Genomic DNA, 144,179 nt, shown 5'->3' on the forward strand with positions numbered 1-144,179 from the left:
AAAATAGAACATGTCCTATTCTAAGGATAGGCCTTGTTACAATGGATCCGCAAAAAAACGGATGCCATACGGACGTCATCCATTTTTTGTTTTTGCGGATCCGCAATTTGCAGACCACAAAACGCATAGGGTTGTGTGAATCTAGCCTAAAGGGGCTGTGCAGTGCTAAGATATTAACCTCCTCTGGACCGCGTAACGCACGGATGCGTCCGGGAGGCGGTCGATTCATTCCTCCTGGACGCATCCGTGCGTCATCTCGCGAGGCGCGAGATTTCGGTCTGAGCCGGCCCGCGCATCGCGGGCTGGCAAAAGTTTAAGCACAATTTCGTCACCAGCCTGCCAGCCAATGATCGTTGCGATTTTTTAAAATCTCCATTCAGAAGCCATCTAACACATTATATTTGTAAATATAATGTGTTAAATGGCTTCCCTGCTCCTCTACTGGTCCTTTTCGTCGGTTGGTCTCAGCAGAGGAGCAGGCTTCACAGTGAGTAGCACCAAACACCACACACAGCCCCAGATCACCCCCCTGCACCCTAATTAACCCCTTGATCACCCCTTCTTGCCCCTGTCAATCACTAGTGAAAGGGAAAAAAGTGATCAGTGTAAACTGTCACTTTTTTTTTTCCACTGGTATTGACTGTTAGGTTTTAGGTATAGTTTAGGTCCCTTGGTTAGGTAGTTCAGCGATCGTTTAGCGCCCAGCCCACCGCACCGCAGTCCCTTATTCGCTGATTAGCGTATCGCTAATCAGCATTTGTACTTTTATAGTATCTGGAAGTGATCAAAACTGATCACAGTCAGATCTATAATAGTATTAGTGTCACCTTAGTTCGCCCTCCACCCAAAACGCAGTGTTTGCCTGATCGGTCGCCCACACGTGCGTTCACCCACGCCAGCCCCGCCGCAGTGACCAAAAATTATTTTTTTTATCACTGCACAATCACTTTACAAGCGCTGCGGCGATAAAAAAAAAAAAAAAGTTTTGATATTTTTTTTATCAACCGCAGCGGCCTCCGGTACTTCGCTAGCCTCCCATTTGTAAGACAGGCTTGCTTTTTTTCTTGGGTAGTCTCAGGGAATACCCCTAAATTTAGTAGCCCAAATGTCAAACAGGGGGTATTCTTCTGAAGAGGCATATCAGGGCTCCAGATGGCGACCAAAACGGTCGCCAATGCGCCTTAAAATTTGCAGATGGCGACAAGACTTTTCAGTCTTGTCGCCATTTGCGACTGTACCGCCGCGATCCTGCGCAGCCTATGTTCTCGTAGCACAGTCAGTGGAGAAGGAAGGAGTCCCTCCCTCTCCACTGTGACGCGGCCGCCACTGCCACCAATGGGCAGATAGCAGGGAGGAGGAGGAGGGGAGGAGCTGTCGCCACTGCGCCACCAATGAATGTAAAACATAAGTATAGGCAGCGGTATCACAGACCCGGCACCCGGCCTCAATAACAGGGCATGCGATCTGCGGTAATTAACCCCTCAGGTGCCACAGATCGCATGCCCTGTTATTGAGGCCGGGTCTGTTATACCGCTGCCGACAGGAGTTAAAGAGGGCCTTTCATAGGTACAAAGAATATGAACTTATTAGTAGCAGGCTGCATAGAGCGGCGCCCAGGGATCTAAGTGCACTTACTATTAGTCCTGGGCGCCGCTCCGTTCACCCGCTGTGGCCCCCGGTAATTTCAACATTCAGAGCAAGGAGGAGGAGACGCCAGTGTCCGTCCTTCCCCCTGACAGCAGCGCTGACCAATCACAGCGCAGGGAGAGGGAGTTGTTTTTTTTCTTCCTCTCTCTGCGCTGTGATTGGTCAGCGCTGCTGTCAGGGGGAAGGACAGACACTGGCGTCTCCTCCTTGCTCTGAATGTTGAAATTACCGGGGGCCACAGCGGGTGAACGGAGCGGCGCCCAGGACTAATAGTAAGTGCACTTAGATCCCTGGGCGCCGCTCTATGCAGCCTGCTACTAATAAGTTAATATTCTTTGGGCCCACGAAAGGTCCTCTTTAATTACCGTACATTCATTGGTGATGCAGTGCGCCCTCCCAAAGCCTCACCCCCCCCCCCCCCCCCATTATCACTGGCCACAAGTCCCCCCCCCCCCTCCCCCATTGTTATATGGTGGCCACAGGGTCCCATCCCCCCTATTGGTGGCAGTGGCAGATTACACTGCTGGGGCTCAGATCGTTACCATGGCAGCCAGGACGCTACTGGAGCCCTGGCTGCCATGTTCAGCTCCCTGCTGCTGTGTGTACAGAGCACAGGGCAGCAGGGAGATGTGTGAGATCCTATTCACCCTGATAGATCTCTATCAGGGTGAATAGCACAAGGGATGAAAAGATCCAGGTTCTAGTCCTAAGGGAAGAAATGGTTATTAAATAAAAAGTTAAACAAAAAAACACCAAAATACTAAAAGTTTAAATGGCCCCCTTCCCAGTTTTACATATGTTAATTCTTTATTGTTTGTAAATTTTATATTACATATCGCCACGTCCCAAAAAGTGTGAGCTATTAAAATATAAAAAAATATTTCCGCTCGGTGAAAACTGTAACAGAAAAAAACAAACAAAACTCTAAACCACGCAATTCGCCATTTTTAAGTCACCTTGTCCCCCAGAAGATGTCCCTGGATGTGAGAGGTATGTGGTGCTGTTTTCTCCTATATGTAGTGCTGGCTCACTACTGTGACCTGCGTCTCATCTTCTCAAAGTCCTTTTTTTTTTTATTATATGCATTTTAAATTTGGCGACTAAAAAATGTAATTTGGCTCCTAACTTTTTTAGTTTAGGAGCCAATGGCTCCTGGTAATTTTTTTTTGTCTGGAGCACTGCATATAGGCTTCTGACCCAGTTGGATGAGGAATGGAAACCCTCATCTGATGAATCTAGCAGGTCAGAATATGAACCTGTAGAAAGCAGTGGCAGTCTGACCCAAAGTTCGGACGAGGAGGTTGAGGTCCCTGATAGCACCAGGCGTACCCGGCCCCGTGTCGCTAGACCACAGGTTGCGCAGGATCCGCTTCAAGGGCAGCAGAATGGGGCTGGCGCTGTCGGATTACGTGGTGAGGCATACACCAGCAGCGCAGCCTATCCTGGACCTAGTACCAGCACTGCCGTACAACATGGTGAAGTGGCGAGCACCAGAAGGGCAGTTGAAGGTGGCACGTGCAGTAGTTACCCCGTCGCAGCCACCGCACAGACAGGCCCGTAGAGCCCCTAGAATCCCTGAGGTGCTGGCAAACCCTGATTGGCAGTCCCCAACTTCAGCCGCACCTGTAGTTCCCCCTTTCACCGCCCAGTCTGGAGTTCGGGTTGAGACAGGTCAGATCGGTTCGGCCCTGGGATTCTTTTGAGCTGTTCTTGACTGCGGAGCTCTTGGACTTAGTTGTGGCAGAAACAAATCAGTATGCCACTCAATTTATTTCCGCCAACCCGGGAAGCTTTTTATGCCCAGCCTTTCCGGTGGAAACCAGTCCAAGTTTCCAAAATTAAAATTTTTCTGGGCCTTCTCCTCAACATGGGTCTAACCAAAAAGCATGAATTGCGGTCATATTGGTCCACGAACCCAATTCATCACATGCCCATGTTCTCTGCTATGTCCAGGACACGATTTGAGACCATCCTGCGTTTCCTGCACTTTAGCGACTACACCACCTCCCGTCCCAGAGGCCACCCAGCTTTTGACCGGCTCCACAAAATTCAGCCCCTCATAAACCACTTCAACCAGAAATTTGCAGATTTGTATACCCCTGAGCAAAACATCTGCGTAGACGAGTCCCTAATACATTTTACTGGGCGCCTTGGCTTCAAACAATACATCCCAAGCAAGCGCGCCTGGTATGGGGTCAAATTGTATAAGCTCTGTGAAAGGGCCACAGGCTATACCCACAAATTTCGGATCTATGAGGGAAAAGATCAGACCCTGGAGCCGGTCGGTTGCCCTGACTACCTGGGGAGCAGTGGGAAGACAGTCTGGGACTTGGTGTCACCCTTATTTGGCAAGGGGTACCATCTTTATGTGGACAATTTCTACACAAGTGTGGCCCTCTTCAGGCATTTGTTTCTAGAACAGATTGGCTGCTGTGGCACCACGCGAACTAGTCGCGCGGGCTTCCCCCAACGGCTCGTTACCACCCGTCTTGCAAGGGGGGAGAGGGCTGCCTTGTGTAACCAAGAACTGCCCGCGGTGAAATGGAGAGACAAGCGTGACGTTTACATGCTCTCCTCCATTCACGCAGACACGACAATCCAAATTGAGCGAGCAACCCGTGTCATTGAAAAGCCCCTCTCAGTCCACGACTATAACCTTCACATGGGAGGGGGGGGACTTCAATGACCAGATGTTGGCTCTGTATTTAGTTTCCAGACGCTGGTATAAGAAGGTGTCTGTATATTTGATTCAATTGGCTGCATATAATAGTTTTGTTCTCTACAGTAAGGCTGGGAGAACAGGATCCTTCCTCAAATTTCAGGAAGAGATCATCGAGAACCTCCTGTATCCAGGAGGTTCCGTGGCCCCATCCACCAGTGTAGTTAGCCGTCTACACGAGCGACATTTCCCCAATGTCATTGCTGGTACCTCAACCCAACCGTCACCCCGAAAAAGATGTTGTGTCTGTAGCAGGAGTGGAATAAGGTGTGACACCCGCTATTTCTGTCCTGACTACCCTGCCCTATGCTTAGGGGAGTGTTTCCGGAAGTACCACACACAGGTACACTTAGCATAGGGATCACATCTCACAGGACAGGCACACAGGGCTATTAGGGCCCATTCACACACAGCTGCTGCAAACCTCTCCTTTCACCTGGGACAAAGTGCATAATGTACTTCGCCACATCTTTGGGCGATTTGCGCTTTGCACATTGTCCCATGGGGAAGGAGAGGTTTGTCCTATAAAGCTAAAAAAAAAACACCAGTAAGCAAAAAAGTTAACGTTCAGTTCCAAAAGTTAAATAAAGTTTATATGTTCTGTTCAAAGGTTATTATAAAGTTAATAAAATTTATTGCGTTGCGGCCTGTTTTTTTTCTTTTTTTTTTTACTTTCCAGGTGGACCAACCGATCGACTAGCTGCAGCACTGATGTGCATTCTGACAGAAGCATTGCGCTGCTGTCAGATTACACAACAGTCGGTGTATGCGGCGCTGCAAGACGAGATTTCTCCTCTGCAGTAAAAGATACGTTTGCCGAGGCATATGAGCTGAGGAGGCGGCGGTGTTCATATGCTTTGGCAAACACTTTGTATATATATAAAAAAAAAATCCCGGCAATGATTTATTCATCCACATCGATTGATGTGAATGGAGAAATCAGGTTTGCCAGGGCATACGAGCTAAGTGGGTATGGATGTCTTGGCAGACGCCTTTCCCTTTTTTTTTTTTTTTGGCAGAGATTTTTTTTTCCATCCACATTGATCGATGTGAATGAAGAAATCTGTGCTGTTCATTTTTTTTCTTTCAGCCCAGAGGCTGAACGGAAAAAAAAAAAAATCTCATTACCTGTATGCTCAATATAAGGAGAATAGCAGAAACTCCTAATGCTGGCCATACATGTAATGATTGCGGAGACCCTCAAATGCCAGGGCAGTACAAACACCCCACAAATGACCCCATTTTGGAAAGAAGACACCCCAAGGTATTCGCTGAGGTGCATATTGAGTCCATGAAAGATTGAAATTTTTGTCCCAAGTTAGCGGAAAGTGAGACTTTGTGAGAAAATAAAAAATCTATTTCCGCTAACTTATGCCAAAAAACTAAAAAATTCTATGAACTTGCCAGGCCCCTCATTGAATACCTTGGGGTGTCTTCTTTCCAAAATGGGGTCACATGTGGGGTATTTATACTGCCCTGGCTTTTTAGGGGCCCTAAAGCGTGAGAAGAAGTCTGGGATCCAAATGTCTAAAAATGCCCTCCTAAAAGGAATTTGGGCACCTTTGCGCATCTAGGCTGCAAAAAAGTGTCTCACATGTGGTATCGCCGTACTCAGAAGAAGTTGGGGAATGTGTTTTGGGGTGTCATTTTACATATACCCATGCTGGGTGAGAGAAATATCTTGGTCAAATGCCACCTTTGTATAAAAAATGGGAAAAGTTGTCTTTTGCTGAGATATTTCGCTCACCCAGCATGGGTATATGTAAAATGACACCCCAAAACACATTCCCCAACTTCTCCTCAGTACGGCGATACCACATGTGTGACACTTTTTTGCCGCCTAGGTGGGCAAAGGGGCCCACATTCCAAAGAGCACCTTTCGGATTTCACAGGCCATTTTCTACAGATTTAGATTTCAAACTACTTCTCACGCATATAGGCCCCTAAAATGCCAGGGCAGTATAACTACCCCACAAGTGACCCCATTTTGGAAAGAAGACACCCCAAGGTATTCCGTGAGGGGCATGGCGAGTTCCTAGAATTTTTTATTTTTTGTCACAAGTTAGCGGAAAATGATGATGATTTTTTTCTTTTATTACATTTTTTTTAAATTTTTTTATTACATTAAGTCTCATATTCCACTAACTTGTGATAAAAAATTCTAGGAACTCGCCATGCCCCTCACGGAATACCTTGGGGTGTCTTCTTTCCAAAATGGGGTCACTTGTGGGGTAGTTATACTGCCCTGGCATTTTAGGGGCCCAAATGCGTGCAAAGTAGTTTGCAATCAAAATCTGTAGAAAATGGCCTGTGAAATCCGAAAGGTGCTCTTTGGAATGTGGGCCCCTTTGCCCACCTAGGCGGCAAAAAAGTGTCACACATGTGGTATCGCCGTACTGAGGAGATGTTGGGGAATGTGTTTTGGGGTGTAATTTTACATATACCCATGCTGGGTGAGAGAAATATCTCGGCAAAAGACAACTTTCCCCATTTTTTTTTTCTTTATACAAAGTTGGCATTTGACCAAGATATTTCTCTCACCCAGCATGGGTATATGTACTTTTTTGCAGCTTAGGTGGGCAAAGGGGCCCACATTCCAAAGAGCACCTTTCGGATTTCACAGGCCATTTTTTTTTTTACAGATTTTGATTTCAAACTACTTTGCACGCATTTGGGCCCCTAAAAAGCCAGGGCAGTATAACTTCCCCACAAGTGACCCCATTTTGGAAAGAAGACACCCCAAGGTATTTCATGATGGGCATAGTGAGTTCATGGAAGTTTTTATTTTTTGTCACAAGTTAGTGGAATATGAGACTTTGTACGGAAAAAAAAAAAAATCACTTTCTGCTAACTTGTGACAAAAAATAAAAATTTCTATGAACTCACTATGCCAATCAGCGAATACCTTAGGGTGTCTACTTTCCGAAATGGGGTCATTTGTGGGGTTTTTCTACTGTCTGGGCATTGTAGAACCTCAGGAAACATGACAGGTGCTCAGAAAGTCAGAGCTGCTTGAAAAAGCGGAAATTCACATTTTTGTACCATAGTTTGTAAATGCTATAACTTTTACCCAAACAATTTTTTGGGTAAAAGTTTATTTTATTTTTATTTTTTATCAAAGACATGTAGAACAATAAATTTAGCGAAAAATTTATATATGGATGTCGTTTTTTTGCTAAATTTTACAACTGAAAGTAAAAAATGTATTTTTTTCAAAAATGTTGTTAAATTTCGATTAATAACAAAAAAGTAAAAATGTCAGCAGCAATGAAATACCACCAAATTAAAGCTCTATTAGTGAGAAGAAAAGGAGGTAAAATTCATTTGGGTGGTAAGTTGTATGACTGAGCAATAAACCGTGAAAGTAGTGTAGTGCAGAAGTGTAAAAAGTGCTCTGGTCATGAAGGGGGTTTAAGCTAGGGGGGCTGAGGTGGTTAATGACCTATGCTTCAGCTGTTTGAAGGGGGTAGAAGCACTTATGCGAGCACTGCTTTCGCTTTAAAATTACCTGCATGTCGTCTCCTTTGCAGCGGTAGAACAATCTAATTACAACTGCTCAATCCCATTCACTTGCTTTAGCTGCTTATATCTCTGGTTTACCAGCTAGAAATATGGGCTTTGTATTGTCTGAAAGCTGACATTCCAGAATGACATAAATCTGTTCAGTACAGGGGATGATAGAAATCGGGATTCTGTGAATGAAGCTGAACGTGAAATCAGATTTTACCCGCGATTATTCCTGACTCTATTTCTAACAGTGATTTCTCCTCTGCTTGGACTAGAGCTGTCATTCTGGTCTTGTATGAAAGCCTGGACTGTCAGGTTTCAAACAAGACCAGTTGCATATTTCTGCTACCATTAAGAAAATATCACTATCTAAGCAGTGGACATGCTCAAACACTATAGCTAAAAGTGCTGGCCTATGTGTACTCCCGTGGTCCCGGCCGGCACTTTTTCCTATAGTGTGCAAGCACGACCACCACTGCTGGAGTGCAGGGTGGTTGTAACCTCTGGATATGTAATGGAAAAATGAATGAAGCCAGCAAAGGAGACAATATGGACAATCACAATACATTAGTAAGTGCCTTGTATTAACGTTCTCTACATGATAAATGCCATTTGCTGAAATGAGAAATGCACTGAATGATGTACGATGCACCCGAATTTCATCCCTCTTCATGATGAGCTCTTCCTTTCCCTTTTTAATCCACAAGGCCACTTTACATAGTTTAATAAGCTAAAACAAGCTGACTGACTCTCTTTAATGATATCAAATAATATATAAAACATGTATAAAATATAGCTTTATTATATTTTTTTCATATGTACAATTTACACAAACCTATTTCTTAAAAAACAACATAGGCAAATGCTGTCCATTAAATATGACATACAGTATGTCAGGTTCTGCATAAGAAGTGTATAATAGGGTATAATAGTTATTCAGTACACAGGTTACATCACTGAATGTATAAATTGTGGTAACACAAACAAAACCTATTCTAGTTTTCAAGAGACTTTCTTCCTGTACCAAGTGTGATATCAAAGAGTAGATATGTTTTATTTTTAAGCTCCCACCATACCAACCATATATTTCTATTACTCTATGAATAGCATAAAATAAACATATATAGTACATATGGTATGACTACCAAAGAGTAAGGGGGGGGGGGGTCATTTACTAAGCTGAAATATGCCTAAGTTAGCCATATTCCAGGCGCAGATAGCGGGGCAATGATTATTTGCGCCTTCACCCTGCTCACGCCAGTTCTAAAACTGTTGGTCGGCCCCCAGTCTCATTTCTTATTTTCTATGCCTGTTTTAGGCGTAGAAAAGGGTCTATATGTAAGACAGCTCGGAAGCTGTCTTACATTTGGAACTGGCGCTGGATGCGCCGAAGTTATAGAGAGGCTGGCACCTCTTCATAACTTTCGGCGGATCCACTGCCAGCTCTGGAGCTTATTAAAACGTAGGTCTTAATAAATGCGCCCCTAAGTCTTTAGATGTGGAAGTCCCCTGCTCATTTCTATGATCAATTTTTGCTTGTAAAATTTATATTGTGCTGTAATATAGATGTGAATGAATTATTAAACTGCCCATGCATCTTGTGTATCCAGCTTGGAGCTGCAATTAAGGCCTCATGCACACAGCCGTTGTGCATGAGCCACATGAGGGCTTATTTGTGAGACAAGTATGGAACTTTTTTTTAATGGCACCATTTAATTTACCATGTCTTGAATATGTAAAACGGGAAAAAATTCTTTGTGTGGTGAAACTGATTTATTCCCCCGCAGGCGGTATATTAATAGAAACTTGAAGTCAAATGGTCAGTGGCTTTCAGTAACTTTTAGTCCCCTTAGGTGACTGGAACGTGAAATCTTCTGATCGCTTGTCCCATACACCACAATTGAATACTATTACAGTTTATGGGATTCTGACGTCACTGGGCCTGCGGTAAACAGTGAGAAGGCCGCGGCGCTAGTGCCAGCACTGTTGTCTTCTCAAACAGCTGATCAGCGGGTGTCCTGGGTGTTGGACCTCGCCGATCAGATGCTGATGATCTATCCAGAAGATAGGTCATCAAAGAAGAACCGCAGAACCCCTTTAAGCATAATGACGCACATGTACGTGGTTATGTGTTAACGGGTTAAAATATATACCGTAAGGCATATGATAATCATTACAACCCATAACTGCACATGCCACCTTAACTCGTTCAGGACCTAGGATGAAAATGCTTGTCCTAACTGGCCGGTACTTAACCCACTAGGACGAGCATTCTCGTCCTAGGGTTAACGCGGTGTCGCGATCAGCAGCAGGGGCCTGGCTGTATCTGCCAGCATCGGTGAAAACACTGATGCCGGCTGATTAACCCTCTGACCGTGGCATATAGGGGGTTTGCGGCAGCTTTTACATCCCCATCGGGTACTTGTGCTGCGGTGATGGAGACCCGATGGTTGCTATGGCAGCCCCAATGCCTTGAACAGGCATGGGGACTGCCAGCTATGGAAGCCCAGGAGACCCAGCCCCAGGGCTGGGTCTCCTAGGCAACGGTTAGCGTCTTACAGATGTATTGTGCTGTATTGAAACAGGGATCAGACCCTGAAATCTTGAAGTCCCATAGTGCGACAAAAAATTAAGTGAAAAAAGTTAAACAAAATAAAGCTTTACAAAAAAATAAAGTTTCAAGTAAAAAACAAAAATACCCTTTTCCCAAATTAAAGTAAAAAAAAAAAGCCATATTAGGTATTACTGCGTCCGTAACAATCTGTTCTATAAAAATACCACATGACCTAACCCCTCAGGTGAACACCGTAGGAAACCTAAAATAAAAATTGTGTAAAAAAAACATTTTTTGTCGCCTTACATCACAAAAAGTGTAATATAGAGCAACCAAAATTCATATGTACCCTAAAATAGTACTAACAAAACTGCCACCTTAGCCCGTAGTTTCCAAAATGGGGTAATTTTTTGGAGTTTCTACTCTAGGGGTGCATCAGGGGGTCTTCAAATGTGACATGGCAGCTTAAAATTATCCCAATGAAATCTGCCTTCCAAAAACCATATGGCTTTCCTTTCCTTCTGCGCCCTGCCGTGTGCCCGTACAGCAGTTTATGACTACATATGGGGTGTTTCTGTAAACTACAGAATCGGGGCAATAAATATTGAGTTTTGTTTGGCTGTTAACCCTTGCTTTGTTAGTGGAAAAAAATGTGACAAAAAAGTGAAATTCTGAAATTTCATCTCCATTTTCCATTAATTCTTGTGGAACACCTAAAGGGTTAACAAAGTTTGTAAAATCTGTTTTGAATACTTTTGAGGGGTGTAGTTTCTAAAATGGGGTCATTTTTGGGTGGTTTCTATTATGTAAGCCTCACAAAGTGACTACAAACTTGAACTGGTTCTTAAAAAGTAGGTTTTGGAAATTTTCAGAAACATTTCAAGATTTGCATTTAAACTTCTAAGCCTTCTAACGCCCCCCAAAAATAAAATGGCATTCACAAAATGATCCAAACATGAAGTAGACATATGGGGAATGTAAAGTATTAACTATTTTTAGAGTTATTACTAACTATTATAAAAGTAGAGAAATTTTAAATTTGCCAATTTTTTGTATATTTGGTATATATTTTTTTTTTATATAAATAAAAATGAATTTCTTTGACTCAGTTTTTACCACTGTCATGAAGTACAATATGTGATGAGAAAACTATCTCGGAATGGCCTGGATAAGTAAGTGTTTTTAAAGTTATTACCACCTAAAGTGACACGTCAGATTTGCTAAAAATGGCCTGGTCCTTAAGGTGAAAAATGGCAGGGTCCTTAAGGGGTTAATATTAAAGCGTCTCTGTCACCAGGACCAACTAGATATACTGCCTGGTAGGGCTAATCATGCTGATTATGTGAGTTACTATTGACCTACAGATTACAGATCTGAGGTCAGCAGCATATATTCTGTGTATGTGTAACTGTACTTAACCGCTTGCCGCCACGCTAACGCCGAAAGGCGTCATTGCGGCGGCTCTCCCAGGCTGTATATTAGGGCCCCTAGAATGCCAGGGCAGTATAACTACCCCACAAGTGACCCCATTTTGGAAAGAAGACACCCCAAGGTATTTCGTGATGGGCATAGTGAGTTCATGGAAGTTTTTATTTTCCCTGATCACCCCCCTGTCATTGATCACCCCCTGTAAGACTCCATGTAGACATTTTTTTGGGCACAAGTTAGCGGAAATTTTTTGTTTATTTTTGTTTTTTCTTACAAAGTCTCATATTCCACTAACTTGTGTCAAAAAATAAAATCTCACATGAACTCACCATACCCCTCACGGAATCCAAATGCGTAAATTTTTTTAGACATTTATATTCCAGACTTCTTCTGACGCTGTAGGGCCCCTAAAATGCCAGGGCAGTATAAGTACCCCACATGTGACCCCATTCCGGAACGAAGACACCCCAAGGTATTCCATGAGGGGCATATTGAGTCCATGAAAGATTGAAATTTTTGTCCCAAGGTGTTCTTTGGAATGTGGGCCCCTTTGCCCACCTAGGCTGCAAAAAAGTGTCACACATCTGGTATCGCTGTACTCAGGAGAAGTTGGGCAATGTGTTTTGGGGTGTCATTTTACATATACCCATGCTGGGTGATATAAATATCTTGGTCAAATGCCAACTGTGTATAAAAAAATGGGAAAAGTTGTCTTTTGCCAAGATATTTCTCTCACCCAGCATGGGTATATGTAAAATGACACCCCAAAACACATTCCCCAACTTCTCCTGAGTACGGTGATACCACATGTGTGACACTTTTTTGCTGCCTAGGTGGGCAAAGGGGCACACATTCCAAAGAGCACCTTTCGGATTTCACAGGCCATTTTTTACACATTTTGATTTCAAACTACTAACCACACATTAGGGCCCCTAGAATGCCAGGGCAGTATAACTACCCCACAAGTGACCCCATTTTGGAAAGAAGACACCCCAAGGTATTTCGTGATGGGCATAGTGAGTTCATGGAAGTTTTTATTTTTTGTCACAAGTTAGTGGAATATGAGACTTTGTAAGAAAAAAATAGTAAATAAATCATCATTTTCCGCTAACTTGTGACAAAAAATAAAAAGTTCTATGAACTCACTATGCCCATCATCAGTGAATACCTTAGGGTGTCTACTTTCCGAAATGGGGTCATTTGTGGGGTGTTTGTACTGTCTGGGCATTGTAGAACCTCAGGAAACATGACAGGTGCTCAGAAAGTCAGAGCTGCTTCAAAAAGCGGAAATTCACATTTTTGTACCATAGTTTGTAAACGCTATAACTTTTACCCAAACCATTTTTTTTTTACCCAAATATTATTTTTTAATCAAAGACATGTAGAACAATAAATTTAGCGAAAAATTTATATATGGATGTCGTTTTTTTTTGCAAAATTTTACAACTGAAAGTGAAAAATGTCATTTTTTTGCAAAAAAATTGTTAAATTTCGATTAATAACAAAAAAAGTAAAAAATGTCAGCAGCAATGAAATACCACCAAATGAAAGCTCTATTAGTGAGAAGAAAAGGAGGTAAAATTCATTTGGGTGGTAAGTTGCATGACCGAGCAATAAACCGCTAAAGTTGTGGAGTGCAGATTTGTAAAAAAGGGCCTGGTCACTAGGGGGGTATAAACCTGTGGTCCTCAAGTGGTTAAAAGGTCATCAAAATTTTTTTTTTAACCAGATCATGAGAAGTGAATGGCACAGTAGTCACATGTGTGGACCACGACTCTATCCACCTAGGGAACTCTAGTACGGTGGCATATTGCTAGGATATGCCATCAATCTCAGCAAGCTGTGCGTCCTGCTCAACTTTACAACGGGTCCCCCAAAGTGAAAGAGAACAAACGGCGCAAAGCACGCACAACGTTTTTTTGGGAGTTTTTTTTATATGGTATTTTTCTTCTGGGTCGATTTTGTCGGATCTTGGACAACCCCTTTAAATAAGCAATTGTAACTTTCGCTACTTTTAGTTATTTTTAGGCAGATACTGATAATTGGCACTAGCAAGATAAAAAAAAGAATTGAATATTTCTGCCCTCACAACCTACTCTCCCTTGGATGCATCCTGTTCAGGTATGTAGTTACCTTCGTATGGCCTATAAATGCAGTACAATAGTGGCGCTAGGTTATGATCAAATCCGAATAGAACACATTACCTTAACAAAGACAAATATAAATACATCAGTCTGTATGATATAAGCTAATGATGTGCACATAGAAAATGATTAAAAGCCTAAACGTAACAAAATACTATTTACTGTGAAAACTTCACTGGCATAAATAATGAAACACAGCTCACCGGTGCATAATCATGAAATAATGCAATGTATAAATAAGGACAAGTTTTCTGGAGCAGATCCACAGCCAATGAGTGCTGAATATATAGAGCTCTATGTATTCCTTATTGCTGGCTAGTAGGTGCTCTGTGTATAAAGCAGCTCTGACCAACCCCCCGTATTGACATCCAAGAACAGTACACCTTACTGTGCATGCCAGTTTTAAATTGGACAGGCTTGGTCCCAGCTGCATAGCAACATGCTGGTGACATAAAGGGAATATTCACCCTATTAAGGCCTACGTGTACTCTCACTCATCTCTTCGTATTTTCCAAAGCAACAGTACCAACAAAAGGAATGAGACTATCAAAATTATTTAGTTATTCATTTACACCCCAAAAAGTATAATACAAAAAAAATAAAAATTACTTATGGCAAATGTATGATCAGTATTATTTTCTACCTATGTTCTATAAGGGTTAGTGAATATAAATCCTGCAAATGAAGTGGCCCATGTGCTTGTCATCTAAGATACATGTAAACACTAGGGGGGACGTTTACTAATCTATATACGTCACTTTTTGTGGCATAAATGGGTAGCAAATTTTGTCGCACATTTTGCCCCTTTTCCCTGCTCACGCACTTTTCCAAATTGGCAAGAAAAGGTGTGTGGAGGTCGACAGGCCCAACTCTTATCATTTTTCACTCAAGTTTTTTTTTTTTCGGGGGGGGGGGGGGGGAGGAGAATGGCTTAAAGGCTTATGTGTATCTTTGGAGAAATTTGTTTTCCGATTTTACTCATTTTGGGCAAAAAAAAAAAGTTCAGTTTTTTATTAAAAATATTGAACCATTCTGTCAAAGGGTTATATCTTTTCCTAGCTGTGAGAATGGTACTTTCACTTTGTGATAACCCTTATTTGAAAATTATTACAAGGTCATAAACATTTATTTAAGCCATGTTCTTATCAGTAAGATAAGGATTGAGCTTAAGGCTGGGTTCAGACCTGAGCGTTTTACAGCGCGTTCCTACGCGCTGTAAAACGCTCAACAGGCAAGAACCAATGCTTCCCTATGGGAATGGTTCTCACCTGAGCGTTTTACAGCGCGTACGATCGCGCTGTAAAACGCCCGACGCCCCAAGAAGTACATGAGCTTCTTTGGGGCGTCTTGTCGCACATTCCCGTACATAGACTTCAGCGGGAACGCGCGACAATGGGCGTTCGCTTGTCTCTGTATGCACGATTGCAAACGCCCGTACAATCGCGCATACAGAGCGCTCTATCGGGAACGCTCAGGTCTGAACCCAGCCTTAGTGAGTGTTTATAAGGTCAGAGCGCAGGAGCCTGTCAGCTCCCTGCCTGACTGAGCAGAGAGAAAATTCGGAACCAGCTACTAGATCAACTCAAAGCTGCGCAGGAAAAAACGCTCCATATTTTTAATAAAGGCCAAATGAAAAAAAGATTTTTAGCTCAAAATGAGTACAATGCAATACAAAAAGAAAAATTGCCACCAAAGGTATAGATAGCCTTTAAATCTACACCAAGAGGGCTGGCGTAGAGTTAAAAGGCTTCTGTCACCCCACTAAAGTATTTTTTTTTTTTTCGGGCTAGTTAAATTCCTTATACTGCGATATATGAAAATATAATGGTGTTACTTACTTTCCTTCAGCAGTTTCTTATAAAAACGAACTTTTATAATATGTAAAATAGGTCTCTACCAGCAAGTAGGGAGTCTACTTGCTGGTAGCCACCGCAAAAAACCGCCCCCTTGTCGTGTTGATTGACAGGGCCAGCCGCGATCTCCTCCTCCGGCTGGCCCGGTCTGCATTTCAAAAATCGTGCGCCTGTGTTGATTTGGCGCAGGCGCTCTGAGATGAGGAGGCTCGCCTCCTCGGAACTCCCTCAGTGCACCTGCGCTGATAACATCACCGAAAGAGAAGACGTCATCGGCGCAGGCGCACTGAGGGAGTGCTGAGGAGGCGAGCCTCCTCATCTCAGAGCGCCTGCGCTGAATGAACACAGGTGCACGATTTTTGAAATGCTGACAGGGGCGGCTGGCCCTGTCAATCAACACGACGAAGGGGCGTTTTTTTGCGGGGGCTACCAGCAAGTAGGAAGGAAAGTAAATAACACCATTATATATTCATATATCGCAGTATAAGGAATTTAACTAGCCCAAAAAATAATAATAATATGACTGTAGTGGGGTGACAGAAGCCCTTTAAGTCTGTTGCACGACCTGCTGGATGAAGTGCCAAACTTATGTAGCAGCCTGCACCGGTGTGGAAAACGCCAGTCTTAATAAATGTCCACCTTGGTTTAACATTTTGAGTGATGGACATCTTCCAACACAATGTTATGTACTATTTAACTTCATTATACAAAGGGTCCATAATGATAATAATGTTGTATCCAAATCCAGCTGTTCTTATTAATGCCTTCAGACAAATAATGCAATTAGTAATTTACAGGGGATGTGTCATCAGAAAATGACCTATAGTTTAATTAATGTTTTAATGTGAAATGTTTTTAGAATTTTACTGACTTTAGTGCAATTTTCACACTGGACACTAGGCCTTAAATTAGGGGTGCACCGAAATTATGTAAAATGAGTGTGACAAGGGGGGGGGTGTAAAATGAGAGTGACAAGGGAGGGGGTAGAATGAGAGTGACAAGGGAGGGAGGGGGGGGAGAGTGACAAGGGAGGGAGGGGGGGAGAGTGACAAGGGAGGGAGGGGGGGAGAGTGACAAGGGAGGGAGGGGGGGAGAGTGACAAGGGAGGGAGGGGGGGGAGAGTGACAAGGGAGGGAGGGGGGGAGAGTGACAAGGGAGGGAGGGGGGGAGAGTGACAAGGGAGGGGGGGGGGGGGAGAGTGACTTTTTTAAAATAACCACTTTGGGTGGCATTGTGTGTATAATATCTATGTATCTGTTTAACTTTATATTTTAATTCACTTTCCTTTTTTTTTTACTTAAAAAAAGTATTTTAAAAGTATTTGGGCAAAAAGGCAGTTTCGGTTTTCGGTCAAGGGCATCCTGAATTTTCGGTTTCGGACCAGATTTTTCATTTCGATGCACCCCTACCTTAAATGTTTCAAGACTTCCTGTTCTTTGAGAGCAGCCACAGACACTATGAACAGGAAGGGACCTCATAGACTTTTATTGGAGATTTTTTTAGGCAGAGGTCAGGAGCAAGTAGATAAGCTATGATATCAGTTATTGTGAATGGTATGGGATTCTACACCCATAAAAGAAAGTGTGAATGAAATGATATATGTAAATGATTACAATATTAGAGCAAAATGATAAGTTTATCGGGGAAAAATGTACAACTGAAAGGAGGCTCTAGTACCCTGTTGGACTACCTCTATCCTGGATACAAGAAGAGATACAGTTGGGCATGGAGGCATACAGGTTCCATATGGTATCCTGTGGCACATTTATCCACAGATGTTACCGCTGGGCCTGTAGATCCTGCATACTCATAGGTTTCTAAAGTTGGTGTCCCATAAAATGGCAGTTGGAGGCACTGATATGAGAGACAACACATGTGGTGGCAGGATGTCCATTGCTAAGCTATTGGTGTCACTTGTATCACTACTAGGGGTGATTGACTGTCATATGCGATGGCTCCCCAGGTCATCACACCAGCAGTTGGGGATGTGTGTTGCTCCACAGCAAGGGTAGGATCCCAAAGAGAACCTGGATTCCTCACTAGAGAGGATATGTTTACATTGCAAAGCAATCCAGGTTTCTCATTCCTGACAACACTGCAAACACAGCTAGTTGTCAACGGTAGGACATGTACTGCGCATCGTGCAACCAAATTTCTTTCTGTTAAGTGCCTCGAAAGGACCAGGCAAAGAGAGGAATGTGTAATAAAGGTGCCACCTGTGTCTGGATGGTGGACCACAAAAATCTGGGAGCCGTTTGTGCTTGTTGGCAGATGCGTAGCCCCGCAAATAAATCCTCTCTACTCATGGTCTGGCCACGTTGTGCATCCCCTCACATAACCAATGCTTCCAACACCGTGAGGTCAGAATAGCATAGATGGTGGACAATTAGTTGAAACTACCATCCTGCTTCTCTCAGTGCAATAATGCACCCCTCAAACTCTGTCAACTGGGCAAAATGTCTTTGAATACGTTGTAGAGGCACATCTAACAGTCAATGATCGGTAGCCAAGAGGTACACTATCCAAAAGTAACCCCTGAGAGCCTTATTATAGGCCAAAAGTAGCAGCACTTTTACAACCTCTTGCGGCAAGACCCAGTGTCTAATCAAACCACACCTGTTATCAATTACATATCTGCATGCCAATTTTCACAGCAATATGACATTTTTTTTTCTGGGTGCATTTTTTGTGTGTTAATGTGTATATATAGAGATGATATCTGTCACTCTAAGGCTGTATTCACACGTCCGCAATGTGTTTTGCGGATACACGGATCCGCAAAACACGGAAAGCGGCAATGTGCTTTCCGCATTTTGCGGACCGCACATTGCCGACATAATAGAATATGCCTGTTCTTGTCCGCAATTGCGGACAATAGGACATGTTCTATTTTTTTGCGGAAACGGAAGCACGGATGCGGAAGTGCGGATCCGCATATGTGGATGCGGACAGCACATTCTGTCCCCATAGAGAATGAATGGGTCCGCACCCTTTCCGCAAAATTGCGGAAAGGATGCAGACCCATTTTGCGGACGTGTGAATGGAGCCTAATCCTGCCTATGATGATAATGGCTACTGAAAAGTTACCTGTACAGAACAAGAAGAAAAACATTATATTAAACCTACTTGCCAGTGCGAAGATTGCACGATTTTAGGTTTGATTTTTTATTTATTTTTTTGTAATATAGATAGTGATATGGAAGAATTTTTTTAAAAAAGAACCACAAATAAAATGTTGAATATAAAAATGTGATTTAAATAGGTTTTTTCTTATGACACATTCCCTTTAACAGTAGTAAGAATGCTGCATCTGGAGAAAAGTCCTATTCTTGACCGTAAAACATACAAGAATAGGACATGTTCTAGCTTTTTGCTGGTCCGCGGAACAGACATGCGGACAGCACAGTGTGCTCTCCGCCTTGTTTGTGGCCCCATTGAGATGAATAGGGTCTGCATCCGATCCGCAAAAAACTCTGATCGAATGCAGACTGAAACTACGGCCGTGTGTATGAGGCCTAACACTTGTATAAAGTCCGTAACTCAAATAACCGATGAGATTGTAATGATGGACATGTTTTCAGGGGTCAATGAAGTAAACAAAGTATTGTGTTGAAGTCAAAGAATAGTACAGAAGATGCTGCCATTATTTTGACAGCGCCCTTCCACTCTTGCCGCAATCCTGGTTGTGACAGCAGCAACCCTTTGACTACTCTGAGTGCTGGAGACGACTCTTGTGCAACCTTCAATATATGGCCTTGCAGGTGGATTTTCTAGCTTCCATGTAACATCCGTCCTGCAAGAATAAAGTACTTTGTTACTGAAACACAATCATGCACAGATATTCACACAGGATATTATTTTGCATCCGGAAAACCTGCAGCAGATTTTGCAGTGGAGTTACACACAGACTTGTCATTTTGCTTCAGATTTCACCATTACAAAGGGTGAAATCTGTGGCATAAAGCCTTGTTCACATTTCCATTTCTGTGGAAAGTCCATCCGTGAAGAATCATTGTTTGGTTCGTGTGTCCGTTTTTTGCCCTCCATGTATCATCTGTATTCCACAGACACTGTTCAGCTGAAAATTCATTCCCAGATCATCTCTTACCAATGGTCCTCGAAACACTGACACAACAAGAATGCCATCCGTGTTGTGTCAGTGGTTAATCACAACCACTTCAATAGGCATGTTTGGTCTGCTTCACAGACCAAAATGGTGTATGTCTCTGAATTTTCCACTGACATGGGTCAATGGGTACGTGTGCTGTCCATGTTCTTTGGGATTCACTGACGTGTGAACGAGGCCTAAATGGACATGCTGTGGATTTCAAATCCACACGATGGGTCAACTGATGCTGCAGATTTTTCAACAGCTGGTCAGTGAGAGCTCTTAAGATTCCATCCACTTTGCTGGTACTGTAAAACACTGGATTTGCCATACACAAATCCACAATGTTTCAGTCCCAAGTGGACATGTCCTTAAAGGGAACCTGTCACCGGGATTTTGTGTATAGAGCTAAGGACATGGGTTGCTAGATGGCCGCTAGCACATCCGCAATACCCAGTCTCCATAGCTCTGTGTGCTTTTATTGTGTAAAAAAAACCAAAAAACGATTTGATACATATGCAAATTACCCCGAGATGTGTCCTGTACGTGAGAGGAGTCAGGGACAGGACTCATCCCAGGTTAATTTGCATATGTATCAAATAGTTTTTTTTACACAATAAAAGCACAAAGAGCTATGGGGACTGGGTATAGCAACCCATGTTCTCAACTCTATACACAAAATACCGGTGCCAGATTCCCTTTAAGGGATATTCCCATAATATATATATATATTTTGAAAAAGTAAGGTGCGCACCAGAACAGGAATGGCACGTTTGCTTGGGGTCTTAAAGATTTATTTCAGAGCACAGAAATATAAAACATTTTGTAACTCAGGCTTTTGTCAAGCTTTGTACCAAAACGTTGCTCATTTATGCTTTAGTGCTCTGAAATAAAGTTTTAACATCATGATTAAAGGGGTTCTCCGGGCATTTTCTATTGATGACCCATCATCAGGATAGGTCATCACTATCAGATCGGCAGGGGTCCGACACCCTGCATCCCCCCCCGCCGATCTGCTGTTTGAGGAGACGGCACGCACAGTGCGCACGTGCCATCTCTCTTCCTGTTCCATAGACATACAGCAGCGTGCAGGAAGGGAGACTGCACATGCACACTGCGCGCGCCGTCTCCTCAAACTGCTGGTCGGCGGGAGTCAGACCCCCGCCAATCTGATAATGATGACCTATCCTGAGGACAACCTCTTTAATGGGAGTCTGAACTCTATGACACCCATGTTCCCGATCAAAGGGTCACCTTAGCTTTTTCCTTGTTAGCAGTTGGCTATGAGCATTTGCTATGCAGGTTGAAATTGCTGTGTCTCCACCAATCCTCAAAATGAAGGAACTAAATTGCCGATCTCTGATGAGCCTTCACGTCTATAAAAAAAAAATGCTACACTAATACATTACCACTTACTTTTTCTTGTAAGTGAGTAGTTTATTATGCTGAACAATGCAGTCTTCATTGTTAGATAACTGTTGCAAGATGTTTTGTCCTGATTTTCCTTGAAATATGATGTTTTCCTGTACAAGGCTTTTGGTTTGATCAAGAAGAGCAATGCCATAGTCATGAAGAGACTGAATCCTATTTCTGGTCACCTAAATATAGAGTCAAACTGCATTAATAACTGGTCAAAACCTTTAGGATATGTTCACATGAGACCGAAATCTCAAGGGTTTTTGATATGGATTTTCTGCATGCAATACCGCAACAGAAAATCTGCACCATAACTGCTACATGTGAATATACCCTTTGGCATTGTAAAGCTACAAGAAATGATGAGCAAAGATTTATTATATAGGACATCTGCATGATGTGCAACTAAGACCACTTTCACATGGTCAGTATTTTGCATCAATATCTGTATGCGAGAACCAGTAGTGGAAGCTACAAGACAGAAAAAAAAGTTTAGGCCCCATTTACACGACTGTGTTTAGTCTGCGGACAGTAGACTGTGCTGTCCACATCTGTATGTCCGTTCCGTAGCCCCGCAAAGAAATAGAACATGAGTAGACATTGTTACAATGGATCTGCAAAAAAATGGATGCAACACTCACCCCAAAATACATACAGTCGTGTGAATGTACCCTTAATGGAAAGATTTGCACTTCTTCCATGTTCTTGACTCACTCCTGGTTTTGGCTTACCAATACTGATGAAACATACTGACCATGTGAAAGTGGCCTCAAGTTGATATCCATGTGTCTTCCTAGTCTAGCTGCAGTAGCTTGAATATACTATCCTGGATGGCACAAAACGTTAGACCAGAAAAAAAAAAATACTTCTAAAGCCTCATTCACACATCAGTGCTCTGGTCAGAGATTTCCATCAGTGAGCCAAAACCAGGATTGGAGCCTCCACAGACATAAGGTATAAGGGAAAGATCTGCACCTGTTCTGTGTTTAGAGCCGCACCTGGTTTTGACTCCTGATGGAAATAACTGACCGATCACTGACTGTGTGAATAAAGCCTAAATCGTAGAGTGGCATGCCTGAAGCATCTACACATTCCGCTCATTGCTAGATACCTGCCCAGAAGAACAGACTGTGCTCTGGCATTATGTGTGCACAGATACAAACACCTGTATTATAGGCTATGCTGCTAGGGAACAGTATCATCAACTGTGCTGAGGCAAAAGTATACTGACACATATCACCCAAACATATGCTAAAAACACATTAAAGGAAACCTATCAGATATTTCATATTTAACTGTGCATGTGCATTAACCTATCATTTCAATCATGTTCTTTACGATGGTGTCAATCAAGTTCTTGCATCCTCCAAGTCATATCTCAAGCAGGCGTACGATGTCTCCTGCAGGTCACCTGCGCAGTGAAGCCGGATGTACAGCTCCTAGCTTCAGCATGCGACAGACAAGGGACCAGTGCACTCCTGGTCCTCTGTTCATTCTGGATGCAGACAAACCTTCCAATTGCACACTGACCCCCTTGTCTTGTGCTGAAGTGAGGAGCTGTACACCCAGCTTCACTGCTCAAGTGCCCTGGAAGAAAAAGAGTGAGATGTGTGCGAGATATGGAGGAGAGACCAGGGAATGACGTTGCCACCGCACTGTATCGTCCATCAAGGGACAGGGGGCAGGATTAGGCTCCATTCACACGTCCGCAAATGGGTCCGCATTCGTTCCGCAATTTTGCTGAACGGGTGCGGACCAGTCATTTTCCATGGGGACGGAATGGATGCGGACAGCACACAGTGTGCTGTCAGCATCCGCATTTGCGGACCGCGGCCCCGATCTTCAGGTCCGCAGCTCCGCAAAAGATAGAACATGTCCTATTCTTGTCCGCAGCATTCTATAGGGGTGCTGGGCGGGTGTTTTGCGGATCCGCAACACACCACGGACGTGTGAATGGAGCCTTAGGGAGCTGTGACCATGACTTGGACGATGCAAGAGTCAGCCTCCGTTACTTGAAAGCTCTCACTAGCACACGGCAAGAGCGGCGAATAAAACTGATATTCTCTGCAAACATGAAGCACAAAACCAGAACAAGGGCTTGAAATGATAAGGTAATGTACATAGTTAAATATGGAATATCTTGATGACAAGTTCCCTTTTGCAGGGGTGGACAACCTGTGGTACTCCAGCTGTTGTGAAACTACAACTCCCAGCATGCAAACTTGCTCCACTCTTCTCAGAGCTCTCATAGAAATAAATGGAGCATGCTGGGAATTGTAGTTTCACAACAGCTGGAGTGCCGCAGGTCGCCCACCCCAGCTTTAGGGTATGTTCACACATGGCGGATACACTGTGGACTTGGCATCATGGATTTTCATGCACCAAATCCTCAGAGTTGCACAGAACCAGCAAAGTGGATAAGATTTTAAGAAATCTCATTCACAGGCTGTATAAAAAAAATGCTGTGTAAACGGACTGGAGATGCGGATTTGAAATCTGCAGCATGTATTAACATGTTTTGTTTTTGCTGTTATTTTCCACTGTATTTTCCATCACCTGTGGACATACCCTAGGGATGTCTTCACACGCAGCAGATTTTGTTGTAGAAATGTCCGCGACTGAAAATCTGTTAAGATTCGTCTGAATGCAGCTTGCAAAAATCCATACGGTTGGTGATGCAAATGAATGCAATTGATTTTCAGTCGCAGAAGTTTTCTGCATCACAATTTCACTTATTTGGAGGTGCCCGAAGCGGGCGGGGGAGAGTATTGGTCCATTCACACGTCCGTAGTGTATTGTGGATCCGCAATACACCCGGCCGGCACCCCCCCCCATAGAACTGCCTATTCTTGTCCGCAATTGTGGACAAGAATAGGACATACTCTATTTTCTTGCGGAGCTGGAAGATCGAGGCCGCACTCCGGAAATGCGGATGCGGAGAGCACATAGTGTGCTCTCCGAATCCATTCCATCCCCATAGAGAATGAATGGGTCCGCACCCGTTCTGCATAATTGCGGACCACACTTGCGGACGTGTGAATGGAGCCTTACAGTAAAGTCCACTGTGCTCGAGTCTGCATTGGAGTACTTTACACTAGTTTTATCAAATGTCATATGTTTGATAAATTTGCCGCATATACAAACAATACACTTTTGTCTAGAATTGCCACTCCAGTTGCCCTCTACTAGAGTGAGATTGTGACTTTTTTAAAAGTCAAAATGAACACAGCTAACCAAATATGTGAACGGTAAACAGAATGTGGAGACACCACAACGATGAGGGCAGGGGGATTTTACTTTTTTTTTGCTGGTCTCGCAGTGTACCTTCATGTCTGCAGTCTGTACGAGCTGTAAGCCACAACCTCGGTTTCCTATAATGTCATTCTCTATGATGGTCCCATCTCCCTTGGAGACAATGCCGTGACTTCTGTTGTCATAGATGCCATTTCCCCGTAACTCCACCCTGCAGCCTGTTTCCACATGAACACCGCTCAGTCTATTACAGGAGATGCTGTTATTGCCAACGCGGACAAGCTGGGTGCTTTGAAATACAGCCACTCCACTGTCATGGTTGGCATGTATGGCATTAGCTATGATATTCAGTGCTTCACTGCTCTTTATGTACATCCCAGCAGCTGCAACAAACACAAACTGTTAGCTAGAATTCAGGAAAACAACATAAATACATGTATTTTTCTCCAACTGATACAGTTATTAAAGGAGTTGTCTGGCAGTTAAAGAAAGAAAAAAAAAATCTCACTTATCCTCCATCACTCCAATTCGGATGCTTCCTGGGGTCCTACAGATCTCCCTATTTTCCTGGTCTCTCTCGACATGGAAAAATTACCATTCAGCCAATCACAGACCGAAGAGTGATTTCCAGGTTGAGAGGAACCAGAAGGTATAGATTGGAGTGGGACCCAGGAAATATCGGAATAAGTGGTTGGGGGAATAATTTTTAATTTTTTTTTTATGCCAGTCTATCTCCTTCCCCCTTTTATTTTTATACTGATAACCTATCATCAGTATCTGATTAGCAAAGGGGTCTGACACCTCGGAGTCCTGACGATCAGCTGTTTGATGAATCCAGTCAAAGCCTCTGCCTTCTCGCAGCATACCAAGCACAGCGCCGTATATTGTTAAGTGGCTGTGCTTGGTATTGCAGCTCAGCCCCATTCACGTGAATGGGACTGAACTGCTACTACGCCATGTGAACGATGAATGTGGCGTCACAGAAGCACTGACCTTTCCAAACAGCTGATCAGCGGGGGATCCAGAGTATAGGTCAGTGATGGCGAACCTTTAAGAGACCGAGTGCCCAAACTGCAACCCGCTTATTTATCGCAATGTGCCAACATGGCAATTTTTTTTTACTCGTTTTTTTAAAGTTTAACAATTAGGTATGCTACATAGACATTCATCCGAGAGCATATAATAAACAAGTGACTTGTTACATATCAAAGTAAAAATACAATTCATACTGGCTTATATATTTAGGTCTCACATTTACATGTACTGTTAGCAATAAAGACATGGTTTCAGGTTGTGAGAATTTCTCTATGAATATAATGTGTTCTATTACACGGACGTCCCAGTGGAATGCATATGGTTATTTGACAACGTCAATGAAGATGGACACCATTCTCCCCACACCTTCTGAAGTTTTTGTGGACACCCCCTATTTTAAAAACTATATTTTCAATAGAAATAATTTGAGTCACTAGGGACTTCCATTGTCCCAAAGTAGGTGGTCTGTCTGCCATCCATCTGATTACTATTGCTTTTCCAGCAAGAAACAGAGTCTCTCCCAGAAATATTATATTGTGATGTGACCATATCTCCTCATCCATTATCCCCAAAATACACATCCTAGGACACATTGGTACAGGAGTTGGGAACCATAGTTCAGAGAACCGCGGTGACCTCCCTCCAAATATACTGCAGGTAACTACACTCCCATATCATGTGCCAGAAATCTGCAGTTACTTGTGAACACCTGTGACATCTGTTATGTGGAATTCAACCCATTTTATGTAATCTGGTAGGAGTGAGGTAGCTTCTACGAAATATAAAGAGTTGTATTAACCTATTTATTGAGGGTCAGACTCTCGTGGGAGCCTCCACCAGTGCCTCTTGCCATTCTTCTGCTGTCAGTTGTGGTATAGAATTCCTCCACTTACTTTCAAGGACTAGCGGGTTCAGAGTCATTCGGTTACTCAGGGATGCGTGTATAGAACTGATATATTGCCCTTGGGGCCTTGAGTGTTTTATATCCCTAATAATGGGTATGTCAAAATAGCACGTCTGGTGTTCTGAAACTGTGCATGGAGGGCATGCCTCCCCAGCAGGTACCTGAAAAAGAGGGTACGTGGAATTCCGAAATTCTCTTGCAGTTGAGTGAATGAGCACAAAACACCCCCAACATACAAATCCCTCAAAGTAATTATTCCATGTTGCCTCCATATATCTGCCCCTTCATGTGCCATTAGATGTGAAAACATGGGGTTATCCAATAATAGTATAATATCTGAGATGTAATAGAAGGGTGCGTCTGGGGAATAAATGTATACTTTCCAACACTGGCCACAGTAGTTAAGTGCAAGTAATCCTGTAATTAGTATTCTGCATTGGGTAGTTCTGACTGTGATAGCCAGGTTGCCAAATATCTAAATTGGCCTGCTAAAAAATACAAAAAGAAGTCGGGAGAGCCGCGCCTCCCTACGGTCTTGTTCCCTGTAGTGTGCTCATAGCAAGTTTGCATCTAGAAGTGTAGTACCATATACTTTCAAAAGAAAAACAACATATAACATAACAGATAACCAAACCCGAATGTGCTGAATACAAGGTACGCCATCTTGCTTCGTGGTCGGGGACCTGCATGGTGTAACAAATTGCAGTACTCATGCAGGTAGTTGCCCGGTCTCCCGTTGCTTTTATATGTGGCAATCAACAATTACAATGGACATAATAATAGGCAATAATAACCTACTGAAGTTAACTAGGGGTTATTATACCAGACAGACATGTTCAGAAACAAAGTACGATATCAGCGGTCCTAGATGTGAACCTTAAAGATTAGCCGACCAGCCCCGTTTCAGATGTATCCCCCTTGAGATGCAATAAACAGAAGAAACCTCAGAGTCCCGATGATCTTTATTTAGGCGGTGCATGACCCGGTCTCCTGGACACCCACTCTTCTGCTTCTTTTGGTTCTGTAAAAAAGATTGATTTCCTGCCATCAACCACACGAAGGCGCGCAGGGTATGCCATTTAGTATAAAGTCAGTTCTCTTAAGCGCCTTTTTACAGATGTGAAGGTAGCACGTTTCTTTTGAAGCTCTGCTGAGAAATCAGGAAACAGCTATATATTCTCGCTTTCATATGTTTGTTCCTTGCCTGGCTGAGTATAAGATCCCTGTCCCTCCAATTCAGCACTCGCGCCAAGAGAGGTCTAGGTGGAGCAACCAGTGGTGGAGGCCGGGCAGGTACATGGTGGGCTCTCTCCACAGTATAAGCGGCATCAGGGAATGTGGATTTAATCCAGTGCTCAATAAATGTAGCTGGGTCCGACCGAGCCTTTTGCCCTCTCCGGCATTTTTTTCTTATGGCTTGTCACACTTCTGTTTCCATAGATTAACTGAGCTCTCCATATCTTGTACCCTTACTGTCAGGGGCCATGTGAGATCTTCCAGGGCAGAGACTCTGTCCTCAGTATGGCGAACTCGCTCCCTCAATTGTTGCCTCAGCAAGCCCAGGTCCACTCACCTCGTCTATCTTGCTGGTAAGTGAGGTTTGACATGATGATATGGCGGACATTAGCTGATCATGGGCAGCCTTTAAAGTGAATTCAGGCTCTTCTGAGCTCTCAGCCTCAGTAGGTTGTGCTGTATGACCACAAGTAGCCGCAGCTCGTGAACCAGAAGATTGGGATGAAGGATAAAAATCATCTCATAAAAACATACTGTAGCATATTTGGTATTGGCACTTTGTTTTTGGGTCGTGTTCACTGATCCCTCACAAATATTATTTATCTACTTTTCTTCTTTGGCCATCCATGAATTGCTTGACAGTCCAGCACTTACAATAGGATGGCTGTAACAGCAATTGCATACAAAATTTGATACTGCTAGTCACATGACGATAGTGCTCTAGTGTTGACTTAAAGGGGTGTATCCGATCCTTGCCCCAGGGTCTTTTTTTTTAATTTTTTTTAACCAGCCTTACCACTCCTCTACCATGATCACATCACAAACCAGCAACTTAAAGGGAACCTGTCATGTGGATATTTGATTATAATCTAACTAATTATATACAATCATTAACTGCTAAAAAGTGCCTTAGATGTATTCACTTACTGGTGTGACAGATGGTTACCTCATAATATACACACAAAGATGCCACATGCCGAATGGAAGCGCTTCATTAGTACTGCGTTTAAGACAGCCCTGATTGCCGCGGCCCGGCAAACAATCTTCCAGGGCCCAGTCCTGGACCGCGGCCCAGCAGTTGGGGACCGCTGATGTAGACAACTGAGGGTATTTACCCATGATGACCAATCAAGAGGTGGCACTGATGCAGTCATCTGATTGCCAGTAAAATTACAGAATGACACAGGTGCTTAACGTGAGTGCACCAAGTATTGTCACACAGGCAAAAATAAAAATATTTAGCTGGAAAACCTCTTGAATGTTACAGGACAGGACAGGACCTGACGACTGAACTGCATCTTAGAAACGTGCCCTCTAGTTGCTGTGTTTGCAGATATATACTCTTTCTTTTCGTACTGTTCTTTCTGAACATTTTGCCTGGTGACCCCCCACTGACCCTAAAACTGAGGATACAGGTCTCCCATTCTGAGTAAAGAGACTGTTGTTCATGCCTGGCCACTCTCCACGCCCCTCTATCACACGGGCATCACGGATTGGCTCCGGATGCGTTGCGCGTGCATTGTGATTGCGTTACGATGTTCAGTTTTTCTGTGCAATGCGTTTTGCATGCGCGTGAAAAATACTGAATGTGGTACCCAGACCCGAACTTCTTAACTGAAGTTCGGGTTTGGGTTAGGTGTTCTATTTATTTTATCATTTTCCCTTATACACTACGTGCAGAATTATTAGGCAAATGAGTATTTTGACCACATCATCCTCTTTATGCATGTTGTCTTACTCCAAGCTGTATAGGCTCGAAAGCCTACTACCAATTAAGCATATTAGGTGATGTGCATCTCTGTAATGAGAAGGGGTGTGGTCTAATGACATCAACACCCTATATCAGGTGTGCATAATTATTAGGCAACTTCCTTTCCTTTGGCAAAATGGGTCAAAAGAAGGACTTGACAGGCTCAGAAAAGTCAAAAATAGTGAGATATCTTGCAGAGGGATGCAGCACTCTTAAAATTGCAAAGCTTCTGAAGCGTGATCATCGAACAATCAAGCGTTTCATTCAAAATAGTCAACAGGGTCGCAAGAAGCGTGTGGAAAAACCAAGGCGCAAAATAACTGCCCATGAACTGAGAAAAGTCAAGCGTGCAGCTGCCAAGATGCCACTTGCCACCAGTTTGGCCATATTTCAGAGCTGCAACATCACTGGAGTGCCCAAAAGCACAAGGTGTGCAATACTCAGAGACATGGCCAAGGTAAGAAAGGCTGAAAGACGACCACCACTGAACAAGACACACAAGCTGAAACGTCAAGACTGGGCCAAGAAATATCTCAAGACTGATTTTTCTAAGGTTTTATGGACTGATGAAATGAGAGTGAGTTGATGGGCCAGATGGCTGGATTGGTAAAGGGCAGAGAGCTCCAGTCCGACTCAGACGCCAGCAAGGTGGAGGTGGAGTACTGGTTTGGGCTGGTATCATCAAAGATGAGCTTGTGGGGCCTTTTTGGGTTGAGGATGGAGTCAAGCTCAACTCCCAGTCCTACTGCCAGTTTCTGGAAGACACCTTCTTCAAGCAGTGGTACAGGAAGAAGTCTGCAAGGTAAGAAAAACATGATTTTCATGCAGGACAATGCTCCATCACACGCGTCCAAGTACTCCACAACGTGGCTGGCAAGAAAGGGTATAAAATAAGAAAATCTAATGACATGGCCTCCTTGTTCACCTGATCTGAACCCCATTGAGAACCTGTGGTCCATCATCAAATGTGAGATTTACAAGGAGGGAAAACAGTCCACCTCTCTGAACAGTGTCTGGGAGGCTGTGGTTGCTGCTGCACGCAATGTTGATGGTGAACAGATCAAAACACTGACAGAATCCATGGATGGCAGGCTTTTGAGTGTCCTTGCAAAGAAAGGTGGCTATATTGGTCACTGATTTGTTTTTGTTTTGTTTTTGAATGTCAGAAATGTATATTTGTGAATGTTGAGATGTTATATTGGTTTCACTGGTAAAAATAAATAATTGAAATGGGTATATATTTGTTTTTTGTTAAGTTGCCTAATAATTATGCACAGTAATAGTCACCTGCACACACAGATATCCCCCTAAAATAGCTAAAACTAAAAACAAACTAAAAACTGCTTCCAAAAATATTCAGCTTTGATATTAATGAGTTTTTTGGGTTCATTGAGAACATGGTTGTTGTTCAATAATAAAATTAATCCTCAAAAATACAACTTGCCTAATAATTCTGCACTCCCTGTAACATGGTTATAAGGGAAAATAATAGCATTCTTAATAATACAGAATGCTTACTAAAATGTGGATTGAGGGATTATAAAATAGAAAAAATTAACTCACCTCATTCACTTGATTGCGCAGCCAGCATCGTCTTCTTGCTTCTTCTTTCAGGACCTGCAAAAGGACCTTTGATGACGTAATCGCACTCACCACGTGGTGAGCGTGGTAACGTCAGTGCAGGTCCTGCTAAATGATGAAGATCCTTCTTTCTTCACTTAGCAGGACCTGCACTGACGTTACCACATGGTGAGCGCGATAACGTCCTTTTGCAGGTCCTAAAAGAAGAACGATGCCGGCTGCGCGATCAAGTGGATGAGGTGAGTAAATTATTTTATTTTTTTAATCCCTCAATCCACATTTTAGTAAGCATTCTGTATTAAGAATGCTATTATTTTCCCTTATAACCATGTTATAAGGGAAAATAATACAGTGAATATACTTTAATGGGGTCCGGGGTTGCTCATCCCTATCACCTCCTAGCAACCATGCATGAAAATCACACAGCATTCGGACTTGCTAGCGGATGCTTGCGATTTTAACGCAGACCCATTCATTTCTATGGGGCCTGCGTTGCGTGAAATATAGAACATGCTGCAATTTCCACACAACGCACAAGTGATGAGTGAAAATCACTGTTCATCTGCACAGCCCCACTGAAGTGAATGGGTCCGGATTCAGTGGGGGTCCAATGCGTTCACCTCACGCATTGCACCCTCACGGAATTCTCGCTCGTGTGAAAGGGGCCTAAGAGATACAGAAACATGTCAGTGTGTCCACTTGGCTGTTTCTTCATCTCCCATAGACTTTAAAGGTATTCCCATTTCAGCCATTCATATATGGAAGCCATGGAAACAAAGGGCTACATTGTTTCTGTAATGCTCTTTCCATGGGAATAACAAAAGCAGTGTAGCACATCATGCTTGGTTATTTCTGTAACTTTGGCCGTGAAGGACCAGGATCTGTAGGGTCCTAGAGATGGAGCTCTCCGTGATCAATTATTTATTACGTATGTACCATAAAGGCTATATTCCTTCTAATAACCATAATATACATCAATCTCTGCCAGTTGTGACACTGTCACGATCGGTTCCATGGACCAAAAAATTTAATAAAAAGACAAAAAAAAAAAAAGACAAGAAACCTAGTATGGCAGCACCCTAAGGCTCTCTGAGATCATCAAGTCTGACGCCATACTGGATATGAGAAGCATATGCTTGTATAATTTGCCTTTTGCTCACTATTCCATGCAATTAATTATATAGAATTGAAGAACCAATAAATTTACCCTGCGCTTTCCCACCTTACCTCCATTGTGGTTAATACTGTTGGATTCGATAAGCGCTACATTTATTGGCCTCCGAGATGAGAAGCGATCATCCTCACTATCTAAATCATTTTCCCAACTGGCTGCTTCTCCTTCGTCATTAAAATGTTCATTTCCTGCCTGGTTAAGATAATCACAGGCGTCATCCTTCCGACAGAAAACAGCTACTCCATAGATACTGTTGTGACCGATCTGGTTGCTAGTGATATGAGGAAGGCTTGATGACATGATCCAGACTCCACAGCCTTTATTACCTAGAAAAGGTTAAAAACAAACATGTAAACAAGCTTTCTAATCAACAACAACAAAAGCGATCAACTGCACAACTGGCATAGACAAAGATCATAAGCATAAAAAAAAAAATTTGCATTTGAACGGGCCAATTTGCAATATCACAGATTAGATTGGAGCCGTTTTGTGGGGGGGGGTGGGGGGGATAGACAATTCTTTAAAGCCAGGTTCACACAAGGTGATAGTGGTGTGTTTTGTTGTGATTAATTGAAGGGCATCTGTCAACAGATTTGTACCTATGACACTGGCTGACCTGTTACATGTGCACTTGGCAGCTGAAGACATCTGCGTTGGTCCCATGTTCATATGTCCCTGCATTACTGAGAAAAATGGGGTTTTCATATATGCAAATGAGCCTCTAGGAACATTGCCATTACTCCTAGAGTGTCAGCTCTCTCTGCAACTGCTGTGGTCTCTCCACTTTGACAGGGCCAGGCATTGTAACGCGATCACGTCTGGCCCTGTCAAAGTGCAGAGGGCATGGCAGTTCCAGAGAGAGCTGAGCTTCTAGGTGTAATAGCAATGCCCCGTTGCTCCTAGAGGCTCATTTGCATTTATTACATCTTCATTTTACATACAGACACATATGAACATGGGACCAACACAGATGTCTTCATCTGCCAAGTGCACATGTAACAGGTCAGCTAGTGCCATAGGTACAAATCTGCTGACAGATGTCCTTTAACCTCTTCGCCACTTTAAAGATGGTGTCCGCTCGCAAGTGCAGTGGCTGCCATAGCCGTAGTCGCCCTACAGCTGATCACATACATTAAACCCCTCAGATGCTGTGGTCAAATGTGACCACGGCATCTGAGCAGTCCAGAAGAGAGAGCTGCACGCTCCCTCATCCAAAAGCAATCCCCAGCTGAGATCGGGGAACCTATAACAGTATACTAATAGCCAGAAGCCTCAAGCAGGCTTTGGTAGTTATTACTAGAATATACCAATACAGGCCAGCAGGTGGCAGCACTATATTGCCAATTGCCACAGTGACTTTAAAAACTAAACAAAAAAACGTCAAATCACCGGCCCCCTTTCCACAAACTCAAAATATATAACCAATAAAAAATAAATAAACATCATGGGCATCGGTGCATGCAAAAACGCCCATACTATTAAAATATAACAATATATATTTTTTAATCACTTAAGTTTTATTAATAATTGTCAATGTACAACATAACAGACGAGATACATATGACATTAATGACTTAGTATAATCCACGCAGGGATCTATGCCATAGTAGACTTAAGTAAATCGACAATGAATACATTAAGTAAATAACCAAATGACAATAACATTTTAGAAAAACTCGGCAGACTTTGGCTTAATGATGTAGTATTTTACATAAACCAAGTAGTGTAGCACAGCATGTTTGCACGATCCAGGTGGGTAATTATAATCTTCTATCTAAAGATGGTTGAGAACTTGAAAACGGAATCCATAGTTCCCATTTTGGGGCCACTTTATTCCAAGAGTGTGTTCTAATAGCATATAGTTTCTCTAGATCATAAGCTGCTCTGATTGTAGACATTAATTCCTGTAATGTCAGAGGTGCACTGGATTTCCAAGTTTTTGCAATCATAGCTCTAGCTGCTAATATTAATTGACCGTATACTAGTCTCATGTGTGGAGGGAGGTCATCCAGACCTTTGAAACATAAGGCTAAAGGTGGCGATAAAGGGATCTCTACCCCAGTGATTAAAATATAACAATATTTATCCCATATGGAGAATGACATAAAAAACAACTACTAATTCGCTGTAACAATTTTAGTCACTTCACCCCATCAAAAAAAAATTTTATAAAAAAGGGATAAAAAAAAAAAAAGGTCACACACTTCAAAATGGTATCACTGAAAAGTACACATCCCCCTGCAAAAAAATGTCTAAGGACACATAACTACAAAAATGTTATAGGGGTTAGAATGTGGCGATGTAAAGAAAAATTATATAATTTTAAAAGGTTTTCATTTTTTCTTTCAGTATTAAAATGCATGAAAAATGACAACTGTTGTATCATTGTAATCGTACTGACCTGGAGAATGAAAGTAACAGGTCAATTTTACCACATGGGGAATTCTTTAAATCCCCACATAAAACTTTTTTTTCCCCAATTCCACCCCATTTGGAATTTCTTTCCAGCTCCCCACTAAATCACATGCAATATAAAATAGTGCCATTAGAAAGTAAACCCTGTACAGCAAACCGCAAGCCCTCATAAGGCTATGCAAATGGAAAAATAGTTATGGCACTGGGAAGGCAGGAAGTGAAAAACGAACACACGGAAAATTGCAAGGTTCTCTAAGGGTTAAAGTTATGATGGCATATTTTTTCTTTGCGTTCTCTACTTTCTGTTCAGCCTGCTACCTAACAGCATGTAGAGGAGGAGATCAGTGACAACACCAGATCTCCTTATGTGTGTGTGACTTTGGTCCCTAAACTGGCCATTAGTTCTAGATGGAGAAGGCAGGGATAAAAGATGCAGAGATAATCTATACATAAGATGCCATGGCGTGTAATAGATGCTCCACAATACGTTGTCTTCCCTGCTTCCGCCTCATGTGTTACTATGTTACAACGGTAATCTAGTAGATTATCAGGGCTGCCAAGATAGCAATTTTTAGGCTCATAATGTCTAAAAGCTGAGTGCCATTTTCTTCAAGCACCCTTGCCTTACTTGTAGCCACTAGAAACCTGCTCTCCTGCTCTTTTTGCATTACTTCACGGTTCCTAAATTGCACTCTTTAAGGTACTTGTATTCTGGTAATAGGAGGTCTGGAAATATGGTGGCTGAACAATCTTACCATGTTCTTCCAAACAACTGCCTCTCCACTAGATGAAACTGAACATTGTGTTTCCGCAGACACCAAATACACTGAGCGTGGGCTCTGTTCTGATCCTCCAGGAAATTCACAGCATGTGATGTTTCTTCATCTGCTACAATTAGTGTGACAGAAGACAGCATAATGTAATCACTGTCTAGACAAAATGTATCTGGCTGAGAGGAACGCCTTGACGTTCATTATTCTTCTCCTTTCAGTATCAACGCCGGTCACAAATAGTGATGGACCAACATCTACCAGGGCGGTTCGCGAACGCGATCAAATGTGGGTCCCATTTATTTTAATGGCAGGCGAACCTAAAAAATCTTCAGCTCATGTTTGCAGCCAAGAAATAATTACTAGAACTGCACAAATAGTCCCACAACATGGACAGTGACATACCAAATGTATTATTCAAATTTGCGATCTCCATTTATTACTTTTTTCAATGCAAAATATCGGCAATATAATTTTCGCGTACACGCATGCGCAAATGCACTATAAAAGAAAGTATATTGATATATAAACACCCCGCTTTAATCAGTTTTTTGGGGACGACGACTGGTATATCATACCAGTAGAAATTATTTGTTCCAATAATGCTTGTCCCTCTATATACCTGCAGTATCGCAGCAGAACCGCACACAACTGCCACACAATGCAAATGCACTATAATATACATTCTAACATAGAAAGTATATTATAACATTGTACAAGGAAAGCAATCCATTAGAATATACATAAAGATAAAACGTAACCTTTAATAAATGTTACTATGAGGGTCCATTTACACGTCCGTAAGTGTTTTGCGAATCCGCAAAACACGGACACCGGCAATGTGCATTCCACAATTTGCGGACCGCACATCGCAGGCACTATAATAGAAAATGCCTAATCTGGTCTGCAATTGCGGACAAGAATAGGACATGTTCTACGTTTTTGCGGCCCCATTGAAAATAAATTGGTCTGCACCCATTTTGCGGACGTGTGAATGGAAAAGATATCCTCAAAATTAAAATAATTTAAATTATTAAAGTTTAGGTGGTAGGCAATAACAAGTGCTCGGCGGCACCAAATCAGAAACCATATGTCCTACCACAATCCGGGGGGTTCCAGTGCACATCCATGAATCCCGGAGGGAAAGCAAAAACCATCTATCCCTGGGCTAGATGATGATGTGGTATTGAAGGACAGGGTGGGCAAAGAACTGTCCCTGATATTGCCCTACAGGGGGGGTGCTATTCTGTCCCTGATAGCCTAACCCCAGACCACCCGCCCTGATAAGAGCGACCCAGTCCGGAACCTTACCCTATATAAAAATGGCCCTAGTAAGCCCCGAGCCCCCTGGACTTCCAGGTGATCACTATATACAGTGCTGCCCATAATTATTCATACCCCTGGCAAATTTTTACTTAACGTTACTTTTATTCAACCAGCAATTTTTTGACGGGAAATGACATAGGTGTCTCCCAAAAGATAATAAGACTATGTACAAGAGGCATTATTGTAGAAAAAAAACATTTCTCAACTTTTATTTACATTTGAGAAAAAAATACAAGATGTTCTGCACTGTGCAAAATCTCAAAAATAAATAGGTCCACAATTCCATTCTGCAAAATGCGGAACGAAATTGCGGACGTGTGAATGGGGCCTAACGGACACCACTGAGCGAACATTTGCTCTCGATTACTGCTCTATGTAAACATATACGCTGATCAGCCAACAAACAAGCAAAAATATTTTCTTGGCTGATTGCATCTTACAGACCTTATGATTAGGGATGAGCGAATTGACTTCGGATAAAACATCCAAAGTCGATTCGCATAAAATTTTGTTCCAATACTGAACGGAGCCCCACAAGGTGGTGGCTGGAGGACTCCGGTCCAACCACCACCAAGCCGGCTCCCTATAGAAGTGAATGGGAGCGTACCGAGCATACGCTGCCCCTGTTCCCATTCATTTCTATGGGGCCGACGGAAATAACTGAGCCAGCGCTCGGCAATTTTTGCTGGCCCCATATAAAATTAATGGAGGGCGGCTGAGCATGCGCAGTGCGCCCTCCTTCACTGGCGGGGCTACATTTTCGATATAGGTGCAGGACACAGCACCTGTAAGACAATGGGGGCATCTCCTAGCGATATGCCCCCATTGTCCATGATGAGACAACCCCTTTAATTAATGTAAGGAGCATCAGGTACTTAGATGCCTCTTAATAAATTAGCTGCATCTCTGACAGTCCATGTGCCAGAAACTGAAGCCGCTAGGTGGCGTAGACTTCAGACGTAAATTGTAGTAAATCCAGCGGGGCCACAAAGCCCCACCTCTCCTGTTAAGACACACTCCTTTTCGCTCCACTTTATAAAAGTGTCAAGAAGATCACAAAATTGCAAAGTATGGCACAAATATGACATGCGTCATAATTTGCTACTTTTCACTTTGGTCAAATTTGGCCGGCTCGCCAATTTTAAAAGTGGAATAAACAGTAGGTCAGAATTTTAAATTAGAACAACTTTATGTCTCATTTACGATGTGCATCTTTTTAAAAAGCCATGAAAAAAATCTAAAATGTTCTCCATGCCAGGCAACCCCCTGGTGTACTTTTACTGACATAGGCATGTACCACATTGTACTTGTGCCAAATATATTCTTACTGTGCACCATTTCATAAATTTGGTGCAACCTCACAAAGACAAACTTAAAACTGACACATAAACCACCGCAAACGATAAATTCCCTCCTTAAAGGGGTATTCCCATCACATACAATGGGGGCATATTGCTAGGATATTCCCCCATTGTCTACAAGGAGAACAGAGCGGGCAGAGCTGTGGTTTCCCGGGGTCTGTCCACCACCGAGCGCTGCTTTCATTAATTTCTATGGGGCAGACGGAAATTTTCGCAGCCCCATAGAAATGAATGGAGGGCGGCTGCGCATGCGCAGTGAGCCCTCCGTTCATTTCCCTGCTCTGTTCTCGTTGTAGGTGCGGGTCCCAGAGGTGGGGGCATATCGCATTGTCTGAGATGGCAAAACCGCTTTAATGGGTTTATTAAAGGGGTTCTCCAGTATAATGAAATTTTTTATTTTCCCAGAGTACTCCAAACACTGCATATTTTACCCCATATACGTGTTTTTCATGTTGGCACTTTCCATTCCTCTTTTTTCTGCATAAATTTCATCTGGACAGGATGTTTACCTGCAGAAAACATTTTTAGCAGCTTTCTCCACACTCAACATGCTTTGTTCTGTAATGTTTCAAAGGGCTTGTTCTGTAATAGTTCACAGGGCTTGTTCTGTAATAGTTTACAGGGCTCGTTCTGGCTGCCACATTCTCCTCTCTGCAGTTGTTACACCACTATACCTCCCCACTCCATGTTATTAGCAGAGCAAGCCCTGGGAAACATTACATTTAAAGGGGTTGTCCAGCTTTTTTAAGTGATACCTACCCTCAGGACGGGTCATCACTGGCTGATGGGGATCCAACATCGTGCTCCTCCACTGTCGTGTGCAGCTCCAGTGTCAGAAGTTGGTGCCGGAGCTACAGAGCACCTTTGTAGCAGACAGCACTCATCAGAGCATCACAGCTCTGATTGACTTCAATGGGAGCAGCACTGCTGTCCACTACAGTGTTGACCTGCAGTGTCGTTCAAAAGCCAGAGCTACACAGAACAGGTGATCAGGAGGGTGCAGGGTTCGGATGGGCCATTGATGGCGGATCCTGAGGATAGGCCATCACTTAAAGGTTGACAACCCCTTTAAGTTCAGTTGGTTTAGTTTAGATTTGGATTGGGCTGAAGAATGTCAGGAGCATGTTCAGAGAGTTGTGATTAACGATTCCCAGATTCAGTCCTGGGCTTGCTATTATTTTAAGGGGGTTTCCAGGATTTTCATATTGATGGCCTATCCTTAATAGGTCCAACTCCCAGCACTGCTGTCGATCAGCTGTTTGAGGAAGCTTACCAAGCACAGCGCCATCCATTAGATAGCGGCATTTATTGTATTAATGTAATGTAATTTTGTTGTTTAAACAAGTTAAGCCAGTAAAGATGTTGGCACGGTTTCTATTTCTGCAGAGATATCAAGCTGTGTGGTAGAATGCAGTCTATGTAAGATGTTCATAAATGACAAGCTGTGTATACATTAGCACGACTGCCAATCATCACGAAACAAACAAGAACACCAAGCACCAACCAAAAGCAGGCATGTATCACCGACTGCACCTCTTAAAATGAACAATTGTCTTTATTGCAAAATAAGCATCAAAAGCAAACAAAAAACATCTAAAAACAGAAGTATAACATCCACTTCCTGTCCCTGGTTGGGTTAAGTACCCCACATTCATTAGAAACAATATAAAACACCTTAAGGAAATACCAATGTCACAAACACTGCATACAAAAGTAATATAAATCAGTGTATTTATTTTCTGATGCCCCCTGGAAGAAGTGTTAGGGCGAAACGCGCGTCGGGGTAACGGTGGTGGTCCTGTGACACTGCGGTCTGTATTTATTTGAATTGCTTTCTTTGCTGTGGGTTATCTCCTTGACTTATGGAAGACTTTCATATACCTGCCATCTAATTATTGCATGGGTTGTTCATATATACAGGACTGACTTTTATCTTCCTGTTTTCTTAGTGGTGTGTGTATGTGAGGTTCTACTTTCTGATCTCCCACCACCTTTTCTGCCTGCTTATTTGATGGCATGTATAATGGAGATGTGAAACTGCAGGGAGGGACTGATACTTATTTTGTATTTGTATTTATACGAATCTTCTGTTATTTTCATTTTTCTATGACTATGTGACCTGCAGTGCGATTGGTCTGCTGCTCACTGCCACATTTGGGATCCATTTTTTTAATGATAAGTAGTACGTATTGTATTTTTTTACAGATGTATTTGAAATAAAGATGTTATTGGAATGTAATAGTGGTATATTTGATTAGGACCACACACACACATGTTGTGTTATATTGGATATATTGTTTGGTGTACTAATGGAATAAATAATGCAATATCAGTGTCAAGTTGATCTGGGAGGTGGATGATCGCGACAAAATGATTCATGTAAAATCCCCACAAAAAACAAGGGGGCAGTGCCTCCGTCTGGAGAAGAAAAAGATTCAGTCTCCAGGGGCAACAAGGCTTCTTCACCATACAAACTGTGAAGATGTGTAGTCTACCTCAAGACCTGGTCACAGCAGTTGATGCCTTAAAACGAATTCTTAAAACTAAATGAAATTAATGTTTACAAAAATGGGTACCATTCTGGTTTCTCACTCCCCTTCATCCACATCCCTTTGTTGAAATTGATGGCCATATTTACGTTGTTCAAACACACTTTCTATGTAACTATGAGTTTGTATACATATTGAGCTATCAGAATAGGAGGCAGAATGTATAAGCTTTCTTTACGAGTCCTGGCAGCTTGAGGATGAAAATGCTGAGTCAAAACATAGCCAAGTATATATCCCTGACCTCAGCTGATCTCCCTCTGTTCTATGTCGCCCTAGGGGGCATAAGAGATCACATAGAACCACTTTAGGCTGGAAGTGGAAAGCACATTTTTATTTCTTAAATGTATAACACTGACAGTAATTTGTCGAAACTGATTCTCATTTGGTTCCTTTTATGCTGACTCTGTTGTATAACACAGCTCCATGTCGTCTGCAAACAATCTAAGTACTTCACTTACTTTAAACATACACTTTATAGAATTTATAACCACATTAATTACACCACCAGAAAATGAAGAGAGAACACCTAGAAGGAGCTTATTTTACAATATGGCACATTACATGTAGTGATCAAAGACCCTTACTTTACATACAGATGCTCCAAAGGCTTTTTTTTGTCTGTCTCACACATGTAGAGAGGGTTCTGAATGGTCAAGATACTCAGAAGCATTCTAGAATAGCCATATATATGAAGAGCTGCTGCATCTCAAAGGACAGCCACAGCATTACAAATTGGTTCTGCAGCAATCACTGCGTGGACCATAAGAAACCGCCTACTTGAAGCAAGACTGCATTCACACACTCCACTTGCTCATTTGCCACTAACCTCTCATCATTGCCACGTGCGCCTGAACTGGTGCTGCAAGATAGCCCATTGGAGGCATGAATGGCAAACAATAGTCCGTGATGAAAGCAGGTTCTGGCTTGGTACTAACGATGGCATGGTGTGGGATGCCATTAGCTACCATGCCCGTTATTTGTGGAGGGAATATTGACTACCCCTCTGTATGTCCAGGACATTGTGGGACCCTGTCCTATTGCCTTTTTTGACTCCGTTAGGAACCATGGTGTTCCAAGAAGATAAAGTCTGCCCACTCTACAATGTGCTCTTCAAGGTATCCAGAAGCTCCTCTGGCCTGCTTGATCGCCAGATCTCTCCAACATTGAGAATGTCTGGGACCAGATGGGTCAACAACAACCACCTTGGCTAACCTACAGGTCGCCTTAAATTTTGCAAGTGTTCTTTTTTCATTATCTGGTAGCGTACAATTAGTGCCATGACAGAACTTGGAAATGCACTATTGAACCAATCGCTGAATATAATTTTCAGAGAGTTTTCTATCCAAGTATTATCTGGACAAATTAACTTTCATTATTATAATAGGTGCTCGTAGTATAATCCCAATTGTGGTTAAATTAGAATACATCAGTTTGGCTTTATGAGACTGTGCTGTCTCTTTTAACTCCTTAAGGGCAGGCCAATTTTCTATTTCGCATTTTCATTTTCCTCCCAACCATTTTTCCCTTCACATAATCGTATCAGGACTTTTTGCAGGAGAAGTTTTTTTTTTTTTAATAGTACTATTTAATTTACCACATCTTGTATTGAAAAATCTGTAAAAAAGAAAACTTGAAAAAACCCTGCAATTCCGCCATAATTTTTTAGTTTTTTTTTTTAAAGCTTTCACAGTGTACTAAAATGACATGTATTCCTTATTCTGCAGGTCAGTATGATTGCAGCAATAGAAAATGTATATAGTTTTTATTATATTTTATCACCTAAAAAATAAATAAAATGAAAACTTACACAAACAACTATTTTGTTGTAGTATTTACTACAGTAGTATTGTAAGAAAAATATTTATATATACAATTTTAATGAACTTTTTTTTACTGCAACTTTTAGTCCCCTTGGGGGGCTTGAATTTGCAGTCTTCTGATCGTACCACAGTCTGCAATAGAATGCCATTGAATTCTTAGGGATTTTGATAGGCATCCTATTCAGCCTTGCTGCAGGCCAGGGAGACTTCAAAAAGGCACTAGGCTGCCTTATTAACTAATAAGAACCCCATGATTTAACCACATCAGAGGCTCTGATCGGAGGACAGATGCTTGGGATCTGAGGGGTTAAATGACTGGGATCGTGGTTATCTACGACCCTGGTCATTGCTAGCGGGTGTCAGCTATAGTAGACAGCCGGCAGCTACCATGTATGGAGTGGGCTTAGCTTGTTAGCCCGTGCAATACAGCCATTACACACAAATGATATATAGTTACGTCATTGGGGTTAAGATGTTAATATAATTTTTCAAGTTGCTTTTGTGGGTGCAGTCACATATCACAGTTTTGGTGCTACAATTTGCTTAGATTTTTGGAAAATAACAGCAAAACCACAAAATAATCAATACATGTGCATTCGCATCTCTTGAAGCAGCATGAAGTATTGAAAGGCCCACTGACAAACTATGTAACTTTGATGCATGCACAGTATTTGCGCACGCCATAAGTTTATTTATGAGCTGTAGACTCACCCCACCCACCAGATGGAGGAAAGTTGTTAATAAGTAGCTGGGCAGCTCATGGATACACAGGACTTAAAAAGGGGTATTCCGGTTATAGAAAGTTAGCCCCTATCCACAGGTCCTTGAAATGGACTAAGCGGCTCGACTGAAAAGCACGAAGTTGTTTCATTCATTTCTATGGGAGCACTAGAGATAGCCAAGCGCTGTACTCAGATATCTTCGGCGCTCTTATAGAAATGAATAGAGCAGAAGTGAGCTTTTCCAACCAGCCGCTCCGTTAATTTCAAAGGGTTCCACAGGGTACAGGGGCGCCCATTCTTGTGATTGGTGGGGGGCCTTCCGCTGGGAGCTGTGTATAAGGGATAACTTTCTATAATCAAAAATACCTTACAGTGTGTTGCAACTGATAAAATGTAAATTTTTACTCATACATATAACAAAACATTTAATCACACAATATACCAATAAATCATAAATCCTCAATTAAAATATATTCACAATAAGTTAAGGAAAAGATGTTCTGTCAGATCTTTTCAGTGTTGAGAACCCCACCTTTATGTGAAAAGGAAGGTACACACGTGTACCGAAACGCATCTGATGGGAGCTGTGAAAAGGCAGTGTGTATGAGAACATATCGCAGACAAGGTGAACACAAACATCATTACCAATCGAAGTCGGCGTTCCGGGAACCTCAGAGCGCATGCGCTGAGAAAGACACAGCCGAGAGAGATACAGCGGAGACCCATGCTGCGAGATTAGAACGAAAGTAGTGAGTAACCCGCAGGAGGTTGTGAGTGATACAGCGGACATTTGCGCTGAGAGACCGGAGCGAAAGTCGGCTGATAAGCTGCAGGAGGTCGTGAGTAACACGCAACATTGTTGAATACAAATTTGAACACTAACTGCCATATATTATAATCTGCAAATTTGAATTATTATAACATCTGAAAAGCCGATTGTGACTAATAGCACAATCTTAACATATGAACGTGGACTAACAGCGATAAATCGCATTGATGTGAATAGACCACAATAAGAGATATGGATGTCACCAGGTCTGTCTATATTAGATGACTGAACTACAGTATTTGAAAGTAAATCACCAAACCTTGAACCACACGCTCAAACACAAGGAAATAACCTCACTTTTTGATTTTTTTTTTCTTTTTATGCGTGAGCTCCGCATTATAAAAGGGACCAGTTCTATTAACTTTTTGTGAATATATTTTAATTGGGGTTTTATGATTTATTAGTGATTAAGTGTTTTTTATTTATATGTAGGAGTAAAAATAATTTCAGAATATTGTGAGGCAGCCATTTTGTAGACATTTGGTAATTTTTGGGAACTGGGGGTGGCCAGTGGGCCAGGCTCCCATAAGATGGCGAGTGTCCTCAATCTATATATATTTTTAGTTTTAAAATGTAAATTTGCCAAAATTATAATGTTTCCACACAAAAGTATAAAGTAGGTGACAGATTTGCTTTAAAAATGGTAGAATAGCCGAAACAGGGTCAGTTTTGCCGACAAATTACCAGTAAGTGTGAATACTTCAATTTAGCATTTTGAAATCTGGTAGGCTTTTCCGGCAGACGAACAAGCTGCCAGAATTCGCCGTATCTGGCATGGCTGGATGAGGCAAAGACTGCCGGGTCCCATTGACTACAATTTCCAGCATAAATGACTTTCTGTCTAGGTGAAGGAACCTGCACCTTTGTAAAGAACTACAGAATTTTTGACATTTGCCTGATAAAACTGCTAGAATACCACGTATCTAATTGCTGAAAATTGCTGAGAATTTTTTGATGAATGCAAAGCATGGTGTCATGTGCCCATTGTGCAGACGTTACATAATCTAGAACAAATGTAAGATATGTTTACCATAAATGGTGTTTCCTTCAATAAGACCTTTGCCTCGTTCTCCGACAACCACTCCGTCAGAATAACCACAGCATATAAGGTTGCTTCTAAGAACTGGGTCACCGCCTCTTCGGATATCCACTCCACCCCACTGGTTTTTACGGATGACATTTTCTGTCACACAAAAATATATATATGAGTTATTTCAATGTGTGCAACACAAAAGCAAGTTAATGTGTTCTCTTTTAAGAAACATTGTTAAAAATATCAAAAGATACAGTCAGTCAGTCATTCTATTTTCACATAAAGGTGGGGTTCTCAACACTGAAAAGATCCGACAGAACATCTTTTCCTTTTTCTTATTTAAAAATAAGCTGTCAGGAATAAGACTATATCTGGCCATTATATGACTTGTATCCTGTTCTCCTATATCTCTGTAACACACTCTGAAATGCAGCAACAGCAACATGGAGAACATTATACAGCAGTAATGAGCAGTGTAGCTGTGAATCCAACACTGGGGTGAGGTAGAATACTTATTGGTCCATTATTAAAAGGTCTACTCTGTTTATGAATAAAATAATATACATATTGCAAAAGTAATTACAGGTGTAGATTCACTTTATAAAGATTCAAAGACACATATCAGCATAATCGCAGCTCTCCAATACAATTCAGAGGCCCTCTTAGTAGCATTTGACACTGTAGACCAACTCTTACTCAGTAAGCTTAAATCTATAGATCCTAAAGGGTTTTTCCGAGACTTTGGATAGGTCATCAGTATCTGATCAGTAGTGGTCCGACACCTGGAACCACTGCTGATCAGCTATTTGAGAAGGCACGGGAGCTTGCAGTAGCACTACTGCTTTATCTCTGATTAGTTTAGGCGATGTGACGCCACATTCATTGATCACATGGCTGAGGCGCAGCTCAGCCTCACTGAAGTAAATAGGACTAAGCTGCAATACTAAGCACAGCTGCTGTACAATTTATGGTGCTGTACTTGGTGAACTGATTGAAGGTTGTGTTGCTACTGAGAGCTGATCAGTCTCTAGGTTGTCCGATGAATCAGAGGTATGCATGGGTTATAGACAGGCCCTTGAGTTCAAGAGATCGGGAGTAGGTGGCACAGTCCAGAATTCCACCACTAACAATTTGAAGAGTTGAGGAGGCTAGGTGTATTTTGTACAAAAGGGAACGATCATGATGACTTGAACTTCTTTCCTCCACCACTTTCATCATAGTTCTCAGAATTAAGGAGAAAAGAGGGAAGCAATAAAGGAGACCCTTTGGCCAGGAAAAAGATAGAGCATCTATGTGGAAATGCTAGTCCTGGACTGATAATTAGTAGAAATCTGGTACCTGGTTGATCTTCCTCTTTGCAAAAAAGTCCAGAATTGTGGTATCTGAAGAAACATGATGGGGGTTCAGTCTCCATTCTCTCCCTATGACAATCTCTCTGCTTAGAAAACTGGCAACTAGATTTTCCCTGCCTTTTAGATACACCGACAAGATGGAAGCTAGATTTTTCTCTGTCTAGGCACAGATTTGTGTGTCCTATCACAGCTAATTTCTTGCTCCTTATGCCCTCTGTCTGTTTAGGTAGGCAACTGTAGTTTTATGTGATGGAATCTTATAGAGAATTGAAGAGCAATCAGAACCTGAAACACTGTAGTCAATTTCCTCCGATCAGAAGAGGCAAGATTCAAGTCTTGGTCCTAAACCCTCTGGACCACAGACTGGGCAGTGTGGGCTCTCCAACCTCAACTGCTGGCATCTGTGGTGATGACCACTTGATTCACCAGGTGCCAAAGGACTCCCTGCTGAAGGTTCCTCTTGATCATCCACAAACAGAGTTAGATTGAGGGAGATTTTTACCACAGTAGAGATTGTTACCGTTCTTGTCTAGGGAAGGCTGTTTTTGTCCCTGGAGGATAGCAGAAACGCTTTTAAGACTCTTTTGTGAGTATGTCCACCAGTGGCGGATCCAGAGCCTGGTCTCGGGAGGGGCACTTTCAGATTATTTTCTGTCCGCCGCCACAAAACAATGGTGCTTATAGAACAGACTACACAGTGTAGGCTATATGTGTATAACAAACATATTCCACATGAACACTTACAGTCACTTGGCCCTTGGGGATCTCGGACGCCACTTCCACACTTTGGCCGGGGGCTCGGCGGAGCTGATGTGTTTTATCCTAATGAGAAAGATTTCATAATAAGTATTTGGAGAAGGGGCAGAGGGAGAGCGGAGCAGGGAGAGGCCGGTGCCGCTACTAGGGGGTCATACCATGGGGGAGTAATAAAGCCCACCATAATGCCCCCCCCCCAGTAGTAATAATTCTCCTTATAATGTGACAGTGCAAAAAATACCCCCTTGTAATGCCCCCAGTTGAGCTAATGTCCCCATAGTGCCCCCATAATGTGCCAGTATAAAATACTCCTATATAGTGCCCCTAGTAAATGACCCCATAGTGCTCCACACCCTCCTTCCTCCTAGTGCCCCCCATAATGTACCAGTATAAAATGCTCCAGTAGATGCCCTCAGTGTCCCCCATAATTTGCAAGTATAAAATACCCCTTCTTAGTGCCCCCCGTAGATGACCCCATAGTACTCCTCTCCCCCCTTCCCCATAGTACCCACCATAATGTGTCCCAGTATAAAATTGTACTGTACAGAGAGCCCATATAAAATACCCCTTCTTTGTGGCCTCAGTAGATGCCCCTATAGTGCCCCCAATCATGTGCCAGTAATAATAGCCCCCCTGTGCCAGTAATAGCAGCCCCCCGTGCCAGTAATAGCAGCCCCCAGTAATAACAGCCCCCCCTGTGCCAGTAATAATAGCCCCCCTGTGCCAGTAATAGCAGCCCCCCTGTGCCAGTAATAGCAGCCCCCAGTAATAACAGCCCCCCCTGTGCCAGTAATAGCCCCCCCGTGCCAGTAATAACAGCCCCCAGTAATAGGAGCCCCTCTGTGCCAGTAATAACAGCCCCTCTGAGCCAGTAATAAGAGCCTCCAGTAATAACAGCCCCAGTAATAAGAGCCCCCCTTTGCCAGTAATAAGAGACCCCCCTTTGCCAGAAATAAGAGCCCCCCCCTTTGCCAATAATAAGAGCCCCCCCTTGCCAATAATAGCCCCCCTTTGCCAGTAATAGCCCCCCCCTTTGCCAGTAATAGTCCCCCCTTTGCCAGTAATAGCCCCCCCTTTGCCAGTAATAGCCCCCCCTTTGCCAGTAATAGCCGCCCCCAGGTGCCAGTAAAAGTATTGTATATAATGAAAAAAAAAAAAACACATACTTACCTCCATGTCAGCGATGCGATGCAGGCCTCTTCTGGCCTGTGTCCCACGCTGTATGGCTCAGGCAGCGCGATGACGTCATCGCGCCGCCTGCGCCGGCCTCTGATAGGGTGCAGGCACTAGGCCGGCAGCCTATCAGAGGAAGGGAAAGGGACACGCCTCTCCCTTCCCTGCCGCAGCACAGGCAGGCATCTGTATCGCTGTCCTGAGGACGGCGATACAGATGACTGGAGATGAGCGCTTCCACAATGGAAGCGCTCATCTCCCTGTGCCCAGCCGCCGCCCGCCGCCAGCTCGGGGGGGGCAATTGCCCCGTTGCCCCCCCCCCTGGATCCGCCACTGATGTCCACCTGTCTGAGGGAATGGTAGATGTTAGCTGTCCCAGAACGGTCATGATGTCTCTGACCAAGGCTGAATTGACGAAAATAAATAAACCTTCTGATTTGGGGCATTCTGCTTTTCCTGTAGAAAGGGTGGTATCTGGTAAGAATCCAGAAGCACTCCTAAAAATATCTTCGGTTTACTGGGATACAGATCTGATTTCGCCTGATTCACCAGCTATCCTAGGGATGAGAAGGTCTGGAGATGAAAGAGGGTATTCCTTGACTTTGCAGCCATCAAGCAGTCATCGAAGTAAGGGACCATAAAGATCTCCCAACCAGGAGTGTAGCCAGACAGCTTCAAGAGGGGCATTTTATAAGGCTGCTGACCTAGCTGATATCATCACTAGGTCTGCAGAGACATCCACTAAAAAGTTAGAAGCTTGCCTTAGCACTGGTAAGTAGGAGAGAATTTCTTCTCTTAAAGCTCCTTCTACTAGATGGTCTTCCAGATGGTTAAGCCACAAAGACAAAGATCTGGCAGTACATGTGGCTGCTGCTATACTGCTATCCCTCATCGGGCCCAGATCTTCAAAGGGCAGTGCTTTTCATTTTTTAAATTCAAGCCACTGGTGCATTGATTATTTCAGTTTTTTCCCAAAGATCTGAATCTTCCTCAGAGATTTCCTTTTCAAAGCACTAGAAATTCGTGACCTCTTTACAGGAGTATAAAGAAATTATTCTCCTTTCTCCCAGACTCTGAAACATCTGATCTTTAATAGATTGGGCCCTTCAATGTCCTCAGTTTTCATAATTGTCCTTACTGTTTTGAGAAAACATTCTGTGTCCTTGGGGAAACAAAGGGGACAAGTCCTCAGAATAGTCAGAATCCACTTCAGGGAGGGGGTGAGGGGATCACTCTCAGGTCAATGGCAGAATAGACTCTCTCTTTAATAAAAGTTCTTAAATTATTCAGAAAAGATGGATCCTCTTCCGTCACCACTTTCTCAGTACAAGTGGAGCAAAGTGGCTTCTTGTGGGGCTGGGTTAACACTTTCTGCATTCAACAATTTCCTGCATATCGCACTTTTCTTGCAAGAGGTCTTAATGCCATACATCGCAGAGGGGGCTTCCATGCCCTATAACAGGGATGCTCAACCTGCGGCCCTCCAGATGTTGTAAAACTACAACTACCACTATGCCCTGCTGCAGGCTGATGGCTGTAGGTTGTCTGGGCATGCTGGGAGTTGTAGTTTTTGCAACAGCTGGAGGGCCGCAGGTTGGGCATCCCTACCCTATAATAACATGGGCTCAAATTAGTGGGCGGTATTAAATATTACACAGTGGGCAACCATGGTGAAGAAAAATACCTTAGACCAAGAAGCCAATACCCAGGTAAAATTAACCAGAGCACCATCAACAGAAACATTTGCACCTGGGTGCAAAACAACTCTCCTCAATAACACCTGTAAAAATAAATTAGGTGGGCTGAAATGAGATCCGCAGACTTGTGCGAGAAGTCCGAGGTTTCACTAGGGGCTGACATGGTGGTCCATGAAGAGAGCAGCAAGATGCACAGGAGCACACACAGAGACTCTTCAAATTGACTGCTCTTTCCTTTTAACTACGCCTTTGCTCCGTGAAGTAATCTGTGCTGGCCTCGCTCCGTGAAGTAATCTGTGATGGCCTCCAGTCCTCCAAGAAGCCTGAAGTCACCAGAAGACAGGGGAGGATTCCCAACTCCAGACTCCAACAGGACTTGGCACAGCAGGTGAGAGGCTGCCTTAAAGAAGGACCTATGCCCAGAGTTGTTGTGTAAGTGGTAATAGGAAAATAAAAATACTGTACACAGTCATCTCCAATGTAATCATTTAAAAATGACCCAAACAGCCATGAACCCAAACGTGTTATGAGTACATGCAGGAGAAATTTCTGTGAAGACTGCCTTCACCTTCCATCTGTCCTTAATAAATAAATTCAGAAGAGATGGAAAGTTCCTTGGGGCTTTGAGAACAAGTATCCAGCTGAATGTCACTGACCTACTTACTGCTAAAGTAATCTGCAGCAAGCTATAGAATGGGAAGCCGGTATCAGGCCGCTAGAGTGGACTCCTCGTTATGGGTTGCTTGTTGTGCCTCTGCAGTCTTCTCTGCAGAGAATTTGTGCTCGCCATCCTACTAATTTGCTCCATTTAGAGTATGCCTTGTTTTCAGACAGTTCAGTCAAGGCTGCTAGATCAGAAGTGTTTTCATGAATCTGTCTACAACAATAAAGCCTTGCTAACAAGAGACTCAGACATCACACGTGTCATTCTAGGGCTTAGGATAAATTCCTGTGCTGCAGCTACCCAGACGTGAAGAATTCTTACAGATGTAATAGGAGCTTTTCCCTGAGTACAGGAATTGGCATCTCATTTAGAAAAGCAATTATACTAAGATGGAGGATCAAATTTCCCATGAAATCCAGTTACCTGCTGAACTGGTACATTGTCACCACCACAAAGTGCTGATAATAAGAATATAGATAGTGAAGGAGGTTATTCACTCTAAACTAAGAATAAAGTGAAAAGAAAAGAGTATATTGGAATTTTTTCACTCATTTTTCTACACAATGCATATTGTTATGTCTGGATACGCTGCAGAATAATAAGAATGTCATTATGGGTACTGAAACACCCACTCTCTACAGGTGAAACTCGAAAAATTTGAATATTGTGCAAAAGTCCATTTATTTCAGTAATGCAACTTAAAAGGTGAAACTAACATACGAGAGACTCATTACAGGCAAAGTGAGATATTTAAGCCTTTATTTGGTATAATTTGGATGATTATGGCTTACCGCTTATGAAACCCCAAAGTCACAATCTCACGTACCCTTTGCTCAGGGGGTATGGATTAATTAGCTGACTAGAGTGTGACACTTTGAGCCTAGAATATTGAACCTTTTCACAAAATTCTAATTTTAAGCTGCATTAACGCAATTCCTTTTAATTTGCATTATTGAAATAAATGGACTTATATATTTAAATATTTTGAGTTTCACCTGTATATATTTAAAAGGGGCTGTGAGGGATTAGAAAGAAGGGTCCGATTGTTTTTAAAATCAGATAGTTTTTATTGAGATTTTCAAAGCATTTTAAGAGACAAAACAGTCCCCCCCCCCCTCCCCCTCCCCATTCCCAAGCGTCCTAGATCCCAGGAGAAGATCTCCAAAAGTCCCTTCAAATAGGAATCCGATCCTGAAAAGCAATAGTGACTCAAAACAGCTGAGTCCAGTACATAATTCCCAAGTGTGTAATACATATCGCCAATCCGTGCACATCAGTATATTACAAGACAACGTAATAGATCATATACACCACCTCTTACCCTAAAAGACTATACCCTAGTCCCACTCTCATCTACCACCCCTCTCCCCCTCCCAGTGAGCAATTACACCAAAGTCCCCTAAGTGTGACCTCCAAAAGCATAAAAAGAAGGGTCCGATTTTATTAAAAAGTAAAAACCAACAGTAGCGAGGTAATGAAAGAAATTATGAGATATGTTGAGGACTTACCCCAATGCCCTATATTGATAGTGGTTGATTTTAGTACTTGCCCTTCGGTAGCATTGGACAGAGGTGGGATATCGGGAGCAAGTAGAGATTCCAATTTTGCCAATGTATTGCGGGAACTGGACCTACATGACATCTGGCGGGTGAGGAACCCGAATGTGCGTCAGTTTTCTTGTTTTTCTAGTTCTCATCATTCGCTGTCACGGATTGATTTAGTTATAGGTTCACCTGAGGTGTTGTCGCTGGTGGCGGAAATTAAATACTTACCGAGAAGCCTCTCAGACCACTCCCCGATATTTATTTATAGAACTACATCTGGGCAATAGGCGTCTCCCTGGGATCGGGACATGGAAACTTAACCCGTTTTGGTTACAGCTGGTTGATAGGGAAAATGGCATGGCGGAAGAATTGAAAGAGTTTTTTGCACAAAATGTTGGGTCGGCGTCGGTGAGCGTAGTGTAGGATACTTGCAAAGCGTACGTTAGAGGCCTTTACATTCAAAAGATCAGTAGACACAAAACTAAATCCCGTGACGCCCAGAAAAAGCTGCAAGCTCTAGTAGTGGAGGCGGAGGAAAGATTTGTAAATACACCCGACAGGGCAAGTGAGGACTCCCTTATAGCTGCTCAGGCGGGGTTGAGGCAGCATATATTGCAGACGGCGGACAATCGCAGATTTTTTGTAAAGCAAAAGTACTTTGAGGCGGGGGAAAGTTCTGGTAAGCTATTGGCAAGGGTGATTAGAGCCCAGGAGGGACCGTCCAAAATATTGTCTATCCAGAGGATGGATGGTTCTTTTTGCCACGTCGGATGAGGAGATGCTGTCAATTTTCCACAATTATTATGAATCCCTGTATAGGACTAAATTGAAGGTGGATTCTACCAATATAGCTAATTATCTTACAGGGATTGAGATCCCGAGACTATCAGCGACAAGTGTAGCATGCTTAGAAGGTCCCTTAACACTCAAGGAGTTGGAATTAGCCCTACAATCATTTCCCAATGAGAAAGCTCCAGGTATAGATGGATTACCGATGGAATTTTTTTAAAAGTATAGTAGTGTCCTTATCCCCCAATTACTGTCAGTTTTTAATGATTCCCTTCAATTAGGAAACCTTCCTGCTTCTATGAAAGAAGCTATCGTAGTGGTCCTGCCCAAACCTGGTAAGGATCCCAGATCCCCTGACTCGTACAGACCAATCTCACTGTTGACCTCTGATATTAAGATTCTGGCGAAGGTTTTAGCGAATCATCTACAGTCCGTCATTTCCACTATTATTCATATCGATCAGGCGGGTTTCATGCCTGACAAGTCTACTTCAGTAAATCTTAGACGCCTTTTTCTTAATACTCAGAGAAGAGTTGAGTCTATCGGAGGTCGAGCCATTCTTTCATTAGATGCGGCTAAAGCCTTTGACAGTGTTGAATGGAGCTATCTTTGGGAAGTGCTGCGAGTCATGGGATTTGGGAGGACCTTTATCTCCTGGGTCCAATTGTTATATAACGGCCCCTCGGCTAGGATACGGGCGAATGGGGGAACATCGGAGTCATTCAGATTGGGAAGAGGGACCCGTCAGGGATGTCCACTATCCCCCCTCCTGTTTGCTATTGCAATTGAGCCACTGGCTTGCCTGCTGCGCTCATCTGATAAGATTGTAGGGTTTCCATGTGGGTCTTGGGAGGAGAGAGTGTCCCTTTACGCTGATGGCATGTTAATTTACTTAGGTAATGTGGAACAGTCGTTAAGTCCTGTCATGGCACTTATACGGGAATTTGGTGATAGGTCTGGGCTCCGTATCAACTGGGACAAGTCTATTCTCTTACCGTTAGATGACTCTGCTGTGAATCTTGTCCCCAGATCCAGTCCGCTGCAAATTGCGCATCAGGTCAAGTATTTGGGGATAATAGTTACAGCAAATCCTAACAGCTATATTAAACTTAATATAGAGCCGCTCTTAATCACAATGTTGGATAAAATTAAGGCTTGGTGCAAGTTGCCGTTATCTGAAATTGGGAGGAGCAATCTTCTTAAAACGATTCTCATGCCCAAGCTCATGTATCTATTGCATAATTCCCCAGTATGGATTCCTCGTAGGATATTTATAAAAATTGATAGGTTATTTAGGGATCTGATTTGGCGCCATAAAAAAGCACGGATTAAACTAGATACTCTGCAAAGAGGAAAATAGGAGGGAGGGCTAGCAGTACCGAATGCATGGCTCTACTACATTTCAGCACAGTTGCAACAGTTGAGGGGATGGGGGAGGACTCCTGGAGACGTTGCCTCAGCCAGATTGGTGGCGCACATTATCGGTCACGACTCACCTTGTTGGAAAATAACGGAATTGTTGGTAAGCTGCCAGGGCATCCCACACTTTCCATGATATACAAAGTTTGGCAGAAATGTCGGGCGCTGTTATCAGTAAAAGGATTTACACAGTTTTCCCCTATCTGGAGGAATCCACATCTTCCTGAACTATTCAAATTAGATGGCTTTTCACCCTGGGAGCGCAAAGGAGTGAGGTATCTACGTCAACTACAGAATGCTGATGTTTTTAAGTCCTTTGAGCAGTTGAGAACTGAATTTGGTCTCCCAAATACGGCCTTCTATCAATTTTTGCAACTACGGCATGCCTTTCAGAAACAGGCTAGCTCTATATCATTGACATGTACTACGGTCCCATTGTTTCAGCAACTTCTTACTAACAGTTCCTCGTGCGGTTTAATATCATCTACCTACAGGAACTTATATGTGAAGTCAATTAAACAAGAGGTTTTGGCAGTTAAATCTAAATGGGAAAGCGAGGTTGGGCCGATTTCAGAAGAGCAGTGGAAGATGATCCTAGCACTCACCCCGCAACTGTCAGTTTGTGAGGGGCAGCGCATATCCCAGTTGTTTTTATTACACCGGGTGTATAGGACGCCAGAGTTTCTATGTCGGATAGGTGTTCGGGGGGATGCGGATTGTCCTAGATGTGGCTTGAGCCCTGCTACCTTAATGCACATGTTCTGGGATTGTGCAGAGCTCCGGAATTTCTGGTCCTCAGTTCTGGCCTTAATAAAAGACGCATTTAATATCACGGTTCCGCCTGGTCCGAGAACATGTATAGTAGGAATTTTATATTAATATAAAAAAAATCGCCATCACCGTTTGGGAGTGCAGCGTCTGTTATTCCAGGCTAGGAAATTGATAGCCAGATTCTGGCTTAGACCTCAACCACCGTCTAGGGGAGAATTCCATAGTAGGATGTCAGATATAATACGCCTAGAAAAAGGTGTAATTGTTAAAAGGCAATGTGTAACGAAATTTACCAAAATATGGGATAAGTGGGAGAAATTTCGGATACAGTGTCCGGATTAGCCTCTCATCTTAGTTGAAATATGAGACGGTAGAGGCACAGTCCCTGATTTCTTTTTTTCTTCAGCTTAATCAGCTATAGACGTATGATGTATGAAAGTGATTAGCATTACACAGGATGGGTGTCAAGAAGAATATTAAACAGATAGGAGAAGTACACCAAAGGCTATGATTAAGATACATTAATAAAATAGCTGATGTTGGAGTTCGGATCCGTTCCATTGGTAAGGGGGGGGGGGGGGGAATTGGGTTATAGTTGGGCAGGGAGGGTTGATCTTTTGTTCATTAATTACAATGGATGGAAAGGTGGTTTGTACATGGTATACTGTGTAACTAGATTACTTGATCTTAGGTGCATCTCATGATATGCCTGTTGCCATATTACATACTCATGGAAGTGACTCTTTGCCGATCATGTAATACTATGATACTATTATTATCAACTGATGCATGTATAATGTGCAGGCCAATTTCTTTCTTTGTATTTTTGTAATTTTCAAAAAATTCCAAATAAAAATTATCTGATTTCAAAAGAAAAAAAAGTAAAAACCATCACCGTTCTTAAAAGCTGTACCGATCCTTTATTCTTGAGTACAGAAAGCACACACAAATAATCATGGCACCCTGACTGTAAACAAGTTTTGGACAAACTACATGTCCTTAATCATTACAATGATAATGGTTAAGGACATGTAGTTTGTCCAAAATGCGTTTAAAGTTGGGGTGCCGTGTTTATTTTTTTATGTACTTTAATTTTGGAGAAAGCGGAGCGATTAGAATTTTTATATATATATATTTTTTTTTACACTTTTTATTAGTTCCCATAGGGAACTATAACAAGCAACCATTAGCTTGCTTCTCTCATAGGCTCCAATGCATTTACAATGCAATTACACTGCCAGAACTAATGTGTGGCAGCCTTAGATCACTCAGGAGGACAGAGGCTGCCGCACACCACATCAGACTACCTCGATTCTCACTAGGGGGAGCTTATGCATGGCCGGGAGTGCATGCTCCTGGTTTTTGACCTACCAGATGCCGTAGTCACATTTGACCACGGCATCTGAAGGGTTAAATGTATGCAATCAATTTAATTTTCGATTGCATACATTAGCCCAGGTGTCTTCTGTTTAAAACAGCAGGCACCCGGAAGCGGGCGCCATATTTAAAGTCCTGACTGCTGTAGTTGTACAGCGATCGGGAACAGGTTAAGAAACTGGAGCATGCTGTGACCTGTAATATTTTGGTCAGCAGTACAATGTTTCAGAGTACATTTTTTTATATATTTGACCCCTTTCCAACATGTATGGTGGATGTTTAACGATGCTGCACGCTCAAGAGCTGGTGAGATAGATGATACGTGCCTGTCATTTTATCCTCGCGGATGGCATGGTCAATTGTGGCTACAGCATCTGAATGGTCATCTACCGGGATCACTGCGATGGGATCGCGGGAACCTTTCAGTTGCAATGGCAGCCTTGGGGCCTTCTGAAGTTCCTCCCAAGCCCTGCCTGCAGCAGGGCTTGTTTGGAGAGCAATGATTATCCTATAAACTGCAATTGTAAACCATTGCAGTCTATGGTAGAAGATCAGATGACTGCATGACAAAGTCTTCCAAGGGGACTAAAAATAAATGTGAAAAAATAAAAAAGGGTTTTTAAAAATAGAAAAAAAGGCAGAAAAATGCAAAATCACCCCTATTTTACAAATAAAAGAAAAATTAAAAAAAGATCACTGGTATAGCAGCACCCAAAAATAGAACTGTTAGGCCCCTTGCAGACGAGTGTGTCCGGATTAGGTCCGGATGCGTCCCGGTGCATTGCGGCAAACCCGCGCGAGTAGGTACGTAATTGCAGTCAGTTTTGACTGCGATTGCGTTCCGTTGTTCAGTTTTTATCGCGCGGGTGCAATGCGGTTTGCACGCGCGTGATAAAAAACTGAATGTGGTACCCAAACCCGAACTTCTTCACAGAAGTTCAGGTTTGGGTTCAAGGTTGTGTAGATTGTATTATTTTCCCTTATAACATGGTTATAAGGGAAAATAATAGCATTCTGAATACAGAATGCATAGTACAATAGGGCTGGAGGGGTTAAAAAATAAATAAATAATTTAACTCACCTTAATCCACTTGTTCGCGCAGCCGGCATCTCTTCTGTCTTCTTTTGTGAGGAATAGGACCTTTGATGATGTCACTGCGCTCATCACATGGTCCATCACATGATCTTTTACCATGGTGATGGATCATGTGACGGACCATGTGATGAACATAGTGACGTCATCAAAGGTCCTATTCCTCACAAAAGAAGACAGAAGAGAAGCCGGGCTGCGCGAACAAGTGGATTAAGGAGAGTTAAAAAAAAATTTTAACCCCTCCAGCCCTATTGTACTATGCATTCTGTATTCAGAATGCTATTATTTTCCCTTATAACCATGTTATAAGGGAAAATAATAATGATCGGGTCCCCATCCCGATAGTCTCCTAGCAACCGTGCGTGAAAATCACACCGCATCCGCACTTGCTTGCGATTTTCACGCAAACCCATTCATTTCTATGGGGCCTGCGTTATGTGAAAAACGCACAAAGAGGAGCATGCTGCGATTTTCACGCAACGCACAAGTGATGCGTGAAAATCACTGCTCATGTGCACAGCCCCATAGAAATGAATGGGTCCGGATTCAGTGCTGGTGCAATGGGTTCACCTCACGCATTGCACCCGCACGGAAATCTCGCCCGTGTGAAAGGGGCCTTAAAATATAAACATATGGTGAACGACGTAAAGAAAAATAAATCTAAATGTCCGATATAACATTTTTTAGTAGCTTCACCTCCCAAAAATGTAATCAAAAAAAAGTGATCAAAAAGTCACACACACACTAAAATGGTGACAAGGAAAAATATAGATTGGCCCACAAAAATTGAGCCCATACATAGCTCTGCAGACATAAATATAAAAATATTATGGATGTCAGAATATGGCGTTGCAAAGAAAAAAAAAAAAACTTTTTTTTTTAAAGTACGAAAACACAAGAAAAACTATAAAAATGTGGTACCGCTGTGATCGTACTGACCCGCAGAATGAAGTTAACATGACATGTTTACTGCATAGGGAAAGCCGTCAAAAACAAAACCCATAAAACAATAGCATAATTGTGTTTTCTTTCTAATTCCATCCTATTTCAAAAAATGTTCCAGCTTCCCATTACATTATATGCAATATCAAATGGTGCCAATAGAAAGTACAACTTGTTCCACACAAAAAAAAGCAAGCTATGTGAGTGGAAAAATAAGGCAGGGAGTAGAAAAAATGAAAACATGGAAAATGGCTGCATCAGGAAGAGGTTAAAGGGACTCGGACCAAGCCCATAAACTACAGCGATGCATGAATAGTATTAAGGGCTCAGTGTTCAAATCAGTAATTGTTATCTTTACACACTCTGCCATTCTCCTGCCCGAGCAAAACTTTATCGAAACATGCATGCATTAATATACCCCCAGACCATGCCAGAGGCGTAATGCACTGGTAATAATGCTTTGGAATTCTGCTTTATTACCAAATAAATTAATACTAATTATAAGTACCCCAAAACTGGGACAATAAAAACTATGATATGCACATAGAAAACTAACTTGCAGTCTGCACTGAAGATACTACTGTATCATTTGGAGAGTGATGATTAGATGTTTGTGAAGATTACCAGCACTGATACTGATATTTACTAAATGCTTAATTTTTTTTTTGCAGTGGCACTTTAAATTACCTGACAGAATTCATGACAGTAAATCTACATATTAAAATGTAAAATCTGATGTGTACCTATAACATGCTAGGGAATAGGCTAGCTGTATGCCATACCTGTGATCTGACCTCTTCCATTTTCATTCACTGCAATGCCAGCAGCCAGTCCTTGGAATATATGGTTTCCACTGCAGAAAACAAAGTACAATTATGATGCCCGTTTTGCATATATGGCAATTCTCTTGCTGTTTTTCATCATAGTTTGCAGATTTCTCTTACTGCATCTTCTGCTTCCGATACAGCTGATCGTTGGGGGTGCCAAGTGTCAGATCCGCACCAATCTGATAATGATGACCTATCCCGAGGATGGGTCTTCAATATCTAAGGCTGGGCTCAGACCTGAGCGTTTTACAGCGCGTACATAGACTTTAGCGGGAACACGCGACAATGGGCGTTTGCTTGTCTCTGTATGCGCGATTGCAAACGCCTGCACAATCGCGCATACAGAGCGTACGTTCAAGTACGCTCAGGTCTGAACCCAGCGTAAGTCCTGGAAAACCCATTTAATGCTATATGGCTTCTGAGAATAAGCAGTGACTTGCTGTCAAGGGAGCCAAGCAAATTCAAGCTCTTGTCTATTCACCCTGATAGAGCTCTATCAAGGTGAATAGGACCTCACACTCTCCCTGCTGCTCTCGGCTTTGTGCACACAGCATCAGGGATGTTACCATGGCAGCCAGGGCGTCAGGAGTGTCCTGGCTGCCATGGTAACCGATCAGAGCCCAGCGATTACACTGCTGGGGATCCGATTGGAACTGCCACTGAACCACTAATGACTTTTACACTGCGCCACCAATGTTTATTATACTAGGGTGTTGGGGGGCGCACCCGACCTCTATGACAGGGAGCTGCGATCCTGAGGGGTTAACTGCAGCGGATCGCAGCTCCTTGTCATAGAGGTCGGGTGCCGGCAATTTGATTCCTGCACCCGCCTCCTGTTTTTGTATTAACAGGTCAGTTATCTTCATTGGTGGCGCAGTGGCCACAGCCCCTCCCCTCCTCCTCCCGTCTCTCTTCTTATTGGCGGTGGCGGCAGCAGCACAGGGGGGAGGGAGAGACTCCTTCTCCACTGCGCTGCTGAGAAGAACATCGGCGGCGAGCAGAGAACTATCATCTCCGGTGCCCCGCCGCTGTATTGCGAAGAGCTGCAGGGGCGGGTCTAGTCGCAAATGGCAACAAGACTTTTTAGTAAATTCTAAGTCCTGAAACAGCCTTTTATTACATTTGCACCCTTACAATTAAAAGATATACTATAGGCAATTATGCTTAACCTCGTAGTGTAAACTGTCATTTTTTTTATTTTTGTAATGTATCGGGGGCAGTGATACTGACCATTTTTGTAATATACTTTCATTACTGAAATTGTACATTTCTATTAGAAAAATAGCTCTAAAGTGGCCCATTTTGAGCCTTAGCAACGCTTCTCTGTCTTCTGTTTACAGAACTGTGGAGACTTGCTCAACAATGACTGTGGTATGTAAACAGAGGAGCGTTGCTAAGGATCAAAATGGGCCACTTTAGAGCTATTTTTGTAATAGAAATGTGTGATTTCAGTAATTAAAGTGTATTACAACAAAATGGTCAGTATCACTGCCCCTAAACATTACACAAATAAAAAAGAATGACAGTTACACTTTAATTCTGCATTTGTCTTCAGCAATAATGAGCTCCTCCACAAATCCCCCATTGCAGTTCTGTCATAAAATAAATGAATTCACAATGCATGAAAATAATAATTCAAGTCTTTCAGCTTTTAATAGAAAGCAATAAAGCAATTTACTGACCGTCCCAGAGCATGCTGCTTGACTAATGGAGCAGGAAATCTCAATTACAATTTTGGAAACAAACAGCTTCAAGATGGCTCAAATAATAAATGAAACCTCATGAATACAGTTAAAAAATTTGGACTAAATTCTTTAAAGAATAATACAGGTTGTCCTTAAAGGGATTATCCGGTAAATTATATTGATGAACAATCCTCTGGATAGGACATTAATATCAGATCGGTGGGATCGGACACCAGGGACCTCCACTAATCAGCTGTTAGAACAGGCCAGTGCCCAGGGAGCGGCACGCCCTCTTCCTAGGCCATGTGATGTCACTGTTCATCGATCACGTGGCCTAGTTGCAGCTCAGCCCCATTGAAGTGAATGGGCTGAACGGTAATACCAAGCACAGCTGCTATACTATGTATGGCACTGTGCTTGGTTAGCTGCTGTGAGTCCGCAGCGCTCATCAGAGCTCTGGCGAGTACGGCGGCTTCCTAAAGCAGGAGTGCCCCGGCTGGACCCCTTCCAATGTGATAATGATCAATATCATTTCCTCGATAACCCCTTTAAAGAGGACCTTTCACTAGTTTAAAAAGTAAAAACTAACTATATCAGTGGGCAGAGAGGCGCCCAGGGGTCCCCCTGCACTTACTAGTATGTCTGGGCGCCGCTCAGTTCGCCCGGTATAGGCTCCGGTGTCTGCAGCTCCTTCTTTTGTACTGGGCAGAATTTTTGTATTAGGGTTGTCCCTTGCTGCAGCTCTGGCCAATCGTAGCGCACAGCTCATAGCCTGGGACTCCAAGGCTATGAACGGTGCGCTACGATTGGCCAGCGCTGCAGCAAGGGACAACCCTAATACAAAAACTCAGGCCAGTACAAAAGAAGGAGCTGCAGACACCGGAGCCTATACCGGGCGAACGGAGCGGCGCCCAGACATACTAGTAAGTGCAGGGGGACCCCTGGGCGCCTCTCTGCCCACTGATATAGTTAGTTTTTACTTTTTAAACTAGTGAAAGGTCCTCTTTAACAAGCAGTTACAGCTGATGTAAAAGAACACAAACACATACAGTAGAATAAACACATAAGAACTATTACATGTAATGCCTGTCTTTACTATGAACATAGACAGAGCATACCATGTTGCCTATGTCATTGACTGATACCACTATCACCAAGGAATTTATGGTCAGTTTAAAGTTTAGACAGTGGAAAATTAGAACAGACAGTCAAAAGATTCAGCAAAACTATCACAGTGGCTCAGGCTGAATGATATACCTTATGCATGGAGAGACGCCATTTACAATTTTGCTGTATCTTAAAAGGAGTATTGCCATCTCAGTCATTGATAGATGGGACCTATTCCTATCTTCAGAATAAGGACACTATGTTATCCAACCATCACTATAGGAGTAATGAAAATAGCCATGCCACGGTGCTTAGCTGTTTTTAGTAGTCCCATATTAGTGATGGAGAGTGCAAGCATGGCCACCTCTCCATTCACTGTAATAGGACTGCCATGGCACTTCCAGAAAACCCATTCCCCATGACGGTCTTCCTCAAATTTGTCAGTGGAGCAATGGCACTGTTTACTGCACTGGTAAATTCTAAATAGAAAAGTGTCATGAGAGGAGTCTGGTGGCATCTGGTGCACACCTCACTACACTGCGATTTGTGCTGGAGAGGTCACTGGAATCCTCTTCTTTGTTAATTTACACACAACGCACGCTGTATAAGAGAAAATGCTAAAATAGACTATTTTGAGAGGGCTATGTTTAGAAAGCTAAACCTCAGACATGCTAGTATTCAAGTGTCGTAAAATCTAGTGACAGGATGCCTTTAAAGAGGTTGTCAGAGGATAGGTCATCAATATCAGATGGGCGGCAGTCCGACTCCTAGGACTCTTGCCAATCAGCTGCTTGAAGAGACTAGATAAATAAATAAATAAATAGTAGCAGGCACACTTACATATGGAGCGCGTAAAAATTTCTGAAATCAACAAAAAATGAACCAGTCGATAATGGCGATATGAAGCAAATACAAGAAAAATATAGCAGCATAAGTAGGTTGTGTAGTAATTATAAAGTGCAGGAGCAGAAATTTTTTACTTCTGGAGAGGTAAGCGCCGGATAGATACCGAAGAACACGCAGGACGCCGCGCTGAAGTAAACCGGCTTAAGACCTACTTACCCTCGTTTGCAGGTCCTTCATTAATCACTTGCTGCTGAGGCTTTAATATATGGCGAATTGAGTTAATACTTCATAAGTGCTGATACCGGTAGCCATTTACTAACTACTATCATTCCAATCATACCGCAACAAATTGCCTTGAATTTAGATACATTTTTGCTATTCATTTTGTACTGCCACAATTGTGTCAGGGTATTGACTTCAACTGGAACTTGATGTGTCCCTTTTGAAATCGGAACATTCATTAACTCAGTTGCAGCCACATGGACATCCTGATGTTTATGGGTCATTAGTATTTATTTATTTAATTCTGCTCCTGCACTTAATAATTACTACACAACCTACTTATGCTGCTATATTTTTCTTGTATTTGCTTCATATCACCATTATCGACTGGTTCATTTTTTGTTGATTTCAGACATTTTTCTTGATTTTAGATATTAAATACGTGCTCCTTTATGCAAGTGTGCCTGCTACTATTTATTTATCTATTCATTACCTTAGATTGGGTGAGTCTTTTAGCAGTTGCACCTATCCTCTGTACTCCTGGTTGAGCAACCCTATACACCCTTTTGTTTGAATAGACTGCATCCTCTTCCTAGGCCAGTGGTGTCATATTCATCAGTCACGTGGCCTAGGCGAAGCTCAGTCCCATTCAAGTAAATAGGGCTGAGCTGCAATACCATGCACAGCCACCATCAAATGCATGCCGCTGTTCTTCGTAAGCTGCAAGGAGGCTGCAGCGCTCATGGGAGCATCATAGCCTCCTCAAACAGCTGATCTGAAGGGTCCCAGGTGTCGGACCCCCACCAATCTGATATCAATGACTGAGGACAGGTCATCAATATGGGGGTAATTTAGCTGTGATGTTAGGCTTCTGTGCACATATTTAGGCTACATCTCCATAGGATAGCAAAACTATTTTATAATTTCTACAACTGGCAATGTACAACAATGTACTTTCCCTGTGCAAACTTATTAGTACATTGGCAATGAAAATTGGGCCAGTTGTGAAGGGGTTAAAAACCTGTGTGTGAACCAAGCCCAAATTAAGGAGCAGCTCTGACAAGGACCAAATTTTGATGGCTAGTTGACCGCGTTAAAACATCCCCAAACGGCATGGTCTTGGGTGTTTCTGGTATGCAGTGGTTAGTACTTGGCAAAAGTGGTCCAAGAGTGGACAACTGGTTAACCTGAGGAGAGTCATGGTCAGAATGCCCAAGCTGACCACTGTTCCTTCAATGGGCATGTGGGCATCAGAATTGGACTGTGGAGCAATGAAAGAAGGTGGCCTGGTCTGATGAATCACGTTGTCTTTTCCATCATGTAGATAGCAGGGTACGTGAGCACTGCTTACAAGGGCATGGACGGGGTAACACAGCTGTGCTGGCAGTTTTACAATTTTAAGACAGTGCAGTTTACCTTTCTCTGTAACACACTACAATATCTTGTATTCAGTTTTAATTAAATAGACTTTACAGGTTTAATTAAAGGGCATCTTCTCTTACATCCGCATTGGCAGACTAGTTGGCTTCTTGTTTCAAGGACCATAGCTGTTCTCCTGGGCACCACTGCTACAGTAAATAGTAACCTTATAAACCAGAAAAACAACTGAGAAGGCAAAACAAGCCGGAGCGGAACATAAATGCTGCTGTAGGTGCACTTTTAGTTCCAACTGCTTCCCATAGGACCTTAGATGTTCTTGCTAATGATCACAATCCCTGTGCTCACAATATAATGTAGCACATTCAGTGCATCTTAAGCATTCACAGAAGCATCTACAAACAGGAAAACCAAGTGTCGCTTCAAACAAACAATCTATTTCCGAATACCAGGGCTCCATTCTTTTTTCTTTTTTATTGATTTTCTTTAGCATTTATACAGAAACAAAAATGACACGGATTCATGTGCAAAAATATACAGAGACCCTAACTGGGTACATCCACAGTCATAAACAGAACATACCCAATTTCCTAACCCAAACCCCTTCCCCTCCCCTGAACCGCACCATAACTCACTTAGACCATAAACCAGGGCTCCATTCTAGTATAATAATAAAATATGATAAAGTGATCCCCGTCATGTTAAAAGGGTTCTCCGGTCCAAACCTAATAATTGCTGGCTAAATCTAACCTGTGGAGAGAAGGTTAGAAGTCCGTCTTCTTCTCTTCCCGTCTTCTCTTCCTTTCTCCAGCAGGAGACGGACTCGTGACGTCACCGCCTCCTACTAAAGAAAGCATCGGCTGGCAGTCTTCACAGCGCACTAGGCTGAATGCTAGTGCGCATGAGCAGGACCACCAACCGGCCGTCAGTATCTGTATCGTACAAGCTTCTATGTGAAGCCTATACTGACTCCTGCACAGCGCGATGTAAGCGCTGTGCAGGAGTGACAGCAAAACAATCAGCCACAGAGGCTGATCGCTATGCTGTGCATGTCACAGGGGGCACTAGATTGCAAACAGGGGGCAATGGATGGCACAATGAGGGCACTGGATGGCGGCACAATGAGGGCCAATTGATGGCAAACAGGGGCACTGGACATCACTGTTATGGGGGCACTGTGGACGTCACTGTTATGGGGGCACTGTGGACGTCACTGTTATGGGGGCACTGTGGACGTCACTGTTATGGGGGCACTGTGGACGTCACTGTTATGGGGGCACTGTGGACGTCACTGTTATGGGCGCTGAGTATAAGTGATAGGGCTTGTGGATCCACAAAATAAGGTTGCTGTCAGTGTGCGATTCACTTTTTTTTTTTTGCAGTCCCATTGAGTTCTATGGGTTTTAGATCTGCATTATGAGGACCAGAATAGAGGCATGTTCTATCTTTTTCAGAACTGACATACGGATGTGGAAAGCACATGGATGTCATCAGTGTGTTTTTTACATCCGTATGCCAGTTCCAGTAAAGACAGAACATGTCCTATTCTGTTCCTCAAAATGAGGACCTCAAATCCATAGAACTCAATGGGGCTGCAAAAAATGTGGATCGCAAAATGTATACTGTCGTGTGCATAAGGGTTTAGATACACAGCTCAGCAGGCAGGATCATACAAGATGGGATTAGAGATGCACTTCAGCAGGCAGTATCATACAAGATGGGATTAGAGATACACTTCAGCAGGCAGTATCATACAAGATGGGATTAGAGATACACTTCAGCAGGCAGTATCATACAAGATGGGATTAGAGATACACTTCAGCAGGCAGTATCATACAAGATGGGATTAGAGATGCACTTCAGCAGGCAGTATCATACAAGATGGGATTAGAGATGCACTTCAGCAGGCAGTATCATACAAGATGGGATTAGAGATACACTTCAGCAGGCAGTATCATACAAGATGGGATTAGATATACGCTTCAGCAGGCAGTATCATACAGTATGGGATTAGATATACACTTCAGCAGGCAGGATCATACAAGATGGGATTAGAGATACACTTCAGCAGGCAGTATCATACAAGATGGGATTAGAGATACACTTCAGCAGGCAGTATCATACAAAATGGGATTAGAGATACACTTCAGCAGGCAGTATCATACAAGATGGGATTAGAGATACACTTCAGCAGGCAGTATCATACAAGATGGGATTAGATATACGCTTCAGCAGGCAGTATCATACAGTATGGGATTAGATATACACTTCAGCAGGCAGGATCATACAAGATGGGATTAGATATACACTTCAGCAGGCAGTATCATACAAGATGGGATTAGAGATACACTTCAGCAGGCAGTATCATACAAGATGGGATTAGAGATACACTTCAGCAGGCAGTATCATACAAGATGGGATTAGATATACACTTCAGCAGGCAGTATCATACAAGATGGGATTAGATATACGCTTCAGCAGGCAGTATCATACAGTATGGGATTAGATATACGCTTCAGCAGGCAGTATCATACAAGATGGGATTACATATACGCTTCAGCAGGCAGTATCATACAAGATGGGATTAGATATACGCTTCAGCAGGCAGTATCATACAAGATGGAATTAGATATACGCTTCAGCAGGCAGTATCATACAAGATGGGATTAGATATACGCTTCAGCAGGCAGTATCATACAGTATGGGATTAGATATACACTTCAGCAGGCAGGATCATACAAGATGGGATTAGAGATACACTTCAGCAGGCAGTATCATACAAGATGGGATTAGATATACACTTCAGCAGGCAGTATCATACAAGATGGGATTAGAGATACACTTCAGCAGGCAGGATCATACAAGATGGGATTAGAGATACACTTCAGCAGGCAGTATCATACAAGATGGGATTAGAGATACACTTCAGCAGGCAGTATCATACAAGATGGGATTAGATATACGCTTCAGCAGGCAGTATCATACAAGATGGGATTACATATACACTTCAGCAGGCAGTATCATACAAGATGGGATTACATATACACTTCAGCAGGCAGTATCGCACACAACAGGATGTGTATCAGGCACACACACAGGATAGGATTAGATACAGATGTGTTTGGGTGTGCTTGCTGCTTCCAACTGTTTATCACACTCTGGGGACGGTCAGTGATGGGATTTAGACACTGGGTGAGAAGTAGATTCATGTCTCTGTGCAGAAAGATGGACACAGCAGTTGTAATGGGTGTGGCTGCTGCAGACAGAGCAGTGTGGGGGGGGGCGTGTCCAGCCTGTGACTCATCACTGTGCAGTGTAGCCAGGCTTGTGTATCAATAAAGTTATGTATTCAACAAAACAAGAAGGGGAGAAAGTAAACAGATCTGCCAGGATAATGTGATGTCTTCCAGGGGGGAAAGAAAGCTCAGACATGAAAAACAGGTATTGGGGGCATATGTAGGCATGGTGAGGCGTGTTAAGAGCACATAAAAAGAATTTTGATTTTGGGACCAGACAACCTCTTTCCCAGCTGATAAATAATACAATGGCTTCACTTTTGAGCAGTAAATCTGCTTTCATATTTCATCAGGTTCTATAGCTATGAAAAAGATTTATTGGAAACGCATCCACCTCTCTTGTACCGTGTATTAATCCCTGAGAAGTCGGAGTTTCCATGTATGTATGTTGTATGACCCATAATTCATAAATCGCCAGATAACAGCAGCAGTAATACGTCCTTAGTGCATAGCAACGCTTTATCACATCAGCTATCTCCAGCGACCTCTAGAGAAATATCGTGCTTGTACGATAGACGGTTCATCAGCTGACAATATACTACGGCAGGTGAATTTCACTGGTATTAGTACATCATTTATAAGTAGCCTGGACACTGACAGCTGGACAGTAAAACTCAAGCTCACAGACCATTTTTACAATTAATCCCTATTATTAAATAAACGCACTGGCCTAAAATGTAGAACGTCTATGCGGGTTGTCTTCAGCAGTTGCATCTTCAGCAGTAGCGCCTCATATGCCTCTTTTTAGCGATTGACAGGGAGGTTTCAGCACTCGCACCACCACCAATCAAAGCCTTTGATATTTCACTATGACACAGTAAAATTTGGCAAACATTTTGAAAAATTGTCCAAAAATATTATGAATTTCCTTGCTTATTTTTTAACCACTTTAACCCCGCTAGCTGAAACCCCCTTCATGACCAGGCCACTTTTTACACTTCTGCACTACACTACTTTCACCGTTTATTGCTCGGTCATGCAACTTACCACCCAAATGAATTTTACCTCCTTTTCTTCTCACTAATAGAGCTTTCATTTGGTGGTATTTCATTGCTGCTGACATTTTTACTTTTTTGGTTATTAATCGAAATTTAACGATTTTTTTGCAAAAAAATGAAATTTTTCACTTTCAGCTGTAAAATTTTGCAAAAAAACGACATGCATATATAAATTTGTCGCTAAATTTATTGTTCTACATGTCTTTGATAAAAAAAAAATGTTTGGGCAAAAAAAAAATGGTTTGGGTAAAAGTTATAGCGTTTACAAACTATGGTACAAAAATGTGAATTTCCGCTTTTTGAAGCAGCTCTGACTTTCTGAGCACCTGTCATGATTCCTGAGGTTCTACAATGCCCAAACAGTAGAAAAACCCCACAAATGACCCCATTTCGGAAAGTAGACACCCTAAGGTATTCGCTGATGGGCATAGTGAGTTCCTAGAACTTTTTATTTTTTGTCACAAGTTAGCGGAAAATTATGATTTTTATTTATTTTTATTTTTTTCTTACAAAGTCTCATATTCCACTAACTTGCAACAAAAAATAAAAAATTCTAGGAACTCGCCATGCCCCTCACGGAATACCTTTGGGTGTCTTCTTTCCAAAATGGGGTCACTTGTGGGGTAGTTATACTGCCCTGGCATTCTAGGGGCCCATATGTGTGAGAAGTAGTTTGCAATCAAAATCTGTAAAAAATGAACAGTGAAATCCGAAAGGTTCACTTTGGAATGTGGGTCCCTTTGCCCACCTAGGCTGCAAAAAAGTGTCACACATGTGGTACCGCCGTACTCAGGAGAAGTTGGGGAATGTGTTTTGGGGTGTCATTTTACATATACCCATGCTGGGTGAGAGAAATATCTTGGCAAAAGACAACTTTTCCCATTTTTTTATACAAAGTTGGCATTTGACCAAGATATTTCTCTCACCCAGCATGGGTATATGTAAAATGACACCCCAAAACACATTCCCCAACTTCTTCTGAGTACGGCGATACCACATGTGTGACACTTTTTTGCAACCAAGGTGGGCAAAGGGGCACATATTCCAAAGTGCACCTTTCGGATTTCGCAGGCCTTTTTTTTTTTTTACACATTTTGATTGCAAAGTACTTCTCACACATTTGGGCCCCTAAATTGCCAGGGCAGTATAACTACGCCACAAGTGACCCCATTTTGGAAAGAAGACACCCAAAGGTATTCCGTGAGGGGCATGGCGAGTTCCTAGAATTTTTTATTTTTTGTCGCAAGTTAGTGGAATATGAGACTTTGTAAGGAAAATAAATAAATAAATAAAAATCATCATTTTCCGCTAACTTGTGACAAAAAATAAAAAATTCTAGGAACTCGCCATGCCCCTCACGGAATACCTTGGGGTGTCTTCTTTTTAAAATGGGGTCACTTGTGGCGTAGTTATACTGCCCTGGCATTCTAGGGGCCCAAATGTGTGAGAAGTACTTTGCAATCAAAATCTGTAAAAAATGACCGGTGAAATCCGAAAGGTGCTCTTTGGAATGTGTGCCCCTTTGCCCACCTAGGCTGCAAAAAAGTGTCACACATCTGGTATCGCCGTACTCAGGAGAAGTTGGGGAATGTGTTTTGGGGTGTCATTTTACATATACCCATGCTGGGTGAGAGAAATATCTTGGCAAAAGACAACTTTTCCCATTTTTTTATACAAAGTTGGCATTTGACCAAGATATTGCCCAAATTCCTTTTAGGAGGGCATTTTTAGACATTTGGATCCCAGACTTCTTCTCACGCTTTCGGGCCCCTAAAAAGCCAGGGCAGTATAAATACCCCACATGTGACCCCATTTTGGAAAGAAGACACCCCAAGGTATTCCGTGAGGGGCATGGCGAGTTCCTAGAATTTTTTTTTTTTGGCACAAGTTAGCGGAAATTGATTTTTTTTTGGTATTTTCTCACAAAGTCTCCCTTTCCGCTAACTTGGGACAAAAATTTCAATCTTTCATGGACTCAATATGCCCCTCACGGAATACCTTGGGGTGTCTTCTTTCCGAAATGGGGTCACATGTGGGGTATTTATACTGCCCTGGCATTTTAGGGGCCCTAAAGCGTGAGAAGAAGTCTGAAAAAAATGTCTGAATGGAGCCTTACAGGGGGTGATCAATGACAGGGGGGTGATCAGGGAGTCTATATGGGGTGATCACCCCCCTGTCATTGATCACCCCCCTGTAAGGCTCCATTCAGACGTCCGTATGATTTTTACGGATCCACTGATACATGGATCGGATCCGCAAAACACATACGGACGTCTGAATGGAGCCTTACAGGTGGGTGATCAATGACAAGGGGGTGATCACGCATATAGACTTCCTGATCACTTCCCTGTCATTGATCACCCCCCGTCATTGATCACCCCCCTGTAAGGCTCCATTCAGACGTCCGTATGATTTTTACGGATCCACTGATACATGGATCGGATCCGCAAAACACATACGGACGTCTGAATGGAGCCTTACAGGTGGGTGATCAATGACAAGGGGGTGATCACCCATATAGACTTCCTGATCACCCCCCTGTCATTGATCACCCCCCTGTAAGTCTCCATTCAGACGTCCGTATGATTTTTACGGATCCACGGATACATGGATTGGATCCGCAAAACGCATACGGACGTCTGAATGGAGCCTTACAGGGGGGTGATCAATGACAGGGGGGTGATCAGGGAGTCTATATGGGTGATCACCCCCCTGTCATTGATCACCCCCCTGTAAGGCTCCATTCAGACGTCCGTATGTGTTTTGCGGATCCGATCCATGTATCAGTGGATCCGTACAACTCAGACGGACGTCTTAATAGCGCCTTACCGGGGGGTGATCAATGACAGGGGGGTGATCAATGACAGGGAAGTGATCAGGAAGTCTATATGCGTGATCACCCCCTTGTCATTGATCACCCACCTGTAAGGCTCCATTCAGACGTCCGTATGTGTTTTGCGGATCCGATCCATGTATCAGTGGATCCGTAAAAATCATACGGACGTCTGAATGGAGCCTTACAGGGGGTGATCAATGACAGGGGGGTGATCAATGACAGGGAAGTGATCAGGAAGTCTATATGCGTGATCACCCCCTTGTCATTGATCACCCACCTGTAAGGCTCCATTCAGACGTCCGTATGTGTTTTGCGGATCCGATCCATGTATCAGTGGATCCGTAAAAATCATACGGACGTCTGAATGGAGCCTTACAGGGGGGTGATCAATGACAGGGGGGTGATCAGGGAGTCTATATGGGGTGATCATGGGTGATCAGGGGTTAATAAGTGACAGGGGGGGGGGGTGTAGTGTAGTGGTGTTTTCTGGTACTTTACTGAGCTGCCTGTGTCCTCTGGTGGTCGATCCAAACAAAAGGGACCACCAGAGGACCAGGTAGCAGGTATATTAGACGCTGTTATCAAAACAGCATCTAATATACCTGTTAGGGGTTAAAAAAATCACATCTCCAGCCTGACAGCGAGCGATCGCCGCTGGCAGGCTGGAGATCCACTCGCTTACCTTCCAATCCTGTGAACGCGCGCGCCTGTGTGCGCGCGTTCACAGGAAATCACGGCTCTCGCGAGATGACGCATATATGCGTGACTCTGCGCAGAGCTGCCACCTTCGGAACGCGAATCTGCGTTAGGCGGTCCGGAGGTGGTTAATAGGTATAGCGCTTTCGTTTCGGTTACAGATCAAATACATCAAATGCTCGGTGTGGCCTCAACCACTTATAGAACTAAATGAAGAAATTCTGATGGCAGTGCCCAATGAAGTCAGTACTAACCTAAAGAATTTTAGCACGTAACACAATGGCAGTGTGGAGTCTTCTCAGCAGCCCTGTTTCTGCACCAGAGTGGGCTTCTTCAACTCTGATCACAATAGCAGCCTCAATATATACAGTCAGTTCCATATATAGGGACATCGACACAATTCTAACATTTTTGGCTCTATACACCACCACAATAGATTTGAAATGAGACGAACAAGATGTGCTTTAACTGCAGACTGTGTCAGCTTTAATTTGAGGGTATTTACATCCAAATCAAGTGAACGGTGTAGGAATTACAACAGTTATAATGCGCTATAATAAGTGTTTTAGAAGGTCAGAGATAAGGAGCACCTAAGCTGGCTGATGGAGCACAGAGAAAATTCAGATCCTGCTACTAGAGAAACTCAAAGCTGCCCGGAGAAAATGACTCCATATTTAGTAATAAAGACCCATTGAAAAAATGAGGGACAGTTCTACCCATTAAAACAATGCTGACTGAATGGACAACTTCATAGAAAAAGAGTCAGTGGCACACCATCCTTTCATCTTACATTACCACATGTTTTTCTTGTTTCCTGCTCAAAAATGGCTAGTGTCCAGTTTGACCAATTTGCACAACATATGGTGATCACTAGTTATCCTCATGCTCTATTCTAAAGGGGGTGTCCCATGAAAATATTGTTTATTTTCAAACCAGCACCTGGATCTGAATACTTTTCAAAAATTTGGTATAGTCAGAGTTATTCAATAAAATAAATCTGTTTAGTGCCACCTGCTGTTTATTTTTCCCCTATTTCTCTGTCCACCTCAGTAACATCAATGAAGTGGATGGACATGCTCATTTCCATCCTTCAACGGCAACCAGCTGTATCTACTGTTAGAAGCTGTAACACAGTTACAGGGAGAGAGCTGCAGTAGAAAATACACGCCCCCTGAGCTGTGATAGGAAGATAGCTGCAGCAGAATAAACACGCCACCTGAGCTGTGATAGAAGGATAGCTGCAGCAGAATAAACACGCCCCCTGAGCTGTGATAGAAGGATAGCTGCAGCAGAATAAACACGCCCCCTGAGCTGTGATAGTAGGATAGCTGCAGTAGAAAATACACGCCCCCTGAGCTGTGATAGTAGGATAGCTGCAGCAGAATAAACACGCCCCCTGAGCTGTGATAGGAAGATAGCTGCAGCAGAATAAACACGCCACCTGAGCTGTGATAGAAGGATAGCTGCAGCAGAATAAACACGCCCCCTGAGCTGTGATAGTAGGATAGCTGCAGTAGAAAATACACGCCCCCTGAGCTGTGATAGTAGGATAGCTGCAGCAGAATAAACACGCCACCTGAGCTGTGATAGGAAGATAGCTGCAGCAGAATAAACACGCCACCTGAGCTGTGATAGAAGGATAGCTGCAGCAGAATAAACACGCCCCCTGAGCTGTGATAGTAGGATAGCTGCAGTAGAAAATACACGCCCCCTGAGCTGTGATAGGAAGATAGCTGCAGCAGAATAAACACGCCACCTGAGCTGTGATAGAAGGATAGCTGCAGCAGAATAAACACGCCCCCTGAGCTGTGATAGTAGGATAGCTGCAGTAGAAAATACACGCCCCCTGAGCTGTGATAGGAAGATAGCTGCAGCAGAATAAACACGCCACCTGAGCTGTGATAGAAGGATAGCTGCAGCAGAATAAACACGCCACCTGAGCTGTGATAGAAGGATAGCTGCAGCAGAATAAACACGCCCCCTGAGCTGTGATAGTAGGATAGCTGCAGCAGAATAAACACGGCCCCTGAGCTGTGATAGGAGGATAGCTGCAGCAGAATAAACACGCCACCTGAGCTGTGATAGAAGGATAGCTGCAGCAGAATAAACACGCCCCCTGAGCTGTGATAGTAGGATAGCTGCAGCAGAATAAACACGGCCCCTGAGCTGTGATAGGAGGATAGCTGCAGCAGAATAAACACGCCACCTGAGCTGTGATAGAAGGATAGCTGCAGCAGAATAAACACGCCCCCTGAGCTGTGATAGTAGGATAGCTGCAGCAGAATAAACACGGCCCCTGAGCTGTGATAGGAGGATAGCTGCAGCAGAATAAACACGCCCCCTGAGCTGTGATGGGAAGACAGCTGCAAAATAAACACGCCCCCTGAGCTGTGATAGGAAGATGGCTGTAAGGATATTTTTGTAAGCATGTTTTTTTCCCCCATGCAGGATGATATCACTTCACTATAAATAACTGTTATTGCTCCACATATTAATGAACAAACAAGATTAACGCTAATCACAAGGGAAACCCCAGTAGCTGTTTCTTCTTCAGCTTCCACAGAGCTGCTGCTTGTGCAAATAACATTCTCATCATCCACTACATACAGTCAAAAGAAACAGAAAGACCACAATGAGACCTTAATAACATACCTCACCACAGGGTTCCCATTGTACAGTATATAAATGCCAGCTTCTTTATTCCCATAGATCTGATTGCTGCGGATGCTGCCTTTCCCGTTGCCCAGGACAACAATGCCAGAGCGGAGGCCACTGTGTATCCTGTTACACTGCCAGTGCCATTATATTCACAGGGAAAAGAAGGTAGAAAAAACACAAAACATCAATAGCGAACAATGTAAAGATTTCACCACCTGCCAGAAAATACACTGTACCCTTGAAACCTTCTACAGCCTCTTCTTTTCAGCCATACCCTGGATATTTTTGTTACATTTAGGGCCAGTTAAAAAACACGACAAAAAAAATAAAAAAATCAGTGCGAAAAAAACATTTACCTTTTTTTAACCAATGGGTGTTCAATACAAAGCTGAATTTTTAGCTTGAGGTTTTTAAAGCAGGTCTGCAACAAAAAACGAGTGGAAAATACACAAAAAAAACGACTGGACTTACATGGAGCTGTTTTTTGTTTTTTTTCCAGCTTCCTATTCATTTCAATGGTAAATTCAGCACAGATTCTGCCCCAAAGTAGGGTATGCTTCTTTTTTTCCCCAAGTGTAAAAAACAAAAAACAAAACAGGTGCTGCTTTCTATTGAAATGAATGGATGTTTTTTTTAGGTGTTTTTTGGAGCCGATTTTGAGGCAGAAACACTCTAAAATCGGTGCCAAAAAAATCCAGTGTGAACTGGCCCTAACATTACAAATAATCAGTTTCCTGTATGCATACACGTACCTACAATAGGTACTCCTCATTTTCAGCTCTGTATAACTGCACCACTGTAAAGGTAATCAACACAAAATGATTCTTACATGTCAAACACCACCAGTCACAGTATATGGGAGAGCAGAAAAAGGTTTTGAAAAACGAAGAATAAAGAGGAATCTAGGGAAGACAAACTGTTAGAGGCTTCAAGAGAACTGGAACACTTATATACACACACACAAGGGCGTAGCTATAGAGGGTGCAGAGGTAGCAGTCGCTACCGGGCCCAGGAGCCTGAGGGGGCCCAAAGACCCTTGTGCCACATAAGACACTGGCATTACAGAAAGTGCATACTGGTCAATTTACACCTCTGGGGTTAGGTTAAGAATTTGGCATGAGGGGGTGCCCTTTCAATGTTTGCCTCTAGCAGCAGGAAAGCTATGTGCTCCCCTGCCCCTTGCCAACAAGCACTGAGGGACGGGGGCCCAAGCTGAACTCTTGCACCAGGGCCCATGAGCTTTTAGCTACGCATATATATATATTATATATATACAGACGTGGACAAAATTGTTGGTACCCTTTGGTCAATGAAAGAAAAAGTCACAATGGTCACAGAAATAACTTTAATCTGACAAAAGTAATAATAAATTAAAATTCTATAAATGTTAACCAATGAAAGTCAGACATTGTTTTTCAACCATGCTTCAACAGAATTATGTAAAAAAATAAACTCATGAAACAGGCATGGACAAAAATGATGGTACCCCTAACTTAATATTTTGTTGCGCAACCTTTTGAGGCAATCACTGCAATCAAACGCTTCCTGTAACTGTCAATGAGACATCTGCACCTCTCAGCAGGTATTTTGGCCCACTCCTCATGAGCAAACTGCTCCAGTTGTGTCCGGTTTGAAGGGTGCCTTTTCCAGACTGCATGTTTCAGCTCCTTCCAAAGATGCTCAATAGGATTGAGGTCAGGGCTCATAGAAGGCCACTTTAGAATAGTCCAATTTTTTCCTCTTAGCCATTCTTGGGTGTTTTTAGCGGTGTGTTTTGGGTCATTGTCCTGTTGCAAGACCCATGACCTGCGACTGAGACCAAGCTTTCTGACACTGGCTAGTACATTTCTCTCTAGAATTCCTTGATAGTCTTGAGATTTCATTGTACCCTGCACAGATTCAAGACACCCTGTGCCAGACGCAGCAAAGCAGCCCCAGAACATAACAGAGCCTCCTCCATGTTTCACAGTAGGGACAGTGTTCTTTTCTTGATATGCTTCATTTTTTCGTCTGTGAACATACAGCTGATGTGCCTTGGCAAAAACTTCGATTTTTGTCTCATCTGTCCACAGGACATTCTCCCAGAAGCTTTGTGGCTTGTCAACATGTAGTTTGGCATATTCCAGTCTTGCTTTTTTATGATTCGTTTTCAACAATGGTGTCCTCCTTGGTCGTCTCCCATGTAGTCCACTTTGGCTCAAACAACGACGGATGGTGCGATCTGACACTGATGTTCCTTGAGCATGAAGTTCACCTTGAATCTCTTTAGAAGTCTTTCTAGGCTCTTTTGTTACCATTCGGATTATCCGTCTCTTAGATTTGTCATCAATTTTCCTCCTGCGGCCACGTCCAGGGAGGTTGGCTACAGTCCCATGGATCTTAAACTTATGAATAATATGTGCAACTGTACTCACAGGAACATCTAGTTGCTTGGAGATGGTCTTATAGCCTTTACCTTTAACATGCTTGTCTATAATTTTCTTTCTGATCTCTTGAGACAGCTCTTTCCTTTGCTTCCTCTGGTCCATGTCGAGTGTGGTACACACCATATCACCAAACAACACAGTGATTACCTGGAGCCATATATATAGGCCCAATGGCTGATTACAAGGTTGTAGACACCTGTGATGCTAATTAGTGGACACACCTTGAATTAACATGTCCCTTTGGTCACATTATGTTCTGTGTTTTCTAGGGGTACCATCATTTTTGTCCATGCCTGTTTCATGAGTTTATTTTTTTACATAATTCTGTTGAAGCATGGTTGAAAAACAATGTCTGACTTTCATTGGTTAACATTTATAGAATTTTAATTTATTATTACTTTTGTCAGATTAAAGTTATTTCTGTGACCATTGTGACTTTTTCTTTCATTGACCAAAGGGTACCAACAATTTTGTCCACGTCTGTATATACATACATACATACATACATACATACACACATACAGCACAGACCAAAAGTTTGGACACACCTTCTCATTCAAAGAGTTTTCTTAATTTTCATGACTATGAAAATTGTAGATTCACACTGAAGGCATCAAAACTATGAATTAACACATATGGAATTATATACCTAACAAAAAAGTGTGAAACAACTGAAAATATATGTCATATTCTAGGTTCTTCAAAGTAGCCACCTTTTGCTTTGATTACTGCTTTGCACACTCTTGGCATTCTCTTGATGAGCTTCAAGAGGTAGTCACCTGAAATGGTCTTCCAACAGTCTTGAAGGAGTTCCCAGAGATGCTTAGCAATTGTTGGCCCTTTTGCCTTCACTCTGCGGTCCAGCTCACCCTAAACCATCTCGATTGGGTTCAGGTCCGGTGACTGTGGAGGCCAGGTCATCTGGCGCAGCACCCCATCACTCTCCTTCATGGTCAAATAGCCCTTACACAGCCTGCAGGTGTGTTTGGGGTCATTGTCCTGTTGAAAAATAAATGATGGTCCAACTAAACGCAAACCGGATGGAATAGCATGCCGCTGCAAGATGCTGCGGTAGCCATGCTGGTTCAGTATGCCTTCAATTTTGAATAAATCCCCAACAGTGTCACCAGCAAAGCACCCCCACACCATCACACCTCCTTCTCCATGCTTCACGGTGGGAACCAGGCATGTAGAGTCCATCCGTTCACCTTTTCTGCGTCGCACGAAGACACGGTGGTTGGAACCAAAGATCTCAAATTTGGACTCATCAGACCAAAGCACAGATTTCCACTGGTCTAATGTCCATTCCTTGTGTTCTTTAGCCCAAACAAGTCTCTTCTGCTTGTTGCCTGTCCTTAGTAGTGGTTTCCTAGCAGATCTTCTACCATGAAGGCCTGATTCACACAGTCTCCTCTTAACAGTTGTTCTAGAGATGTGTCTGCTGCTAGAACTCTGTGTGGCATTGACCTGGTCTCGAATCTGAGCTGCTGTTAACCTGCGATTTCTGAGGCTGGTGACTCGGATGAACTTATCCTCCGCAGCAGAGGTGACTCTTGGTCTTCCTTTCCTGGGGCGGTCCGCATGTGAGCCAGTTTCTTTGTAGCGCTTGATGGTTTTTGTGACTGCACTTGGGGACACTTTCAAAGTTTTCCAAATTTTTTGGACTGACCTTCATTTCTTAAAGTAACGATGGCCACTCGTTTTTCTTTACTTAGCTGCTTTTTTCTTGCCATAATACAAATTCTAACAGTCTATTCAGTAGGACTATCAGCTGTCTGTATCCACCTGACTTCTCCACAACATAACTGATGGTAAGAAATCCCACTTATTAAACCTGACAGGGCACACCTGTGAAGTGAAAACCATTTCAGGTGACTACCTCTTGAAGCTCATCAAGAGAATGCCAAGAGTGTGCAAAGCAGTAATCAAAGCAAAAGGTGGCTACTTTGAAGAACCTAGAATATGACATATTTTCAGTTGTTTCACACTTTTTTGTTATGTATATAATTCCACATTCGGCGTTGGCAATGTTGGAGTATAGCTCATGAAGGAAGTCACGTGTGGTGAGCTGGCTTTATGGGTATATAAGGTGTGCGATAGGCTGTCTGCACACATATCCCTCATTACTGTCATGAGTAAAAGGGGTGATTTATCAGAGTTGTAAAATGGGATGATTATTAGCTTTAAGGCCAGGGGTGGCAGTATTTCTGAAATTACGCCGTTTGTGGACTGTTCGCGTGCTGCTATGGTGAAAGTGTATTGTGAGTGGAGAAATGGCACCATTGTGAATAACTTGTCAACGTGAAGACGCTTGAAAAAGACTAATGTCGAAACTTTGCTATCTTTTTCTGTGTTAATAAACACAAGATTGGTGCTGCGGTTTTTCATATATTATTTGGTTACCATTGTGAATAAGAGACGTGGAAACTGCGGAGCACCGCGTGCCACTGATGTGAGAAGCGAACGTCAGCTACAAAAGGTGGGAGAGGGTGGACCAACTTCCTACAGTGGAGCAGCTCCCCAGGGGGCTACCAAAAGTGTGTCTACAGCAACAGTTCAGTGAAGCCTACAGTGCATGGGGCTCTAACGCTGACAGATCGTCACTACACCTCAGCTAACGAAGTTGCATCGACAGAAAAGGCTTTTGTTTTCACAACAGTATCGGAATTGGACCAAAGAGTCGTGTTTTCTGCTTCATCGAACGAATGGACAATGGCGTGCCAGGCGAGAAACATCAGAGAATAAATACCCCACAACCATTGGCGGAAGAACACAAGCTGGTGGTGGCAATGTTATGATCTGGGGAATGTTTTTGTGGCATCCTCTGGGCCCACTCATCTGGTGCGAATAGTATCTTTTAGCAAAACAATGCAACATGACACGTGGCTAGAAATGTCCAACAGTTGTTGGTAGAGCATGACCAAGGCAATCAGGTACTACCCTGGCCCCCTAATTCCCCAGTCTTGAACCAATTCAGCATCTGTGGCACCACCTCAATTATTGTGTTCGCTCTATTTATCCTCCTCCACGCACCCTTCAGCAGCTGTGGGATGCACTGCAGTCAGATACCAGACACCTATGACAACCTACCAGGGCCTTACAGAGTCACTACCAGCCCGTTGTGCTGCACACGGCGATTACTCTGTATATTTGCTGTTGGTCATAATAATGTGACTCGACTTTTTATATACAGTGCCTTGCAAAAGTATTCACCCCCCTTGACTTTTTTCGTATTTTGTTGCCTCACAACCGGGAATTAACATCGATTGTTTGAGAATTTGCATAATTTAATTTACAGAACATGCCCACAACTTTGAAGATGTTTGCTTTTATTTATTGTGAAGCAAACAACATATAGGACAAAATAACAGAAAAAGTCTATGTGCATAACTATTCACCCCCCTAAAGTCAATACTTTGTAGAGCCACCTTTTGTGGCAATCACAGCTTCAAGTCGGTTTGGATAAGCTTATCACATCTTACCACTGCCCATTACTCCTTGCAAAACTGCTCCAGCTCCTTCAAGTTGGATAGTTTGCGCTTGTGAACAGCAATCTTTACGTCTGACCACAGATTTTCTATTGGATTGAGATCTGGGCTTTGACTAGGCCATTCCAACACATTTACATGTTTCCCCATAAACCACTCAAGTGTTGCTTTAGCACAGCGTTTGGGGTCATTGTCCTGCTAGAAGTTGAACCTCCGCCCTAGCCTCAAATCACACACAGAGTGGTATAGGTTTTGCTCAAGAATATCCCTGTATTTAGCACCATCCATCTCTCCCTCAACTTTGACCAGTTTCCCAGTCCCATCCCCCCAGCATGATGCTGCCGCCACCATGTTTCACTGTGGGGATGGTGTTCTTTGGGTGATGTGATGTGTTGGGTTTGCGCCAGACACAGCGTTTTCTTTGATGGCCAAAAAGTTCAATTTTAGTCTCATCAGACTAGAGTACCTTCCTCCATACATTTTGGGAGTCTCCCACTTGCCTTTTCACAAACTCACAACATGCCTTATTGTTTTTAGCTGAAAGTAATGGCTTTCTTCTGGCCACTCTGCCATAAAGCCCAACTCTATGGAGCGTACGGCTTATTGTCGTCCTATGTACAGATATTCCAGTCTCTGCTGTGGAACTGTGCAGCTCCTCCAGGGTTACCTTAGGTCTCTGTGCTGCCTCTCGGATTAATGCCCTCCTTGCCCGGTCCGTGAGTTTTGGTGGGCGGCCGTCTCTTGGCAGGTTTGCTGTTGTGCCATGTTTTCTCCATTTGGTTATGATAGATTTGATGGTGCTCCTGGGGATCATCAAAGATTTGGATATTTTTTATATAATCTAACCCTGACTTCTCAACAAAATTGTCCCTTACTTGTTTGGAGAGTTCCTTGGTCTTCATGGCAGTGTTTGGTTAGTGATGCCTCTTGCTTAGGTGTTGCAGCCTCTGGGGACTTTCAAAAGGGGTGTGTATATGTAATGACAGATCATGTGACACTTAGATTGCACACAGGTGGACATCATTTCACTAATTATGTGACTACTGAAGGTAATTGGTTGCACCAGAGCATTTTATGGGCTTCCAAACAAAGCGGGTGAATACATACGCACCTGCCAATTTTCTGTTATCTATTTCTAAACAATAGTTTTATTTATATATTTTTCTCATTTCACTTCACCAACTTAGACTATTGTGTTCTGATCCATCACATACAATTCAGATTAACAAAACATTGAACTTAAAGGGATTCTGTCACCAGGTTTCACCCCCTCCAGATAAAAATATGGTTATGTTCAGGGAGCTTTAACCATTCCTAATGTGGTCTTATAAATGTAATCTGTAGGCTCATTTTGCTAAAAATACGCTATTACTAACCTGTCATTCATAAAAATAAGGTGCCCAAGGGGATGTAAATGGCTCCAAGCTGCCGCCCACACCCGCCGCCGTTCGTGCCCAGCGCCCCCTTATAATCTTCTGTGACGCCTCCTGCTCTCTCTCCCTCCCCCCTCCTCCTGCTGTAAGATTGCTGTGACGCCTCCCGCTCTCCCTCCCTCCCCCCTCCTCCTGCTGTAACATCGCAATGTTACAGCAGGAGGAGGGGGGAGGGAGGGAGAGCGGGAGGCGTCACAGCAATCTTACAGCAGGAGGAGGAGGGAGGGCGAGAGGGAGAGAGCAGGAGGCGTCACAGCAATCTTACAGCAGGAGGAGGGGGGAGGGAGCTGGGCGCGAATGGCGGCAGGTGCGAGCGGCAGCTTGGAGCTATTTACATCCCCTTGGGCACCTTATTTTCATGAATGACAGGTTAGTAATAGCGTATTTTTAGCAAAATGAGCCTACAGATTACATTTATAAGACCACATTAGGAATGGTTAAAGCTCCCTGAACATAACCATATTTTTAACTGGAGGGGGTGAAACCTGGTGACAGAATCCCTTTAAGGCTGTAATTTAACAAAATACGAAAAAAATCAAGGGGGGGGGATACTTTTGCAAGACACTGTATATAGCTATATATACTGTATATGTACACACACACACACATATATATATATATTATACTGTATATATTTTTTTCAGCACCTTTTAAAATCAATACGTCAAAAGTAACGCTAAACAGTCACTTCTTTATGGCTCACAATGAATTATTCACCATCAAGCTCTACATGATGTATTATACATGAGCCTTTAAAGTCTTAAAGTGAAAGTCCACTCTTATTTCTCTTCTGACATGTCTCTATAATATGTGCTGTAGCTCATGGAGCTTAAGCTGATATATAGGAACAATGAATACCAATACTGATTTCCATATACAGCATCCCAATTACACTTCCACTGGCTGGCAATGTGCACATAGCTCAGAAATATAGAAATCTTCAAGCCATGAGGCTAAGAAGCAGGCCACGCTGCACGGTACTTCATCCTAGTGATCGGTGGGGTTCCACTGCTACCAAAGTGAAGCATACACAAAAACATTACCCCAGTCAGTGAGTGTGTGATATGGCACTATATGTGCACTTTCTTCATTTTTCAACAAATAATATGTTCCAGATACGCTCTCGAAAGAACAGTTAAAGGGGTTGAACTGACATTAGCGGTAATGTCATATTGTATAATTTCCTAATCAGCAGGGGTCTACCTGCTGGGTCTCCTACATCTCACGGTCTTGCTAGTGAGATATTGGGCCTCCTTCACAGACTTTTCTGCACAACAGCCTCAGTTCCATGTGCAGTTGATGGATGAGAGGACTATGTAGAAAAACTTCGGGGGGGGGGGGGACTTGATAAACTAATTACTATATGTAATTCTTCTTGACTCCTATCTTACTGCAGGTGCAGTCACCTTAGAGAAATGGTCACGTATAGAGTATTAGGGCTCAATTACTGCCCACAAAACACATGTATATGTAGTTTCACATACCAGTATAATAGGATTTGCTCCTTTGCGGATGTCTACTCCTGCTTCTGTGTTGGAATGGATGTTGTTGTCAGCTATGAGACCTCCTGCTGCCAGACGCAGAAAAACTCCTGATGCTTTACAGTGGTAAATGTCATTCTTCAACATAACAATCTGAAAAGGAAAAAAAAGTGTAAAGCATCATTTCCATCTATCTCCCAATATCTCATTTTTTTCTCTCCTTAAAAATAATAAAAGTTCATATAGCAACCCTGTAGCCCCAGCCTGAAAGACTATGTACACCTTTGGGGGGCAATTTTTTTTAATATTACATTGCACTCATTTTGAGCTAAAATCATTTTTTTTATTTGGTCTTTATTAAACATTTGGAGACCTTTTCTCTGTACAGGGGTGAGATACTAGTAGCAGGATCTGAATTTCCACTCTGTCAGGCAGCTAAACTGAGGGGCTCCTGATCTCTGACCTTATAAACGCTCATTATAGCTCAATCCTTATCATACTGATAAGAATGTTGCCCAAATAGATGTTTATGACCTTTTTAGTAAAAAAGTACTATTCACACAGCTAGAAAAACAGTTAACGCTTTGTGACAGAACGGCTCGATATTTTTAATAAAGACCAGTTAAAAAAAAGATTTTTAGCCCAAAATGAGTAAGGCTACTTTCACACTGGCGTTTTGGCTGTTTGCAAGATCCGTTCAGAGTTCTCACAAGCGGTCCAAAATGGATTAGTTTTGCCCTAATGCATTCTGAATGGAAAAGGATCCGCTCAGAATGCATCAGTTTGCCTCTGAGCAGTCTCCATTCCGCTCTGGAAACTTAACCAAACGGATCCGTTCTGACACAACGTAAGTCAATGGGGACAGTTCTGTTTTCTATAACACAATAGAAAGCTGATCCGTCCTTCATTGACTTTTAATGGTGTTCAAGACGGATCCATCTTGGCTATGTTAAAGATAATACAAACGGATCCGTACTAAACGGATGCAGACGGTTGTATTATCTGAACGAATCCGTCCATGACGTAGCCTAAAATGCAATCATTAAAAAAAAAATTGCCCCCGAAGGAGTATATAGCCTTTAAAGTGTTAGGAAAATGTGGTAAAGCTCTAATTCTAGATAAAGCGGGTGGTCGTAAAGTTATTCAATCAATATCACCGAGGTACGACTACCTAAAATTTAACCTTTATTTTGGTCAATTAAAATTCCCTGGAAGAGGAACAACTAGTGCAACAAAACAGGAAAATGTGGGGCAGAGGCTGGTGTAAAATAAGAAAATGAGCATTACCGTTGAACTGCCTGCCGTTCAGGTTCTGCCACTTTGGTCCTCCTCAACAGTCTTTGCTTACATGGGTGCAGTGCTGGCGTTACGTCAACAACACATGACCACTGCAGCCAATCAGTGGCCTCAAAGTTAAACACTGTTGAGACCAGCGATTGATTGCAGTAATCATCTGCTGCAGACCTAACACCAGAGCTATGACCCTGTGATCAAAGACTGGCAGGGAGGAGCGGAACGGCTTAGCTGGCGTGGTGGACAATTCAACAAAAAAAGTAATGCTTATTTTTTTGCTGTATACCAGTATACCAGCCCCTGGCTGTTACCCCATTTATCTTAATCTAAGATATTATCATCATCATTATTATTATTATAAAGCTGCTTCAAACCAATATAAAATAGCCCCCTAACTAATTATAATGATGCTTGGCTCAACAAATCCATTCCCCAACTTGCATTTTTATGTAAACCATGCATTCTTTTTAGGATATGATTTGACAGGTTATAGATTGATTCTATCTACATAAAAAGTTCAGTAAATTCCAGTGTCCTGTACCAGCCAGATTCCACCTTCCAGTTTCCAAAGGAGCTCTGAAAAATGAAAGGTGGAATCCGATTGGTTACAATGGGCAACTAAGCCAGTTTTCCTTTACACCAACTTTGATAAATCTCCCCCTTTGTCTCTAACTGGCAATGAAAAATCAGCAGCAAACTTTGCTATTAATAAAAGTTCCTTTCAGATATTCTGTATGGTAGTTCTTTAATGCTGAACAACTAATGGTAATTTCAGGTGACTTACCTTGCTATTCTGAATGCACCTTACTGCATAGGTCAGGTCCCTGAATATACAACCTTCTAGTCTTGCTTGTCCTTGTGAGCAAATAAAGACACCACCCTTGCCATCTCTGAAAAGGCACTTCCATACAAGACATCCTTGAATGGAGTTGGCAATAGATTGCAATTCCTTGTCCTTTTGTAACTCTTGTTGCAAACTTTTCAAAGCCATGTCACTCTGTAAAGCGAGGAGGCCATTAGTCTGCGGCCTGCAGTGTAAAGATCTGGCTAGCATGTGACTCAGTCCATGAGAGTGATATGATAGTTTGTACACGGACTGGTCATCATCTTCATTCTCACTGACTGTGCTAACTTCACTGTCACTGTAATCTGTATCCAGAGTCATGGCCTCCCTGTCCTTACCCACGTACAAGTTTCCATTCACTTCATTCTCCTTGTCGTTAGTGTTTTCCTCCAATATTTGGGATTTTAACTGGGCATGTGAGTGGCTTTGATCTCCATTCACTAAGATCTCAAATGTCCTCATGTTTGCCCCAGGAGAGCCGGTAGCTGAGTAATCGTTATTCCCAGGCAGAGGAGACTCAGAGGAAGCGTACAGCATGGCCCTTGACTTGGCAGAGGCTGACAGATGCTTACAAGCCCAGTTTTTGTCAGAAGTGGGCGATCCTTCCACGGTCACAGAGGCATTTTCACTGTTAACGAATTCACAGCTCTCAAGCACACTGAGAGCCACGTTATGGAAATGTATGCTAGACTGGTTAAAGGTGCAAAATTTTATCTGGCACATTCCAGGCGCGTGGATCTGTAGCTGCCCATTCTCAAAGTTGCAGTTGTCAAATTGGACATAACCAACAGAGGTCTAGTAAAAGAAAGCAAAAAAAGGAGTCTTCATTCTATAATGCACTTCATTTGATTATATTTTTAATTTCTGAATATAAAGTAATCAATTACTATATGTAGTCATCTGTTACAATTATGTACTCTACAACGAACAAACATACTTCAATCTTCCTTTTAATTTCTTTTTTTCAATCAAAAATGGAGGAAAGCATCCCTTTCCTACAGAAGTCTCATGCACTATTAAGAAGAACCCCTTTTAAACAGCTGTTACTCTCAGGGAAAGTAGCCAACTAGTCATCATATATCCATGTGAGGGAACCCTACCTATTAAATTCGTAATATGCCCTGAGGCTGACATTGCTTTATTTTATTTTTTTCTCGTATACATAGCCAGTTTTTTGCGTAATGCGATAGTAGTGGGAAGCTCAAAAAAATAAATCAGAATGGGGTGGAATTTAGATTTATTAATTTTTTTCCCCCGTTACGCCGTGCAGTATAAATTCTTTCAGATTTTAACAGGTAGGGCATTTTGGGATGCGGTTATACCAATGACCTTTATTTTTTTTATTGTTTACTGTATTATAAGACACACTCCTCCCCCCCCCCCCCCCCCTCCTGCGTCTTATGGGGCGAATGCTGGCAATTTACATCGCAGCCTGCGATGCTGCAGCTTTGCAGACTGCAATGTATTAGTAAGGAGGGTGGATGGCATTATGATGGGGGGGGGGGGGGGGGATCTGTGGATGGGACTGTTATGGGGGGGGGGGGGATCTGTGGATGACACATAGCAGTGTCATCCACAGATCCACTACCCCATAACAGTGCCATCCACAGATCCCCCCCATCATAATGCCATCCACAGTCCCCCCCCACCATCATAATGCCATCCACAGCTCCCCCCCACAATCATAATGCCATCCACAGCTCCCCCCCACAATCATAATGCCATCCACAGCTCCCCCCCACAATCATAATGCCATCCACAGCTCCCCCCACCAATCATAATGCCATCCACAGCTCCCCCCACCATCATAATGCCATCCACAGCTCCCCCCCCATCATCATAATGCCATCCACAGCTCCCCCCCATAACAGTGCCATCCACAAATCCCCCCACCCCATTACAGTGCATCATCCACAAATCCCCCATAATAGTGTCATGCACAGACCGCCATTAGTTCAAACCCACCAAAAGCACACCTTTTGGTTAAAAATTGAGAAATTTGTATCAAATTTTTTACATTATTAAAAACTTAATTTTATTTTTTCCCAATTTACTTTTAGTCCCAGCCTTAGTAGGTTCTGAGGCCACCCCCACTTGCCAACTCGCTACGTCAGGGCTCTACCTTCCAAATTATCATACAAAATAACCGTGGAGCCCCAGTTATGGGTCTTCAAACATAGATATCCCGCAAAGGAAGGAAAACCAAGAACATTAAGTGGCCCATATGACAAGATCCAGCTCTTTTACAAGCCTTAAGGATATGACAGGGGAAGACCTAAGCCAGTTATCCATCCACAGACAGCTGTTTCGGGGTGTTGTCCCTCATCACTGTGGAGTCGGTTTCTGGCAGAGAGCAATGCCTTGGAGACTACTCAAACAAAACAATAGCTGATCTTAACCACTTCAGCCCCGCTAGCTGAAACCCCCTTAATGACCAGAGCACTTTTTACACTTCGGCACTACACTACTTTCACCGTTTATCGCTCGGTCATGCAACTTACCACCCAAATTAATTTAACCTCCTTTTCTTCTCACTAATAGAGCTTTCATTTGGTGGTATTTCATTGCTGCTGACATTTTTACTTTTTTGGTTATTAATCGAAATTTAACGATTTTTTTGCAAAAAAATGACATTTTTCACTTTCAGCTGTAAAATTTTGCAAAAAAAAACGACATCCATATATAAATTTTTTGCTAAATTTATTGTTCTACATGTTTTTGATTAAAAAAAAAATGTTTGGGCAAAAAAAAAAAAATTGTTTGGGTAAAAGTTATAGCGTTTACAAACTATGGTACAAAAATGTGAATTTCCGCTTTTTGAAGTAGCTCTGACTTTCTGAGCACCTGTCATGTTTCCTGAGGTTCTACAATGCCCAAACAGTAGAAAAACCCCACAAATGACCCCATTTCGGAAAGTAGACACCCTAAGGTATTCGCTGATAGGCATAGTGAGTTCATAGAACTTTTTATTTTTTGTCACAAGTTAGCGGAAAATGATGTTTTTTTTGTTTTTTTCTTTTTTCCTTACAAAGTCTCATATTCCACTAACTTGCGACAAAAAAATAAAAAATTCTAGGAACTCGCCATGCCCCTCACGGAATACCTTGGGGTGTCTTCTTTCCAAAATGGGGTCACTTGTGGGGTAGTTATACTGCCCTGGCAATTTAGGGGCCCATATGTGTGGCAAGTAGTTTGAAATCAAAATGTGTAAAAAATGGCCTGCGAAATCCGAAAGGTGCACTTTGGAATATGTGCCCCTTTGCCCACCTAGGCTGCAAAAAAGTGTCACACATCTGGTATTGCCGTACTCAGGAGAAGTTGGGGAATGTGTTTTGGGGTGTCATTTTACATATACCCATGCTGGGTGAGAGAAATATCTTGGCAAAAGACAACTTTTCCCATTTTTTATACAAAGTTGGCATTTGACCAAGATATTTCTCTCACCCAGCATGGGTATATGTAAAATGACACCCCAAAACACATTCCCCAACTTCTCCTGAGTACGGCAATACCAGATGTGTGACACTTTTTTGCAGCCTAGATGCACAAAGGTGCCCAAATTCCTTTTAGGAGTGCATTTTTTGACATTTGGATCCCAGACTTCTTCTCATGCTTTCGGGCCCCTAACATGCCAGGGCAGTATAAAAACCACACATGTGACCCCATTTTGGAAAGAAGACACCCCAAGGTATTCCGTGAGGGGCATGGCGAGTTCCTAGAATTTTTTTGTTTTTGGCACAAGTTAGCGGAAATTGTTTTTTTTTTTATTTTCTCACAGTCTCCCTTTCCGCTAACTTGGGACAAAAATTTCAATCTTTCATGGACTCAATATGCCCCTCACGGAATACCTTGGGGTGTCTTCTTTCCGAAATGGGGTCACATGTGGGGTATTTATACTGCCCTGGCTTTTTAGGGCCCTAAAGCGTGAGAAGAAGTCTGGAATATAAATGTCTAAAAAATGTTACGCATTTGGATTCCGTGAGGGGTATGGTGAGTTCATGTGAGATTTTATTTTTTGACACAAGTTAGTGGAATATGAGACTTAGTAAGAAAAAACAAAAACAAACAAAAAATTTCCACTAACTTGGGCCCAAAAAAAATGTCTGAATGGAGCCTTACAGGGGGTGATCAATGACAGGGGGGTGATCAGGGAGTCTATATGGGGTGATCACCCCCCTGTCATTGATCACCCCCCTGTCAGGCTCCATTCAGACGTCCGTATGATTTTTTATGGATCCACGGATACATGGATCGGATCCGCAAAACGCATACGGACGTCTGAATGGAGCCTTACAGGGGGGTGATCAATGACAGGGGGTGATCAGGGAGTCTATATGGGTGATCACCCCCCTGTCATTGATCACCCCCCTGTAAGGCTCCATTCAGAGGTCCGCATGTGTTTTGCGGATCCGATCCATGTATCAGTGGATCCGTAAAAATCATACGGACGTCTGAATGGAGCCTTACAGGGGGGTGATCAATGACAGGGGGGTGATCAATGACAGGGAAGTGATCAGGAAGTCTATATGCGTGATCACCCCCTTGTCATTGATCACCCCCCTGTAAGGCTCCATTCAGACGTCCGCATGTGTTTTGCGGATCCGATCCATGTATCAGCGGATCCGTAAAAATCATACGGACGTCTGAATGGAGCCTTACAGGGGGGTGATCAATGACAGGGAAGTGATCAGGAAGTCTATATGCGTGATCACACCCTTGTCATTGATCACCCCCCTGTAAGGCTCCATTCAGAGGTCCGCATGTGTTTTGTGGATCCGATCCATGTATCCGTGGATCCGTAAAAATCATACGGACCTCTGAATGGAGCCTTACAGGGGGGTGATCAATGACAGGGGGGTGATCAGGGAGTCTATATGGGGTGATCAGTGGTTCATAAAGGGTTAATAAGTGACGGGGGGGTGTAGTGTAGTGTTTTGTGGTACTTTACAGAGCTGCCTGTGTCCTCTGGTGGTCGATCCAAACAAAAGGGACCACCAGAGGACCAGGTAGCAGGTATATTAGACGCTGTTATCAAAACAGCGTCTAATATACCTGTTAGGGGTTAAAAAAATCACATCTCCAGCCTGCCAGCGAGCGATCGCCGCTGGCAGGCTGGAGATCCACTCGCTTACCTTCCGATCCTGTAAACGCGCGCGCCTGTGTGCGCGCGTTCACAGGAAATCTCGCGTCTCGCGAGATGACGCGTATATGCGTGACTGTGCGCAGCGCTGCCACCTCCGGACCGCACATCTGCGTTAGGCGGTCCGGAGGTGGTTAAAGAGACCAACTACAAAAAACACTGTGGAGCCTCATTTAAGAGTCCCAACACAGCAATCCAAAGTGCAAAGCTCCCTGGGATGCAGTAATATGCAAAATAACCGTGGAGCCCCAGTTATGGGTCTTCAACACAGTGAAAGCCAGATGATCCTAATGATCACAGCAGGGTTCCCTCCATTTTTTAAATGGATTCTGTCACCTCGTTTTCGGGTATAGCGCTGCAGACAAGCACGGCTAGATCGCCGCTAGCATGTCCGCAATATATCGCTCCTATAGGGCTATGTGCTTTTATTTTGTTTAAAAAATGATTTTAGAGATAAGTAAATGAGCCTTGTAAGGTGCCCAAGGGGCTGTACTAACCTTCTTGGTGCCCAGCCACGCCCCCCTGTGAAGAAGCCCAGCACTGCCTGCGTCCTCCGAATCTGCATGCGCAGTTCCAGTATAGTGTTCCTTTCCTGTGCTGGCATCAGCCTCAGGGAAGGAACTGCGCAATCTAACTGTGACAAAAGGAGGAGATTCGGAGGACATAGGCGGTGCTGGGCTCCTTCACAGGGGGGCGTGGCTGGGCACCAGGAAGGTTCGTACAGCCCCTTGGGCACCTTACAAGGCTCATTTACATATCTCTAAAATCATTTTTTAAACAAAATAAAAGGACACAGCCCTATAGGATAGATATATTGCGGACATGCTAGCGGCGATCTAGCCATGCATGTCCGCAGCTCTATAACCGAAAACGAGGTGACAGAATACCTTTAACAGTCAGTAATAATAAACACATAGCTAAACACACACACACACTGTACAATAATGGACAACCACAAAGCCCCTGTGACACTAGTCTGAATATGGGTAACAAAATACTTAAAACGAAAATTATTCTCACCTTATACATAACTGGTGTGAACCAAGCAGGCATAAAAACCAAGTTGCATAGTCGTGAGGTAGGGCACTGCTGGTCAATGCAGACAAGTAAAGCCACATCTCCAAGTTTTCCTTGACCCATGATCTCTACGGGGACTTTTAGAATAATCTCATTTTGCTCTTCATATACACCTGGTTGGAGCAGAATTCGGTCATAAACATTAGCTGAAGCTAAAGCAGTCCTGAGGTTCTCAAACTCACAGCCATAACCAACACAGAGTACCCTTCTATCCTTCTTTCTCCTAAACAGGTATAAGCAGTTGGAGGACTCCAGGTCCTGAGCGTTCTTTGTCCAGGTTCTGGAGGCTACATAATGCTGTTTGAAAGCTTCTCTCCATGATCTTGGTTCTACTTCAGGCTTGATAGGCCAATTAGGATGCCTACATTCTGCACACCCCAAGCATAGTTGTCGCCACCTGGTGTTGTCCAGACTGATTATAAGGTCATACCATGACCTGCAGACCAAGCCACATCGTCCAAGGTCACGCAGGGGCAAGTAAGCTAAAATCAAACGCCAGAGTTCAAGTGGTAGTCCACCAATCTCCATAATATCCTGAAAAGTAGAAACACAATAAAAAAAAAATATCTATAAAAGGTAAACGAGTCCTACTGAAGTTTACACCCTTGCATCTTTGTAGCCAGAGCTGGCTTCACGTTGTAGAACTTTCTGGTGACAGTCACCAGAGTTGAAAAGATCTTTCAAGACACAAAATCTATGGAATCAAATAAACAAGTGGTGTTAAAAGAAAATTCTGAAACACTACTATCCTAAGATTTCATCATCCTAAACTCTGATAATACTGTAGCTTCTGACATAATTACTAATTGAAAGTTTTGTATTGATTTCACTTCCTCGGATGCGAGTCAATTTACCTTTATTAAAGTTTTCGGTCATTACTTCGATATTTCAGCTTAATCTTCATTTTGGCTTCATCAGTCCTAATTTTGGTTCAATTCAATTTTCTAGCCAACAAAGATAAAAGAAGCATTTTAGCCACCACACAACTATAAACTTCAGATAAATGACACAGCAGAAACGTAGTGAAGGACTGCATCCTATATAATTACCGGATACTGTCCAGAGTTGCTTTTGGACTCTGAGTTGCAACTACTATTGATTTCACTTGGACATTTATATAGCAGATTTGGTGTTGCCATGTTTGCTTACGCTTTTTAGTCCTGTTGAAGACCAAGTCATTTTTGTTCTTAAAGGGACTCTGTCATCAGATTTGTGCCCTATAAGCTAAACATATGGCCATGTCGGTGCTAATAACATGAATCCTAAACTGCCCTTATTAAACCTGCTTGTGGCTCTATTAGCCCAAAAAACTGGTTTTTATAAGCTGTCACTCACCTACCTAAGGTGCCCAAGGGGTTTTGCGTTAATCCAGGATGCCCGCCTGCACCCCTCGCCATCTGGTGCCAAGCGCCGCCTCCTCAATCCACCCGTCCCTCTGCCAGATCCTGCGACTGCGCACTAGGCTCAGCCTGATGCGCCACGGACTCTTGGCAGCCGGCGTATGCGCACTTCGCTCAATAAAGCCGCTGCCAGGAGTCCGTGGCGCATCAGGCTGAGCCTAGTGCGTAAGCGCAGGATCTGGCAGAGGGACGGGTGGATTGAGGAGGCGGCGCTGAGGTGAGGAAGGCGGCGCTGGGCACCAGACAGCGAGGGGTGCAGGCGGGCATCCTGGATTAACGTAAAACCCCTTGGGCACCTTAGGTAGGTGAGTGACAGCTTATAAAAACCTGTTTTTTGGGCTAATAGAGCCACAAGCAGGTTTAATAAGGGCAGTTTAGGATTCATGTTATTAGCACCGACATGGCCATATGTTTAGCTTATAGGGCACAAATCTGATGACAGAGTCCCTTTAAATGGGTTTTCTGGAGTTACTGTTTTTAATAGACAAGGGGCATTTTCATCATGTAAACAATTCCCTCGGGTTTGTCTCCACCCAGTATGTAGCACTTCCTGTTGCTGTATCCAACCAAACCCATGATGCACTTCTCCTTTCAGTGCCACACCTCCAGCACCGCCCCTAGCAACCCAGCTAGTTTATAACTCCCTTGTAGAGATTAGTGGAACCGCACTCCTATATATTCTGGAGGTGCCGCCCAGAAGGGTCCTTCAGCCCAAACTAATCCACATAGATATTCCAGGGCACACGCATGTAGGTAATAGTGCAATATTTTTTATTCAATCCCAAAGAAATTACAGAATGAATACAGCAACATAAAGTATAGTCCTTCCAGCTTAGGAATTAAGATCCAGATAAAATCAGACACCGCTACGGTATAATAACCTTTCTCAAGTCGTATCTGTTAGGCCTCATGTACACGAACGTATTTTCATTTAGTGTCTGTTCCAGTTTTTTTTTGCAGACCGTCTACGGAACCATTCATTTGAATGGGTCCGCAAAAAAAACGGAAGGTACTCCGTGTGCATTCTGTTTCCGTATGTCCGTATTTCCATTCCATTCTATTCTATTAGGGGCCAGCTGTTCCGGAATGCACACGGATGTGATCCGTATTTTTTGCAGACCTCACAATACATATGGTCGTGTGCATAAGGCCTTAATGAGAGGTAGGAGAGGACATGTGGCAGTCGCCACCACTGAATGCTGGAGGAGCTCCCTCCCACCCAGCCAGTTACACAGACACTCCCCTATCACTGCAGCTGTTCCTGCTTTGACAAGCCGATGGATATAACATCACAGGAAATAAAGGCTCTTTCACACGAGTGGATGCCTTGTGTGGAATCCACTGCATGAAAGAGAGCCAAGCCGCGCTCCGGACAGCAGAGACACGGAGCATTAACATTACTATAAAAAAAATAAAAATCACGGTGACAACTTTATCTCACTGTGATTTTGTAGTAAAAAGGTCAGAGAGCATTATCAATCATATTAATAAAACCAAAGTAAAGGTAGACCGCGCTGACTACACAGTGTCAAGTGGCGAGTCCCGCGATCAATGCTGCATTGAATAAAATCATACCAGCAGGTAAGTACACACCAATGTTCACCGAATCCGCGTACACTCCTAATCCGTGATAATTAACCTAGTAGGAAAAAAGTATGCGGTTGATGCTGCAGGAAATAGCAACTTGCCTGTGCTGGACTGGTGTACGGGATCCCCGCTGTAGTTCTCAGTAGTACTGCTAGAGTGTTCGAGTCTTCAGGTTTCCTCTACAAGCGTGAGCAGTCCCGGCCGGTGACTCACACTTAAGATGGGTGCCTTCTCGAACCAAAAAACCTCAGACGCGTTTTGGAATTGACGAATTACTTCCTCAGGTATGGTTGTTGGTTCTTCTCGCTGGAAATAAGTAGGCATTCGTTCCCATGATTACCAGTTCTCCAATCCTTCTCAGAGTTGCAGACTACCGACGTATCAAATGTCTTCTGTTTTTATTAGACCAAATTTAGGATTCTATTTACTGATGTTTTAGCAAAAGACAAGGAGGAATAGTGAGGGTATTTAGAAATTTGTTAGCTGAGTTCATTTATGAATTATTCTATTATCTTAATGGACTTTTTTTTGGGAAAGTAAATACTAGGAGAAAGCAAATAATCAGGGCTGTGGAGTCTGAGTCGAAGAGTCGGGGGCAATTTTGGGTACCTGGAGTCGGAAAAAAAATGAACCGACTTCAACTCCTACTAAATTTAAATTGGAATAAAAAAAAAGCACGTTTAAATGTCCCAATTCACAAAAAGTAATAATGAATTACCGTATTTTTGCACCTGCTCAGAAGACGCACCTAGGTTTTTGAGGAAAAAAGGAAAAAAATATTTTGAACCAAAAGGTGTGCTTTTGGTGGGTTTTGAACTAATAATGGTCTGTGCATGGCACTGTTATGGGGGCATCTGTGCATGGCACTGTTATGGGGGCATCTGTGCATGGCACTGTTATGGGGGCATCTGTGCATGGCACTGTTATGGGGGCATCTGTGCATGGCACTGTTATGGGGGCATCTGTGCATGGCACTGATATGGGGGCATCTGTGCATGGCACTGATATGGGGGCATCTGTGCATGGCACTGTTATGGGGGCATCTGTGCATGGCACTGTTATGGGGGCATCTGTGCATGGCACTGTTATGGGGGATCATTGTGGGGGCATCTGTGGATGACACATATATAGCATCTTATCTTATGTCTCATCCACAGATCCCCCATAACAGTGTCCCTGTGTAGTGAATGGGGGCTGGCATCTGTTTCTATAATGGCAGCGGGGCCCGATGCAGTCACTGTATTCTACTACACCGGGCCCAGATCACTGTAGTATACGGTAATCATATCTAACTTGTGGGTATTGTTAAAGTATTCTAATCATCTTAAATCTAGCGCTGTACTACTTACTACTAACTTCTTGGCAGTCAGGAGGCCGAGCGGGCGCTCGTAGCGTAGCTCGTATAAATAAATCAGCATTCAGAATAATCAAATCTGAACTCAGACTTATTCAAAACCAACGGACAGTAATAGCTATATCTCATTGGAGAGTTGCCATCTACCAGTCTGGTTAACTAATATTCCGCGTAGCCAATTTATCAGATTAAGACGCAATTGTACATCATTAGATCAATTTGACAAGGAGGCTAATATGTTACAGAACAAATTTGAGGAAAAAGGATATAGGACAAGTGAACTGGAGAAAATAAAATCAGAAATTGCACTAATTGACAGGAAAACACTTATACAAAAAAAGGATATTAAAAAAGACCCATTAGAGAAGGAAAATGAATTCGCCTTTAAGATTCCCATCATAACGTAATATAACGAGAGAGACCTTTTTTTTAAAAAAATTGTCAAACGCCACTGGGATACTCTGAAACAAGATAAAATAATCAGGGGAAAAAATATCACAATATCCTAGCTTTATATTCAAGAAGGCACAGAACTTGGGGAACATCATAGCCCCTTCTGTAAAAACAACAACAAAAAAAGAATAATTAACAAACAATAGATAACACCGAGAATAATAAACAAACAACATATAACACCAAGTCTGGTTTCTTTCCCTGCAAAATTTGTAAGCCACATGACAAAACAGACTGAACCAATAAAAACAATAGAGGGGGCACAAAATACATAAATAGAAGGTCATCTCACTTGCCATACTAGCGGTGTGATTTATTTTATAAAATGTCCTTGTGCTAAATTATTTGTAGGCAGAACAAAGGGAACCTTACAGACCAGAATAAGGGAACATATGGGTAATATTAACAAAAAAATTGGACGGCCATCCACTCTCGCCATTTTGCAGAGAAACACAGAGGGAACTTTGGGGGGTCAATAGTCGGAGCATTAGAACACATCAGACCTGACCAAAGAGCTGGAGACTACATTAAATTAATGTCAAGGAATGAAACAAAATTGATCTTTAACCTGGACACTCTTGTACCAGGGGGACTTAATCAAGAAATTGAATTATTTGCTTTCTCCTAGTATTTACTTTCCCAAAAAAAAGTCCATTAAGATAATAGAATAATTCATAAATGAACTCAGCTAAGGGCTCTTTCACACCTGCGTTATTGTCTTCCGGCATAGAGTTCCGTCGTCGGGGCTCTATGCCGGAAGAATCCTGATCAGGATTATCCTAATGCATTCTGAATGGAGTGAAATCCGTTCAGGATGCATCAGGATGTCTTCAGTTCCGGAACGGAACGTTTTTTGGCCGGAGAAAATACCGCAGCATGCTGCGCTTTTTGCTCCGGCCAAAAAAACTGAAGACTTGCCGCAAGGCCGGATCCGGAATGAATGCCCATTGAAAGGCATTGATCCGGATCCGGCCTTAAGCTAAATGTCGTTTCGGCGCATTGCCGGATCCGACGTTTAGCTTTTTCTGAATGGTTACCATGGCTGCCGGGACGCTAAAGTCCTGGCAGCCATGGTAAAGTGTAGCGGGGAGCAGCATACTTACCATCCGTGCGGCTCCCGGGGCGCTCCAGAGTGACGTCGGGGCGCTCCAGAGTGACGTCAGGGCGCCCCAGGCGCATGGATGACGTGATCGCATGGCACGTCATCCATGCGCTCTGACGTCACTCTGGAGCGCCCCGGGAGCCGCACGGATGGTAAGTATACCGCTCCCCCGCTCCTACTATGGCAACCAGGACTTTAATAGCGTCCTGGGTGCCATAGTAACACTGAACGCATTTTGAAGACGGATCCGTCTTCAAATGCTTTCAGTACACTTGCGTTTTTCCGGATCCGGCGTGTAATTCCGGCAAGTGGAGTACACGCCGGATACGGACAACGCAAGTGTGAAAGAGGCCTAACAAATTTCTAAATACCCTCACTATACCTCCTTGTCTTTTGCTAAAACATCAGTAAATAGAATCCTAAATTTGGTCTAATAAAAACAGAAGACATTTGATACGTCGGTAGTCTGCAACTCTGAGAATGATTGGAGAACTGGTAATCATGGGAACGAATGCTTACTTATTTCCAGCGAGAAGAACCAACAACCATACCTGAGGAAGTAATTCGTCAATTCAGAAACGCGTCAGAGGTTTTTTGGTTCGAGAAGGCACCCATCTTAAGTGTGACGTCACACGGAACTATCGCTCTCAAGGATTACCAGCTTGGTTTCACTCGCGCGCACGAGTCACCGGCCGGGACTGCGCACACTTGTAGAGGAAACCTGAAGACTCGAACACTCTAGCAGTACTACTGAGAACTACAGCGGGGGTCCCGTACACCAGTCCAGCACAGGCAAGTTGCTATTTCCTGCAGCATCAACCGCATACTTTTTTCCTACTAGGTTAATTATCACTGATTAGGAGTGTACGCGGATTCGGTGAACATTGGTGTGTACTTACCTGGTGGTATCATTTTATTCGATACAGCATTGATTGCGGGACTCACCACTTGACACTGTGTAGTCAGCGCGGTCTACCTTTACTTCCCTCCTGAATAAGGTAGAGCGGGTATCCATTGATAATTACTCATTATCAATCATGTTAATGCTCAGTGTCTCTGCTGTCCAGAACGGGGCTTGGCTGTCTTTCACACCCGCTCGTGTGAAAGAGCCCTCAGAAAGAGCTGTATGGATACGGTCATGTGACCACAGTCCAGAACAGAAAAATAGGTGTAATAAAGCTAGAAAAAATACATTACAAAATTACAGCTATCGTTAGAATTATTTTAAAGGATGTTGATGCAAATTGGAAAACCCTTTTAAAAAGGGATATGAAAAAAATCTTTCTAAATGTAGGGAATACTTTAAATTGAGTGTGTGTGTGTGGGGGGGGGGGGGGGGGAATAAACCATGCTTGCTGCCACTACAAGGAAGATGGCGTGCAGGTAAATATTGAAGAGGATGCAATGCTCGTACTAGCGCCACAACACCTTTAGCTGATCGTCAGGGGTGCCGGGAGTCAGACCCCCTGATAATGTTGACCTATCCCCTTTAAAGTGGTTGTGACAAATTCTAATTTAACCAAGGATAGGGGATAACCATCTGATCAGTGGGGGTATGACTGCCAAGATCCCCACCGATCACAAGAACCAAATGAAGATGGAGGTCACACATGACCAATGCTGCTCCATTCATCTCTATGGGAGTGCTAGAGATAACCAAATGCTGTACTCTGCCATCTTCAGCAATCCCATAGAGCAGGGATGCCCAACCTGCGGCCCTCCACCTGTTACACAACTACACTTCCTAGCATGCCCAGGCAGCCTACAGCTATCAGCCTAAAGCAAGGCATGGTGGGAGTTGTAGTTTTAGAACAGCTGGAGGGCTGCATGTTGGCCATCCCTGCCACAGAGTATGAATGGGGGTGATGCTTGCCCTGCTGCTACATTTATTCAGAGTATTGAGATCCTCGTTTTCGTGACTGGTTGGGGTCACAGCGCTTCAACTCCCTCGACAAGATGGTAACCCCATTCAGTGGATAACTTTAGGACTTGGCAAAACCCTTGAAATAATGTAATAAGTGTATAGTCCTGGTTGTTATTGATATGATTATCACCACCCCCCTATATGCATACAATTTGTGTTTACCACCTGCCAGAGATGTCTGGATCCTTCTGTCTCGAATGCTTCCTGACAACCACCGGCCCGCCGATTGGCACCGGTTTTCGTCCAGCCAATTCTCTGCATATTGGCCAGATCTGCACGGGTCCTTATTATACTGAATGGGACAGGACAGAGGATGAGGTAGCTTGCAGCAATGCAGAGAGATCCGGCAGGTTGTTCCCTGTCGGATCTCAAAGCGCTAGTGTAACACAGGCCTAACCAAATTTTCAATACTCATAGATTGCATCACAGGGACTTCCTGTGAGCCGATCAAAGGGGGGAATCGGTCTCTCCTTTGTTCGGTTGGAAACGCCTCAGGGTTGTGAACGGCTTTCGCAAGTGTTGTACCATCTCTGGAACTGGTAGCTGCCGGATTAATATTCTGGAGCTATACCGTTTGTTACTGACCGCCGTTCTTATTCCCAAACAAAAATTCTGTGCTATTGAATAAGGGCTCATTCACACGACCATGCTGTTTTGCGGTCCGCAAATTGCGGATCCACAAAACACGGATGGCGCCCGTCTGCCTTCTGCAATTCCGCGGAACAGAACAGTAGGCCTATTATATAAATGCTTATTCTTGTCCTCAAAATGGACAAGAATAGGACAGGACTCATAATTTTTGCGGGGCCACAGAACGGAGCAACGGATGCGGACAGCACACAGAGTGCTGTCCGCATCTTTTCTGGACCCATTGAAATGAACGGTTCCGTATATGGACCGTATGCGGAACGCGGAAAACGGGCCATATACGGAACGCAAAATACGGTTTTCTAATGGTTGTATTATGCCGGATATGTTCTTAAAATACAAGAAGCGACAAACTGTAATATTCTAATTCACCAATTCTATTCGCTACAAAGCAATATCTGGCCTCTGTGATCCATTACAACTAAAATGATGTCCACCTAGCCTATTAAATGCTCTCACATAAAAAGAGGACCTGTCATTGCTCCGGGCATGTTTTAGTGAGTACAGTATCTGCACTCCACTAAGAGGACTGGCACAACACAGAGCCATTACAAGAAATGCTCCAGGACTGATTTCACCAAGTAGTTACTAACACAGCAGGACTTCTTCAAAGCTATTATCCAGAAATTATATATACGTAGGGCAGGCCATCAATATCAGATGAGTGGGGGTCCGATTTCAAGCACCCTGCATATCCGCTGCAGCACGCAAATCTTATATTGATGGCCTATTTTTAGGATAGGCCATCAACTTGGGAGGTCTGATATTTGTTACACATTTGTTAATTTATATCCTTTCTATTTTGATATATTTTCATTGAAGTGTTGGAGAGTAAAATGTTTCAGGTCATAGACCGTTAATGTGACTATTAGCTGTGATCCCAGGAGGTCAGGGTGGAAAAGTCTTTGGTTATTATAGATAATGAGACTTGTTTACCAGGGAGTCTTATAATCAGTGCGCCGAGTCTATTGGGCCCTCCGGCTCCCCTGATACAAGTGATGAGATATTTCTATGGCTGGAGTGATATATAGATATATTCTGAGCAGGTGGACACCACAATAGAAGTAAATATATACTTACCTTTACAGGAATTGGTCAACTTTTTTTTTTTTTTACGTACAAGAAAAAAGCCCAATGGGAAAATGTTTTATTGAAAAGGATGAGATAGTTAAAGGGAGCCTTAATGAGGTTGCCCAGCTTTTCTTACTTTTTGTTACTGCAGCTTGGGGACACGTCACCACTGAGGCCAGCCATTGGCTGCAGCTGCACACATCTGGAAGCTTACAGACAGGGACCAGAGAAGACCAGTAGAGGCAGATAGGGAATGAGAATAGAGCAGCAGAGAAGAGTATGGCAGCATCTGACCTATGATGTGGCCAGGCTGCACACCATTTAGCATGTTCCCTCTCATAATAGAACATGTGCTGCCATAGGAAAAGCCTAGGGATAAGTTCCGGCATACTGGGCCACCCTTCTAAGGACACTACTCAGTATAAATCGCAGGGTGCAACTAAGGACAGCAGTACTGGAGTTCGATGATCACCACTGATAGGGGTGGTTTGTTAACCCCAGATTAAACCTGTAATCAGCAGTACCTAAAACATAAATTGGAGGCATACTGGTCGTAGATGATCACCATTAAAAGGTGGAGGTTGTCAGTTTATCCCAGATATACAGCCCCTCATAAAAGTATCCATCGGTGCTTTACAACTAACCCACACTGAGGGAGACTAGGTGGTTTAGGCTACTTTCACACTAGCGTTCGGGTGTCCGCTTGTGAGTTCCGTTTGAAGGCTCTCACAAGCGGCCCCGAACGCATCCATCCAGCACTAATGCATTCTGAGTGGATGCGGATCTGCTCAGAATGCATCAGTCTGGCAGCGTTTGGCCTCCGCTCCTCTCAGCAGGCGGACACCTGAACGCTGCTTGCAGCGTTCGGGTGTCCGCCTGCCCGTGCGGATCCGTCCAGACTTACAATGTAAGTCAATGGGGACGGATCCGTTTGAAGCTGACACACTATGGCTCAATCTTCAAACGGATCCATCCCCCATTGACTTTCAATGTAAAAGTCTGGACGGATCCGTCTGAGGCTACTTTCACACTTAGAATTTTTTTTACAATATAATGCAGACGGATCCGCTCTGAACGCTAGTGTGAAAGTAGCCTAAGATACCAATCACCACACGGGTGGATCAATTTGACATATACTGTGATAAGGAATAGGGCTGTCACAATACCCAAATTTTGATTCTATTTCGATTACATAAAAAACGATTGCAATATTCGATACCACGCGAGAAAAAATGAAACACCAAAAAAGCATTCCGCATTTTATGGAGCGTCTGCCCCATAATCCAACAGGCCTATCCTATTTTATTTTTGTGGGGGGGGGGAAATCGGGGTGACCAAAAAAATGGCAAATTGGGCGTTTATTTATTTTTCTGTTATGGAGTTCCCGGCATAGGAAGCAACAGATGAAGAAGCCGCGGCACACAAAAGGATAAATTCCAATTTCTTTTATTTCACCTCTTGTGGCAACGTTTTGACCAAACGGTCTTTATCAAGCACAAGAGGTCGAAACGTTGCCACAAGAGGTGAAATAAAAGAAATTGGAATTTATCCTTTTGAGTGCCGCGGCTTCTTCATCTGTTGCTATTTATTATGGGAACCCCCAGACCCGGATCCAACGCTGCAGGCACCACCACGAATTGGAATACTGGGACTCCAGTGAGTAGTGCTGACCTAACAATATTTTTTGTTTTCCCGACATAGGAGATATTTTTTTAAATATTTTAATAGTTCAGACATGGCGATATGTAATATATTTATTTATTGTTTATATATTTTATATGTAAAATTGGGAAAGGGGCCATTTAAACTTTTAATATTTTGGCGTTTTTTTTTTTACTTTTTATTTAATAACTATTAGGGCCCTACGTAGGTGGTACAATATACTTTATAGTTGTTTTTTAGGGATATAAAATAAAAGTTACATTTTAATATTTCCACTATGTCCCGAAGGAAATAACAGAAGCATTTAGATCGTATTATCACACCCTGTACAATCTGGACGACTCTCACCAATCCGTTAGCCCTGAATTCAAGCCCTCAGTGAAAGCTTATCTTGAATCGGCGGGCTTACCATCTCTCCCCCCAGAAGCGGTTTCTGAATTGGAGTCACCCATATCATTAAATGAGTTACAGGCGGCTATTAAAAACTCCCAAACTGGGAAGGCTCCTGGTCCGGACGGACTCACGCTTTCCTACTATAAGCAGTTTAAGGACATTTTGCCTGATCATTTTATAGCTGCCTTTAGCTCGTTGGATAGGGCCCGCACTCTTCCAAATGACACTCTTAGAGCTCACATCACAGTAGTACCCAAGGAAGGGAAAGATCCCTCCCATTGCCAAAATTACCGTCCCATTTCCCTGATCAATGTAGATCTGAAGTTATTTTCTAAAATTCTTGCCACTCGCCTTCTACCACATTTCCAAAAAATAATTCATCTAGACCAAACAGGTTTCTTGCCCCTTAGGGAAGCCCGTGATAGCACTACAAGAGCAATTAACATGATCTATCAAGCCGTCACTTCTAAGACCCCAACTTTATTCCTATCTACCGATGCCGAAAAGGCGTTCGATAGGGTGAATTGGGAATTTATGTTTGAAACTCTACGTTGCGTGGGTATGGGGGATAAAATGTTGGCTCGTATTACTAATCTTTACTCCAACCCCACGGCAGTGGTTAAGGTGAATGGCCAGTTTTCCATGCCCCTGTCTATTCGCAATGGAACAAGACAGGGCTGTCCCCTTTCCCCTTTAATTTTCGTGATTTGTCTGGAGCCGCTTCTGTGTCATATACGGGGGAACCCCGATATTTCAGGGCTACGGATTCGTGAGACATCGCACAAGGTTGCAGCTTACGCTGATGATCTTCTGTTCTTTCTCACCAATCCCAGGGTTACGCTCCCGAACCTCTTGCAGGAACTAAAGACATATGCTCACCTTTCGAACTTTAAAATTAATTATCAAAAATCGGAAGCTTTAAACATAACTCTTCCCGCTTCTACGGTCCAATCTATTTCGGAGAACTTTCCCTTTAAATGGGCTCGGTCGTCTCTAAAATATCTAGGGATCTTGCTCACCCCCACACTCTCGGAATTATATCAGGTCAACTACCCGCCTCTTCTCCGGAATATAAAATCAGACCTAGACAGGTGGAATATTGGAACGTTCTCATGGTTTGGAAGGATATCCATTTTTAAAATGAATGTCCTGCCAAAAATTCTATTTTTCTTCCAAGCCTTACCGATACACATCCCCAGACTCTTCTTCCATACTCTTCTGAAAATGCTGACACATTTCATATGGGCAGGTAAACCATCCAGGATAGCAAGGTCAATACTCTTCCGTCCCAAGCTTGAGGGTGGTCTTGGGCTCCCGGACTTCCTCTCATATCATAGGGCTTCACACCTTCTTAGGGTAGTAGATTGGTGTCGTCACCAAGCCTACAAACAATGGGTCTCAGTTGAGCAATCCTTTCTGATTGCTCCATTGTCAGCCATCCCTTGGTTGTCCACCCAGACCCCATTGGAAGCACGCCTGCACCCGACTATAGGCCCCTCCTTGAAAGCCTTTGCCAGTATTCAAAGTCACCCGGGTATCTCTCCATCCCCTTCTCCTATGTTCCCTATCCTGGGCAACCCTCAATTCCTTCCAGGATTAGAGCGCGGTCCCTTTAAGGAACTAATAAGATGTAACAAATTTAGGGCCCATCATCTGACTGCCTCAAACCAATGGCTTACCCCTCAACAGATTTCAGAGATATCAGGAACGCCTACTCTTAATCCTTGGCAATCTAGACAACTTACACACTTTATGTCTACACTCCCTCCTGCGTCTGCGTACGCTCGTGATAAGACGGACTTTGAGTTCATCTGTGAGCAGTCTGGAGTAACTAGACGTACCCTCTCCCGCGCATATGGCTTACTAATATCTCCCCCAGACCAACCTCCTCCCAATTTTGTCTCACAATGGGAAGCTGACTTGGATATCACGCTCTCTTCGGACCAACGGCTGAGACTTTTCACATGCATCCACAAAACTTCTATGGCCAGTAATATTCAGGAATCGGGTTTCAAGCTCATGTCACGCTGGTATAGAGTCCCTACTAGACTTAACTCCATATTCCCATCTACCTCTCCCCTCTGCTGGCGCTGCGGCTCTGAGAGGGGTACGTTGCTACATATCTTCTGGTCTTGTCCCCTTCTATCGACATTTTGGAACTCAGTGTGGGAAATTACTTCTAAATTCACTACATATACCCTCCCTAAGTCACCTGCTTTCTTCCTGCTCCATCAGTGCGAGATTCCTTTGTCATCCTACAACAAGTCTGTGGTAAGACACTTGGTAAACGCGGCCAGAGCCTGCATCCCCAGTCTGTGGAGGCAATCATCTGCTCCCTCCCTATCAATGTGGGTTAATAGAGTTCAGGAGGTTATGAGAATGGAGGACCTCACTTCATCATTGAGACATACTGAAAAAAAGTTCACCAAGACCTGGAGTCGTTGGTTGGACTTCTTTGAATCTGCGGAAGGAAAAACAATCCTAGCATCTGAGTGAGAGTGCAGGTTCGGGAATGCTGTCTCCTTTCCCTTTTCCCTTCCCTTCGCCCTTCCTCTTTCCTTCCTTGTCCCCCCCTTTCCGCGTCTATTCAGTGATTTTAGATTCCATTTGCTTTCTACTGTTCCACATGATTATGTGGTATTTCCGAGTAAGGATGTGCAATTTTTGTCTTGTTATTTGTCATTTCTTGTATTCATGCTTTATTAGTATGTTGTACTCATTATTAATCCTGCTGCCCATCATGCTATGGGTTGTTAAAAATTGAAAAAAGTCTTAAATAAAGAATTTACAAAAAAAAATAATATTTCCACTATGTTTGGGAATAACCATCGGTGCCAATAGTTTAAGGCTGGGTTCAGACCTGAGCGTTTTACAGCGCGTTCCTACGCGCTGTAAAACGCTCAACAGGCAAGAACCAATGATTCCCAATGGGAATGGTTCTCACCTGAGCGTTTTACAGCGCGTACGATCGCGCTGTAAAACGCCCGACGCTCAGGTGTGAACCCAGCGTAAGGGTAACTGCCCAGTTGCAGATTTGCATGCAGCAAATCTACAAGAAATCCCCACCTAAAACAGGCTCATAAAAACTCACTATTTGGTGTGTTTTTTGTGCAGATTTTATGGATTTTCTGTTGTGGATTTTGTTGCTGACTCTCTGTTTATGTTAACAACCATTGAAGTCTATGGGGAAAACCCCTCTACAGAAGGTGCAAAAATCACACAAACAACTGGCACGCTGCAGATTTCTAAGGCTGGGTTCACACCTGAGCGTTTTACAGCGCGTTCCTACGCGCTGTAAAACGCTCAACAGGCAAGAACCAATGATTCCCTATGGGAATGGTTCTCACCTGAGCGTTTTACAGCACGTACGATCGCACTGTAAAACGCCCGACGCCCCAAGAAGTACAGGAGCTTCTTTGGGGCGTCTTGTCGCGCATTCCCGTACATAGACTTCAACGGGAACGCGCGACAATGGGCGTTCGCTTGTATCTGTATGCGCGATTGCAAACGCCCGTACAATCGCGCATACAGAGCGTACGTTCAGGTCTGAACCCAGCGTAAATCTTCATGGTAGGTCAACTTCCACACTTCCAAGAAAAAAGCAAAGTGTACATGATGAGATTTGTTTCATCTCATACACTTTGCTGGTACTGTATTACATTGCGGTTTTTCCGCACAAGAATCTGTGCATAAAAAAAAAAAAAAAAAAACACATGGAATCCACATTATGCAATTAGGCCTCATGCACACAACCTTTTTTCGGGTCCTCATCCGAGCACCAGTTTTTCGGGTCCGCATCCGTTGCTCCATTCCGAGGCGCCGCAAAAAAAATATAGCATGTCCTATTCTTGTCCGTTTTGCGAACAAGAATAGGCATGAATACAATGGGCCGGCTGCCCGTTCCGTTCCGCAAATTGCGGAAGGCACACGAGCGGCTTCAGTTTTTTTGCAGACCACAAAAAACAGCACGGTCGTGTGCATGTAGCCTTAGGCCTCCTGCACACGACCGTTGTGTGCACCCGTGGCCGTTGTCCCGTTTAACCTGTTTTTCTGCGGTCCTATTGACTTTCAATGGGTCCATGGAAAAAAATTAAAAACGGAAAATGCACCGTTTGGCAGCCGCATCCGTGATCCGTGTTTCCTGGCCGTGAAAAAAATATGACCTGTCCTATTTTTTTCACGGCCAACGGTTCATGGATCCATTCAAGTCAATGGGTCCGTGAAAAATCACGGATGCACACAAGATTGTCATCCGCGTCCGTGATCCGTGTCCGTTTTTTCCCTATCATTTCAATGGCAAACTTGACTTCGATTTTTTTTTCATTTTTCATGTCCGTGGATCCTCCAAAAATCACGAAAGAAAAAACGGGCACGGATCACGGTACAACGGAACCACGTTTTGCGGGACATTAAAAAATACTGTCGAGTGCAGGAGGCCTTACTCTGAGGATGCCTTCACATGCGGCAGATTTTGTTGCAGACTGAAAATCACTTCCATTGATCTGAATGAGGTTGTTTTACCAGGAAGCATAGGGCTTTTTGCTAGCCCCATTCAAATGAAAGGAACTGATTTTCAGTTGCAGCATATGAAGGCATCCTTAGGCATCACTGTTTAGCTTTACATTCTTCTGATCCTTTAGTTATTTTTGACGGGAGAAAAAAATTCTGCATGCAGTGACACAAACTGATCATGATTGATGCTCAAAAAAATACGGATAGGTTATTTTTAGCATAAATTCATGCCGAGCATAACTGATGTTCAAAATAAGGGATCCACTTTTTTTTCTGCTCTTCTGACAAATCATAAGAACGGAAAGCTAAACGGTGATGGGAACTCGCCCTAATAATGCTTATTACTAGCTGCATGTATGTGCTGTATTAGATACTAGCCAACCCCTTTACACTTTTTGAATATATGTTGCTTTTTATGTTGTGGAGGGGTTTACCAGAGAGACATCATCTCTTAATTTGAGGTTCTATTTAACTATGTAAATCATTTGAAGAATCCTGTATGATAGGTCTTTACTCATTGCAGAGTGTGTCAGCACTATGGAATTGTTATTTTTGGACACTGATCGAATTTAGGGGATAGAAATGTATTGAACAATATTTCTTCATTATGAGCAAGGAAAGCTTGAGATTCAAATCACACAGATCTTGGCAATATTATATTTGTACTTCTGTATGTCTAAGGCTCTTTTCATATCATGTCTGACCTTTCTGCCAGATGTGGATATACAGTGCCTTGAAAAAGTATTCATACCCCTTGAAGTTTTCCAAATTTTTTCACGTTACACCCACAAACCTAAATGTATTTTATTGGGATTTTTCATTATAGACCAACACAAAGTAGCAAGTATGTGTGCCATGAAAAGAAACTGATACGTGGTTTTCAAGAAATTTTATAATTAAAAATCTGAAAAGTGTGGTGAGCATTTATATTCAGCCCCCTGTACTCTGATACCCTTAAATAAAATGCAGTGTGACCAACTGTCTTCAAAAGTCACCTAATTAGTAAATAGAGTCTACTGATGTGTAATTTATTCTCACTATAACTCCAGCTGTTCTGTAAAGGCTTCAGAGGTTTGTTAGAGAACATTAGTGATCAAACAGCATCATGAAAACCAAAGAACACACCAGACAGGTCAGGGATAAAGTTGTGAAGAAGTATAAAGCAAGGGTTAGGTTATAAAAAATATCCCAAGCTCTGAACATCTCATTGAGCACTGCTCAATCCATCATCTGAAAATGGAAGAAGTATGGCACAACTACAATCCTACCAGGTTTAGGTGGCCGTCCACCTACACTGACAGCCCAGGCAAGCACTAATCAGAGAAGCAGCCAAGAGGTCCATGGGCACTCTGGAGGAGCTGCAGAGAACCACAGCTCAGGTGGGAGAATCTGTCCACAAGGCCAACTATTAGTTGTGTACTCCACAAATCTGGCCTTTATGGAAGTGTCGCAAGAAGAAAGCCATTTTTGAAAACAAGCCATAAGAAGTCCAGTTTGCCACAAGCCTTGTAGGGGACACAGCAAACGTGTGGAAGAAGGTGTTCTGGTCAAATGAGACCAAAGTTGAACTTTTTGGCCTAAATGCAAAACGTTATGTGTGGCAAAAATCTAACACTGCACTAGGGCTGAGTAAATTGAATAACTCAACACAAAAAAGGTTTTGGCATCAAGGATTCGTTTGTGTCATGTGACCATGGAGCATGAGTGAAGCTATTGCTATTACTCACGCTCCGTGGTCCCCCGCCGGCCTGCACCGTGCTGCACGTAAGTGCGCACTATGACCTGAATCTGTGTGACATCAGAAGGACAGTGCAGAGCATGAAGAAGAGGTTAGCAGAGCTGTGGAGTGTTGGCAGCACCCCTACAGGAGAGGTAAGTATTTCACTGGCGCTGGGGACTGATGGCGGCACTGGGGGAGTAACTGATGGCACTGGGGGAGCTGATGGCACAGAGGACTGATGGCACGGGGGGTGATGGCACAGAGGACTGATGGCACGGGGGCTGATGGCACAGAGGACTGATGGCACGGGGGCTGATGGCACAGAGGACTGATGGCACGGGGGCTGATGGCACAGAGGACTGACGGCACGGGGGCTGATGGCACAGAGGACTGACGGCACGGGGGCTGATGGCACAGAGGACTGACGGCACGGGGGCTGATGGCACAGAGGACTGACGGCACGGGGGGTGACGGCACAGAGGACTGACGGCACGGGGGGTGACGGCACAGAGGACTGACGGCACGGGGGGTGACGGCACAGAGGACTGACGGCACGGGGGGTGACGGCACAGAGGACTGACGGCACGGGGGGTGACGGCACAGAGGACTGACGGCACGGGGGGTGACGGCACAGAGGACTGACGGCACGGGGGGTGACGGCACAGAGGACTGACGGCACGGGGGGTGACGGCACAGAGGACTGACGGCACGGGGGGTGACGGCACAGAGGACTGACGGCACGGGGGGTGACGGCACAGAGGACTGACGGCACGGGGGGTGACGGCACAGAGGACTGACGGCACGGGGGGTGACGGCACAGAGGACTGACGGCACGGGGGGTGACGGCACAGAGGACTGACGGCACGGGGGGTGACGGCACAGAGGACTGACGGCACGGGGGGTGACGGCACAGAGGACTGACGGCACGGGGGGTGACGGCACAGAGGACTGACGGCACGGGGGGTGATGGCACAGAGGACTGACGGCACGGGGGGTGATGGCACAGAGGACTGACGGCATGGGGGTGTTGGCAAAGTACTGATGGCATGGGGAGTGATGGCACAGAGTACTGATGGCATTGTGGTGATGGCATGGAAGGGGCTGATGGCACTGAGGACTGATGATGGGTCTGATGAGTTTTTATAAAAGGAAAACTTTCTTTTAATTAGTCTTTTCTTATTAGAGTACTCGATTAATCAAAAGAATACTTGATTACTAAAATAATCGATAGCTACAGCCCTACACTGCACATCACCGTGAATAAACCATCCCCACGTAGTGGTGGCAGAATCATGCTGTGGGGATGCTTTCTTCAGCAGGGACAGTGAAGCCGTTCAGTGTTAATGGGAAGATGGATGTAGCTGAATACAGGGCAATGCTGGAGGAAAACCTGTTTGAGGCTGAAAACGACTTGAAACTGGGGCAGAAGTTCCCCTTCCAGCAGGACAACAACCCTAACCATACAGCCAGAGCTACAGTGTAATGGTTTAGATCAAAGCATATTCCTGTGTTAGAATGGCCCAGTTAAAGTCCGGACCTAAATCCCATTGAGAATCTGTGGCAAGACTTGAATATTGCTGCTCACAGACGCTCTCCATCCAGTCCTGAGGTATTGTGCACAGAAGAACGGGCAAACATTTCCGCCTCTAGAAGTGCAAAGCTGGTAGAGACATACCCCAAAAGACCTGTAGCTGTAATCGCAGCGAAAGCTGGTCCCACAAAAGTATTAACAAAGTGAAGGAGACCGGATAACACATGCTTGGCCGCCCTCCATTCATTTCAATGGGAGTGCTATAGAAATGAATGGAGGGTGGCCACGCATACACAGACCTCTCTCCTTCACTTTGCGGGATCTCCGTTCTAGAGGTAGGTTCGGGACCCAGACACACACAGACAGATTTTAATTGTCTACAAATTAAGGCTCCTTTCACACTGGCGTTTCTGGATCCGCTTGTAAGATCCGTTCAGGGCTCTCACAAGCGGCCCAAAACGGATCAGTTTAGCCCCAATGCATTCTGAATGGATAAGGATCCGTTCAGAAAGCATCAGTTTGGCTGCGTTTGGTCTCCGTTCCGCTTTTGAAGCGGACACCAAAACGGTCCGCCTGACGATGCAGAGCCAAACGGATCCGTCCTGACTTACAATGTAAGCCAATGGGGACGGATCTGTTTTCACTGACACAATATGGTGCAATTGAAAACGGATCCGTCCCCCATTGACTTTCAATGTAAGTCAAGACGGATCAGTTTTAATAAAAATTGTTAATTATAAAAAAAAAAGATGGATCCGTTTTGACTTAGACTTCTTTTTTTTAAGAATAATGCAAACGGATCCGTTCTGAATGTATACAAGCGTTTGCATTATAGGTGCGGATCTGTCTGTGCAGATACAAGACGGATCCGCACCGAACGCAGGTGTGAAAGTAGCCTCAGAAGCTGTAAATCTGGACCAGAGTGAGCTGAGAGAGACACTCCTAAAATCTGCCAAATATAAGCTAAATCTGTAAACTGTGTAGACTACTTTATATTACCTATTTATCGGTTTAGCTTACGCCACAAATCTGTCCCAGCGCCCCATAACCTTAGACAAACTGGAACTTGTTAAAGTCTGACGAACGTTTACATTTGCACGGCCTTGTTAGGATGCAAAAACACCAGAATAAGGGCTCATGCACACGACCGTGTTTGTTCTGAGGTCCACAAAATGCAGAGCTGCAAAACACGGATACCGGCCGTGTGCGTTTTGCATTTTGCGGAACGGCCGACCCATAATAGAACAGTTCTATCCTTGTCCTTAATGCGGACAATAATAGGACACATAGTCATTTTCAGTTTTTTGGGCCCCATTGAAGTGAATGGTCCCGCACATGGGCCACAAAAAAAACAAAAAACGGAACGGACATGGACAAAAAATATGTTTGTGTGCATGAGCCCTAAACAGATGTTTTGGGGGGGGCCGTCTACATTTCTTGGTGGTGTTTATTCAGGCATTTTTTGCAAACATAATGTTTACCCACTAGCATTTTCTTCATGCCGCTTTTCCGCTATAGAGAAGATGCTGGCAAAACGCTTTTAAAAAACAGCTGCCACCTGCTATTTTTTTTAAAAGCCGCCAGAAAGACAAAACCACCAGCTAATTAGGCCTCTTTCACACAGCACATGTACCCAACAGGCGTTCCCATACACCAGTCTTGATCCTCTGTGCCCAGGAGAAAAATGCGGCAGCTGCCTTTTAAAGGGGCTGTCTGGTTTTAGATATTGATGAGCTATCCCCAGGATAGCGCATCAATATCAGATCTAGGGCTGCAACGATTAATCGATGTAATCGATTATATTCGATAACTGGATTCGTTGTCGACGAATCCAGTTATCGAATAATCGCCGATTCGTTGCTATTCGGGCGGTCGCTGCATCTTTATTTTACCTTTTTACAATGACGCTCCTGTAACAGCCAGGCAGAGCGGACGGCGGCGCAACGTCACTCACGTGACACGCCTGCTCCGCCTCCTTCATTCATGAGGTGGGCGGAGCAGGTGCGTCACGTGAGTGAGTGACGTTACGCCGCCGTCCGCTCTGCCTGGCTGTTACAGGAGCGTCATTGTAAAAAGGTAAAATAAAGATGCAGTGATTAGTCCGACTTATAAGCATCGGGGCCGGGGCTGTTATGGGGAGGGGGGAGGATCTGTCTATGGCACTGCTATGGGGAGGGGGGTCTGTGTATATCACTGCTATGGGGAGGGGGGAGGATCTGTCTATGGCACTGCTATGGGGAGGGGGGTCTGTGTATATCACTGCTATGGGGAGGGGGGAGGATCTGTCTATGGCACTGCTATGGGGAGGGGGGGTCTGTGTATAGCACTGCTATGGGGAGGGGGGAGGGATCTGTCTATGGCACTGCTATGGGGAGGGGGGTCTGTGTATAGCACTGCTATGGGGAGGAGGGGGGGGGTCTGTGTATGGCACTGCTATGGGAAGGGGGATCTGTGCACTGTTATGAGGAAAGGGATCTGTGCACTGTTATGCCCATAACAGTGCACATATCCCCCTCTCCATAACAGCGTCGTCCACAGATCCCCCTCTCCATAATAGCGTCGTCCACAGATCCCCCTCTCCATAATAGCGTCGTCCACAGATCCCCCTCTCCATAATAGCGTCGTCCACAGATCCCCCTCTCCATAATAGCGTCGTCCACAGATCCCCCTCTCCATAATAGCGTCGTCCACAGATCCCCCTCTCCATAATAGCGTCGTCCACAGATCCCCCTCTCCATAATAGCGTCGTCCACAGATCCCCCTCTCCATAATAGCGTCGTCCACAGATCCCCCTCTCCATAATAGCGTCGTCCACAGATCCCCCTCTCCATAATAGCGTCGTCCACAGATCCCCCTCTCCATAATAGCGTCGTCCACAGATCCCCCTCTCCATAATAGCGTCGTCCACAGATCCCCCTCTCCATAATAGCGTCGTCCACAGATCCCCCTCTCCATAATAGCGTCGTCCACAGATCCCCCTCTCCATAATAGCGTCGTCCACAGATCCCCCTCTCCATAATAGCGTCGTCCACAGATCCCCCTCTCCATAATAGCGTCGTCCACAGATCCCCCTCTCCATAATAGCGTCGTCCACAGATCCCCCTCTCCATAATAGCGTCGTCCACAGATCCCCCTCTCCATAATAGCGTCGTCCACAGATCCCCCTCTCCATAATAGCGTCGTCCACAGATCCCCCTCTCCATAATAGCGTCGTCCACAGATCCCCCTCTCCATAATAGCGTCGTCCACAGATCCCCCTCTCCATAATAGCGTCGTCCACAGATCCCCCTCTCCATAATAGCGTCGTCCACAGATCCCCCTCTCCATAATAGCGTCGTCCACAGATCCCCCTCTCCATAATAGCGTCGTCCACAGATCCCCCTCTCCATAATAGCGTCGTCCACAGATCCCCCTCTCCATAATAGCGTCGTCCACAGATCCCCCTCTCCATAATAGCGTCGTCCACAGATCCCCCTCTCCATAATAGCGTCGTCCACAGATCCCCCTCTCCATAATAGCGTCGTCCACAGATCCCCCTCTCCATAATAGCGTCGTCCACAGATCCCCCTCTCCATAATAGCGTCGTCCACAGATCCCCCTCTCCATAATAGCGTCGTCCACAGATCCCCCTCTCCATAATAGCGTCGTCCACAGATCCCCCTCTCCATAATAGCGTCGTCCACAGATCCCCCTCTCCATAATAGCGTCGTCCACAGATCCCCCTCTCCATAATAGCGTCGTCCACAGATCCCCCTCTCCATAATAGCGTCGTCCACAGATCCCCCTCTCCATAATAGCGTCGTCCACAGATCCCCCTCTCCATAATAGCGTCGTCCACAGATCCCCCTCTCCATAATAGCGTCGTCCACAGATCCCCCTCTCCATAATAGTGTCGTCCACAGATCCCCCATAATAGTGTCGTCCACAGATCCCCCATAATAGTGTCGTCCACAGATCCCCCATAATAGTGTCGTCCACAGATCCCCCATAATAGTGTCGTCCACAATTTGTTTTAATATGGCCTTTGAACATAATTTTTAAAGTAAGATCATATAAACCTCTGTTTTGTAATTTTGTCGTTTTTCCCGATTAATCGATTAATCGTAGAAATTAATCGGCAACTAATCGATTATTCAAATAATCGTTAGTTGCAGCCCTAATCAGATCGGTGGGCGTCCGACTCTGATCGGCTGTGAGAAGAGAACGGTTTACCTTCTCACTGTCGGCATCGCAGTTGAGAGCAGGTATAAATCCGGCGGGCTGTGACAGCCTCCACCCCTTCAAGCTAAGCCCCCAATCCTTTTCTTGCCACTTTGGAAAAGTGGTGAGAAGCTCAAAAAGTCAAAAATTATGGCTACATGCACACGAACGTTGTTTGTTTCCGCGTCCGTTCCGTTTTTTTTGTGGATAGGATGCGTACCCATTCATTTCAATGGGTCTGCAAAAAACACGGACAGCACACCTCATGGCGCATCAGTATGTCCGTTCCGTTGCCCTGCTAAAAAAAATAGTGTATGTCCTATTTTTTTCTAGTTTGCGGACAAGGATAGGCATTATTACAATGGATCCGCCAAAACAAACGAATGCCATACGGAACGTCATTTTTTTTGCTGACCACAAAACACATACGGTCGTCTGCATGTAGCCTATGGCACAAGTATGGGTTGCTCTATAATTTGGGACTTTTCCTATTATTGTCCGCAAATCACGTTCCGTGGCTCCATTTAAGTCAATGGGTCTGCAAAAAAAACAGAACACATACGATATGTACTACCGTATGTCTTCCGTATCCGTTCCGTTTTTGCGGAACCATCTATTGAAAATTGTATGCCCAGCCCAATTTTTTTGATGTAATTACTGTATACTGTGTATGCCATACGGAAAAACAGAATGGAACCACTACTGAAAAAAAATATTATATATATATATATATATATATATATATATATATATATATATGTAAAAACTGTCTGTAAAACACTGAAAAAAACATACGGTCGTGTGAACAAGCCCTTATTAGGCAGGTTTTCATGGCACAATATTCGGGCTGATTATCTGGAAGGAACGTTTGTACAAATGCGCGTTCCGTGTAAAGGTGCTCACACATCAGGTGAGGTGATCTCTGGGGCGGACACCTAAATCATGGCTCCCGGGCAACAGGATAGGTGATTAATATATAGGTGATCATCACCTATAGTTTCTGCTCCTAGAAGACAACCACTGCATGGAAACAGAATCTGAGGAGACTGCAAGCAGAGAGGACATGATGGACATACAACAGAAGTACAGGGCATCCGCAGATTCCGCATAGGCATGGGGCTGCTAGCAGTTCAGGCTCCACTCACACCAGCAGGCGGAAACGCTCGTGTGGTACCTCACCTCCAGCATCACACCACGAAGAGAGAAAACGCAGGACAAAGAAGCCGCACAGATCCCTCCCCGCCTGCGGCACAGCTGGAGCTGCCACCGCCACCCAGCCGTGAGCCTACCTGAGCCCGCCACACCAGCCGCCGCTAGAACCATAGAGTGCTGCTGGAGGAGCCCCTCCTGTTGTTTCCAGGGAACACCATAGAGACTGGAGGGAGAGAGCGAAGGAAAGAGTCGTGAAGAAAGAGCCGGGAGGGAGCGCTGCGTGTTCATGACTCCATCCTGTGGCGGTCACGGAACTCGCACTTGTCAGGGAGATTCTGCATCATTCACAACCATTCCTGTCAGATGAAGAGGCTTCATTCACACACAGCGTTTAATAAACCACACACCATGTTACACATTCTCATTCCTATAGATGACATTAGTCTGGCGGTCTAGACTGCACTGGATGGCTCACTGTGTTCAGGGATAGGCACTTCTTTTAGGGCTCATGCACACCACCCTATGTATTTTGCTGTCTGCAAAAAAAAAAAAAGGATGAAGTCCGTGTGGCATTGTTTTTTTTGCGCATCGATGGTAACAATGCCTGTCCTTGTCCACAAAACGGACAAGGAGATGTTCTATTTTGCGAAACGGACATGTGGACGTGGAATGCACACAGGTTTTTTTTCTTTTTCAAGCCACGTTGAAGTGAATGGTTCCCCATACGGACCTGTAAAAAAAAAAAAACGGAACGGAAACAGGAAACAAAAAATACGTATATAGCCCTTAGGCTATAGTCACAAACACAGCAATAAGGGCTCATGCACACGAACGTATTTTATGTCAACTCCGTTTTTTTGGGGGGTTTTTGTGGGCCGTATGCGGAACCATTCATGGTAATGGGTGATAAAAAAAAAACAGAAATGACTCAATGTTCATTCCATATCCGTATATCTGTTCCACCAAAAAATAGAACATGTCCTAGACATGGATCCGCAAAAAAACTGATGCAACATGGATATCATCCTTTGTTTTTTTGCGGATTCGTGTTTTGTGGACCGCAAAATACATATGGTCGTGTACATGAACCCTAAGGCCTCTTTCACGCGGGTTTCGCGTGTGAGGGCCGGATAGGATGCGATTTTGCCTGCGAGTGGGGTAAGTTTTGTATTGCGTTGCGTACTTCAGTTTTTCCCGCGCGAGTGCAATGCATTTTGCACGCACGTGAGAAAAAACTGAATGTAGTACCCAGACCCGAACCCGGACTTCTTCACTGGGTTAGGTGTTCTGTAGATTTTTATATTTTCCCTTCTAACATGGTTATAAGGGAAAATAATAGCATTCTGAATACAGAATGCATAGTACAATGGAGATGGAGGGGTTAAAAAATAAATGAATAATTAAACTCACCTCATCCACTTGTTCGCGCTGCCCGGCTCGTCTTCTTCTTTGAGGACCTGGGAGAAAAGGACCTTTGGTGACGTCACTGCGCTCATCACACATACTATTTTTTTGACCGGACTGTTCAGGATACAAGAACGTGGTGTGCTGTGTTTTTGTGTCCTTTTTTTTTGTAACGTATACGTCAAACGGAGGCATAAAGCGTGATGTGTACCAGATTTTGGCACCGTTTACGACAGACTGTGTCTAGGTGCTCTTAGTAAATGTGGGCCCATGTGTTTCGAGTGTTCTTTCACAAGTGCTTTCGGTGGCATTTTATGAGGCCGTGTTTACACATCCAGATAAGCAGCATATTTCAGCATGTAAAACACGACACCTTTAGTACTCTTCAAAAACACTCTCCTTTTGAAGCGCATGCGTTTTCAGTGGGAATATTTTTAGGGTACTTTCACACTAGCGGCAGTGGACTCCACAGGCTCTGCCAGCGGTTGAACAGCCTGTCGGATCCGTCTTGACGCTAGTTAACGTGTGCCCCCGAACTGCGGCTCCATTGACTATAATGGGGGCGGAGTTCTGGCAGCAGCACGGCAGCGCATGCCAAGAGGCAGCCAGACTAACGCCCCTTGCAGACGAGCGTGTCCGGATTAGGTCCGGATGCGTTGCGTCTGCGATCAGGGAAAATCGTGCAAGTAGGTACGCAATTGCAGTCAGTTTTGACTGCGATTGCGTACCAATGTTCAGTTTTTATCGCGCAGGTGAAATGCGTTTTGCACGCTTGTGATAAAAAACTGACTGTGGTACCCAGACCCGAACCCGGACTTCTCCACAGAAGTTCGGGCTTTGGATCAGTGTTCTGTAGATTGTATTATTTTCCCTTATAACATGGTTATAAGGGAAAATAATAGCATTCTGAATACAGAATGCATAGTAAAAAGATCCTTCTATCTTCATTTAGCAGGACCTGCGCTGACGTCACCGCGCTCACCACGTGGTCCTTTGGCAGGTCCTGAAAGAAGAAGAAAGAAGATGATGCCGGGTGCGCAAACAAGTGGATGAGGTGAGTTAATGTTTGTTTTATTTTTTTAACCCCTAAAGCGACATTTTTGTAAGAATTCTGTATTAAGAATGCTATTATTTTCCCTTATAACCATGTTATAAGGGAAAATAATACAGTAAATAGATTTTTATCAATTTGCTAACATCACCTCCTAGCAACCATGCGTGGAAATCGCATTGCATCCGAACTTGCTTGCGATTTTCACGCAGCCCCATTTATTTCAATGGAGCCTGCGTTGCGTGAAAACTGCAGAATATAGAACATGCTGCGATTTTTACGCAATGCATAAGTGATGCATGAAAATCACCGCTCATGTGCACAGCCCCATTGAAGTGAATGGGTTCGGATTCAGTGCGGGTGCAATGTGTTCACTTCACGCATTGCACCCGTGCGGAAATCTCGCCTGTGTGAAAGGGGCCTTAGAGGTCTGATCCCCCCCTGCAATGCATTACAATACATTGTGCATTTTGATACATTGACAGTGTGCCTATGAGACCCAGCCTGGGTGGTGGGTCTCATAGGCTTCAGTAGCTGTGTGGCAGGGACCCGATGGGTTTGGAGAGGGAGCCCCCTCCTTCCGCAAACCCTGCAGTCATTCCCGAAGCCATAACCTTTTTACTTTTATGTTTACATAGACGTATGAGGGCTTGTTTTTTGTGGGACAAGTTGTACTTTCTAACAGCACAATTTAATATTGCATTTTATGTAATGTGAAGCTAGAAAAAAAACACAATTTCGCCCCAGTTTCGTTTTTATGGTTTTCCACATGCTGTAAAACTGACATGTTACCTTTACCCTAAGTTCACACCTGAGCGTTTTACAGCGCGTTCAAACGCGCTGTAAAACGCTCAACACATGAAAACCAATGCTTCCCTATGGGAATGGTTCTCACCTGGGCGTTTTACAGCGCGTACGATCTCGCTGTAAAACGCCCGACGCATAATCAAGTTCTTGAGCTTCTTTGGGGCGTTTTGACGCGCGTTTGTGGCCATAGGACACTGCAGTCAATCACACAAACGCGCGTCAAACGCGCGTTTACTAATACAAAAAACGCGCGACAAAAACGCGCGTAAAACGCGCGTTTGAGAAACGCTTAGGTGTGAAAGCAGGGTTATTCTCTGTATCAGTACAATTGCAGTGATACATTTTAGGCTACTTTCACACTAGCGTTCGTCGGTCCGCTCGTGAGCTCCGTTTGAAGGGGCTCACGAGCGGACCCGAACGCTTCCGTCCAGCCCTGAAGCAGTCTGAATGGATGCGGATCCGCTCAGACTGCATCAGTCTGGCGGCGTTCAGCCTCCGCTCCGCTCGCCTCCGCACGGACAGGCGGACAGCTGAACGCTGCTTGCAGCGTTCGGGTGTCCGCCTGGCCGTGCGGAGGCGTGCGGATCCGTCCAGACTTACAATGTAAGTCAATGGGAACGGATCCGTTTGAAGATGTCACCATATGGCTCAATCTTCAGGCGGATCCGTCCCCCATTGACTTTACATTGAAAGTCTGGACGGATCCGCTCAGGCTACTTGCGCACTTGCGAAATTTTTCTAAGTTATTAATGCAGACGGATCCGTACTGAACGGAGCCTCCGTCTGCATTAATATGATCGGATCCGTTCAGAACGGATCCGATCAAGCGCAAGTGTGAAAGTAGCCTAATAGTTCTTATGTTTTCATTGTAAAAAAAAATAAAAAAATTGGAAGAAAATACATTTTATCTATGTATCGTCATACTCTGACTCCCATAACATTTTTATATTTACATCTACGGAGTTGTGTAAAGGCAAATTTTTGGGTGAGGCGATCTGTAGTTTTTATTGAAGTGTGCATGACTGTTTGATCACTTTTTATAAAAAAAAATTGGGAGGTGAATCTGCAATTTTGATTTTTTTTTTCCATTACAGTTCAACGTACAGAATAAGGCCTCTTTCACACTACGTATGGCTATTTCAGTGTTTTGCGGTCCGTTTTTCACGGATCCGTTGTTCCGTTTTTTGTTTCCGTTGTGTTTTCGTCTTGGTTCCATTTTTCCGTATGGCATATACAGTATACAGTAATTACATAGAACAAATTGGGCTGGGCATAACATTTTCAATAGATGGTTCCACAAAAAAACTGAACGGATACGGAAGACATACGGATGCATTTCCGTATGCATTCCGTTTATTTTGCGGACCCATTGACTTTAATGGAGCCACGGAACGTGATTTGCGGCCAAATATAGGACATGTTCTATCTTTGCACGGAACGGAGATATGGAAACAGAAGGCATACAGAGTACATTCAGTTTTTTTTGCGGACCCATTGAAATGAATGGTTCCGTATACGGAACGCAAAAAACAGCGCGCAAAACGGAAAAAAAAAACAGTAGTGTGAAAGAGGCCTAGATAAGGGTGTTTTAGGATGCAGTGATGCCTCTAATATTTATTTTTTTATTGTTTATTTTTAATATAGAGAAAGGAAGGTGAGTAATATTTTTATTCAATATTATTATATATATTTTTTTTACTTTTTTCTTCCCTAGTGGACTTTAAAAGTTACATGTGCACTTGGCAGCTGAAGACATCTGTGTTGGTCGCCTGTTCATATGTGCCCGCATTGCTGAGAAAAATGTTAAAATATATGTAAATGATTAGGGATGAGCGAATCGACTTCGGAGGAAACTTGGAACCGAACCTTTTTTACAGTAGAAATTAATTTTATGAAGTTATTATGCGAAGTCTCGTGAGACTTCGCGAACTAATAACTTCGTCTTGTAGGAGCCAATACATTCTAATACTGTACGGATCGCTCGCTCCATACAGTATTCAAACAAAGTTTTATGTGAATTGACTTTGGATGTTTCATCCGAAGTCAATTCGCTCATCCCTACTTGTGTCAGTATTAGAATGTATACCATTTGGATACCGGCAGCATGCATTACACAGTTTGCGGAATGGAACTTCCGTACAATAATAGAACAGTCCTATCCTTGTCCTTATCCCTATCCTTGTTCTATTTTTTTGCAGATGCCATGGAACGGACATAAGGATGCGGAGAGCACACAGAAGGCTGTCCACATCTTTTGCAGCCCCATTGAAGTGAATGGGTCCACATCCGACCTGAAAAAAAATTGCGGATCGGATGCGGACTAAAACAACAGTCGTGTGCATGAGCGCTAAGAAACATATCCTGGATAGGATAGCCCTCAAAAAAATGAATACATACTTAACCCAACTGATCAGAATAAAAATGAACCATTGAACTTGCAAACTTGTTATAGAGACATGTAGGGTGATTTAATTGGTGTGAAGTAGAACTGGCTTAGTTGCCCATAGTAACCAACCACATTCCACCTTTCATTTTGGACAGCTCCTATGGAAAATGAAAGGAGGAATCTGATTGGTTGCTATTGGCAACTTAGCCAGTTCTACTTTACACCAGTTTGATAAATGACCCCCACGGTATTTGTCTATGCAAAATGGGATATGCTTTGGCTGCGCAAAGATGCTTTTTGGAGGCCAACGCTACTATAAAACTATTTATTTATTAATTTCCATTATTTAAAAAAATATATATGGCAAACGTTTGTTAAAGCAGTTCTCCAAAATCAAGCAGGAAGCTGTGTGAAATAGAAAAAACCTTACCTTTAAAATGTCCAGCAAATTTTACACCGCCTCTCCAATCGCCAGTAGTGGTCATGTGCTGTTCATCGTTCATGTGACACTGCAGCCAATCACTGGCCTCAGTGGTGATATTCCATTGATACACACATGATCGCTGAATCCAGTGCATGGCTACAGTGGTCACAAAGTATTAACCTGACGTCGTGACTCCAGTGGGGATTAGAGTGGCAGTGCAGGAGCGGTGGGACAATTTAAAGGTAAATTTTATTTTATTTTTTTATTATATACAGCCCCTGTTCCCTGCCAAATGTTAATAAGTCTTGAAGAAACTCTGTAGGGTGCCTTCATAAGGGGGGAAAAAATTCACCAGAAAACATGAGGTGTGGATTTTGTTCCAGATTTCATCCCCCATTGACATGAATGGAGATATTCAGCTTTAGGCCCCTTTCACACGGGCGAGTTTTCCGTGCGGGTGCGATCCGTGCGGCGAACGTATGGCACCCGCACTAAATCCTGACCCATTCATTTCTATGGGGCTGTGCACATGAGCGATGTTTTTAACGCATCACTTGTGCGTTCAGTTGAAATCGCAGCATGCTCTATATTGTCCGATTTTGACGTGACGCAGGCCCCATAGAAGTGAATGGGGTGTGTGAAAATCGGATGGCATCCGCAAGCAAGTACGGATGCCGTGCGATTTGCACGCACGGTTGCTAGGAGACGATCGGGATGGAGACCCGATCATTATTATTTTCCCTTATAACATGGTTATAAGGGAAAATAATAGCATTCTGAATACAGAATGCATAGTAAACCAGCGCTAGAGGGGTTAAAAAAAATAAAAAAGAATTTAACTCACCTTAGTCCACTTGCTCGCGAAGCCGGCATCTCCTTGTGTCTCCTCTGCGCTGAAGTTGAACAGGACCTGGGGTGAGCTGCTCCATTAAATATCGGTTAAGGACCTTCGATGACGTCACTCCGGTCATCACATGGTACGTCACATGATCTTTTACCATGGTGATTCACCATGGTAAAAGACCATGTGATGACCGGAGTGACGTCATCGAAGGTCCTTAACCGATATTTAATGGAGCAGCTCACCCCAGGTCCTGTTCAACTTCAGCGCAGAGGAGACACAAGGAGATGCCGGCCTTCGTGATCAAGTGGACTAAGGTGAGTTAAATTTTATTTTTTAACCCCTCTAGCGCTGGTTTACTATGCATTCTGTATTCAGAATTCTATTATTTTCCCTTATAACCATGTTATAAGCATCAAGATCCATAACTTTATTTTTCTTTCTACGGAGCTGTGTGAGGGCTTGATTTTTGCAGACTACTTGTAATATTTTTTATTGGTATCATTTTAGGGTACATAACACTTTTCGATCACTTTTAATTCAGTTTTTTTGTGGTGAAATAGCAAAAAGCAGCAATTATGGCATGTTTTTTAATACAGATTTCACCATATGGGATAAAGTACGTTAAGGGTACAATGCACAGGACCGTATGTGTTTTGCATGCCACCAAATAAAAAGAAAAGAAAAACGGACACCGCCCGTATGTCATCCCTTTTTTTTTTTGCAGATCCATTGTAACAATGCCTATCCTTGTCCGTGAAAACAGACAATAGGAGATGTTCTATATTTTTTTTGCGGGGCTACGGAACAGAGTAACGGATGCGGACAGCACACGGAGTGCTGTCCGCATCTTTTGCAGCCTCATTGAAGTGAATGGGTCCGCATCTGAGCCGCAAAAAATGCAGCTCGGATGCGGAACCAAACCACGTTCGTGTGCATGTAGGCTAATTGCGTAGTGCAAGTCGCTTCTAAAATACATTGCACTGTTCCTATAGTGCATTGTATTTAATGTCTGCTATTTTGACTCGGGATCGACAGATTATTGGAAGTACCGGTATTATCGGCTGATATTCAGGATTTTGTACATTATCGGTATCTAACCTTGCCGATATACCGATAATGCGTATAAAGCGAATACTAGTGAGTGCTTCCCTTATGGAAGCGTGCACTAGTATGCATCGGGAAAGAAGCGCAGCAAGCGCTTCCAATACTCAACCTCTCTGGTCTTCTATGATGGGGCCCGCGCTGCACTGTCCTGACCCCGTACAGCGTCAGGACATAGTGCACGCACTATGACCTGACGCTGCGTGCTGTCAGGCGACAGTGCAGAGAAGACAGGGGAGCGAGACGCCAGACCCGGAGATGAAGTGGAGCCGTGGCGCAGGAGAAGTGAGGAGTTTTATTCATCTGAGGTCTGATAGGGGTTAATAAAGTCAGTGAGGAGGGGGGGGGGGGGGGGGGGGGGGGGGGGGGGATGGTGTGGAAATTGGCATTTGGCACGAGTATATTGTAAATGATAAATTTACATTTATAATATACTAGTGCCAAATGCAAATTTCCACCACCCCAGTGACTACCAACTAATATAATATACAGGGTGGGCCATTTATATGGATACACCTTAATAATATGCTGTGAAGATACGAGATGTGCAGCACCTGAAACTACGGATACTGGAAGCCTGTGCTAGCATTTCTACTGCGGTGTTGCTATCAGTGTGAGAAGAGTGGGAGAAGAGGGTTGCATTGACAATCCAACACAATGGGCAGCACATTGAACACATTTTATAAGTGTATAAACGAAGTATCTGTGGATCACTCCAGCTGGACAATGTGGAACAGGTGCTCTTGGTCTGAGTGGCCCACCCAGTTGAAAGAAAGACCTTGATATTATATTGCTACAGTTATAAAGGAGTATCTGAAGTGCGATTCATGTGGATAGATTTTAAATCTTTTCCTCTGCTAAACTTTGGTGGCTGTTCACGTCATTCCGACTGCTGATATTGTGCTGCTAACTGAATATTGCTGCTATATCATTGTTGCATATTGTATTATTGTTTCATACTAATTATATGCTGTTATTTTATGCTTTTAGTATCAAATTGTATTTTATCAAATAAATATCTCATCTATTGATTACATATATAGAGTGCCTGGTCTACCTTTTATAAGTGGTCAGAAACTTGTAAATAACTCATAAAAGAATAAAGTTACGTTAAAACCAAACACACCATTGTTTTTCTTGTGAAATTCCCAATAAGTTTAATGTGTCACATGACCCTCTTCCTATTGAAGTTGCATTCAATATGGCCACCATCCATCTTGAAAAGTTTCCCCCCTCACATATACTAATGTGCCACAAACAGGAAGTTAATATCACCAACCATTCCCATTTTGTTAAGGTGTATCCATCTAAATGGCCCACCCTGTATATTATGAGATGTAAAATATCGGTATAAATTATCAGCTATCGGCCTGAAAGTTCACAGATTATCGGTATCGGCTCTAAAAAAAATAAAATTAATATCAGTCAATCCCTAATTTTGACATTGACCAGGCAGCTGCACCAGCCTACTGGTAAACGCTGGAGGCAGGCCTGGGGCTTACACTAGGCCCTGGCCTGTCTGTACTGGCATAGAGATGCTGGGATCTCATTTGCAGGATGCCAATGGGAGTCCGCACCCTCTGTAGCTGCCGCAGGCGCCATTATTCCGGGCTGTTTAACCCCTTTCATGCCACAATCGGCACTCCTGGCCATTAGAGCAGGAACGTGCATAACATTTTACAGCCGAGCCCCTGCTTTATGCTGCACCGGAGACCCTTTTTATGGTAGCCTAGCCTAAGGCCCCTTAGTTATTGCCATTAAACGGCGTATTAGTGGTCACTAAGGGGTTCAGAACAAAACTTACAATCAAAGAAAACATTTCTTCTTTATTCAAAAAAAAAGTCACAGAAAGGCCTCTGAATAGGTCCATACACTACAATATCAGGGGAGCAATGGCACTACAACCAACAGTCTTTCATTACTTGTAATATCCCAACCATGGTGACCTGCAGGCCAAATACAGTGCATCTCCATATCCTGCACCATAGAAAATAAAAATTCTCTTGAAAGCATACTGGTGCTCAGACTGTGTAAAAGATGCTCAGTCCATAGGTTGAAAGATGATAAATCGGTTCAAAGCATGTTATCTGTAGGTTACAGCGGCAGGGAATGGTCATCTCATCAAATACTGTCCAATTTCTTCAGGATAAAAGGTGCTGTCAAAAGAGAGGAGGTAAATGTTAGCAATAGCTTCATGATCCCTAGATCTAAAGTGGTTCTCAGCCACACATTGTAGACATGGTCAATGCCACCGAATACTCCTAGAGCCATGCACTCTGCATAGCTAGACTCCGCTTGCAAACAATATATAGGGCTCAGCGACTAAAGAACTGTCTATCTTACCCTCAGAACCAGCACAACACTTGTCCGCTCTGTAAACTCCTTGCCGTTTGTTCATGGCTAGATAGGGCCATTAAAGGGCTTTTTCATACTGATGACCTATACTTAGGGGGTGCAGGGAGTCAGACCCCCATCAATTAGATATCGATGACCTATGCTGAGGATAACAAAGTCTTGGACAACTCCTTTAAGGCTACGTTCACATCTCTATTTAGGAGATCATCCGCAAATGCCGGCTGAACAAAAGAAAAGTTGCTTCCCGCGGTATTTGTCCGCCCATAACACGGTATTTATGCTGGAAATCGGCTAGTTCACTGCCGGACCTCATTGCAGTCAATGGGGATCTGGCAGGCTGCTCTGTGCTGGAAAAGCCTGCCGGATCTCCTAAACGGAGATGTTAAAGTGGCCTAACAAACAGTAAGCAGAGTAGACCTGCCCCTCCTGGCCACATTGCAGCTGTGGCTTGTCTACGTGATCACCTTCTCCATTACTTGGGGTTCTTTGCGAGATACAGCACCTACCCTCCAGAGGCATGGTGGACGTACATGGCTGCATCATCCAAGTGTTTTATAGTTTGTTCTCAACCCTCTGACGTAGCACATGCACACCTGCATAGATTTATGTTTTGCCAACACTAGAATACACTACAATATTAAACCTCTTTACTGGCACTCATTGCTTTTCCTCTGATGGTAAACAGGACATGTGCTTATAATGTATTTATTACATACGCCTCTTCATACTTATCTAGGCTATGGACACGCTTTAACCTTAAGGCATTGGCAGAAAAGGACACTTTTTTTTAAATCTTGTGTCAGCATGAGATCCCACTAGTTGGGGGGAGAAGGGGGATAAATAAGCAGGATGATGATGCAGTAGTAGTAGTGGGGGCAACAGAATTCACTTGTCCATGCAAGGGTTGTCCAGTTTCTGCAGGAAACCAGACAATCCTGTAACAATCTCCACCGGGCCTTGCTTACCTTGCCTGCAGTGCTGACGCTAGATAAGCAAAGCCTGAGAGAACCAGAGAGCTGGATCTACTAGGTGAAGAGGGATGCATTTTGTGTACATGTACCACCTCAAATGTAAAGTGCCGCGGAATATGATGGAGCTGTATATATAAAAGATCATTCTTATTTTTTTATTTCACCACATCTTGTGAAACTGGATAACTCTTTAAAGGGGTTGTTCCAATACGACAACTTACCCCCTATCCTCAGGATAGGTGGGGATCCGACTGTGAGAGCAGGCCCTGTGCTCCCAGTCTGAATGAAGGGGCAGGCACACAGTTGTGTCCACCTCTATGGGACTGCCAGAGATCCCCAGAGCAGCCGCATAGAGCCGAGTGGAGCGTGCTAATATAAGGAGGATAGATGGATATAAGAAAGATAAATAGATACGAGAGAGACGGGTGACAGACAGACAGAGACATGGATACGAGAGAGACGGGTGACAGACAGACAGAGACATGGATACGAGAGAGACGGGTGACAGACAGACAGAGACATGGATACGAGAGAGACGGGTGACAGACAGACAGAGACATGAATACGAGAGAGACAGGTGATAGATACATAGATAGGAGATAGATGAAAGATAAATAGTTGATAGACGGGAAGGTAGATAGTCCAGGGCATTGCAGGACGCATGTGTGTCACTTACTGATCCTCAGTACGGCCACATAGAGGAGGAAGTTCCGCACTGAGGTGACGACATCCCGCCGCATCTTGGCTCGCATCTCCTCTGGATCAGCTTTTGGCCCCAGACCTTCCAGCCGGAACATGATTACACTTAGGAAAGCTTCTCTCCACGAGCGCCGAACTCCTCAGGCACAGCGCAGAGATGCTGGAGGTCACCAACAAGAGACTCCGCCCCCAAAGGACGTAATACGGAGGCCGCCGAGAGACAATTCCTCTGGCGCTTCCTGGTGACGTCATCGCGTACAAGCGAGTGATGCGTTCTACAGGCTGGGCGAGACATGCGTACTGAGTAAAGTCAGTCAGACTCAGTGCCAGCAGGCGCTTTCAAGAGCAGGGCGGTGTAGCGTTATACTACCATACCTCGTGAGATTTCCCTACGGTAGATGCTATTTCCTAGGCAGCTAAATGACCTCTGATGATGTCATGCCCATGTGACCAGACTCGAGTAGGCGGAGCCAGTCTGAAGTCTGCAAGAAGCACAGTTGATTTCCCGGGCTTTTGAGTGGTTTGATCTGGTGAGGACAAGGGCAGAAGAGGGGGGGTTGCTGTAATGCTCTGCAAGAAGGGGGGTTGCTGTAATGCTCTGCAAGAGGGGGGGTTGCTGTATGCTCTGCAAGAGGGGGGGGGTTGCTGTAATGCTCTGCAAGAGGGGGGGGGTTGCTGTAATGCTCTGCAAGAGGGGGGGGTTGCTGTAATGCTCTGCAAGAGGGGGGGGGTTGCTGTAATGCTCTGCAAGAGGGGGGGGTTGCTGTAATGCTCTGCAAGAGGGGGGGGGTTGCTGTAATGCTCTGCAAGAGGGGGGGGGGTTGCTGTAATGCTCTGCAAGAGGGGGGGGGGTGTTGCTGAAATGCTCTGCAAGAGGGGGGGGGTGTTGCTGAAATGCTCTGCAAGAGGGGGGGGGGTGTTGCTGAAATGCTCTGCAAGAGGGGGGGGGTTGTTGCTGAAATGCTCTGCAAGAGGGGGGGGGGTGTTGCTGAAATGCTCTGCAAGAGGGGGGGGTGTTGCTGAAATGGCCTCTGCAAGAGGGGGGGGTGTTGCTGAAATGCTCTGCAAGAGGGGGGGGGTGTTGCTGAAATGCTCTGCAAGAGGGGGGTGGGGAGGGGGAGCTTGGGGGGGGTGTTGCTGAAATGCTCTGCAAGAGGGGGGGGGTGTTGCTGAATGCTCTGCAAGAGGGGGGGTGGGGGTTGCTGAAATGCTTTCCCGGGCTTTTGAGTGGTTTGATCTGGTGAGGACAAGGGCAGAAGCAGGTGAGGTTTTCGCTTGGTGGGTGTATGGCTAAGTAATACTCTGCAGGGGGCCTATAGAGTTAGTCTGGAGTCTGCAAGAAGCACAGTTGACCGGGCGCGCTTGCTGGGGATGTACTGTTTTATGCCAAGGCGCCCGGTAAAATGTACTAGGGACTCGTCTATGCAGATGTTTTGATTAGGGGTATACGCATCTGCAAATCTGGATGACAAATAGTCTATGAGGGGCCGAATTTTGTGGAGCCGGTCATAAGCAGGGTGGCCTCTTGGATGACAGGTGCTATTGTCCGTAAAATGCATAAAGCACATGATGGCCTCAAAACGCGCCCTAGACATTGCAGCAGAGAACATGGGCATGTAATGTATTGGGTCTTTAGACCAATATGACCGCAATAAAAAAAAAATTGTTGGACCCATGCTGAGGAGAAGGCCAAACAAAATTTTAAACTCTGAAACTGTGACTGGTTTCCACCGGAAAGGCTGGGCATGGAAGCTTTCCGGATTGGCGGTAATAAACTGTGTGGCGTAGCGGTTGGTTTCTGCCACAACTAGGTCATAGAGATCCGCGGTGAAGAACAGCTAAAAAAACTGAAGGGCCGATCCTAAATGAGCCGTCTCCACGCGAACTCCAGACTGGGCGGTGAAAGGGGGCAATACGGGTGCGGCGGAATTAGGGGATTGCCAATTAGGATTTGCCAGCACCTCTGGGAGACTAAGGGTTCTACGGGCCTGTGAACGCGGTGGCTGCGACAGGGGAGTTATTGCACGTGCCACCGTACCAGCTGGAACTGCCCTTCTGGTGCTCGCCACTTCACCAGGGAATACGGCAGTGCTGGTAGAAGGTCCAGGATGTGCTGCGCAGCTGGTGTATGCCGCACCATAAGCAAGATCAGCACTAGCACCACTCTGCTGCAAATGAGGCTCATCATGCGGGGTATGCAGAACCCTGACATGGGATCGGGTACGTCTGGCCGTAGCAGGGACCTCTACCTCGTCATCTTCGCTAGCGGTTAGAGTGCCACTGCTGTCTACAGGTTCATATTCTGAACCACTGGATTCAGCGGATGAGGCATCCCCATCGCTTTCATCCATCACGGCCAGAATCCTGTAGGCCTCTTCAGCGGAATACCCCCTTGTTTGACATTTTGGGTTCACTAAATTTAGGGGGTATTCCTCTGAGACTACCCAGGAAAAAGAGCAAACCTACCTAGTAAAAAGGAGTGCTTGCGAAGTAAAGCTGCGATCGCTAATAAAGATCCAAAAAGCTCAAAAGTGATCTTTATAGCACCGCAGCGATTTTTACGGTGTTTTTGCAGTGATCAGAAAAAAAAAATTCTGCGGCGGGGCGGACTGAATGCAAGTGTGGGCACAAGATCAGGCCTGATAGGGTGAACACTGCGTTTTTTGTAGAACCTAAGGTGACCCTAATGTACTTATATAGATCTGATTGCGATCAGTCTTGATCACTTACAGATACTATATAGTACTAGTGCTGATTAGCGACAGCGATGACGCTAATTAGCGACTAATCAGTGACTGCAGTGGGCTGGGCGCTAAACTACCTAGCAAGTAGCTAACTACCTGGCAGGGATGAGGGACCCTTACAGGGGGGTGATCAGTGACAGGGGGGTGGATAACGGGGTGATCAGGGAGTCTAATATGGGTGATCAGGTGCTAAATATGGGGTTAATAAATTACAGGGTAATATCTAATGTGTAGTGTGGTGATTTGGTGCTACTTACAGAGCTGCCTGTGTCCTCTGGTGGTCGATCCAAGCAAAAGGGACCACCAGAGGAGCAGGTAGCAGTTATCAGACGCTATTTTCAAAATAGCGTCTGACATAACCATTTCATTGGTCGATTCAAAAATCCACAGCCTGCCAGCCAATGATCGCGGCCGGCAGGCTGCAGCTGAACTTGTGAACTATGCGCTCCTGTGTGCGCGCGTTCACAGGAAATCTCGGCTCACGCGAGATGACTCCAATCGGCGTTAGTGTAGCCTGAGAGTGCCGCAGCATGTATTTTGTGGAAGTGTGATTTTTTTTTTTTTTTTTTTTTTTTTAAATATGGAAATGTTTAATAAACTGATAGCCACTTGAACTATTTAAATGAACATTTTGATAGAAATGTGACATGGATAAGAGCAAGACATTCATTTTTGAGGCTAATTTTTTTGCAGGTGCAGGGTCTGGTCATATCAGAGGCAGACAACAATAGGGGTTGACGCGCGTTACCAGAAAGATAGCTGGTGGTGATGTTTCCTGAGAACATCGAGCCTTAGGGAAAGCGCTAAAGAATGGATATTGTATGAAAGGTACATTTTTTTTTTTTTTTTTTTTTTTTTTTTTTTTTTTTTTTTTTATATTTGCCTAGTAAATTTTTCAGGCTTTCTTTCTGGTTTATATATTCACTTTTTTCCCTTTTTATTTTTAAACAGGTTTCAGTTGGCTTCTTACATTTGCTTTCTTGAAGATTGAATGGATCAAGTCACCTCGTTCACAACATCATATGCTTATATTCTGTAATTTTTTTTTTTACCTTTGTTATGCACTTGTCATCTTAATTTTTATTTCGTTATGCACATGGATTGAGCATCTCTTTAACGACATGTGACATAAATTTGCGTCAACAAGCCAATAAGAAGATATGGAGCTGTTGCAGATTATGTGTAAGTAACCATAGGAAGAAAACAAAATGATGTTCGGGTCCAAAAAACAAGCAAACTTTTATTTCATTCGGTTTAAAAATCCTGACAAATACAAGGCAAATGGTCCACGCTATATCATTATTTATTATTAAAGCGCCATTCATTCCATAGCGCTGTACATATGAGAAGGGGTATACATACATAATACAGACAATTGCACTAATCATAAACAAGACGAGTTACAAACTGGTACAGAAGGAGAGAGGGCCCTGCCCGTGAGGCTTACAATCTACATGGTATGGGAGAAGGACACAGTAGGTGCGGGTGAAGCTGGTCGTGGCGGTATAGAGGCAGCAGGGTCATTGGTTGTAGGTTTGTCTGAAGAGGTGAGTTTTCAGGTTTCTTTTGAAGGATTCCACTGTCGGTGAGAGTCTGATATGTTGGGGTAGCGAGTTCCAGAGTATGGGGGATGCACTGGAGAAATCTTGGAGTCGATTGTGGGAAGAGGCGATAAGAGGAGAGGAGAGTGCATGTGGGGGTGTATCGGGAAAGTAGCTCAGAGATGTAGGGAGGAGACAGGTTATGGACGGCCTTGTATGTATTTGTTAGTACTTTGAAGTGAATTCGCTGGGCAATGGGGAGCCAGTGAAGGGATTGGCAGAGGAGTAATAGGTGGATTAGTCGGGCAGCAGAGTTGAGGATAGATTGGAGGGGTGCGAGAGTGCTAGATGGAAGGCCACAGAGGAGGATGTTGCAGTAGTCTAGGCGGGAGATGATGAGGGCATGTACAAACATTTTCGCAGATTCAAAGTTAAGGAAAGTGCGGATGCGGGAGATGTTTTTGAGTTGGAGGCGGCAGGTGGTGGAAAGGGCTTGGATGTGCGGTCTGAAGGAGAGGGCAGAATCCAAGGTCACTCCAAGGCAGCGGACTTGGTTGACCGGGGAGAGTGTGCAGCCATTGAGAGTGTGCAGTCGTCCTTCTTCCTGTCAGCGGACAGAAAACTCGCGCAGGCACAGTACCGCCTGCGCGATCATCAAGCTCCTGAGGGCAACAGCCTCAAAAGTCTCACTGAGCATACGCTGAGCCCAGTGATGTAACCTGAGCGCTGTTGCCCTGAGGAGGTTGATGATCGCGCAGGCGGTACTGCGCGTGCGCAAGTTTTCTAGCCGACAGGAAGAAGGACGGGGCATTTCTAGAAGGTAGACTATGACGTGGGGAGGGGGCGGAACCGGTTTCCGGGGCTGTGGGATGTTATTTGAGGATCAGGAGGCGTTCTTAGGCACTGCAGGGGGGCGTCACTGGGCACCGGAGAGGGGAAAAAACGCCCCTCTGGGCACCTTGGAGCCTCATTAGCATATCATAAAAAGCGCTTTTATATCAAAAGGACAAAACGAAATAAAGTAAAAAGATGACTTCTGGAAATAATGTACTTTAGTGAACATAGCGATGGTGCCAGCTTAAAATGGTAAAAGCAGGTGACAGATTCCCTTTAACACGTTCAGGACCTTGGACGGGTATACTCGTCCTGGAGCGAGGGTACTTAGCGCACCAGGATGAGTATACTCGTCCTGGCATTAAACTGTCACCATGGTGACAGCGCTGAGTGCCGGCTGTTACACACAGCCAGGCACTCAGGCTCAATGCTGAGGGGGGTCCTGTGACCCCCCCCCTCCCCCCATATCGGCGATTGCTGCAAACCGCAGGTCAATTCAGACCTGCGGTTTGCAGCGCTTTATGTAGTTTCTGATCCCTGCGGTCCCTGACCGCAGGGATCAGAAACCTAAAAATGTCCAAAATCTATTTTTTTTTTAACCCCCCCCCCCCCCCTGCACCCCTGAATTAGTTTGTGGGCGGTGCGGCAGTTGCGGGATCGCGATCCCCCGCCCGCCTTCCGCTAAATTTTCATTGGTGTCCAGTGGTTTACCAGAGTGTCAGCACATTGCTCAGTGCGATGTCAGCCGTTTAGCCATTTCACCCTTTCCATACCGCGGTCCGTATGGACCGCGGTATGGAAAGGGTTAAGTCAGGGAGCTCCCCCCCTCTGCCATCGGGGGGCTGCTGTGCCTTTGCAGCCCCCAGATGGATGGGGGAACAGAGGGAGGGAGCCCCCCTCCTTCCCCGTCTGCTTAGTTGTGGCAGACGGGGAAGGTCCCCATGGCAACAGGACACCTTCTCAGGCGTCCTGATGTCCATGGTGCTGAACAGATCTATGCTAAAAGCATAGATCTGTTCAGTGTAAGTAAAATACAGTACAGTAGAATATATTGTACTGTATTATACAGACATCAGACCCACTGGATCTTCAAGAACCAAGTGGGTCTGGGTCCCAAAAATGTAAAAAAAAAAAAGTAAAGATAATAAAATCACATTTATCACTGAATAAAAATTTAAAAAATAAAATACACTACACATATTGGGTATCGCTGCATCCGTAACGACCTGATCTATAAAACGGTCATGTTACTTTCCCCGCACGGTGAACTCCATAAAAATAAAAACTATCAGGAAATTGAAATTTTGCCAACCTTACTTCCCAAAAAAGGTGATAAAAGTGATCAAAAGAGTCACATGTACGCCGAAATAGTACCAATCAAACCGTCACCTCATCCCGCAAAAAATTAGCCCCTACATGAGACAATGGCCCAAAAAAAAAAATAGACACTATAACATGATTTTTTTTTTTTGTTTCAAAAAATGAAATCATTGTGTAAAACTTACATAAATAAAAAAAAATGTATACATATTAGGTATCGCCGCGTCCGTGACAACCTGCTCTATAAAAATACCACATGATCTAACCTGTCAGATGAATGTTGTAAATAACCAAAAAAAAAAACGGTGCCAAAAAAGCTATTTCTTGTTACCTTGCCTCACAAAAAGTGTAATATAGAGAAACAAGAAAATCATATGTACCCTAAACTAGTACCAACAAAACTCCCACCCTATCCCGTAGTTTCTAAAATGGGGTCACTTTTTTGGAGTTTTTACTCTAGGGGGGCTTCAAATGGGACATATTGTCAAAAAAAAAACAGTCCAGCAAAATCTTCCTTCCAAAAACCGTATGGCATTCCTTTCTTTCTGCGCCCTGCCGTGTGCCCGTACAGCGGTTTACGACCACATATGGGGTGTTTCTGTAAACTACAGAATCGGGGCCATAAATAATGAGTTTTGTTTGGCTGTTAACCCTTGCTTTGTAACTGGAAAAAAAATTGTAAAATGGAAAATTTGCCCAAAAATTTAAATTCTGAAATGTCATCTCTATTTGCCAATAACTCTTGTGGAACACCTAAAGGGTTAACAACGTTTGTAAAATCAGTTTTGAATACCTTGAGGGGTGTAGTTTCTTAGATGGAGTCACGTTTATGGATTTTCTACTCTAGGGGTGCATCAGGGGGGCTTCAAATGGCACATAGTGTCCAGAAAAAACTGTCTCGCAAAATCTGCCTTTCCAAAACCGTATGGCATTCCTTTCCTTCTGTGCCCTGCCGTGTGCCCGTACAGTGGTTTATGACCACATATGGGGTGTTTCTGTAAACTACAGAATCAGAGCCATAAATATTGAGTCTTGTTTGGCTGTTAACCCTTGCTTTGTAACTGGAAAAAAAAATATTAAAATGGAAGATATGCCAAAAAAGTGAAATTTTGAAATTGTATCTGTATTTTCCATTAATTCTTGTGGAACACCTAAAGGGTTAACAAAGTTTGTAAAATCAGTTTTGAATACCTTGAGGGGTGTAGTTTCTAGAATGGTGTCTTTTTGGGTGGTTTCTATTATATAAGCCTCACAAACTGACTTCAGACCTGAACTGGTCCCTAAAAATTGGGTTTTTGAAAAGTTCAGAACAATTTCAAGATTTGCTTCCAAACTTCTAAGCCTTGTAACATCCCCAAAATATAAAATATCATTCCCAAAATGATGCAAACATGAAGTAGACATATGGGGAATGTAAAGTAATAAATATGTTTGGCGGTATTACTATGTATTATAGAAGTAGAGAAATTGAAACTTGGAAATTTGCAATTTTTTAAAACTTTTGGTAAATTTGGTATTTTTTTTATAAATATTTATTTTTTATTTTACTTCATTTTACCAGTGTCATGAAGTACAATATGTGCCGAAAAAACTATATTGTTGGCCTGGATAAGTTAAAGCGTTTTAAAGTTATCACCACATAAAGTGACACTGGTCAGATTTGCAAAAAATGGCCTGGTCCTTAAAAGGGTTCTGCACTTTCAATTAACTGATGATCTATCCTCTGGATAGATCATCAGCTTCTGATCGGCGGGGGTCCGACACCCGGGACCCCCGCCGATCAGCTGTTTGAGAAGGCAGCGGCGCTCCAGCAGCGCCGTGGCCTTCTCACTGTTTACTGCCGGGCCGCCCGCCCACTGACGTCACGACTTGTATCAACTAGAGTGGGCGCGGCTAAGCTCTGTTCACTTGAATGGAGCTTAGCCGCGCCCACTCTAGTTGATACAAGTTGTGACGTCAGTGGGCGGGCGGCCCGGCGGTAAACGGTGAGAAGGCCGCGGCGCTGCTGGAGCGCCGCTGCCTTCTCAAACAGCTGATCGGCGGGGGTCCCGGGTGTCGGACCCCCGCCGATCAGAAGCTGATGATCTATCCAGAGGATAGATCATCAGTTAATTGAAAGTGCAGAACCCCTTTAAGGTGAAAATGAGCTGGGTCCTTAAGGGGTTAAATGTAGGTTATGAGGATATACAGACGTGGACAAAATTGTTGGTACCCTTTGGTCAATGAAAGAAAAAGTCACAATGGTCACAGAAATAACTTTAATCTGACAAAAGTAATAATAAATTAAAATTCTATAAATGTTAACCAATGAAAGTCAGACATTGTTTTTCAACCATGCTTCAACAGAATTATGTAAAAAAATAAACTCATGAAACAGGCATGGACAAAAATGATGGTACCCCTAGAAAACACAGAACATAATGTGACCAAAGGGACATGTTAATTCAAGGTGTGTCCACTAATTAGCATCACAGGTGTCTACAACCTTGTAATCAGCCATTGGGCCTATATATATGGCTCCAGGTAATCACTGTGTTGTTTGGTGATATGGTGTGTACCACACTCGACATGGACCAGAGGAAGCAAAGGAAAGAGCTGTCTCAAGAGATCAGAAAGAAAATTATAGACAAGCATGTTAAAGGTAAAGGCTATAAGACCATCTCCAAGCAACTAGATGTTCCTGTGAGTACAGTTGCACATATTATTCATAAGTTTAAGATCCATGGGACTGTAGCCAACCTCCCTGGACGTGGCCGCAGGAGGAAAATTGATGACAAATCTAAGAGACGGATAATCCGAATGGTAACAAAAGAGCCTAGAAAGACTTCTAAAGAGATTCAAGGTGAACTTCATGCTCAAGGAACATCAGTGTCAGATCGCACCATCCGTCGTTGTTTGAGCCAAAGTGGACTACATGGGAGACGACCAAGGAGGACACCATTGTTGAAAACGAATCATAAAAAAGCAAGACTGGAATATGCCAAACTACATGTTGACAAGCCACAAAGCTTCTGGGAGAATGTCCTGTGGACAGATGAGACAAAAATCGAAGTTTTTGCCAAGGCACATCAGCTGTATGTTCACAGACGAAAAAATGAAGCATATCAAGAAAAGAACACTGTCCCTACTGTGAAACATGGAGGAGGCTCTGTTATGTTCTGGGGCTGCTTTGCTGCGTCTGGCACAGGGTGTCTTGAATCTGTGCAGGGTACAATGAAATCTCAAGACTATCAAGGAATTCTAGAGAGAAATGTACTAGCCAGTGTCAGAAAGCTTGGTCTCAGTCGCAGGTCATGGGTCTTGCAACAGGACAATGACCCAAAACACACCGCTAAAAACACCCAAGAATGGCTAAGAGGAAAAAATTGGACTATTCTAAAGTGGCCTTCTATGAGCCCTGACCTCAATCCTATTGAGCATCTTTGGAAGGAGCTGAAACATGCAGTCTGGAAAAGGCACCCTTCAAACCGGACACAACTGGAGCAGTTTGCTCATGAGGAGTGGGCCAAAATACCTGCTGAGAGGTGCAGATGTCTCATTGACAGTTACAGGAAGCGTTTGATTGCAGTGATTGCCTCAAAAGGTTGCGCAACAAAATATTAAGTTAGGGGTACCATCATTTTTGTCCATGCCTGTTTCATGAGTTTATTTTTTTACATAATTCTGTTGAAGCATGGTTGAAAAACAATGTCTGACTTTCATTGGTTAACATTTATAGAATTTTAATTTATTATTACTTTTGTCAGATTAAAGTTATTTCTGTGACCATTGTGACTTTTTCTTTCATTGACCAAAGGGTACCAACAATTTTGTCCACGTCTGTAAATATATATACATATGTAAATACAGTATTTATTATTTGCACTTAGTTTTTTCTTTTTATTTCTTTGAGACCCAACATATAGTAATTTGCACTTATGATTTGGTTATTGATATGGTTATATTTTATGTCTAAATATGAACTATTAATGTATTTGAATTAATAGATATGAGTTTTTCACTACTGGTGCACACTTTTTATTCCAATGTGATTTGTTGCATCATACGATTTTTTTTGTAATCATGTAATAATAAAAAAATTTAATTTTATTAAATGCAAAACATGGTTGCGCAACATTTTTTTTTTTTTTGAGGTAGTAATATACTGTACACAAAAAATTTAATGACAAACGCAGTGGTTCTGTATGGCTTACAAATGTTTGGTATGTCCACTACAATTAAGGAACATTGTTTATGCTGTATTTTATTGTCAATAAAAAAGTTTTCTTAGAAATATTGGTTTGTAGTGTTGATTTACAGTTGGACCATTAAAAACTAGCAGATCCAAATGTACAGGGTTCATTTTAGGACATTGTCAGATATCATAGTCAAGTATCAGAATAATGTAAGGCAAAATCCTATCTCTGACACCGGACTTTCTTCACAGGTCAGGGTCAGTCAGAATAAGTTATAGATAGACTTATTTGCGAGAGCTCATAGAACTATAAAAGAGCCTATAGCTCAGAGTTAAAATTGCTGCATTGCAAACCAAAGGTTTTTGAGTTCAAGACCCAATAGAAACCTTAATAACAAAAATATATTTTTAAACCCAAGCTAGGAGACAAATTGAAATGATGTTTGACTTTGTCTGACTACTCACTGGTCAGATTCAAAAAGAATTTGTGTATTTTTATGGAAAATCACATAGCTAGAGAAGATCCATGATCCTTTCAGGCTGAGCCTATAAGGCAATGATAAGGTTTCTGTGTATAAGTCTAATAGCGTTCATGTTCAAGACCCGATACAAACCTAAAAAAATAACATAACATACACACACATATATATATTAGATCCATAAAAAGTCAGGCAGCACTCCTTTGGAAGTTGAGAAGAAGGGTGCCCACGGTAATCCCTCGATTCAGGATGATGAATAAACAATAAAAGTCCGCAGCACTCCTTGCTGCGCATTAGGTATTGGGAGACGCGCTGAATGCAGCGTGAATCACTGCGACTTGGGAAGGGAGTTTTGGCCTCCTTGTTCGATACATAAAATACAGCTTCAATCTCCCAGCAAGAAGTGCTGCGGACTTTTGTTATTTATATATATATATATATATATATATAAATTTATTTTTATTTTTTTTAAACCCTAGCTAGGAGACCAATTAAAATGATGTTTGACTTTGATGTCTGACTTTCCTCTTTGGTCAGCGTCAGATTCAAAATTATTTAAAGAGTTCCTGTGTATTTGTCTGCTGTATCACATAGTGAAAGAAAATCCATAACTACTCAGAGTTCAGCCTATACCTTAATGGTAAGGCTTCTGGCTTAGGGCTCTTTCACATCTGCGTTCTTTTCTTCCGGCATAGAGTTCCGTTGTCGGGGCTCTATGCCGGAAGAATCCTGATCAGGATTATCCTAATGCATTCTGAATGGACAGTCCGTCCTTCAGGATGTCTTCCGTTCCGGAACGGAACGTTTTTTGGCCGCAGCAAATAGCGCAGCATGCTGCGCTTTTTGCTCCGGCCAAAAATCCGGAACACTTGCCGCAAGGCCGGATCCGGAATTAATGCCCATTGAAAGGCATTGATCCGGATCCGGCCTTAAGCTAAACGTCGTTTCGGCGCATTGCCGGATCCGACGTTTAGCTTTTTCTGAATGGTTACCATGGCTGCCGGGACGCTAAAGTCCTGGCAGCCATGGTAAAGTGTAGTGGGGATCAGCATACTTGCCATCCGTGCGGCTCCCGGGGCGCTCCAGAGTGACGTCAGGGCGCCCCAAGCGCATGGATCACGTGATCGCATGGCACGTCATCCATGTGCATGGGGCGCTCTGACGTCATTCTGGAGCGCCCCGGGAGCCGCACGGACTGTAAGTATGCCGCTCCCCACTACTACTATGGCAACCAGGACTTTAATAGCGTCCTGGGTGCCATAGTAACACTGAAAGCATTTTGAAGACTGATCTGTCTTCAAATGCTTTCAGTACACTTGCGTTTTTCCGGATCCGGCATGTAATTCCGGCAAGTGGAGTACACGCCGGATCCGGACAACGCAAGTGTGAAAGAGGCCTTACAAACACCAGTCTTTAGATTCAAGACCCAATAGAAACCTTAAAAAAAATTTTTTGGTTAACCCTAGCTAGGAGACAAATGCAAATTATGTTTGAGTTTGATGTGTGACTTTTCTCACCCATCAGTGTCAAAGGAGTTTCATATATAATGTATATGTGCTGCTAAATCACATAGCAATAAAAAAAAAAAAACATGAAGTAAACCCACTTTGTACCTCTATTGTATCCTTAAAGGGGTTGTCTCACTTCAGTAAGTCACATTTATCATGTAGAGAAAGTTAATATAAGGTACTTACTAATGTATTGTGATTGTCCATATTGCTTCCTTTGCTGGCTGGATTCATTTTTCTATCACATTCACGGCTCGTTTCCATGGTTAAAGACCACCCTGCAATCCATCTGTGGTGGTCGTGCTTGCACACTAGGAAAAAAGCATCAGCCTCTCTGGTGGCCGGGTCCATGGGAGCGTACATACACTAGTGCTTTTTCCTATAATGTGCAAGCAAGACCATCACTGATGGATTTCAGGGTTGTCTGTAACCATGGAAACGAGCAGTGTATAACATAATGGAAAAAAGAATCCAGCCAACAAAGGTAGCAATATGGATAACGGAACGCCTGCCCCCCCGACTGGGCACCTTCCGTTGACGGATGCTCCTAGTGCTTCCAGAGGGCTCCAAGCACTCCACTGGACACCATAACCACCACAGACCCCACAAACCGCCGCAGCTTGGTTAGGGTCTCGCCGTCCTCCACCCACGCTGGACCCAAGACCGGGCTTTAGCTTCCAGTGGGTGAACCTCTCCTAAATCCATAGAGCAGGAACCAGGAACAAGCTCTTACAAGAGCTTATACTCAGGGGAGTATTGTGCTATAGCAATCCGCAAGAGTGTAGTTATCGCATTCCCCAAACATGAGCCAAGACTTCATGAAGGTATAAAGCAGGACTCCTTTATTGATGGCCACAGCTCGGCCTTTTATGCACGTCCTCCAGAAAGGGCTACTCCCCTGGGGACCTGATGGAGGACAGGCACACTAAATACAGTGACCAATCAATATACAGTACGATATAACACACTCCCATATAAACAGTAAAATCCCTCCTCTCTATCCTGGAGATGATTGGATTAAGGGGCCGGACATAGTTCCATGCGGTCGATGACCAAGCCCCGCTGGGCGTTCGTCAATTTAAAAAGGCCCATTGTGTTTGTTAAATGTATCACAAGCAATGCCCATGGTGCTTGTTAATTGCGTCACAGGCAATGTCCCTTGTGCTTGTTAATTGCGTCACAGGGGCCATAGTCACAGGGCAAGAGGCTGGCAAGCAGACCTCTTCAACTCCCAGTGATGAAGGTGCTTTCGTCACAGATAATAACAATACATTAGTAAGTGACTTGTATTCACTTTCTCTACATGATAAATGCCACTTACTGAAGTGAGACAACCCCTTTAAGTAAGCAAACCCCTGTTGCACCCTAAAGTGAGCTCCCTATTGCACTCTAAATATAGTAAACACCTATTGCAACCTAAAGGAAGTGAATCCCTTATTGCCCACTAAAGTATGTGAACTTCCAATGCACTATAAAATAAGTGAATCGCTTATTGCATTATAAAGGAAGTGAACCCACTAATGCAATTTAACGTAAGTAAACCCACTTTGCGCTCAAGTATTTATTTTAATGCTAAATCACACAGTTCAAAAAGTAAATCTATATCTCATCGTGAATTTGACCCTGACCTGTGAAGAAAGTCAGACATCAAAGTCAAACTCAGATATCGGTGTCAGATAGTATTTCGCCTCACACTGATATTACGATACTTGATTATGATATCTGACCATGTCCTAAAATAAACACTGTACGAGTGAGAAAAAAGACTATTGAATGTTATTTTCTCATTTAATTTGTGTACTGGTAAGCTAAGGGATATAATATCTGGCTTCTAGAATATAGGCCCTTGTAGATATAAATAAGATTCTATGGTTCCAAGATAACGTGAGCTGATTTATAACAGACAGAGGGACCATGTCCTTTATTGCATTACGTCTAGCATATACATAGAGAAAACTTAGGCTACTTTCACACTTGCGTTTGGGGCTCCGCTTGTGAGTTCCGTTTAAAGGCTCTCACAAGCGGCCCCGAACGCATCCGTCCAGCCCTAATGCATTCTGAGTGGATGCGGATCCGCTCAGAATGCATCAGTCTGGCAGCATTTGGCCTCCGCTCAGCAGGTGGACACAGTGTTCGGGTGTCCGCCTGGCCGTGCGGAGGCAAACGGATCCATCCAGACTTAAAATATAAGTCAATGGGGACGGATCCGTTTGAAGTTGACACAATATGGCTAAATTTTCAAACGGATCCGTCCCCCATTGACTTTCAATGTAAAGTCTGCACGGATCCGTCTGAAGCTACTTTCACACTTAGAATTTTTTCTACAATATAATGCAGACGGATCCGTTCTGAACGGATCCTATCGTCTGCATTAAGTGAGCGGATCCG

At 43.7% G+C, this 144,179-nt stretch overlaps 2 protein-coding genes and 1 long non-coding RNA gene across 3 annotated transcripts; 1 reads left to right on the forward strand and 2 right to left on the reverse strand.

Moving 5' to 3' along the window:
* Positions 1-18,923: 18,923 nt before the first annotated feature.
* Positions 18,924-93,391, reverse strand: FBXO10 (F-box protein 10). Its single transcript, XM_044285845.1, has 11 exons — positions 93,295-93,391; positions 92,384-92,974; positions 86,164-87,018; positions 84,090-84,239; positions 75,253-75,389; positions 59,493-59,563; positions 45,131-45,283; positions 32,362-32,634; positions 24,701-25,011; positions 21,377-21,558; positions 18,924-19,645 (listed from the first exon to the last, which is right to left on the reverse strand). Exons 2-11 carry the CDS (start codon positions 92,966-92,968, stop codon positions 19,468-19,470), a joined length of 2,895 nt encoding a protein of 964 aa, XP_044141780.1. The 5' UTR covers positions 92,969-92,974; positions 93,295-93,391; the 3' UTR covers positions 18,924-19,467.
* A 33,575-nt stretch (positions 93,392-126,966) lies between these two features.
* On the reverse strand, positions 126,967-129,399 carry TOMM5 (translocase of outer mitochondrial membrane 5). The gene is made up of 2 exons (XM_044285856.1): positions 129,169-129,399; positions 126,967-127,322 (listed from the first exon to the last, which is right to left on the reverse strand). The coding sequence occupies exons 1-2, from the start codon at positions 129,287-129,289 to the stop codon at positions 127,288-127,290; spliced, it is 156 nt and encodes a 51-aa protein (XP_044141791.1). The 5' UTR covers positions 129,290-129,399; the 3' UTR covers positions 126,967-127,287.
* A 39-nt stretch (positions 129,400-129,438) lies between these two features.
* On the forward strand, positions 129,439-133,351 carry LOC122931804. Its single transcript, XR_006388241.1, has 3 exons — positions 129,439-129,721; positions 132,629-132,763; positions 132,887-133,351. It is a non-coding gene; the product is annotated as an uncharacterized LOC122931804 (long non-coding RNA).
* Positions 133,352-144,179: the final 10,828 nt, after the last annotated feature.

The sequence above is a fragment of the Bufo gargarizans genome, chromosome 1, assembly GCF_014858855.1.
Source record: "Bufo gargarizans isolate SCDJY-AF-19 chromosome 1, ASM1485885v1, whole genome shotgun sequence".
In the NCBI taxonomy this organism is placed as follows: Eukaryota; Metazoa; Chordata; class Amphibia; order Anura; family Bufonidae; genus Bufo; species Bufo gargarizans.

Bases quoted from the DNA above. Each gene is read 5' to 3' on its own strand.
- TOMM5 (XM_044285856.1), bottom strand. From the start codon at position 129,289: ATGTTCCGGCTGGAAGGTCTGGGGCCAAAAGCTGATCCAGAGGAGATG. The intron at 127,323-129,168 runs GTAAGTGACACA...CTCTTTTGACAG, and splicing joins TGTGGCCGTACTGAGGATCA to CACCTTTTATCCTGAAGAAA.
- FBXO10 (XM_044285845.1), bottom strand. From the start codon at position 92,968: ATGGAGATTGGTGGACTACCACTTGAACTCTGGCGTTTGATTTTAGCT. The intron at 59,564-75,252 runs GTATGTTATTAA...TGTTTTCTGCAG, and splicing joins AATGGGAACCCTGTGGTGAG to TGGAAACCATATATTCCAAG. The intron at 19,646-21,376 runs GTAAGTGGTAAT...TTATTCTTGCAG, and splicing joins CTACTCACTTACAAGAAAAA to GACGGATGTTACATGGAAGC.